Genomic DNA, 110,968 nt, shown 5'->3' on the forward strand with positions numbered 1-110,968 from the left:
GCCTCACCCACCCAGGCCAGCTTCTCCTGAGGTGTATATCCCACCTGCTGCAGCCTCCCCTGCCTAGGCCAGCTCCTCCAGAGGTCAGGGTTCCACCTGCTGCAGCCTCCCATGCATAGGCCAGCTCCTCCTGAGGTCAAGGTCCCACCTGCTGCAGCCTCCCTTACCTACGCCAGCTCCTCCTGAGGTCAAAGTCCCACCTGCTGCAGCCGCCCCTGCCTAGGCCAGCTCTTCCTGAGGTCAAGTTCCCACCTGATGCAGCCTCCCCTGCCTAGGCCAGCTCCACCTTAGTTCAAGGTCCCACCTGCTGCAGCCTTACCTGCCTAGGCCAGCTCCTCCTGAGGTTAAGGTCCCACCTGCTGCAGCCTCCCCTTCCTAGGCCAGCTCCTCCTGAGGTCAAGGTCCCACCTGCTGCAGCCTCCTTTACCTAGGCCAGCTTCTCCTGAGGTCAAGGTCCCACCTGTTGCAGGCTCCCCACCCTTGGCCAGCTCCTCCTGAGGTCAAGGTCCCACCTGCAGCAGCCTCCCATCCCTAGGAGAGCCCCTTACTGAGTGAAGGTCCCGCCTGCTGCAGCCTCCCCGACCTAGCCCAGCTCCTGCTGAGGTCAAGGTCCCACCTGCTGCAGCCTCCCACGCCTCGGCCAGCTCTTCCTGAGGTCAAGGTCCCACCTGCTGCAGCCTCCCACGCCTAGGCCAGCACCTCCTGAGGTCAAGGTCCCACCAGCTGCAGCCTCCCCTGCCTAGGCCAGCTCCTCCTGAGGTCAAGGTCCCGCCTGCTGCAGCCTCCCTGACCTAGCCCAGCTCCTGGTGAGGTCAAGGTCCCACCTGCTTCAGCCTCCCCTGCCTCGGCCAGCTCTTCCTGAGGTAAAGGTCCCACCTGCTGCAGCCTCCCATGCCTAGTCCAGCTCCTCCTGTGGTTAAGGTCCCACCTGCTGCAGCCTCACCCACGTGGGCCATCTCCTCCTGAGGTCAAAGTCCCACCTGCTTCAGCCTCCCCTGCCTAGGCCAGCTCCTTTGAGGTCAAGATCCCACCTGCTGCAGCCTCACCCACGCAGGCCAGCTCCTCCTGAGGTCAAGGTCCCACCTGCTGCAGCGTCCCCCACGCAGGAAAGCTCCTCTTGTGGTCAAGGTCCCACCTGCTTCAGCCTCCCCTTCCTAGGCCAGCTTTTCCTGAGGTCCAGGTCCCACCTGCTGCAGCCTCCCCCGCTAAGCCTGCTCGTCATGATGTCAAGGTCCCACCTACCGCTCCCACCCATATCTAGGCCGGCCCTTTCTGTGGTCCAGTTCCCACCTGCTGCAGCCTCCCCTGCCTAGGCCAGCTCCTCCTGAAGTCAAGGACCCAACTGCTGCAGCCTCCCCCGCCTAGCCCAGCTCCTCCTTAGGTCAAGGTCCCACCTGCTGCAGCCTCCCACGCCAAGGCCAGCAACTCATGAGGTCAAGGTCCCACCTGCTGCAGCCTCCCATCATAGGCCAGTTACTCCTGAGGTCACGGTCCCACCTGCTGCAGCCTCCCACGCCAAGGCCAGCTCCTCCAGAGGTCAGGGTTCCACCTGCTGCAGCCTCCCATGCATAGGCCAGCTCCTCCTGAGGTCAAGGTCCCACCTGCTGTAGCCTCCCTTACCTAGGCCAGCTCCTCCTGAGGTCAAACTCCCACCTGCTGCAGCCTCCCCTGCCTAGGCCAGCACTTCCTGAGGTCAAGGTCCCACCTGATGCAGCCTGCCCCTCCTAGGCCAGCTCCTCCTGATGTCACGGTCCGACCTGCTAAAGCGTCCCACACGCAGGGCAGCTCCTCCTGAGGTCAAGGTCCCACCTGTTGCAGGCTCCCCGCCCTAGGCCAGCTCCTCCTGAGTTCAAGGTCCCACCTCCGCTGCCTCCCATATCTAGGCCAGCCCCTTTCTGAGGTCCAGGTCCCAACTGCTGCAGCCTCCCTGTCTAGGCAAGCTTCTTTTGAGGTCAAGGTACCACCTGCTGTAGCCTCCCCCGCCTTGCCCAGCTCCTCCTGAGGTGAAAGTCCCACCTGCTGCAGCCTCCCACGCCTAGGCCAGCACCTCCTGAGTTCAAGGTCCCACCTGCTGCAGGCTCCCCTGCCTAGGCCAGCTCCTCCTGAGGTCAAGGTCCCACCTGCTTCAGCCTCCCCTGCCTAGGCCAGCTCCTCCTGAGGTAAGGGTCCCACCGGCTGCAGCCTCCCCTTCTATGCCAGCTCCTCCTGAGGTCAGGGTCCCACCTGCTGCAGCCACCCCTGCTTAGGCCAGCTCCTCATGAGGTCAAGGTCCCACTTGCTACAACCTCCCTTGCCTAGGCCAGCTCCTCCTGAGGTCAGGGTCCCACCAGCTGCAGCCTCCCCTGCCTAGGCCAGCTCGTCCTGAGGTCAAGGTCCCAACTGCTGTAGCCTCCCTTACCTAGGCCAGCTCCTCCTGAGGTCAAAGTCCCAACTGCTGTAGCCTCCCCTGCCTAGGCCAGCTCCACCTGAGGTCAAGGTCCCACCTGATGCAGCCTCCCCCGCCTAGGCAAGCTCCTCTTGAGGTCAAGGTCCCACCTGCTGCAGCCTCCCATGCCTAGGCCAGCTCTTCCTGAGGTCAAGGTCCCACCTGCTGCAGCCTCCCATGCCTAGGTGAGCTCCTTACTGAGTGAAGGTCCCAACTGCTGCAGCCTCCCCCGCCAAGATCAGCTCCACGTGAGGTAAAGGTCCCACCTGCTGCAGCCTCCCCTGCCTAGACCAGCTTCTCCTGAGATTAAGGGCCCACCTGTTGAAGCCTCCCCCGCCTAGGCCAGCTCCTCCTGAGGTCAAGGTCCCTCCTGCTGCAGCGTCCCCAACGCAGCCCAGCTCCTCCTGAGGTCAAGGTAACACCTGCTGCAGCCTCATTACATAGGCCAGCTCCTCCTGAGGTCAAGGTCCCAAATGCTGCAGCCTCCCCCCCAGGCCAGTTCCTCCTGAGGTCAAGGTCCCACCAGCTGCAGCCTCCCCCGCCCAGGCCAGTTCCTCCTGAGGTCAAGGTCCCACCTGCTGCAGCCTCCCCTGCCTAGGCCAGCTCCTCCTGAGGTCAAGGTCCCACCTGCTGCAACCTCCCTTTCATGGGCCAGCTCCTCATGAGGTCAGGGTCCCACCTGCTGTAGCCTCCCCTCCTATGCCAGCTACTCCTGAGGTCAAGGTCCCACCTACTGCAGACTCCCCTGCTTAGGCCAGCTCCTCATGAGGTCAAGGTCCCACCTACTGCAGCCTCCCATCATAGGCCAGCTCCTCATGAGGTCGGAGTCCCACCTGTTGCAGGCTCCCAGCCATAGGCCAGCTCCTCCTGAGGTCAAGGTCCCACCTCCGCTGCCTCCCATATCTAGGCCAGCCCCTTTCTGAAGTCCAGGTCCCAACTGCTGCAGCCTCCCCTGTCTAGGCCAGCTCCTTTTGAGGTCAATGTGCCACCTGCTGCAGCCTCTCCCGCCTACCCCAGCTCCTCCTGAGGTCAAGGTCCCACCTGCTGCCGCCTCCCTGACCTAGGCCAGTTACTCCTGTGGTCAGGGTCCCACCTGCTGCAGGCTCCCATGCCTAGGCCAGCACCTCCTGAGGTCAAGGTCCCAGCTGCTGCAGCCTCCTATGCTTAGGTCAGCCCCTTACTTAGTGAAGGTCCCAAGTGCTGCAGCCTCCCCAACCTAAGTCAGTTCCTCCTGATTTTAAGGTCTGACCTACTGCAGATTCCCTTGCCTAGGCCAGCTCCTCCTGAGGTCAGGGTCCCACCTGCTGCAGCCTCCCTGACCAAGGCCAGCTACTCCTGAGGTCAAGGTCCCACCTGCTGCAGGCTCCCACCCCTAGGCCAGCTCCTCCAGATGTCAGGGTCCCACCTGCTGCAGCCTCCCTTCATAGGCCAGCTCCTCCTGAGTCAAGGTCCCACCAGCTGCAGCCTCCCTTACCTAGGCCAGCTCCTCCTGAGGTCAAAGTCCCAACTGCTGCAGCCTCCCGTGCTTAGGCCAGCTCTTCCTGAGGTCAAGGTCCCACCTGCAGCAGCCTCCCATCCCTAGGAGAGCCCCTTACTGAGTGAAGGTCCCGCCTGCTGCAGCCTCCCCGACCTAGCCCAGCTCCTGCTGAGGTCAGTTCCCACCTGATGCAGCCTCCCCTGCCTCGGCCAGCTCTTCCTGAGGTCAAGGTCCCACCTGCTGCAGCCTCCCCTGCCTAGTCCAGCTCCTCCTGTGGTTAAGGTCGCACCTGCTGCAGCCTCACCCATGTGGGCCAGCTCCTCCTGAGGTCAAGGTCCCACCTGCTGCAGCCTCCCCCACGCAGGAAAGCTCCTCCTGAGGTCACGGTCCCACCTGCTTCAGCCTCCCCTGCCTAGGCCAGCTCCTTTGAGGTCAAGATCCCACCAGCTGCAGCCTCACCCACGCAGGCCAGCTCCTCCTGAGGTCAAGGTCCCACCTGTTTCAGCCTCCCCTGCCTAGGCCAGCTCCTCCTGAGGTCAAGGACCCACCTGCTACAGCCTCCCCCGCCTAGCCCAGCTCTTCCTTAGGTCAAGGTCCCACCTGCTGCAGCCTCCCACGCCAAGGCCAGCAACACATGAGGTCAAGGTCCCACCTGCTGCAGCCTCCCATGGATAGGCCAGCTCCTCCTGAGGTCAAGGTCCCACCTGGTGTAGCCTCCCTTACCTAGGCCAGCTCCTCCTGAGGTCAAAATCCCACCTGATGCAGCCTCCCCTGCCTAGGCCAGCTCTTCCTGAGGAAAGGTCCCACCTGATGCAGCCTCCCCTGCCTAGGCCAGCTCCTCCTGAGGTTAAGGTCCCACCTGCTGCAGCCTCCCCCACCTAGGCCAGCTCCTCCTGAGGTCAAGGTCCCACCTACGCAGCGTCCCACACGCAGGCCAGCTCCTCCTGAGGTCAAGGTCCCACCTGCTACCGCCTCCCTGACCTAGGCCAGCTCCTCCTGAGGTCCAGGTCCCACCTGCTGCAACCTCCCTTGCCTAGGCCAGCTCCTCCTGAGGTCAAGGTCCCACCTGCTGCTGCCTCCCCGAGCTAGCCTAGCTCCTCCTGAGGTCAAGTTCCCACCTGCTGCCCCCTCCCTGACCTAGGCCAGTTACTCCTGTGGTCAGGGTCCCACCTCCTGCAGGCTCCCATGCCTAGGCCAGCTCCTCCTGAGGTCAAGGTCCCACCTGCTGCAGCATCCTATACTTAGGTCAGCCCCTTACTTAGTGAAGGTCCCAAGTGCTACAGCCTCCCCGACCTAAGTCAGATCCTCCTGAAGTCAAACTCCCACCTACTGCAGATTCCCTTGCCTAAGCCAGCTCCCCCTGAGGTCAAGGTCCCACCTGATGCATCCTCCCCCGCCTAGGCCAGCTCCTCCTGAGGTCAAGGTCCCACTGCTGCAGCCTCCCATGCCTAGGCTTGCTCCACCTGAGGTCAGCGTCCCACCTGCTGCAGCCTCACCCACCCAGGCCAGCTTCTCCTGAGGTGTATATCCCACCTGCTGCAGCCTCCCCTGCCTAGGCCAGCTCCTCCAGAGGTCAGGGTTCCACCTGCTGCAGCCTCCCATGCATAGGCCAGCTCCTCCTGAGGTCAAGGTCCCACCTGCTGTAGCCTCCCTTACCTACGCCAGCTCCTCCTGAGGTCAAAGTCCCACCTGCTGCAGCCGCCCCTGCCTAGGCCAGCTCTTCCTGAGGTCAAGTTCCCACCTGATGCAGCCTCCCCTGCCTAGGCCAGCTCCACCTTAGTTCAAGGTCCCACCTGCTGCAGCCTTACCTGCCTAGGCCAGCTCCTCCTGAGGTTAAGGTCCCACCTGCTGCAGCCTCCCCTTCCTAGGCCAGCTCCTCCTGAGGTCAAGGTCCCACCTGCTGCAGCCTCCTTTACCTAGGCCAGCTTCTCCTGAGGTCAAGGTCCCACCTGTTGCAGGCTCCCCACCCTTGGCCAGCTCCTCCTGAGGTCAAGGTCCCACCTGCAGCAGCCTCCCATCCCTAGGAGAGCCCCTTACTGAGTGAAGGTCCCGCCTGCTGCAGCCTCCCCGACCTAGCCCAGCTCCTGCTGAGGTCAAGGTCCCACCTGCTGCAGCCTCCCACGCCTCGGCCAGCTCTTCCTGAGGTCAAGGTCCCACCTGCTGCAGCCTCCCACGCCTAGGCCAGCACCTCCTGAGGTCAAGGTCCCACCAGCTGCAGCCTCCCCTGCCTAGGCCAGCTCCTCCTGAGGTCAAGGTCCCGCCTGCTGCAGCCTCCCTGACCTAGCCCAGCTCCTGGTGAGGTCAAGGTCCCACCTGCTTCAGCCTCCCCTGCCTCGGCCAGCTCTTCCTGAGGTAAAGGTCCCACCTGCTGCAGCCTCCCATGCCTAGTCCAGCTCCTCCTGTGGTTAAGGTCCCACCTGCTGCAGCCTCACCCACGTGGGCCATCTCCTCCTGAGGTCAAAGTCCCACCTGCTTCAGCCTCCCCTGCCTAGGCCAGCTCCTTTGAGGTCAAGATCCCACCTGCTGCAGCCTCACCCACGCAGGCCAGCTCCTCCTGAGGTCAAGGTCCCACCTGCTGCAGCGTCCCCCACGCAGGAAAGCTCCTCTTGTGGTCAAGGTCCCACCTGCTTCAGCCTCCCCTTCCTAGGCCAGCTTTTCCTGAGGTCCAGGTCCCACCTGCTGCAGCCTCCCCCGCTAAGCCTGCTCGTCATGATGTCAAGGTCCCACCTACCGCTCCCACCCATATCTAGGCCGGCCCTTTCTGTGGTCCAGTTCCCACCTGCTGCAGCCTCCCCTGCCTAGGCCAGCTCCTCCTGAAGTCAAGGACCCAACTGCTGCAGCCTCCCCCGCCTAGCCCAGCTCCTCCTTAGGTCAAGGTCCCACCTGCTGCAGCCTCCCACGCCAAGGCCAGCAACTCATGAGGTCAAGGTCCCACCTGCTGCAGCCTCCCATCATAGGCCAGTTACTCCTGAGGTCACGGTCCCACCTGCTGCAGCCTCCCACGCCAAGGCCAGCTCCTCCAGAGGTCAGGGTTCCACCTGCTGCAGCCTCCCATGCATAGGCCAGCTCCTCCTGAGGTCAAGGTCCCACGTGCTGTAGCCTCCCTTACCTAGGCCAGCTCCTCCTGAGGTCAAACTCCCACCTGCTGCAGCCTCCCCTGCCTAGGCCAGCACTTCCTGAGGTCAAGGTCCCACCTGATGCAGCCTGCCCCTCCTAGGCCAGCTCCTCCTGATGTCACGGTCCGACCTGCTAAAGCGTCCCACACGCAGGGCAGCTCCTCCTGAGGTCAAGGTCCCACCTGTTGCAGGCTCCCCGCCCTAGGCCAGCTCCTCCTGAGTTCAAGGTCCCACCTCCGCTGCCTCCCATATCTAGGCCAGCCCCTTTCTGAGGTCCAGGTCCCAACTGCTGCAGCCTCCCTGTCTAGGCAAGCTTCTTTTGAGGTCAAGGTACCACCTGCTGTAGCCTCCCCCGCCTTGCCCAGCTCCTCCTGAGGTGAAAGTCCCACCTGCTGCAGCCTCCCACGCCTAGGCCAGCACCTCCTGAGTTCAAGGTCCCACCTGCTGCAGGCTCCCCTGCCTAGGCCAGCTCCTCCTGAGGTCAAGGTCCCACCTGCTGCTGCCTCCCCGAGCTAGCCTAGCTCCTCCTGAGATCAAGGTCCCACCTGCTGCCGCCTCCCTGACCTAGGCCAGTTACTCCTGTGGTCAGGGTCCCACCTGCTGCAGGCTCCCATGCCTAGGCCAGCTCCTCCTGAGGTCAAGGTCCCACCTGCTGCAGCCTCCTATGCTTAGGTCAGCCCCTTACTTAGTGAAGGTCCCAAGTGCTGCAGCCTCCCCGACCTAAGTCAGTTCCTCCTGAAGTCAAACTCCCACCTACTGCAGATTCCCTTGCCTAAGCCAGCTCCCCCTGAGGTCAAGGTCCCACCTGCTGCAGCATCCTATGCTTAGGTCAGCCCCTTACTTAGTGAAGGTCCCAAGTGCTGCAGCCTCCCCAACCTAAGTCAGTTCCTCCTGAAGTCATTTCCCACCTACTGCAGCTTCCCTTGCCTAAGCCAGCTCCCCCAGAGGTCAAGGTCCCACCTGCTGCATCCTCCCCCTCCTAAGCCAGCTCCTCCTGATGTCAAGGTCCCACCCGCTGCATCCTTCCACACCTAGGCCAGCTCCTCCTGCGGTCAAGGTCCCACTGCTGCAGCCTCCCATGCCTAGGCCTGGTCCACCTGAGGTCAGGGTCCCACCTGCTGCAGCCTCACCCACCCAGGCCAGCTTCTCCTGAGGTGTATGTCCCACCTGCTGTAGACTCCCCCGCCTAGGCCAGGTCCTCCTGAGGTCAGGTCCCAACTGCTTCAGCCTCCCCCACTCAGGCCAGTTCCTCCTGTGGTCACGGTCCCAACTGTTGCAGCCTCCCATGCCTAGGCCAGCTCCTCCTGAATTCAAGGTCACACCTGCTGCAGCCTCCCCTGCCTAAGCCAGCTCCTCCTGTGGTCAAGGTCCCACTTACCGCTGCCTCCCATATCTAGGCTAGCCCCATTCTGAGGTCCAGGTGCCACCTGCTGAAGCCTCCCCTGCCTAGGCCAGCTCCTCCTGATGTCAAGGTTCCACCTGCTGCAGCCATCCCCACCCAGGCTAGCTCCTCCTGAGGTTAAGGTCCCTCCTACTGCAGCCTCCCCTGCTGAGGCCAGCTCCTCATGAGGTCAAGGTCCCACCTGATTCAACCTCCCTTGCCTAGGCCAGCTCCTCATGAGCTCAGGGTCCCACCTGCTGCAGCCTCCCTGACCAAGGCCAGCACTCCTGAGGTCAAGGTCCCACCTGCTGCAGGCTCCCACCCCTAGGCCATCTCCTCCAGATCTCAGGGTGCCACATGCTGCAACCTCCCATCATAGGCCAGCTCCTCCTGTGGTCAAGGTCCCACATGCTGCAGCATCCCTTACCTAGGCCAGCTCTTCCTGAGGTCAAGGTCCCACGTGTAGCAGCCTCCCATCCCTAGGTGAGCCCCTTACCGAGTGAAGGTCCCGCCTGCTACAGCCTCCCCGACATAGCCCAGCTCCTACTGAGGTCAAGGTCCCACCTGCTTCAGCCTCCCCCGCCTCAGCCAGCTCTTCCTGAGGTAAAGGTCCCACCTGCTGCAGCCTCCCCTGCCTAGGCCAGCTCGTCCTGTGGTTAAGGTCCCACCTGCTGCAGCCCCCACGCCTAGGCCAGTTCCTCCTGAGGTCAAGGTCCCACCTACTGCAGCGTCCCCCACACAGGAAAGGTCCTCCTGTGGTCAAGGTCCCACCTGCTGCAGCCTCACCCACGCGGGGCACTCCTCCTGAGGTCAAGGTCCCACCTGCTGCAGCCAGCCCTGCCTAAGCCTGCTCCTCCTGAAGTCAAGGTACCACCTACCGCTCCCACCCATATCTAGGCCAGCCCCTTTCTGTGGTCCAGTTCCCACCTGCTGCAGCCTCCCCTGCCTAGGCCAGCTCCTCCTGAGATCAAGGTCCCACCTGCTGCAGCCTCCCCCGCCTAGCCCAGCTCCTCCTGAGGTCAAGGTCCCACCTGCTGCAGCCTTCCACGCCTAGGCCAGCTCCTCCTGACTTGAAGATCCCACCTGCTACAGCCTCCCCCTGCCTAGGCCAGCTCCTCCTGATGTCAAGGTCCCACCTGCTGCAGCCTCCCCTGCCTATGCCAGCTCCTCCTAGGGTCAAGGTAACACCTGCTGCAGCCTCCCATGCCTAGGCCTGCTCCACCTGAGGTCAGGGTCCCACCAGCTACAGCCTGACTCACCCAGGCCAGCTTCTCCTGAGGTATATGTCCCACCTGCTGCAGCCTCCCCCACCAAGGCCAGTTCCTCCTAAGGTCAAGGTCCAACCTTCTGCAGCCCCCCCACCTAGGCCAGCTCCTCCTGAGGTCAAGGTCCCACCTGCATCAGCCTCCCCAGTCTAGGCCAACTCATCCTGTGGTCAAGGTCCCACTTGCTGCAATCTCCTAGACTTAGGCCAGCCCTTTACTGCAGTCAATATCCCACCTGCTTCAGCCTCCCCTGCATAGGCCGGCTCCTCCTGAGGTCAAGGTCTCACCTGCATCAGCCTCCCCAGTCTAGGCCAGCTCCTCCTGAGGTCAAGGTCCCAGCTGCTGCAGCCTCCCCCGCCTAGGCCAGCCCCTTACTGAGGTCCAGGTCCCACCTGCTGCAGCCTCCCCCACCTAGGCCAGTTCCTCCTGAGGACAGGTTCCCAAATGCTGCAGCCTGCCTTGCATAGGCCAGCTCCTCCTGAGGTCAAGGTCCCACCTACTGCAGCCTCCCCTGCATAGGCCAGCTCCTCCTGAGGTCAAGGTCCCACCTGCTGCAACCTCCCTTGCCTAGGCCAGCTCCTCCTGAGGTCAGGGTCCCACCTACTACAGCCGTCCTGACCTAGGCCAGTCACTCCTGAGGTCACGATCCCACCGAATACAGCCTCCCCCACCTCGGCCAGCTCCTCCAGGGGTCAGGGTTCCAAGTGCTGCAGCCTCCCATGCATAGGCCAGCTCCTCCTGACGTCAAGGTCCCACCTGCTGCAGCCTCCCTTACCTAGGCCAGCTCCTCCTGAGGTCAAGGTCCCACCTGCTGCAGCCTGCCCTGCCTAGGCCAGCTGCTCCTGAGGTTAAGGTCCCACCTGCTGCAGCCTCCCACGCCTAGGCCAGCTCCTCCTGAGGTCAAGGTCCCACCTACTGCAGCGTCCCACACGCATGCCAGCTCCACGTGAGGTCAAGGTCCCACCTGCTGCAGCCTCCCCCGCCTAGGCCAGCTCCTGCTGAGGTCAAGGTCCCAACTGTTGCAGGCTCCCCGCCCATGGCCAGCTCCTCCTGAGGTCAAGGTCCCACATCCGCTGCCTCCCATATCTAGGCCAGCCCCTTTCTGAGGTCCAGGTCCCAACCTCTTCAGCCTCCCTTAACTAGGCCAGCTCCTCCTGAGGTCAAAGTCCCAACTGCTGCAGCCTTCCCTGCCTAGGCCAGCTCTTCCTGAGGTCAAGTTCCCAACTGATGCAGCTTCCCCTGCCTAGGCCAGCTCCTCCTGAGGTCAAGGTCCCACCTGCTGCAGCCTGCCCTGCCTAGGCCAACTGCTCCTGAAGTTAAGGTCCCACCTGCTGCAGCCTCTCCCGCCTAGGCCAGCTCCTCCTGAGGTCAAGGTCCCACCTGCTGCAGCCTCCCATGCCTAGGCCAGCTCCACCTTAGTTCAAGGTCCCACCTGCTGCAGCCTTACCTGCCTAGGCCAGCTCCTCCTGAGATCAAGGTCCCACCTGCTGCTGCCTACCCGAGCTAGCCTAGCTCCTCCTGAGGTCAAGGTCCCACAAGCTGCAGCCTCCGCCGCCTAGGACAGCTCCTCATGAGGTCAAGGTCCCACATGCTGCAGCCTCCCCCACCTAAGCCAGCTCCTCCTGAGGTCCAGTTCACAACTACTGCTGCCTCCCTTACATCGGCAAGCTCCTCCTGAGGTCAAGGTCCCACCTGCTGCAGACTCCCTTACCTAGGCCAGCTCCTCCTGAGATCAAGGTCCCACCTGCTGCAGCCTCCCCTACCTAGGCCAGCTCCACCTGAGGTCAAGGTCCCACCTGCTGCAGCCTCCCCTGCCTAGGACAGCTCCTCTTGAGGTCAAGGTCCCACCTTCTGCAGCCTCCCCTGCTAGGCCAGCTCCTCATGAGGTCAAGGTCCCACCTGCTGCAGCCTCCCCTGCCTATGCCAGCTACTCCTGAGGTCAAGGTCCCACCTGATGCAGCCTCCCTTCCTTGGACAGTTACTCCTGAGATCAAGGTCCCACCTGCTGCAGCCTCCCTTCCTTGGACAGTTCCTCCTAATTCAGGGTCCCACCTGCTGCAGCCTTCCACACCCAGGCCAGCTCCTCCTGAGGTCAAGGTCCCACCTTCTTCAGCCTCCCCCATCTAGGCCAGCTCCTCCTGAGGTCAAGGTCCCACCTGCTGCAGCCTCACATGCCTAGGGCTGTTCCACCAGATGTCAAGGTCCCACCTGCTGCAGCCTCACCCACCCAGGCTAGCAACTCCTGAGGTGTATGTCCCATCTGCTGCAGCTTCCCCCACCCAGTCCAGCTCCTCCTGAGTTCAAGGTCCCACCTACTGCAGCCTCCCATGCCTAGGTCATCTCCTCATGAGGTCAAGGTCCCACTTGCTTCAGGCTCCAAGACCTAGGCCAGCCCCTTACTGCAGTCAAGATCCCACCTGCTGCATCCTCCCTTACTTAGGCCAACTCCTCCTGAGGTCAAGGTCCCACCTGCTGCAGCCTTCCCTGCCTAGGCCAGCTCCTCCTGAGGTCAAGGTCCCACCTGCTGCTGCCTACCCGAGCTAGCCTAGCTCCTCCTGAGGTCAAGGTCCCACATGCTGCAGCCTCCGCCGCCTAGGACAGCTCCTCATGAGGTCAAGGTCCCACATGCTGCAGCCTCCCCCACCTAAGCCAGCTCCTCCTGAGGTCCAGTTCACAACTACTGCTGCCTCCCTTACTTCGGCAAGCTCCTCCTGAGGTCAAGGTCCCACCTGCTGCAGACTCCCTTACCTAGGCCAGCTCCTCCTGAGATCAAGGTCCCACCTGCTGCAGCCTCCCCTACCTAGGCCAGCTCCACCTGAGGTCAAGGTCCCACCTGCTGCAGCCTCCCCCGCCTAGGACAGCTCCTCTTGAGGTCAAGGTCCCACCTTCTGCAGCCTCCCCTGCCTAGGCCAGCTCCTCATGAGGTCAAGGTCCAACCTGCTGCAGCTTCCTTTACCTAGGTCAGCTCCTCCTGAGGTCAAGGTCCCACCTGATGCAGCCTCCCTTCCTTGGACAGTTCCTCCTAATTCAGGGTCCCACCTGCTGCAGCCTTCCACACCCAGGCCAGCTCCTCCTGAGGTCAAGGTCCCACCTTCTTCAGCCTCCCCCATCTAGGCCAGCTCCACCAGATGTCAAGGTCCCACCTGCTGCAGCCTCACCCACCCAGGCTAGCAACTCCTGAGGTGTATGTCCCATCTGCTGCAGCCTCCCCCACCCAGTCCAGCTCCTCCTGAGTTCAAGGTCCCATCTACTGCAGCCTCCCATGCCTAGGCCATCTCCTCATGAGGTCAAGGTCCCACTTGCTTCAGGCTCCAAGACCTAGGCCAGCCCCTTACTGCAGTCAAGATCCCACCTGCTGCATCCTCCCTTACTTAGGCCAACTCCTCCTGAGGTCAAGGTCCCAACTAATGTAGCCTCCCCCTTCTAGGCCAGCTCCTCCTGAGGTCAAGGTCCCACCTGCTGCAGCCTTCCCTGCCTAGGCCAGCTCCTCCTGAGGTCAAGGTCCCACGTGCTGCAGCCGCCACGACCTAGGCCAGTTCCTCCTGAGGTCAGGGTCCCACCTGTTGAATCTTCCCCTCCCTGGGCCAGATCCTCCTGAGGTCAAGGTCCCACCTGCCTCAGCCTCCCCCTCCTTGGCCAGCTCCTTCTGAGGTCAAGGTCCCACCTGCTTCAGGCTCCCCCGCCTAGGCCAGCTCCTCCTGAGGTCACAGTCCCACCTGCTGCAGCCTCCCCTGCCTAGGCCAGCTCCTCCTGAGGTCACAGTCCCACCTGCTGCAGCCTCCCCTGCCTAGGCCAGCTCCTCCTGAGGTCAAGGTCCCACCTGCTGCAGCCTCCCCCACCCAGGCCAGCTCCTCCTGAGATCAAGTCTGGCCTCTTTCTGTCTCCAGATGCTGTTTCTGAGACCCGATGTTGGAGAATAGACGTGACCACCCTCCCTCTCAGTCTCTTCGAGGAGCTCAGGGGCTTCAGGGGATACGTGCTCCATCTGTTTTTGGGATTCAAGTTTTTCAATAAAGTTTCTGAGTCTGTGTTCTAGGAAATTTCCATTGCATCTTCTGAGAGTCTGCCCCTGGCTTTCTACGGTGAGTTTTCTAGTGCAGAAGAAGCAGGAGTCAGCTTGGTGCAGGACTTACCCTCAGGCTGTTGTTCTCAGAGACACAGAGCTTCAGCCCCTTCTCCCTCAGCAAGCACAGACTGTGGCACAGAGGAAGGGGCAGAGAGTGACAGCCGCACAATGCGTCACCTTCCCAGACATGCCACCCTTCTTCCAAACAACCGTGGGTGATGCAACACATGTGTTTGCGGGTGTGACAAGGATGTCTCGCCACACCTGCAAAAGGTCTTCATTCACAAAAGTAACTTAGGCTCCCTAAGTTCTCGAGCCAATCAGCCCAACCAGTTGAGTACAAACATTCAAACTGATGGTGTCGATGAAACTCCTTGGAACTTAATGTTTGTTTCAATGAGGGCATCAGACTCTTCCTAGCTGGCCAGCGTACGAGGCTCTACTGCTTCTTCCCTGCCTGAAGTCCAATTTCTAGCTGAGCCCACAGCTGCACCTGCTCTCCCTGGGACGTTACTCACCAACTGTGCTGCCCTCAGATCCACTGTGCACCTTGTATTCAGGGAGTGTCTTAAAATACACCATGACTCACTAACTTCGGCTAAATTGGACTCAAACAGAATTTTCATCTTCTACCAGACCTTTCATTAAACGGATAAAGGATACAAAATACCTCTTTAAGCTTTTACAAACTGGAGGTTATTTATCCACTAATCTTGTTAGACCTACACATTAATAAGGTCATCATTATTATATCCCATCATTTCCTACATTACATTTTTGACCGAAAAAGGCAAGCACAAGATATAAAAAAAGCACCAACTCAAGCCTGTCTGGAAAATGTTTACTTGGAAAAGAATTGTTAATGAAAATCCTAGCAATACTACATCTGATTTCACATCTATATCTTTTATTATCTGATAATAATTTTTTAACTTTCTCATTGAAAAATTTAAAAACCGAGCATTGAGAGATGGGGGTGTGGAGAGAGAAAGAGAAGGAGGGAGGGAGCGAGAGAACACAGCCTGACAGTAAATATTCAGAAGCAATGTTAACATTGTTGTTCTGATAATACAAGGATTTCTATAACTGTTATTATTTCCATATTCTCTAAATATGGGTCTAAGCCAATGTGTACGAGGCAGAGAGTGCAGGGTACCAGGGAGGTTGAGGCAGGTGAGGGGCTGGAGGTGTCAGAGCACAGTGGAGCATCGCAGAGCGCACTGGCTCATGCATGTCAGACTGCACACGCGCTCGCTGCCTGGGACTCCCTACAGGTGGCTCTGCAGAGCTGAGGGAGGCCCCAGTGCCATGGGGACATGGGAGCATCTACCCCAGCTCCCCCAACACACACACACACACACACACACACACACCGGTCTCCGCTTGTCCTTCCACTGAGCAGCACCTGCACTGGCACACTGCTCTCCTCACTCGGAGCCAGTAGACTGCGGTCAAACAGCTGAACTCTGGGCACTTAGGACAGCTGGCTGGGGGACTGCAGACACACACCCGTCTTGCCTATTTCCTGTTGGATTTCATGGTGGTGCAGGTCCCTGCAATCTTTTTGCAAGAATCAGACCCGAGGGGCTGTGAGCACTGCCAACACCCCAGCAGCTGCTGCGGCCACCAAACCTGGCTCTGGCCCCTGCGAGTGAGTTAAAAGCTGCACGTGCTTCTATGATTGAGTCCTGTTTACCCCATCTCTTACTCATGGCAGAGCCTGATTCTTCCTGGCTACACACGCCATCACCCCAAGCAGTGGTGCACAAAGCATTTTCTTACTGTAGTGGAGGCATTTGAAAGTGAAGGTTCCTGTGGGTCCCAGAGCCTGGGCAGCTGTGCTGTGTAGTGAGCAGGTTGTTGGTCAGCCCGTTACTTCTTCCACACAGACAGCCAGATGGCCATGACGCTGTGTCCCGCAGCAGAACAGACTGCTGCAGACTGGCTGCGGGTGCAGGCCCGGGGGCAGATGTGGGGAGCAGCAAGGAGACCTGGAAGATGCTTGCGCTGCTCCCTGACTGGAGCTGGTGATGTCAGGCAGCATCAAGGGGAGCCGAGCCCCGGGGGACAGAGCAGGGCGCACGCGGCCACCGAGAGTGAGGCAGGCAGAAAGGCCAGTCCCTGGGGTAGTGCAGAGTGTCTGGGGGAGGGGAGACACAGCGTGGGTCTGCATTGGTTGCACAAAGCAAGATTCAAAGTCAGTGTTTGTTGGGGCCTGCGTGGTGGCACGGCAGGTTAAGCTGTCACTGCAACGTGGCAACATGTGAGCATGGGTTTGAGTTCTGGCAGCTCTAGCTCCATCCAGAGAATGGAAGATCTCTGTGTCTCTGCCTCTTTCTCCCTCTGTAATTCTGGCTTTCAAATACATTTTTAAAGTCAAGAATAGTATCAAAAACTCTGCTTTCCTGAGCCCTGACGTCAGATCCCTCTGTCCTGAGTGGCCCAGAGCGCTGGCCCAGGCCCCGTGATGGACTCTGGCTGTCCTGTGCAGAGTCAGCCAACCTCGTCCCAGTGTTCTGTTCCCGCTCATTTTTGACAGCTGATTCGAGAGCCGGTCAGCGCCCACCAGGGAACCCACAGCTTCGGTAAAGGCAGCAGACACGCGGCTGACGCCGGGATGAGTGCTGTCACTCACCCTCCGATCCCCACAAGCCTGTCTCACTCACCCCACGTGACAACTCCTTTTGTCCTCAAGAGCTAGTGGGGGGTTCAGTCCCACCGCCCCAGCTGGCACTGGCTACAGGCAACTTTCCCAGGTCAGACCCTGCGCTCAAACCTGTGTGGACAGGAACAGTGATTTCATCCCAATAACCTCCCCACTTTTCAAAAATGAGATTTACCTCTGAACCTGCCTCTGATGAAATCTTAATCAATAAAAATGGAAAATGAAGGTGAAACAATCAGCAAGCTGTAGAAATACGGGGTGGGGGGTGGAGAAGAATGAAAACTATTTTACGCTATCTTGTTTTTTTGATAAAAATGCTTTTCAAAAAGATTTACTTCTTTATTTATTGGAAAAGTAGAGCATCAAAAGAAAGGGAGAGAGAGAGAGAGAGAGAGAGAGGAAGAGAGAGAGAATTCATTTTGCTGGTTCACTCCCCAGTGCCCACAGCAGAAGCCAGGAGCCAGGAACTCCATCCTGGTCTCCCATGCGGTAGCAGGGACCCAAGTCTGTGGGCCACTTCCACTGCTTTCCTAGGCCATTGGAGGGGAGCTGGATGAGGAGCAGGGTGCTGGGACTTGAACGGGTACTCCAATAAGGGGTGCCACTGTGCCACAAGGCCGGCCCCAGTTAAGCTGTTTTACCGCATCTGGGTGAGAGGCACAGCAGCCCACCGGCCAGGACTTAAACGTGGAACCAAAACAGCCAGTGAAGCAGCTTTGGTGAACATACAGAGGTGCTATGGGAGCACACGGGCGTGGGGCTGTGAAGTGGCTGTGACCCATCCAAGATGCAGAGCCATGACGTCTGTCCCAGGCACAGTCTTCAGGTCTTTGATCTCCAGTCTCAAGATGCAGGGCCCTGCGGAGCCACCAGCCCACGCACCTGACACCTGTGGACCCCTCTGCTTGCCATTCACGTCTCAGAGAGTCAAGGACCAAAGTGGAACCATGGAAAGTTGTGAAAGAGGAATTCAAACTAAAGCAAATTAACAAAAGGAGAAGCAAACAATTATTATCTAGCAATGTTGTTCTAAACTATTTTTACAACTAATTTTGCATTTAATTGTCTTCTTTTTAGAGAACATATAAATATATATGTATAAGTATATATATACATATATATATCCTTAGCAAAATGAATAGTCTCTTTCAAAATATCAAAATTTTTACCCAAAAATTATTATGGATGGATAATCTTTTGCCAGCAGAAGATAAGAAATAGACTCTGAACACCTGAAATTTAGCTTTATTGACACTGTTTTGTCCTTCTTCACCTGCCTTTCATATTTACAACAGTTCCGTTCCTTCAGCAGGTCCCTAACCTTTTGTTACAAATCACAACTAAGAGAAACAAATAAATTTACAGTTTAAGGAAAAATGGAGATAATGGGAAAGAAGTGTTACATAAATACACATTTAATTAGCATATTTAGTCTTCAGACTTCGAATTGAAACACATAGGTAACAGCTCAACATATAGTTTGCTCTGAAAAATACCAGCAAGCTTTATGAATTTCACGTACTGTCTATGAGTGAAGCACTAGGTTGGCTGTGAAATATCTCAGTGTTTTGTTTGGCTTTTGTTTTTCAAAACTAAATGCCAGCCAACAAAAGAAGGCACACAATGCGGCAACAATCTAATCTAGACTTCAATATCACTAGCCTTCCCAGAAATGCAAGCTAAAAGCCAAACAAGTAACTACTGCATCACTGGAGTTGCTAGGATGCACAGGTTTATAGCACTGGGACTATTTGGACCTTGTGTGGGTTACAAGTAATGCAAAACAACAACTGGCTTGAAACAGTTTTATAAAAATCTTCATCATCTGTCTAGTAAGGGAAATAAAAACACAATTCCAGGAAGCAGCTTTAGGCTATGGATCCAAACAGAAAAATGGCACCTGCCGACCACATGGCAGGCCTGGACTGTGATCCCGACTCCCGGCTCTGGCCTCACTGGGCATTTAGGGAGCAAACAGCAGGTGGACATGTTTCTCTCTCTCTTTCTCTCTCTCTATCTCTGGCTCTTTGCTATCTCTCCCTCCTTTCAAATAAATAGCAATTTTCAAACATTAAACACGTGATGGGAAAACCAATAGTGATGTACTCAGTGGAATTAAAACAGCAAATAGTGATGAACTAAAAATGTGGAGAAATCTTCCAACAGATGTGAAGCTGAGAGACAAAACAGGATTAAAAAAAAAACACCTATAGTTGGTTTCCGATGACACGAAGGTCACACTGAAAGATGGGATCTAAAGCTGACAAATGTTTGCATCTGGGGTAGCGTCTGCACTGGAAAAGGGCAAGAGGGATCTGTCTGGGGCGGGGGACGCTGCTTCTCCTGGGGGTAGGAGTGGGTTCCAGGGCAGGTGCTGCCAGCACCACAGGTTCAGACACACTACCACCTGAGAATCAGACCTCCCTCAGAAACAAAGGGCAGCCACGGATCCTCAAAACAGTGTGAACAATGAGTTAACTCAGTCCTTGAGCAAAGAATCAATTTTGGGGTATGGAAGAGACCATTTCACAAAGGAATGGTGGTTCCTAGATTCACACCAATTCAGTTTGTCTTGGTCTGACAGCTCAGCAAAGGAGTGGCCATAAATTCACCTACAATGCAAAGGAAAGCAAGCAGACACAGATGTGCGAGCTCACCCAGCAGCCCACCCCTCGACCCCTGCCCACATAACGTTGCTTTGGCTCTTGAGTTGTCAGTCGCCTGTCCTCAGGTGTGGTTCTGAAGTATTAAGAGGAAATTTTCAGAAATAATGGTGAAGTTTAAACTGCGTGTAGATCTGATAGCAAAGTGCATTCTCACTCGGCCCCACGCCACCCTGCCCTGGCCATGAAGCCCTCCTGCCACCAGGTATCCACGCCGTATATGCTTCCCATTGTTGGTCACCCAGAGGCTGTCTGGGTTCTTGCACCCTCTGTGGGAATGTGGCCGTGCTTTCATCAAGCAGCCATACATGCCTTTGTCAGCACCCTAAGGTGCAAGGGAAGAGATGCTGGCCACTGGCATACGGCAAAGAATCCACGAAGTGATTCCTGCAAGTGTCAGTGAGATAGTGAGCCACTGAGCGATGCCAGCATCCTATCCTGGAGAGCTGATTCCAGTGCCAGGTGCTCAGCTGCTGATCCAGCTCCCCGTGAATGCACCTGGGAAGGCAGTTGATGATACTCCAAGTATGGGCGCTCCTGGAGTCGGGGGAGACCAGGATGGAGCTCCAGGATGCCAGCTGCAACCTGGCCCAGCTGCGGCTGTTGCAGCCATTTGGGGAATGGATGGAAGATCTCTCTCTCTCTCTCTCTCTCTCTCTCCTCCCACCCTGCTGTTCCTTCAAATAAATAAATAAGTCTTATCAAAGAAAAGGTGAATATTCTCAACTTAAGAAGGAAACAAGAAAAATGGACCCTGACATTGGGAAGGTCTGTGATAGAACAAACTCTTCTGTGAAACTGTGGAGGAAACAGAAGTTTTTGTCCGTTTCCCCGCAGGACCACAAGCTGCCACCATCACAGCACAGCCTGTGCATGTGCACAGGGAAAAGGTGTGCGGGTTTAGGCTTCAGCACCATCTGAGCATCCAGGATCTGCTGGGGGACAGCCGAGGCACACCCATGGAGAGGGGGTACAGAGAATTCTACGGACGCCCCATGCAGTCACTTTGCCGAGACACAAAAGCAGAGGCAGAGGAATGGAATCCTGCCGGCCAGGGCGACGCCCTGAGCCACACACTTCCTCAGGGCACCCCTGACCTCACTGTTCCTCAGGCTGTAGATGAGGGGGTTCAGCATGGGTGTGAAGATGGCATAGAAGGCCGACACAGCTTTGTCATGGCTGGCTGACCTGGAGGACCTGGACCTCATGTAGACAAACATGGTGGCTCCATAGAAGAGTCCCACCACAGCCAGGTGGGAAGAGCAGGTGGCCAAGGCCTTCTTGCAGGCTTTTGTGGAGCGCATGTGGAGAACAGCAGCCAGGATGAGGCTGTAGGAGATCAGGATGAGGGAGAGGGGGACCAGGAGCATCAACACGCAACAGATGTACATGGCATACTCAAAGACAGACGAGCGGGCACAGGCCAGGCGCATCAGTTCGGGAGCCTCGCAGAAGAAGTGGTTGATCTCACGTGACCTGCAAAACGGGAAGCTCAGGGTGACTGCAGCCTGCAGGAGGCCGTCAGCAGCCCCCAGGATCCACGACCCCACGGTCACTTGCAGACATAAGCGCCAGCTCATGAAAACCAGGTAGCGCAGTGGGTGGCAAATTGCCACATAGCGGTCGTAGGACATGGCCGCCAGGAGGAAGCTCTCCCCGCCGGCCAGGGTCAGGAAGAAGAAAATCTGCGACCCACACCCCGTGCGGGAGATGGACTTCCTTCCGGTCAAGTAGTCGGCAGCCATTTTGGGCACCGTGGTGAAAACCAGCATGACGTCATTGAGGGAGAGCTGGCTCAGGAGGAAGTACATGGGCGTGTGGAGCCGGCGGTCCCGGGCAATCAGGAGAAGCATGAGTGCATTGCCCACCACAGAGGTGAAGGCAATGATCAGGACCAGCGCAAAGAGAAGCTGCTGGGCTCGCGTGTGGTTGAAGAGCCCCAGGAGAACGAAGTCTGCCGTGGAGCTCGCGTTGTCCATGGTGGCAGACTGCGGAGGCACTGTCCTGGGGGACCCGGCCAGCAGACGCTCAGCACCCACAGGGCTGCCGTGAGGACGCGGTCAGCAGTCTCTAAGCACCCTTATTTCGATAAGAAATAGGATGTCACGTAAACTACAATCTTTTCAGTTACTCTGCCTACATCGTCAAGGAGATCTGTGAGTTTTAGAGAACAATTGTAAAACCACCAAGGCTTTTGGTTCACAAAAGCATTTTCTTATTCTGAAGTTTAAGAGACTTTTTTTTTTGAAAGGCAGAGTTAGAGAGAGAGAGAGAGACAGAGAGAAAGGTCTTCCTTTTCTGTTGGTTCACCCCCTAAATGGCCACTATGGCTGGTGCGCTGCACGGACCCAAAGCTGGGAGCCAGGTGCTTCCTCCTGGTCTCCCATGCAGGTGCAGGGCCCAAGAACCTGAGCCATCCTCCACTGCACTCCCGGGCCACAGCAGAGAACTGGACTGGAAGAGGAGTAACCGGGACAGAATCTGGCGCCCCAACCAGGACTAGAACCCCGGGGTGCCGGTGTTGCAGGCGGAGGATTAGCCAAGTGAGCCTCGGTACCGGCCAAGAGACTTTTAATTGGAAATCATTAGCACATGATTTTTTATGGTGACAGGTGATATATCTATACTTCTAAATGAGCAATAAATGTGTAAAGTGACTATCATTATGAAATTATTGCCTATTCTGCATAGAATAATGTTCAGGTCATTGGAGGGAAAGGTCAAATAAATGTGTCAATTTAAGCTGAGTAGGGTGTCAGCACCTTTCTGTCAGACTTCATAGCGGTATTTATTTTACTAATAAATCACTTTCCATCGATATTATACAAGTGAGACCATTGGCCACCAGTTAAATGTGTGTCAGCACAAAGAGTGACAATTCCTAAAAGTCAACCACAAATTAAAAAAAAAAAAAGCGGTTGAAGTTCATAATGAAAAATTGAGTTATTTTGCAATTAAAATACCTAAAAATTAAATGGGGTGGGGGGAGACACAGGCTCAAAACTGCCTGATGCTGGGCTAGGAAATTTGTCTGCCCTGGAAAATCCAGGTTTTCCTTTTCCTCCTCTCTGGGACTGCGGGAAGCTGGGGCTTTGCTGGCGCTGTTTGTGCAGTTTCTGGAGCCTTTCACTCGGGTGATGCTGACTTCGCCACATCTGCCTTAAACCTCACGCTGCCCTTCAACGCTACTGGAAGGCACAGATGAATGCCTTTGTTTTTCCAACAAAACCCTTGGATCAATCATAGAAAATTTAGCACAGATTCTATCATTTCCCATTCTGCATTTTCCAATTTTATTGCCAAAATTGGGTATGAAAACTAAATTCCTTACCAGAAATGTTGAAGTGATTAATTGATGTTCCATGGGAAAAAATGAAGTGGTTAAGAGGTAAGTCACTTGACAGATTGATGGGTGGCTGTCAGTGGGAGATGCTTTATTTCTTGACTGCAGCTAGACGAGAGCAACCAGCCACACTGTGGAGAGTGAGTGGCAGAAATGTAGCTTCTGGAGCTAAGACGCTGAGCCAATCACTGAATCCTAGGAAGGCAGCAGGGTGTGCGCACAGGTATGACGCACAGGCGCATCCCACAGCGGCACTGTCTTCCTGCCCCCCCCCCCCAAGCGTCCACTCCTCCATGTCCGCATCTTGCATCAGCCCCTGGAGTGTTCCATGGAGGCGTGTGGCCTCTTGCCAGCCTTGGCTACAAACACAGTCTCATTAACATGCCCCAGCTGAGGATCTGCTCCAAAGATTCTACCTTGAGTGGGGTTGGGAGGATTTTCAAGTTTCCCAGTTTGATGTACTTCCTACCTGCCCCAGAAAGCTGTGATTCACCAAAACAGAGCAAATAAGTTAGGGGAACAGTAAGACGCAAGCCAAAGTTCTTGGGAAGGGATGGTTATTGAAAATCACATTGCAGTGTGAAGAAATGTGGCCCTGGCATTGTTCTGAACTTCAACAGCATGCTACAGCTCTGGACAGAAACAGCCACTAAAATATGAAGCCTCAGTGGATTTTAGCTTTGTTGTTCTGTCTCATGTTCAATCTGACAGAATCAATGATGAATTGCACATAGCAACTTGTTTGCATATACATAATATAATTGCATTTGGAGGGAAGCATTGTGGCACAGCAGGCTAGGCTGCCACCTTGCTGTTGAGGCGGCCTGGGGAGTGAAACAGAAGAAGGAAGAACTCTGCCCACATTCTTGCTGTGGGAGTACTCTGTCTTTGGAATAAATACATAAGTCCTTAGGTTATACGTATGCATATAATTGTACTTTTAGGTTGACTTCCTCATGTCTGCCTGATAAAACCAGTGACGACAGCAATGACCCACTACACAGCTTGCACTCATGATGCCTCCCATCCATCCAGTACTGCACTTCCTGAGGGGCCACTGCTCTTCCTTCTTAATAATCTCTGTTGCCGAGTGCCTTGGAATCCCATCCACATCCTCCATCTCCTGTGACCTCAGGTGATGGGCAAGCTACCCTGTAAAAACCGTGAGATACTAGAATCCCTTCAACTAGGTGAGATGTAATTGCTATTTTCTTTGTTGGGAAGGAAAGTATATCATAGACTTACAAGATTTATTGATATATATTTTATGTATTTATTTGAAAGGCAGAAACAGAGGCAGAGAGAGAAACAGACAGACACGCAGATCCCCCAGCCACTGGTTCACTCCCTGATGCCTGATCCAGCTAGGGCTGGGCCAGGCTGAAGCCAGGACACCCAGGATGTGTGGGGTCTCCGACACGGCTGTTGGGAGCATCAGCTGCTGCCTTCTGGTTGCCTCAGCAGGAAGCTGGAATGAACGTGGAGGTGGGACTCAGTCCCAGGCATGCTGCGCCCTCACTCACACAGGCTGTGTCCCAGGCTGTGCCCGGGCAGGAAGCTGGAGTCCCGAACGAAGCTGATCTCAGACCCAGGCGCTCTGGAATGGGACCTGAGTGTGGCAGTCCCCCACAGATTTCAGTGACACTGCTGCCTTTATGCTGAATCTCATCAAAATGGTCTCTGATCTGGAACGAGACCTGTTACTGCACAGTCTACACTCGCTCCTCTCTCTCTAACGCTACCTTTCAAGTAATTACAAATTAAATATTGAAAACACTGGGCAATCGAAGTGGAATTTTCACTTCTCAAGTGATGGTTTAGCATCTCTGGAAGTGCAGGTGAGAACCCCCACTTCCACATTCCTCTCTCTCCCTTGCACACTGATGAGAGCCCACCCAGCCCTGGGGGTTATGGGGAACCCCCCCTTAGACCAGCACAGGCCCTAGAGCTCACACCCAGGGGTGCTGGCTTTGAATGTCAGAATTCACATGGCCCAGAGTGATTCATGCAGAAGAAAGCTGAGAGTGGCCACATGTCTCTGTTGAACTCTGCCAAAGTCGCACAGATGCTGTTGATGGAAATCACGGTAAAAGAATGAAAGCTCCCATGTTCTGTACACAGCACTTCATCTCTGTGCCTCTTATTACAACTTCTTCCTGAAGCTTAGTTTTGCCAAAACCAGCCTGCTCAGCGCCCCCTTCACCTCCTTGTTCCTGAGGGTGTAGATGAGGGGGTTGAGCAGGGGCGTGACGATGTTGTAGAAGAGGGTGAGCACCTTGCCCTGCTCCTGGGAGCTGCCACGGCCTGGCTGCATGTACATGTAGACGATGTTCCCGTAGAACAGCGACACCACTGTCAGGTGCGAGCCGCAGGTGTTGAAGACTTTGTGCCTTCCCGAGGAGGAGTGCATCCTTAACACTGCCCTCAGGATGTAGCCATAGGAGACCAGGATGAACGCCAGGGGGCACAGCACGATGCCCACCGCCAGGACAAAGACGCTGCCTTCCACGGCTGCCGTGTCCACACAGGCCATGCGGATGAGGGCCGGCATCTCACACAGGTAGTGGTCCACATGCCGGTGCCCGCAGCGTGGCAGGCTCAGGGTCACTGGAGACATGGCCAGGGAGTTGGCCACCCCACAGCCCCAGGCCATGGACACCAGCCCCAGGCAGAGCCTGGGACTCATCATCGCCAAGTAGTGCAGGGGCCTGCAGATGGCCACGAAGCGGTCGTAGGCCATGACGGCCAGGAGCAGGCACTCCACGCCCCCCAGCGCCAGGAACAGGAAGAGCTGCACGGAGCAGCCCGCGTAGCTGATGGTCTTGTCCTGCCCACTCAGGTTGTAGAGCAGCTGGGGGATGGAACTGCTGGTGAAGCTCAGGTCCAGGAAGGACAGGTGGGTGAGGAAGAAGTACATGGGGGTGCGCAGGTGCGGGTCCAGCCGGGACACCAGGATGATGGCGCTGTTGCCCACCAGGGTCAGCACATAGGCGATCAGGATGACCGCAAACAGGACCCTCTCCAGAAGGGGGTGGTGGGAGAAGCCCACCAGGATGAAGTCCCCAAGGCTGCTGTCGTTGGTCCCGTCCATCTCTCCTGCCAGGGATAGTTACCCACACCAACAGGAGCACCCTCCAGCAAGCGGGGTCTCTTGGGAGCCCACCATCCCTCTGTGGATTTCACCTCTGTGTTCTCACCTCACCCAGCAGCAGTGATACGCAGTCAGCGCTCTTGCCACTGTTCTCCCTGGCGCGCTGGCCTGCAAGCCAAGGCACCTGAGTTATGCTAGTTCCCGAGGAGACAGGGGCCAGAGCTGAGAGACACCCCAGGCCTCGGGCCCTGGACACTTGATCTAAGCCACGGCTGTGGCCACCCTGATTCCTATCAGAGTAACAAATCCTGCTGTGTCCCCAGCTCCAACTCCCCTGGAGCCCCAGCCTGTGAGCCTCTGCCACTACTTAGGAAGCCACAAAGTGTTGTTCGGGGGTTTTCTGTCGATGGTGTTTGAGGAACTTTGCCTACTGCAGATTCTTCATCAGTGGGAACCCAGGATCATGCTGCTCATTTGGCCAAGATTCATGAGGTCGTCATCAGGACCTGATAGACAAGTAATGCAGGACAGCATGAATATTCTAAAGCAGCACTCACGTACAGCTCCCTCCTCTGTTGTGTCTGCTCTTGAGATAGAGTATATATGTGTCATTCCAATGAACTTGGGAGAACTTGGCTGAGCAAAATAAGTAAACAAACAAGGACAAACTCTTATGCAATAAAAAAAATGAGTAAAAGCTTCTCTGAGAATCCAGCTGGAGAAATGAATCCCACTCAAAGAAAAGTCTTCGGTGAGGTCCCCACAAGTCTTGCAGGCAGAGAGGGCAGCAGATGGAAGACTCCCTGGCCACAACTCGACCCCTCAACGGTGCCCATGGCCCTGGAGAGCACATTTGCCCTGTGGTCATTGCCTGATCTAGGATCAGGATTATCCGCCCCACTGTGCATGTTGACAGGTGTTCTTAAGCTAGGACAAATACAAACAAAGGAGCCAGACGAAGCCCACCTGTCCTGGATTCAGAGCCAGGAACATGAGTGCCATAGGATGAACAGGCAGGTCCTGGGCAGAAAACCTGGGGGAGAAACTCCCCTGTGTGCCTCACACACATTCAGACCCAGCAGTCAGAGCCTGGGCAGGGAGGAGTGGCCAAGGTGTAGCCCCACTGCTATCCCCACGCCAAACAAATCACACATTACAGATGTCCTCACTCTGAGCTCTCACAGCTGCCCTAAGAAGGCAACCAAAGTTCTGTTCTTGTCTTTCTCTGATGATCCTACATCTCATAGGCTTGGCCAGCCCAGCTATGAGGCAGAACAGGAGTCAACCCAACTGCATATTAAACAAAGCCACGCTCTCTAAGATGGCTACCAGAGAGATCTACAGGTGAAACAAAAGCAGAAAAGCTGAAGGCAGTTGAATGCCTAGCATGGTTAATACTTTTATTTTAAAAAATTGGTGAGGGGGCCAGTGCTGTGGCATAGCAGGTAAAGCCACCACCTGCAGTACCAGCATCCCACATGGGTGCCGGTTTGAGTCCTGGCTGCTCCACTTCCAATCCAGCTCTCTGCTATGACCTGGGAAAGCAGTGGAAAATGACCCAAGTCCTTGGTCCCCTGCACCCACATGGGAGACCTAGAAGAAACTCCTGGCTCCTGGCTTTAGATCGGCACATCTCCGGCTGTTGCAGCCACCTGGGGAGTGAACCAGAGGATGGAAGACCTCTCTCTCTCTCTCTCTCTCTGCCTCTCATTCTCTCTGTGTGTAACTCTTTCAAGTAAATAAATAAATCTTTTAATCCTTTTACAACAGGTAGAAGGGAGGAATGTGATACTGTCTAGAGCCTAGATTGTAGTGGGAAAGGAATGGTTCTCAGGAACCAGCGACTGGAGTTTCAGTTGGAACAGCATCTGGAGAGATGCTAAAGAGGTTGCGGTTTCACACACACACAACTTGACATCTGCATGTTAATTTTCTTAATTTATTTAAAAGAGAAACAGAAAGCTCCCACCCCTGGACTCTCCTGGCACAAGGTCTTGTCACTCATCCAACAAGGAGCAATGCTACACATGCTGACGACACAGGGAAGGTGGCAGCTATGGCGGTGGAGCTGCACTGTCACCGGGGCAGTGGGAAGGCCAGGACTTCGGCAGGACTGGAAGGAAGCAAACGGGAAGGGGGAGGAGTGAGAAAGCAGCACCAGGAAGAATCCCAGGTTTGGATTAAGGGTCCCGTGCTGGGGACTTTCCCACTGGGCAGGACCCAGTGACAAACCTGGGACTCAAATCACAGAGAAATGTGGCCAGCAGAGACTGACTCAGTTTCAAGGTTGTTGAGCACCTCACTGTGTGCGAAAACAGTGCGCAAAGCACAGCGCATCCCTTGTTCTGCAAACAATCCCACGACGCTGACTGTAAATAAGACGATATTCAGGAATTGCTCTCCTGTGCCGTCCCACAGCCTGCAGCACACACACCTGCACTGTGTGACTAGTAATCCCTTCCTCTGAACTGCTTCATCTAAGTCACACACACACATGTGCAAATCTATGCGAATGTGAATACATACACGTGTGCACATGTCATGTATGCATACATGTGCTGTCTGTGTGTTTTAGAATGTGAGCACCCCCGGCTGCTACCGAGGGGAATACTCCATGGGAGGCTCATCAGGAGCATAGTCTGCAGCAGAGGGGTGGTGATGGGGGACCCCTCGGAGCCAGGAAGCCCCGGCTCACACAGGGAAGGAATCTGGACAAGATCAGGGGTACAAGGGGCTCCATCCCCAGGTTGGCCTCACTGTGTAGACGGCAGACAATGGAGAGCCTCAAGTGTGGGTTTCTCCCCAAGAAATTTTCTCAATCAAGAGCCTTGGCCTCTCAGTCAGCTCCCAAGGCCTGAGCTCCAAGTCTCCTGGAAAGGTGATCAGGCTTCTGTTCATCGACAGGAGGCCTATTCCTACCAGATCTGGTGGTGTCAGAGGTGCCATCAGCACAAGGGGTAAGAAACGGGACTTGGGAAGCAAAGTAGCCTCAGCTAGGACAGTGCTTAATTGAAAACAGGAACCATCATTTCTGTGAGCTCCACCGCATGGGGGCAGGAGGGACAGGAAAGGGAAAGTGTGGAAAGTCCATTAAGAGGTGGGAGTGGTTTCATAAAATTAGGTTGAGAAACCAGGATGGCCTCAGGGTGGGGGCGGGGAGGGTTCAGCCTTGCACCTGACAAGGACGATGAACTTCCAAGACTGCCCATGCGGAGGAGCCCGGGGTTGCTGGTTGAGGCTGGAGCCTCAGCCATTGGGAAGCAAAATCCAGAATGAACTAGTGAGGACCTCATTCCCCACAGGAAGACTGAGCTTCCTCCCACTCTGCAGCCTGCAGGTGCAGGGCTCCCACTCTGCAGCCCGTGGGTGCACGGCTCCCACTCTATATCCTGTGGGTTTAGGGCTCCCGCTCTGCAGCCCCTGGGTACAGGACTCCCACTCTGTAGCCTGTGGGTTCAGGGCTCCCACTCTGCAGCCCGTGGGTACAGGACTCCCACTCTGTAGCCTGTGGGTACAGGACTCCCACTCTGCAGCCCCTGGGTACAGGACTCCCACTCTGTAGCCTGTGGGTACAGGACTCCCACTCTGCAGCCCCCGGGTGCAGGGCTCCCACTCTGTAGCCTGTGGGTGCAGGGCTCCCACCCTGCAGCCTGTGGGTACAGGACTCCCACTCTGCAGCCCCCGGGTGCAGGGCTCCCATTTTGCGGCCTGTGGGTGTAGGGCTCCCACTCTGTAGCCTGTGGGTGCATGGCTCCCACCCTGCGTCCTGTGGGTGCAGGGATCCCACTCTGTGGCCTGTGGATACAGGACTCCCACTCTGCAGCCCCTGGGTGCAGGGCTCCCACTCTATAGCCTGTGGGTGCAGTACTCCCACTCTGCAGCCCCTGGGTGCAGGGCTCCCACTCTGCAGCCCCTGGGTGCAGGGCTCCCACTCTGCAGCCCCTGGGTGCAGGACTCCCACTCTGTAGCCTGTGGGTGCAGGGCTCCCACTCTATAGCCCCTGGGTGCAGGGCTCCCACTCTATAGCCCCTGGGTGCAGGGCTCCCACTCCATAGCCCGTGGGTGCAGGGCTCCCACTCTGCAGCCCCTGGGTGCAGGGCTCCCACTCTGCAGTCTGCGGGTGCAGGGCTCCACACGCTCAGGGCTGCAGAAGCAGCACAGCTGAGCAGCCAGGAGCAGAAGCCATCCCTGCAGCCAGCAAAGCCCAGTTCAGGACCCAGCTCCCCCTCCCCTTCACTGCAGGGGCATCTCCAAGCCCCACGGTCCTCACTGTGGGACAAGCTGGGGCACCAAGTATTCAGCTTGAATAAGTGGGTAAATCTGCAGCGGGGCCACAGCAGGACCTCAGCTGTGTGAGTCCTGTGAGCAGAAAAGAAGCATGAGTGTGGGCCACTTGCTCCCTGCCTGTCCCAGAACAGCAGATCCAGCCCTTTCTGTGGGTGTCCTTAGGGTTCAGATACTTTGCCTGGTAAATAGGAGGAAACTGGCTTGGACCCAGGCCCCGCACAGGTACAGGAGCTGAGCTGATGCAGGCGATGTGGTAGGGACACTGTCTGTGAGGAAGACTCCAGTAGTGGAGGCGTCCAGCACAGCACAGTGCAGCTGCCCCAGTGACCCCGGGATCTGTGAGTCCTGAGGCTGCCTTCTCAGGGTCGTGCGGGAGGGTCTGCTTGCGCTGTTCACCCCAGTCCCAAGTACGGGGGTGCTTACCTGCACCTGATACGTACTGCACAGGCCTCCGGTAGGAGCTGCCCTGCCAGGGTTGGACAGCTGACCCCTGTCATTGATGACCAGAGCAGGTTCTGCCGCCTGCCCAGATGCTTCCCTGTGGTAGAACCACATGAACCACCTCCTTCTCTCTGGATGTTATCTGCAGAGCCCAGAACCCTGGGATTCCCAGCAATGGGGCTGTCCCGTGGACACTCAGTGCACCAGGGAGCTCTTCCCAAGCGAAGGGTGTGGAGCAGCCCTGAGAGCCAGGCAGATCCTGTGTGGAATCCCTTGGCTGGGGCAGGACCTGGGGCAGCAAGGGGGCACACTGTTCAGAGAGAACCCCCTACCCCCGGGGCAGCCTGGTCTGAGCCCCCGGCAGCCATGCACCTCTTCCTCCCTGAGACCAGAGCTTTGAGCACTAGGACAGGGCCCCCGAAGCAGGCAGTGCCCTCTCCTGGGTGCGCTGGGAGTGCAGCCCTCAGTCCCAGGGGCTGCACTCAGTGCAGGGAGGAGGTGTGGGCTGAGAGCAGGCATCCCCTTGGCCCTCAGTGGAGTGGAGGCTGAGAGGCCAGGGCACAGAGGGCAGAGTTGCCTCAAAGAAAGCAGCCCCAGCCCTCAGCTTCCTCTCCCCTCACAACCTCCCCTGCAATTCCCCTTGTCCCCAACCCCCCGATACCCCATTCTCAGAGGAGCCTGTACCCCGCCCCCTGCAAAGAGCTCACAGAGGATCGAGTTCCAGGCCATGGAAAGGTGGTCTGGGTCCCAGGAGCGAGGCCATCACCTGGGTGGTGCAGAAATGCAGAGCCTCAGGCCCCTGCACAGCACGGACATAATCGGCACTGTCACGACCCCCAGGAAGCTGCCTGCTCTGCAGCTGTGTGAAGGGGCAGGGACCGTGCTCTTTAGCCTGGGAGTCCTGGACGCAGCTCGACAAACAGGCAGGCACCCTGCTCCTTGTCAACAGGAGCCTGTGGGGACTGGGAGTCAAAGTCAGCATCCCTGGTCTGAGCAGCAGCTTCACCTGCAGGCTCGCTGAGCAGGCAGTCACCCGGGGACCAGACACCAGAACTGACCTCAGACCTGTGCTCCTGGCTCATGGCAGAGAGGACCGCAGTCAGGTCCTGCCGCTGCCCAAAGCCAACCTGAGAGGCGCTGAGGCCATGGGGGTGACTGCATGCCTGGTCAGCCAGCTCCCATCAGGGTCCATCCAGGAGCTCAGACCTCGGGGTAATGCCACAGGTTGGGTGGACGCATAGAGAAACGGTGACTCTGTAAATCTGTACTGTGACACTGCGCCCTTGCTGAAGTCCACCTTGGGTGGCAGTGAGACAAGAGAAGCCCTGGGACCATGGCGAGTGCAGTGGGAGATTTGGGTCATCCTGGGGAAAAGACCTGGAATCCGCAAGGCACCAACAGAGAGAGCAACAGACCACAGTGCAGCGCACACCCCCATGTGCTTTTCTGGAAGCTTCTCTCTTCCCCGCTCTGTCTGACCTTGGAGCTGCCCTACATGTCAGCTGTGGGCAGGTGCATGGAGCAGTTCTGTCCAAAAGAGCCTGGACTCCTGGCTGAGACCTGGGGTCAGGGCACAGGGAGGAGTTGAGGTTGTGGCTTACAGCAGGTCTGGCCCAATGCCGCCAGATGGCGTCAGTGCCTGGACAGACAGAGTAACCACAGGCTGCCACCTGTCAACACCCCCTTCACCTCCTGTTCCTGAGGGTGTAGAGGAGGGGGTTGAGCAGGGGTGTGACGGTGGTGTAGCAGAGGGTGAGGACCTTGCCCTGCTGCTGCAGCTCCCCCGCTCACGCCTTCTCCCTCTCTGCTCCCCAGCAGCAGCCTGCTCAGCGCCCCCTTCACCTCCTTGTTCCTGAGGGTGTAGATGAGGGGGTTGAGCAGGGGCGTGACGATGTTGTAGAAGAGGGTGAGCACCTTGCCCTGCTCCTGGGAGCTGCCACGGCCCGGCTGCATGTACATGTAGACGATGTTCCCGTAGAACAGCGACACCACTGTCAGGTGCGAGCCGCAGGTGTTGAAGACTTTGTGCCTTCCCGAGGAGGAGTGCATCCTTAACACTGCCCTCAGGATGTAGCCATAGGAGACCAGGATGAACGCCAGGGGGCACAGCACGATGCCCACCGCCAGGACAAAGACGCTGCCTTCCACGGCTGCCGTGTCCACACAGGCCATGCGGATGAGGGCCGGCATCTCACACAGGTAGTGGTCCACATGCCGGTGCCCGCAGCGTGGCAGGCTCAGGGTCACTGGAGACATGGCCAGGGAGTTGGCCACCCCACAGCCCCAGGCCATGGACACCAGCCCCAGGCAGAGCCTGGGACTCATCATCGCCAAGTAGTGCAGGGGCCTGCAGATGGCCACGAAGCGGTCGTAGGCCATGACGGCCAGGAGCAGGCACTCCACGCCCCCCAGCGCCAGGAACAGGAAGAGCTGCACGGAGCAGCCCGCGTAGCTGATGGTCTTGTCCTGCCCACTCAGGTTGTAGAGCAGCTGGGGGATGGAACTGCTGGTGAAGCTCAGGTCCAGGAAGGACAGGTGGGTGAGGAAGAAGTACATGGGGGTGCGCAGGTGCGGGTCCAGCCGGGACACCAGGATGATGGCGCTGTTGCCCACCAGGGTCAGCACATAGGCGATCAGGATGACCGCAAACAGGACCCTCTCCAGAAGGGGGTGGTGGGAGAAGCCCACCAGGATGAAGTCCCCAAGGCTGCTGTCGTTGGTCCCGTCCATCTCTCCTGCCAGGAACAGTTACCCACACTGACAGGAGCACCCCGCATCATCAGACTTACTGTTTGCTGTGTTGCAAGATTTGAGTTTAATGTTGGTGCGTATTAAAGCACTCCTGTGCACTGTGGGCGGCCGTAACGACACAGTCTGGAGAAGTAGGACGATTGTTCAAGACAATCGAACGTCTACCTTGTTTAATGTTTTGTTTTTTCAATGCATTAGGCCAGGAGGATCTGTAACAAAATGAAAGCAGCCAATTACTTTGAAGAAGCATTTCACAGAAAATAATGCCATACAAGCACCTAAGTCACTTTAAACATTGTGAGTGTCCTCACAGAGGCCTGTGCTAGGAAAGCTAAAACACAAATGCAGCATTCCTCTCCACACAGGTGAGTGCTTGGAAACCCAGCCCTGCCCAGAGGTCAGAAGTGGGAAATGCCACTCCCATGGACCCTGGGTTTATGCGGAATGGCACCTCTCAGCGATCCCTAAAATATTACTGTTTTAAACATACACACACACATCTTGACACTGTGTTATACCTTCACTTATCTAATATGTTGAAAGGCAGTGAGACGGAGTGATGAGGGGAGGTGGAGAGAGAGGGGTGGGGATGCATCTCCCTTCAGCAGCTTCACACATGCCCTCACAGGAGAGCCGGGACCAGGCAGAATTTGCGGGCTGGCGCTCAATCCAGCTATCCCACATGGATGACCTGCTGGCTCTTAGTGTGTGTGTGAGCAAGGAGCTGGCGTCGGGAATGGAGCGGTTCCTGCAACCAGGCACTCTGATTGGGTTACAGGTATCCCAGTCAGTGTCTGATCTGCTATATCGAACACCCCCCCCATAAGTGTCATTTTAACAAAAGAAACAAATGTCTCCCATTGAACTTAAAATCACGCCTTTACTTTGGCCTCACTAATTTCACGCCTAGTAATGTATCCTGCATTTATTAACTCCCAACTGATATACAGCCACCCCTAGATTCTTCATTCTTGTAGCCCTGAAGTAGAAAATACTTTGAAGTAATGCACATGGGTGACGTTCCAGGCATGAGTCAACAGACGACGACACCGCTTTGAGCTGGAGACAAATTTCAGCAACGTCTCAGAAGTATGTGTATGTGACATCAGCCGGAAGTTTATCCAAAAGAATAATACTCTAAACAAGTGGGAAGTTAAATAGAGCATAGAGAGAGGTTGTGTGTAGTGTCACTGCATTGCCCTGTCACCTGCTCTCTCTCTGGGGATACATCACGAATTGTATGATGGAGATCCTGCATACAGTGGAACACAGGGGTGTGTGTAGGTGTGGCTGGGTTTTCCCTTAAACAGCACCAGGATCTCCAAGCACACACTTCCAGCTCAGGGTGACTTTCATTTCCCATGACCCCGTCTTTAACACCTAATACCCAGCGAGCTCATGGCGTTGGGAAGAGCACGTGTGTGTGTGGTAGAACGTTGGAGTCAGAGGATTCCCTATGCACTGTTTCCTGTCCTCTGCACTCGCTGCTGCATCCTCTTCACTCCATCATCCCTCTCAGGGATCATCGTCCCAGCCACCTTACTAAACAAGAATTTCCTAAAATGAAAACAGTGAACAGCAGGGAGAAAGGCACAGGTCACTGCAGTAATTCCACCGCACCTGGCAAAGCTCTGTGCAGCCTCAGGGTCTCAGTCGCAAGCCGGCTGTAACAGGAGAGCGGAGTGGTGGCCGGGGCTGACTCTGGATGCCAGGATTGTCTCCTGGCCGGGCTGGTGGGCAGGCTCCCCTGGGGACTTGCGCAGATTTAAAGGGGACGCTGGACTCAGGCTTCCTAGCCACCGTGCAGCCATCTCTCCTCTCAGAGAAAGCTGCTGATGCCCACTCCTTTGGGCCCTGCCCCCCGCCAGAGTCCCCCAGAGGGCATATCATGCTGTCGTCCAAACCTGGGTGGACTCAGCAAAGATGAGTTTTCAAATGGGCAATAAATAAATAAATGGGAATAAATAAATGAGGTTTTTCAAATGGTGGAATGAATGCTGCTTCTCTCCCCAAGCCCAAAGCACAAGCACAGGGCGGGAGGACTTGTCCCTGCAGTGCCCTGGGGCTGCCGCACACCTCTCAGGAACGTTCAAGCCTGACCGGGTGGGAAAGGCGGATCCTGTTCAACATAAGGGTCCTGGTGCACAGTTCTCTGGGCCTCCCACCCTCCCCAAGTCCCTCTGCAGCCACCGTAGACTGGATCTTGTTGGCCCTACTTAGGCACCTTTGCTTGTACATAGCAAAGTGCCCTGCACGTCACATGGATTTGTCACCACTGTCAAGGTTCCCCTCCTGGTGCCGACCAGACCAAGCCATCTCTCACACCTGGCACAGCACAGGTGCTCTGCTAAGCTGGGCCACCCACCAGGTGACCAAGCACCATACAAGGTCCCCTGGAAGACCTAGTACTGCACTCTTCAAATCTCGCCCTCCCTACCCCCCACCACAGGAAACAGTGCCTCTCCGTGACGCCACACTACGGGCAATAACTGAATCCTCCAGCAAACAGACCAAGGACTGCAGACCGGGGGTTGCTCAGACAGTGGCCACCCACTCGGGGGACAGTGTAGCTGGGAGCCTGGGAGCCCAGGGGTGTGCCCAGAGTCACAGGGCAATGCCCTTCTGCCCAGGGTGCTGGCAGAGCAGTCACCACCCCCAGTGCCCCTGCTTCATCTCAGATGTGTTTGCACCCAAGCCATAGCCAGGACCCATGCTTGTCTCAGCTCCTGGAGACTGGGGCACTCACAGGATGGACGATTTCAGTTCATTTTTAAATGCTCACATTTTTAGATAAAAATGTAGCTTTGAAATCTTAAAATACAGATAAATCTTTAAACCTGGAATATTAAAGACCTTGAAAACAACGGAAGCAGAAGCGTGGCTGGCAAGCAGAGACACGCGGGTGCCCTCGGGGCAGGGGGTGCAGGCTGAGGGGTCCTCTCAGGCAAAATAAAACTCACACCATAGATCCCTTTCCTTGATTCTGCTGACGAATCCTAGAGAGTCCTTCCCCCTACAAGGTCTAACTCTAATGTTTAAAAAATGTGTTTCTTCGTGTTGTCTCCCCACACTTTCGTATTTAATCTTTTGAGAATAAATCTGGTGCTTGCCCCGGCAGCACATATTCTAAACTTGTAACGATACAGAGAATAAATCTGCATGGATAAATGCACTGCTTTGTGAGACAAAGCACAGGAGGCACCGTGCGGCTGCCCCGTGTGTGTCTGTGTCTCTGCATCTGTCGGCACCAGCACACTCCCTGACCAGGAGGGCGATACTCAGATGCTGTTTCTTTAGCTGTCAGGCACTTCCTCAAACCCACAGCCAAGTGCCGACATCTGAGCTGGGCACCCCAGTGCAGAAGCTACTCACCATCTCATTCCTGCACTGTGGGGCAGCCTCAGAAGTCAGGGCCCTGGAGGTGTCTTCCCCTCCACTCCCACACAGGTGCACCTGCACCTGCACCTGCAGGAGGAAACGCAGGTGCCTGTCTGGGTTTGGCCTTACCCTCTGCAGGTCTGCGACGCTGCCTTTGTGCACAGGGCGGTGCCACCTCTGAGCTGGTGCAGCTCCTTGGGGGAGGGATGCCAGGGGCCAGGGGCTGGTCCAGGCTCACCAGCCTCCCTCAAGTGTGGGGGCTTCTGACCCCTGGGGGCCCTTACCGCACTCAGGCCTGCATCTCCTCAGACTCCCCCAACTCCCCAGGGTCTACCCAGAAAATGAGGATCCTGGGATTGTGCTGCTTGACGTAAAAGCCATGCAGTCCCTCAGGTAAGCAAAACCAGGGAGTCGATGTGTTGTTGTCAACACAGCAGTTCCCTAGGCACCCAGGGGCCAGTGTTCCCAAGAAGGATCACGCCGGTGAAGAGCCCGAGCCCGGGCGAAATCAGCCCCGCCCTACCCAGAGGGACACCGCGAGCGTTCCCTTCCTCCTTAGATCTCCAGAAGCAGGGCAACTGGGATTGTATGCCTTCCTTTCACCACGACTTTCCCAGACTAAAAGAGCAAGCCTGGTGCACTGGGTGGGGGATGACGTCACGGGGTGCACGTTCACGTGAAGTGAAGTCAGGTGAAGGCGAATGCTCAGGCACCGTGGAACAGACGTCATCACCGAATCAGAGCAAGGAAGACTCTGCCTGCAGGTGCGTGTGCACATGTACACAGGCAGGTGCATGTTCTACACACATGCAGGCACCTGGGCTCCCTCCTCCTCCCTGAGGAACATATGAGCAGACTCGCAGGGCACACGGAGCAGGCGGGATCACCAGCACCACTCGGAATTTGTCCCCGACTTCTGCTGCCGGATGAGGCTGCTGCACTTCCAGCCGCAGACCCCCCTCCTCCCAGTCCCCTCACTCAGGGCTCTCTCTCAGCACCCTGCAAAACACCTCCACAGAACACTCTCAGATCCATTATTTAATTCTGCTCTCCAGACAGTGAGTCATGCATTCATTCAACAAACATGAACTGAGCAAGAACCAGCGTCTGAGGTGCTTGGGAGATGTCACCAGCAGACAGAGATCCCTCCACTGCTGATGCTCACTCTTTAGCAACAAGGCAAAGAATAAATAAATAAATAAATAAATAATAAAGTGCACGAGAGTACCATACACTAGAAGCTGATGCAATATATGGAGAAAGTCTCCATGAGTCCAGTGCCAGGGCTGGGACCCTGAGCCCTGGGTGGGCGGCTGTGTCACCCACAGGATTCAGCAGGCTTGGCGTGGAGGGAGCAGTCGGGGGACCTCAGCGGGTGGGGGATTCCAAGCAGCAGCCAGAGTTTGGAAAGCCCCACGATGCAAGCATCTGCTTGGTGTCAACCCAGCCATAAGGCCAGGGGAGTTGGAGCAGAGCGCAGAGGGAGCCGGAGCCAGAGAAGGGATCAGAGTTCACCTGCCTTGGGCCCGAAGCCCACCACTCTCAGTTGAATGGGAACTCAGGGCAAGGGCACCACCATCCTGGGCACTGGATGGCAGCCCTGGCGCTGCTGCACTGAGAAGGGTGGGGGAGAGCCTGGCGGCCAGCAATGGGGCAGTTAGGGAGCTCGGGGCTCTGGGATCTGGGCTCTGGGCAGGCCCTGAAAGAGGTGCTCGTGGGTTCTACGCATGGTGGAATCCAGAAGGGCGCCAACAGTGTGTGGCTTCCAGAGGTGACCAGCAGGTGCGTGGCCTCCACAGGTGACCAGCAGGGTGGTCTCCCTCAGATGAAGAAGTCCAGGAAGCTCTCTTCTCCTTAGAGGCAGGCGTGGGGAGATGCAGGGCTCAGTTCCAGACACTTTGCGTTTAAGCTGTGTAGGCTGATGTCAGGAAATAGATACGGATGCATGAGATTGTGCTGGTAACGAATCAAAATTCCAGAGAAAATCGCGGAAAGCTTCTCAGAATCGGGTAAGAAAAATGAAGAGGCGATCACGACAGGAGAGCCAGGGCGCGAGGAGCGAGGCGGTGGCGACGGCGGTGGCCAGCACCTGAGCACAGCTATGGAAGCTGCGAGGGCGCGGGGACAGAGATGTGGGTGGCACCTGGGCCCAGGTATGATGGCCACGAAGGCGCAGGGAGTGGTCCACACCTTGTCTTGGGAGAGCATGGGGTCCACACCTTGTCTTGGGAGAGCATGGGGGTCAACGTTAGTGTGAAGCCACACGGTAAACACACCACTGCGGTAAGGAGGAGAACGAGGGACAGGCAGAGGCGCAGCGGGGAGGAGAGCGGCGCAGGGAGCCGGCACCGAAGGTGGCGCCCAGGGGCTGCGGAAGCGCCACTGCCAAGCCGCAGGGACCACAGACCCGGGACGAGAGGGCCGGGGAGCAAGGAGGTGAAGGTGAAGGCGCAAGAGTCTGCCTACACATAGCCGCTGGCAGGGAGGAAGCCGCGGGACACGTGCGGAGCGCTGCGGAGCGGAGTCCACTCCCCCCCGCGCGCTCCTCCCGCGCACAGTTCCGGGGCGCTCCGGGGGCTTGAAAAGGACAGTGCCCGCCCTCCCCCGGGCCTCAGGCCGCCTCCTCTCCCTCCCCGGCGTCGCCCAGCGGCTGCAGGACCAGCGGCGTGCGGTCGCACACGAAGAAATAGGGTCGCAGTATGCCCGCGAAGAGCTGGCGGAACGAGTAGATGTGCGCGCCGTCGGCGGCGTCGTAGAAGGACACTTCTCCCGCCTCGTAGTCCAGGAACACGCCCACGCGGCGTGGCCGGCGCGAGCGCACGGCAGGCGCGGGCGGCGAGGCCAGCACCAGGTATTCGTCGTCGCGCAGCAGCCACACGGCCCAGACCCCGTGCTCCGGGGACGGCGTGCTCTCCCCGGCCCGCGGCTCAGCGTCTTGGCACACGCCCAGGCCCCACTCGGCGCGCTCTCCGATGGTGACCTCCCAGTAGTGGCGCCCGGACGAGAAGCCCTGCAGGCCCAGCACGCACGGCCACGTGTCGAAGCGCTCGGGGTTGCCGGGGACGCCCCTGGGGCGCGCGCCATCCTGCACGCTGCGGAGGTCGGCGGTCAGCAGCAGGCTGGGGTGCGCCGTGGCCGGGTCCAGCTTCACGTCAGCTGCCGGGGTCGTGCGGAGGAGTAAAGGGCGGATCAGACCTCGGTAGGGGCCGGGCGGGAAGCACCCCCACATCGCCCCAGCCTGGCTCCAGCAGGCAGAGCGCGCACCTGTGCCTTTCTGGCACCTTCGGCGGCCACGGCCCCCAGAGCCAGGTGTCGTCTGGCGCAGACTCGGCCGCAAGGTCCTGTCCTCTGGATGCGCCGGCAGGCGGGGACCCTGTTGCACGGTGCAGAAGCGTTGGAAGCCCCTAAACCCGTAGGAAGTCCTCATGCGTGCTTAGTCTGACTCCTGCCAGACTCGCCAGGCCCTGTTCGTGGCATGGGGATTTGATGAGGCTTGTTGCGTGTCCAGAAACAATATACTGGATGTGCTGTGTGCACAGTTAGACACGCGCGACCACGGAGGGGCCCGAGACCCCCAGGGGCCGTGAGCTACCAGGGACCCTGAGCTCCACCTGGTCTCACCCAAGACCACCCACCTGGTAGTCTACCTTGTGGCTCAAGAGTTCTGAGAAAATGGGAACTCAGACAAATCAGAAAAGTCTAGCTTATGGCACGTGCACAGTGAGACCCTGTCTGACTTTGGAGCAACCCTAAATCATTGCGCAATCAACATGATATCATCAGCATTGTGGTTTTGTGCAGTGGGTATTCCAGGTGCATGCTGGGAAGCCACATGCACAGAGAGCAAAGGACTGCAAGTCCTAGATGTCAATCAAAACTGCCAGATGGAAAAAATCTTCTATGTCGGTAGATTGGAAGAACTGATACCATCTAAATGCGATTTACAGATTCAGTGCAATCTTAATCAAAATGCCAATGAATTAACCTAGATGTTCATCAATTGATGACTGGATAAAGAAAATGTGGTATATATACACTATAGAATAATGCACAGCCATAAAAAGAATGAAATCCTGATTTTCACAAGATGGATGCACCTGGAGACCATTATGTTTGGTGAAATAGGCCAGAACCACAGACAACCGCCACATTTTTCCTGATTTGTGGTAGCTAATATAGAGAAGATACAAAAATTAATGTCAATGAGTGAAATTGACATCTTGGGGTTGGGTTAGTGTTCATTCCTGCTGAACAGTGGTCTTCCTGCTTTTACCTGTTGAACTTTTAGTGACACATTCAGCCTGCGACTATAAAGTAAATTAAAAATATGCTATTGCAAAACTTTAGGAAGAATGAAAGAGCAAAAGAGGAAGGAAGGATGGGAGAAGGAGGCAGGGAATTATCTCAGAACTGTATCCATGAACTACATGAAATCTGTTGTCTATATAAATAAACAACAAATTTTAAAAATCTGCCAACCATGAACCTGGCGGCCACATCTGGACTCTCCAGAGAAATGACAGCGTCTCTTAGACCCCGCTGAAATGCCTGGGGCAGGGTAAGTGGCTGGACAGCTCAGCTTGGGGGCTGGGTGCTGGAGGAAACAGTGGGGTGCTTTGCGCACTTAGCCCTCAGCCCCTGGGGCTGGCACTGTCTCTGAACGGTGCCAGAATCCAGCTGAACAAGGGTATACATGCCAAGAGGGCACTGCAGAATGGCCATCTGGTGACCAGAGGTGCTGTGTTGCCCGGCCATGTGAGAGCACAGGCATGCCTTCCTCTCCCTCATTCATAGCCTTCCTTCCCATGGCTACCAGCACAAGAAGGGGGTACAACTCTGTCAGCGTGGGTCTTGGGGTCAGAGGCTGTGGCCCAAAGTCCCAGACTCCTGCAGCAAAGCAGCTGCAAGATCTCGAGAGAACGCTTTGCTGCCATGGCCCCTGCAGCCCACCCACACAGAGCAAGCGCGGAAGCCCCAAGCCCTAGGCACAGCTCTGCAGGTACGAGGTGCTACGTACCCCGGAACCTCCTCAGCATGTCTCGCATGCCCGGGATGCGGCACAGCGTCCTCAGCTCCAGGGGGATGGTCTCCAGCTCCGGGCGAGTCACAGCCTCACTTCTGGATGGGGCACAGAACCAACAGTCACAGGCGTGGGCGGGGCCCCGCCTGCCTGCTCTGCCCACCCCTCCCTTGGAGATGCAAAGTCGACATACCTGCCCAAGGCTCCTCCTACTCCCTAAAAGTGAAAGAGACACAAGGGTCAGACCTCTGAGCTGCCCCTCACACCCACTCTGGGCACGCTTGGAGAACGCCTGAGAACTATGGGGAATTTGTCTTGTTTAAGGTAAAACTGTCGGGGACAGTGCATCTGCCTTCATTCAAGCCTCACTCCCTGTGGGTCTGCAGACAGAATCAGCCCGCACAGCACCTATCCACTCTACCAGTGCTAGTGTTTCCCTCAATCGATATCCTCTCACTTGGGTATTTTAATAAAGCATCACATTCTGCATCAATTGCAGGTGGAATTAGGGTGTGATGGATCTAAACCCGGAGAATTTGAGCAATCATTGTAAGTACAGATGTACAATGTCAGCCTTGATGTCTCTGCGAGAACCCCAAATTCCCAGTGCTTGGACACAGATGGCAGAGCTGCTCATTTGGGCGTCACCTAATTAGATAAAGCAGAAAGGCACTCCCGTCTAGCAACATTTTATCTTTGGGGCAGTTGTTAAGTAAGTCACTCCTCTCTGGAAAAAGTCACCCATCAGAAAAACTGACTGGTGTGAAATTCATCCCCCCGCCCTCAGCCCAGGACTGGAAGGACTGTGCCTTGGCTGTGGGGAAAATGGCAGCAGGGAAGGAAGGGAAAGGTGAGCGGCAAAACAACTGTCTACTGCTGAGAGCACTGCTGAGTGCCTACTGTTTACATGCATGCTCTCCCTGCTGCTTCTCTTATACATGAGTGCCTTCTGTTTACATACACCTTCTCCCTGTGGCTGCTATTATAGATGAGTGCCTTCTGTTTACATACACATTCTCCCTGTGGCTGCTATTATAGATGAGTGCCTTCTGTTTACATACACATTCTCCCTGTGGCTGCTATTATAGATGAGTGCCTACTGTTTGAGAATATATTCTCTCTCAGATGTCTGTTATTCATTTTAACACTTATTAGGTGCTAAGAAATTTTCACTTTAAATAAGATATTTGAGGTATTGTGAGGTAAGATAGTGAATGTCACTGAGAATATTGGGATTCCTGTGTTTATTGCTGTCATTTAGAAATTAATTTATGCCTGACTCCTTATTAATTCATAAGGAAATGTGTTAATAATACATTTGACTTTTACATAGATACTTTGAAGAAGAGAAATTTAAATAGCAATGTTTTGTAAATAAACATGTTGTAGAGCTAATTTATTGAAGCTCCCTCCCTGTCAGAAGCAGGGTTCACTGACTGCTTGCAAGCATTGCACAGATCACTCACGTGACCATGTGTGTGCATGGTGCCCGCGATGTCTGGAGCTGCCTTAAGGAGGGGGACTCCAGGAAATCCGTTCAGAATTCTGGGCCGATACACAGAGGATGCCCAGAAAGTTGCTTTCCCTTTCTGTTTTTTTTTCTTCTTTTTATTTACTTATTTATTTCATTTGAAAGGCAGAGAGACAGACAGACAGACTTTCTCATGCACTGGTTCACTCCCCAGATGCTCACAATCACCGGGACCAGACCAGGCCAGGCCAAGGCCAGGAGCCTGGACTCCATCTGTGTCTCCCTCATGGATGGCAGGCACCCAAGTACTTGAGTCAACACCTGCTTCTTGATGGCAGGAAGCCAGAACTGGCAGCAGAATTGGGACTTGAACCCAAGCAAGCTGATATGGGGTATGGGCATCTTCACTTTGATGGCTGAATTTCTCCTGCAGATTCCACAGAGACAACACACACAACAGCAGCCAGGGCTTTCCCCACGCTCTCAAGGGGAACTCAAAGTGAACAGCTCTGTGCCCTGTGCCTGGGCCCTATGCCCTGTGGCTCGTGCCCTGTGCCCTGTGAGGCCTCTGCCTGCTCTCCATTCCCAAGCAGACAGAGACTCACACGGGAGTACTGGGATGGGCACAGGGCACAAGCTAAGGCATCAGCACCAGACCTACAGTTTAACGTGGGGTTTCCTGCTGCACAGTGTGTTGCACAGTGTAACACACCCAGCATCCTTTGGGTCCCCAGAGACTTCTGGACTGGACACGGGACATCGCTGAAAACCAGCACAGGCACCACTCACACAGGGCTTCTCACTGCAGCTGGCCTTCTCCTAACTGTGTGTTCCTAAATCACTACATGGACTTCAGCTGTTTAAATATTTAGGCTCTGCCTTCCCCATGCACAACCCGGTTCTCCAGGGCCCCTCGGACTCTGACGCTGGTGTCTAGGGTGAGGACGTCTCCTTGGCGGGTAATGCCAGCACTGCCTGTGACATCCCTGAGCCTGCCCGTGCCCCAGGGCCTGGCCTCACCTCCAGCAGGTCAAGGTCCGGGCGCCGGCTCCGCTCCTCCAGCTCCTCAGCCAGCTCCCTCAGGGCCTTGTTGTGCTGGGCCAGCCGGCTTTTGCTGTCCCGCAGCCTCTGCAGCGTGCCTCGCTCCTCTTCCTCCAGCCGCCGCAGCTGCAGCTGCTCCTCCACGGCAAGGTAGCCCCGATGCTTCTCAAACTCCAGCCGGAAGCGCTGCCTCTGCATCTCCACCTTCTCCTGGAGCCGCACGGGGGATGGCACCGTCACCACCTGGGGCAGAGTGGCCCGGCTCCCACCTCCTGCACCCACTGAGCTCTGTAACTCCGTGCACTGACTACCCTACGCCATCCACAGGGGAGTGTCTGGAAAAACGGTTGGATTTTGGTTCCAATGTCGCCACAGGCTTGGAAGGGGAGGCATGTTTACATCCCAGTGCCAACGCCATATATAAGATGCCACCCAAGAGCTCAGGATTTACTGAGTTGGGACAACAGCGGCCAGCACACCATGGCTGCACTGTAGAAGATACTGCTTCCCCTGTGATGAGCCATGGGAACAACACAGACAACTGAAACGCAGGGATTAGAGAGACCCCCATGGGCGAGGGTAGACAGGGAAGGCTAGAGGCTAACAAACACAGTCACCGTGAACCCAACCTGAGGTCATTGTTCTCTACACAGCCAGGACAGACTGCAGGTTCCTGACCACTAGCTCTGTCAGGCCCTGCACAGAAATAATCCCAGTCCACCCTACTCCCACACCCAAAAGTGTTGAGTGGATCTAAGGAATGTACATTGCTGTGGGATTATTATATCTACATGTTATTCTTGTGAGGTTGTTTTGTGGGAAATAAGGTTTTTTTAAGATTTATTTTTTTGAGAGAGTTACAGAAAGGAGAGAGAGAGAGAGAGAGAGAGAGGTCTTCTATCTGCTAGTTTACTCCCCAAATGGCTGGAATGGCTGGAATGGCTGGAGCTGGGCCATTCTGAAGCCAAGAGCCAGGAGCTTCTTCCAGGTCTCCCATGCAGGTGCAGGGACCCAAGCACTAGGACCATCTTCTGCTGCTTTCTCAGGCCACAGCAGAGAGCTGGATCAGGAGAGGAGCAGCAGCTAGGACAGGAATGGGCATTCATATGGAATGCCAGAGCCACAGGCTGAGGCTTAGTCTACCGCACCACAGCGCTGGGCCCAGGGAAACAGCTTTGAAAGAGTACGAGAGGCAATTCACCCTCTCACAGCAGGGCTAACAGGGATTCCCTGCCCCAATTTTCACATTATGACTTCTCGGTTTGATAAAAAGATAAAACCAGTATCTTTTTTATAACCCCAATGATGGTTCGCTCCAAGCTCACAAGACTCAACTCCTTGCTCCAATATTCCATCCCTACCTCTTTCTACCACTTTGTAAGTCGCTAGATGCATGCAGTCCCAGTCTCTTTCCAAAAGCAACCAACTCTGAATTCTGTAATCGGATTTCTGTGCTGAACAACTCACGTGAATATGAGTGATGCTCCTGCATGTTGGAGCTCTGCTGTTGGCGCATGGGGTGCCTAACAGCATGGGACGAGAGCGCGTATCAGCCAGAGCAACAGGGATGGTGCTGGGAGAAGGAATTTGGCTACAATTCATGGTCTGTTCACACCATCCTAAGCACTACAATTATATCTTCAGGGATAGAAAGATTAGGTGTTTTTGTGAATTTAGAGCTCACATGTATCAGTCCTGTCTTTGTTGCATTTGTCTCCCCAGGTACATTACTGATGCAATGATCACACAAGTTCACTTGTCTTTGAAAGGGACCTTAGGATCATCTCTATGTTAGAATGATTCCTGGAGGGTTTAAAATAATACAGGACTCCAGGTCTTGGGTACAGGGGTTCTGAGTTCTTAAATCTATGGTCAGGCTGGGATTGAACATAGCTGACTTGGATCACTAGGTAAAAGTAACAAAAATTGCTGATTAATGTCTATTCTTATCTACAATTTACAGAGCAGTAGGAACATATAAGACCCTAGTGGAACATTTTTACAATAAAATGGTCCTTATGGAATTACCTAGAGTGTGAGGCTAAATTTTCCAGTAAAACAACAAGGAAAGAATTATAAAAATAAAGAGAATGGTCAGAGAAGGTTGTTGGTAGAAAGAGAAAGAATAGCAACATTCTATAACACAAACCCTGGCTGCCATATTATATAACACATTGCATATATAATACACACTGAGTTTATAGATATTATAAAACACATTGCATATATAATATCCAGGTAGAGGTTATATATTATATAACACTGTGTGTGTAATACATGCATAGTTTATATACATATGGCACATTGTACATAAAATTCACACATTGAGTATATAGATATTATATAATACATTGCATATATAACATACATGTGGAGTTTATATATGCATAGTTTGTGATACACACATAGCTTGTGTACATATGGCATATTGCATAGTTTATAGATGTCACATAGCACATGGTTTCTACAGTTTCTCAGTCTTGCCGCTACTGACCTTGATCAGACCACTCTGGAGTGAGCTGCAGGGACCGTCCTGTGCCTCATGGGGTGTTAGCTGCATCCCTGGCTGTGCCCACCAGTGAGATGCCATCCCCTCCAGTGTGACAGCCATACATACCTCTGCATTTTGCAACACGTCTGTTGGGGAGGATGTGAAATCTTCCCAGGTTGGAAACTACCACATGTGTGTGCGTGTGTGTGCATGTGTGTGTAAATGAACTAAGTGGAAAGAAATCGGGTTGGAGAGGTGCTGAATGGACAGAACGCCTGGAGGGATTGGCTGAACAAGGTTGCAGGTTCTCAGGACGACCCTGTCCGTAAGGCAGATGTTACTGGCTGCACTCCATGTGTGCAAAGCCGTGAGGTTGTCTTTATGTCAATGCCCTGACAGAAACATTCGTAAACCAGGAGTGGCAGAAGGAAGCTTAGCCCTCAGTAGAAGGGTGCAGCCATGGGCGTGCAGCAGGGTGAAGATGGCAACACTCCTTGTTTATAGTGAGGACTGGCAGTGTGGGTAGAAGTGAGAACAAGGGACGCCGTGACTTATGGGCCCTAGAGAGCGCTGAGATGTTTGTCCCCAGCAGCAGGAATATGGAGAAAGGCTGGAGCAGGGAGGGGCAGTGGCCGAGTGACCTGCAGACTGACTGCACCCTTCAGTGAGAGCCCCTGAAGCCCACGGTCAGCCGGGGTTCCGGTGCCCACTGCCGCCTACCTTCCAGATGACCGTCTTCTTCCCCACGTTGGCCTCCTGCACCAAAGCTTCCTCCAGCTCTTTCTGCACATGCTCCAGAGCCCTCTGGAGCTTCACCTGTTAGGGAAGATTTTCCAGAATCATTACTGGTGCCCTGGGTACCCAACGTCCCCCCAGAGCCTGGGGCAGCGCAGAGCCCAGCTACAGCACAGCCCACACAAACACTCTTGGTTAGTGTCTAAATGAGCATGGTGCAGTTTAACACCAGACACAGCCAGAGAGTCATCTACAACCGTGTTCATTGCATCAGTCTTCACAGGAGTAAAGCTGATTTTTAAAACATTGAAAGTCAGATAGAGAAAAAGATTTTAGATTAGCCAGACAGAGTAAAGGTAATATGGTAACTAATAGAGCACCTAAAAGGTAATCCTTAGCAGTGAAACTGACCCTTTGAGAAGTGATGACTTTGAACAGCCCTTGTCTCGACTGTTGAGGAGGTGTTTTATTTTTCTTTTCATACTATTTGTTGAACTCTTTACTTAGTGCAGGGTTCATCTTATGAGTATAAAGTTAACTGAGAATAGATCTTTGTAAAAAATAAGAAGGGGACTAGGAGAGGGAGGAGGAAGAAGAGTGGGAGGGAGGGTAGGGTGGGAAGAATCGCTATGTTCCTAAATTTGAATATATGATATGCTTGAAGCTGGTATACCTGAAATAAAAGGTTTCTAGGTTAAAAAAAAAAGGTAAGGTATTGAAGGATATTTAATAAGAAATACAACACAATGATAGATAAACATGTTGTAATATTTATCTAATTTTCATTTTTTATTTGAAAAGCAGAAAACCAAAGAGGAGGAGACACGTAAACATGCAGAGAGGACTTCCACCTGCTGGTTCACTCCCCAAACACCCACAACAGCCAGAGACAGGCCAAAGTCCACAGCGGGGGACTCAATCCAGGTCCCCCACATGGATGGCAAGGACGCCAGTACTGCAGCCATCACTGCTGCCCCCCCCCCCAGGTGCTCATTCCCAGGAAGCTGGGTTGGAAGCAGGCATCCCAAAAACTTAAATTGTTGGCCAAAGCCCACTCCATTACATCTCACGAGTCTAAAGCAGTTACAACAAAAGCTCTGACTGCAAAGTGCAGGTCCTACACGAAGGGCAATGCTGCAGAGCACACCGGTGGGGCGGCATCTGGGGAGGTGCAGGCGCCGCATTTGCCAAGGTGCAGGTGCAGCCTGCAGGTGGGGAGAAGCAGTCTCTGACACACACTGCCTCAGAAGCAGGGAGGTGAGAGCAAGAGTGGACAACAGTGAGGACACAAATTTCGCTGGAGGCCAAGGCTGGGTACACCAAAGGCCTCAGAAGCATGACTTAGCACCTGCTGCCGGGGTTAGCGCTGCACTCCTATTTTATTCAAAAAATAACGCAGAGAACAGCTTTAGAAAGACCTCCAGCCTCACTCCAAACGGGAGGAAGGAGGGATGGCATCTACCTGGAAGGTGCCGGACTCACTCTGTAGATGGTAACATAAATGAAGAAGGAAAAGCAGACGAGAGGTTTGCAGAGGGAAGGTGAGGGGAAGGAGCCCAGGCCCTGGGCTAAGGAACTAAGTAACTAAGGAAGTTACTGCGCGGTGGAGTGGGATGGCCCAGTGGTTAGCACCCGGGGAGACAGGAGACGGCCCCTGGCCTCAGGTGTGGCCCCGAGAGTGGGTTCAGAGCTGGTGCAGCAATGTGCCCACCAGGAGGCTCAGATGGCAGTCCGGCTCTGCTGGGCTGGGCAGCCCAGGCGTGTGCTCTGCCGTGACCTGTCGAGCCCAAGCCACTCCCAACGATGCCCACAATGGTGGCTGCATCAGTCACGCCCACAGAGCACCACGCAAAGCCATGCAAGGTGCTGCCCACCTGAGACTCCCAGCGAGAGCTCGCCGCAGATGCCCCATGGAATCAAGACCCCGCAGGGCACTCGGCCTCCTCTGGGCCGTGGGCACCCGCAAGACACGCCGTGAGCGACATCAAAGGGCTGGGAGGGCCTAGGAATAGCGGCCAGTCTTAAGGAGGCGTCCCCAGATGACCAGAGCCCGGACTCAACCAGCACAAGCAGGCAGACCCCAGGACCCTGGAGCGGTGAGGGTCACACCGACCGGAGCCTCTCTGGCCTCACCTCGCGGGGCCCAGGAGCCTCTCCTGTAGCTCCCAGGAGCCCCAGCTGGCGGCATCCGAGAGCCCCACCCGGAGCCTCACCTGGTAGCGCGCAGCCGCCTCGGGCAGCGGCGCGGTGCGGTGGCCCCGGTGCTCTGCGGCCGCGCACACCCAGCACAGCGCCAGGAGCTCCTCCTCGCAGAAGCGGCTCAGTGGCTCCCGGTGCCGCGCGCAGCGCCGCGCCCCCGCCGGGACCGCCGCCAGCCCCAGCCGCCGCACGCTGTCCACCAGGCCGGCCAGCTGCCGGTTGGGCCGGAGGCTCGCGGGCCGGAAGGGGCCGCGGCACTGCGGGCAGGCGTAGACGCCACCGCGCGAGCTCTCTGCCTTCTCGCACAGCTCAGAGATGCAGGCGCGGCAGAAGCTGTGGCCGCAGTCCACGCTGACCGGCTCCTGCAGGAAGTCTAGGCACACGGGGCAGCGGGCCTCGTCGCGCAGCCGGTCTGCGGGCGCCCCCGAGGCCATGCCGCGCACCCAGGCTCCGCCGCCCTGTCTCGCTGGGCCACCCCGACCTTCCTCGCTGCCCCTGTCAGTCTCCGCCCAACGGGTTTATCTGCTGCCCCGGGCTGGACTCCAACTGAGCCACTCCCGGTGAAAGCCGGCCAGTCTGCCACCCAGAAAGACAGCGACAAAGTGACATCCCTGGGAGCCTCACCTCTGGGGACCTGGTGCTTCCAGCCGTAGCCCCAGCCGCACCTGCACCCCACACCCTCACCTGGGTGTTGTGCTGCACCTGCACCCCTCACTCACTTCTGTGACTGGCTGTGAGCATGCTAACAGCAGGTGTGCAGCCCAGCAACAAGTCTAAACAGGAGACCATTGTCCAGCGCAGTTCAGTGAGGGTCTGGTAAGAGATGCACCAGGGTGTGCAAAGCAAATCTCGGAGGGGGCACAGATGTGGGCTGAGCTATTTCTTAGAGGAATGCTTCAGAAGAGCCCACCAACGCTACCCCTGTGGACCAGGAGCAGGAGGCTGGACAGAGAGGGTGGCATCCCCAGAGGGAGGCACAGTCAGGGAGGGCGCCCAGGGAGCAGACAAGCCCCAGGTATGATTGTCAGCAGGACTGAGCACAACTGTGGTGTGCGTGAGTTTGAAGCCATGGGTGGGGCAGGAGCCTGCAGGCCTCCGCCATTCCTCAGCACATGGCCGTGCTTCTCTGGGGCTGTGAAGAGGTTCAGAAGGCACAGAGTGAGGGAATGCAGGACTCTGTCCTCAAAGAGCCGTGTGAGCTGCTGGGAGAGACTGGCACAGAATGTGGCAGACACACACCGCAGTCCTGGCCAGTCCTGCAGGAAAAAAACAGACTTGGGAGGCGGCTCAGGGACCAGGGCAGCCCCTGAGGGCCTCTGAGCTGACCTGTGAGGGTGAATATCAGCTGGAAAGGAGGAAGAGACCCCCTCTGAGGCTGCAGGGGAGGGGCAGTAGGCCCCTGCATGACTCAGCGGTTCCGGGGCAAGCGGAGGACTCAGGGCCTGGTGCATGGCTGCAGATAAAGCTGGGGGCAGGCGGGTCCATGACTCAGGCCTGGCAGCTCCTGGAAGGTCTAGGGTTTATGGTAAGAACAAAGTCTTGCCTTGGAGCTCTGCGGGGAGCAGGGTCGGAAGGATTTTGAGGCCATCTGTCTGAAGGGTTAGATGGGTCATTAAAATGGATGGACTCTGAGAACAAACACAGGTAAGCAAAGCCTTGGAGAAGAGAGCAAAAGGGCAGAGGGCTTCGAAGAAGGAGAGCAGGCCCTGGCTGCAGACTGCAGGCCGTGCCACCCGCCGCAGGCTTGAGGCAGCTGTGCCAGCCCTCAGACAGCAAGGATGCCCAGGCTGCCACTCTACACAGAGCTCAGAGCACTGAGTGAGCTGGCTGCCGTGGTACCAGGCTGCCACTTGTACACGGAGCTCAGAGCACTGAGTGAGCTGGCTGCCGTGGTACCAGGCTGCCACTCTACACGGAGCTCAGAGCACTGAGTGAGCTGGCTGACGCGGTACCAGGCTGCCACTCTACATGGAGCTCAGAGCACTGAGTGAGCTGGCTGACGCGGTACCAGGCTGCCACTCTACATGGAGCTCAGAGCACTGAGTGAGCTGGCTGACGCGGTACAGTTAACAGAGGTCCTGGCACACCTGGCATGTGCATTTCAGTGAAGAAGGAAGAAAGAAAGGAAATGACAAAACAAGTGGAGGAGGGCTAGCTGCATTAGGACAGGGAGGGTTCTACTTGAACACTTAACTGTTTTGCTTGAAAGGCAGCGAGGGAGGGAGGGAAGGAGCAAGAGCTCTTCCATCCACTACTCCATTCCACTGATGCCCGCAGCGGCCAGGGCAGGGCCAGGCTGAAGCCAGGAGCCGGGAGTTCCATCCTGGTCTACCATGTCGGTGCAGGGACCCAAGCACTTCGGCCATCATCCACTGCCATGAGGGTATTAGTAGGAAGCTGGGTTGGAACCCAAGTGGGACTGGATCCCAGGTACTCTTACATGGAGTACAGCAGCCTAACCACTGTGGCACAATGCTCACCCCAGGTGTTTTTAATTTTGTTCACTGCTGTGTCTCCGTACCTACAGAGAGCACCTGGCACACAGGCACCCTCAGCAAATACCAGTGGGAGGGACCAGGGCAAAAGAGAATGGAGAGGACTGGCTAGCTTATCATAGGAGTCTCCCACAGGTGGCGTGAGGGGCCCAACGTGAGGTCTGTAGCTGGCACATTTCACATGTTCTGCATTCCGTGTTCACACCTGTACATGACCTCACTCCATGTTTACATGCTCACATATGATGCCTCATTCCATGTTTACATTCATAAATGATCTCTATGTTCACACCTGTACGTGAGCTCAGTCCATGTTTACATGCTCATATGTGATGTCTTGTTCCATGTTTACACTCATCAATGATCTCCATGTTTACATGATCCTGTATGATATCTCATTCTATGTTTACACACTCTACATGATTTCACTCGATGTTGGGAACATGACCCATGGCTGCCTCCCTGGGTCGGGAAAGCTCATGGATTAGGTGGGAGACAGCTGGGCAAGCTTGGATGGGAGGGGCTGGGGTCAGGCCTGTGGGATTGGAAGGAATTTAGTCCTGGATGTCCATGTGTAAGGCTCTGGGTCCTGCAGAGGCATGGGTGCTCCGGGCACTGTCACTCCTGTTTTTTGGTTTCTCCAGCCTGGCTTCCACCTTCTGTGCCCCCAGGCCGCTTGGCAGGTGGTTCTCAGCTCTGGGGTCCCTCTGTGACCCCGGGCTGCTTGACGGGGTTCTCAGCTCTGGGGTATCTCTGTGCACATGTAGCCCAGTCCTAAAACACGTGGGCTTAGAGGAAGTGATCAGAGCCAGCTTCAAGGCCTGGATGCCTAATGAGAGGGTATGAGTCGGGCGTCACAGCCATGTGTGACACCCTCTCTCCCTCGTCCCTTCCCTGACTCCAACGTTTACAAACATAGCCTCCCAAAGAGTTTAGCTAAACTCCCTACACACACATGCCATCCTTGTTGTCTGGGGTTCCTCTCCATTTGTGCCCCGCCTTCTCTGATTATTGTTCCTTGTTGCTGCTCTTGATTTTATGTATAAGAAAAGAAAACAACAGAAAGAGAAAGATGCAGGAGGGGGGAGAGAGAGAGGGGGAGAGAGAGAGATCATCCATCTACTGGTTCACTCTCCAAATGTTCCCAACAGCCAGGGCTGGGCCAGGCCAACACCCAGAACCAGGAGCCCCACCGTGGTCTCCCACATGCGTGGCAGGGGTTTTGCCTTCTTCTGGACCTTCAGAACACGGCTGTCTTGGACTTGTGTCTCCCGGTGTAGCAGCTCCTTAGGTAGACCCCAGCAAGAGCCCCCCCACTTCAGCGTGTGGCCATGGACCCGCAGCATGCAGGCCAAAAACAGCAGCACCCCATGGACTTTGCTCCTCCTCAGGCAGCTACGCCTGCAAGTTAGTGCAGTCGCTTCTGTGTATGAAATTAGAATAGACTTAGATTTCAGGAAGCACTTCGGCACCTGCCTCTCTAAGACATCACTTCCCTGATCAACACAGCACAGCCACAGCTCCAGAGGGGTGTGGAGCCTTAGTTCCAGAACATTCTTCCTTTTCCTGGACCAAAATACATTTTCCTGAAGCCTCCACCTGTCCATGGCATTTTTAACTTTAGGATGAAACTGCAGTCGTAATTCCTCCCTGAAAACCACTTCTCTCCTCTCTCAAGCTGTCTTGTCTGCAATGGAGGCGGCACCCCCAGCCTCCATCATGCCCTCCCAGCACGACCCCGAAAGCCACGATGCTGCCCATGGACTGCACACTGATGACCTGGGATCTCATGGAGCATGGACCTGGACCCCTCATGGAGCATGGATCCGGAACCCGAGGCAGGAGCTCCAGGCAGTCTGCAGGCCCCGTGCTCACAGGGTGAGCACCAGATGGCTTGCCTTTCATTACGTTGAGAGCAAGCACCTTTTGCTGTGGCTAGAGATGAAACGAGGACCTGTGTTTGCAAACTGAAGTTGCCTTAAAGAGCTCCTGGGAACAGAATGAGCCCATTCTGGTGCAAGTATTTTTGAAATCCATGCTTAGCTTCTTCCTCAAAGACCCCACGTATGGCCCCGACAGCCAGCTGTTCTGGCTGGGACTGGTGGTGCTGTGGTACTTTGATCTGGTGGCCTTGAGCCAATCACTCTCTTTCTGGGCCTCTGAGTTCCTTCTTCTAAGTGGACACTGGACACGCAGACCACCATGAGAGTGAGGTCATGTGTGCAAGCCACTCAACCCTGAAAACCAACTCAACGAATGCTCCACAAATGGCAGTATTCTATATTTTACAGTGAAGTTAGGCTGTGATCTCAGGGAACTGTGGTCATTTCTCTTATGTTCTAATGATTTCTGGCAGCCATTTATTAGCATAAAATTGCCAGTAAATGACTGGGTAAAAATACCGTGGTAAAAGATAGTTATAGGACTTCAGATTTCTCTGTGCACAAGTTAATAATGCACCTGTGAAGGGCACCTTCAAAACAGCTTTACCGAGAAATATAAAAGAAGAGTTTTGGAATATCACTTTAGATAAAGTTTGAATAAAGATATCAGTGAATATATTGTTTTTGTGTGCTACGCATCATTGGGTGTTTATTTTTACTTCAATGCAACTATTAATTACTATGCAGTTACTTAAAACAAGTTAACAATAAGGTTATGAAGGTCAAGTTGAGAAATCAGTAAGATTGACAGTTCCGAGGCTCCATCACCCCGGCTGCCGTGGTGTTCACAGGAAGGCTGTCCCCGCCCACAGAACACCCCGTTTCAGTCCCTGCTGCTCCATGTTCCCCATCCAGCTCCCTGCTAATGCTCCAGGGAGGTAGCAGATGATGGCTCAAATCCTTGAGCCCCCGCCACCCATCCGGAAGGCCTGGATGGAGTTCCTGGCTCCTGTATCCAGCCTGGCAGAGCCCTGGCTGCTGTGGGCATTTGGGGAGTGAGCCAGCAGAGGGAAGATCTTATCTATCCCCCTCTTTCTCTGTCACTTTACCTTTCAAATAAATGTTTTTAAAAAAATATTTTAAAAATGACTAAAAGGGTTTTGGAGAGAAAATTCAGGTTTCTTGTGCCTATTCCAGAAGAGCACAGATTGGGTCTTCAAAATTTAAGTTTTCCCGGTGATATGAATTATTTAGTTTACCTATGTGTACACAGTTGTCAAACAGCCACCCCTGTAAAGTGTGGCGGCAGAAGCTACTCAGTGAAGAGTAACTTCTACATGTTTGGTCGTCAGAACTGTTCCATCACTAACTGCCTACTTCTTTCATTTTGGAGGAACACTCTTGTCTGATTCAATTTCCAGTTCAGCATTGCCGGGGCCTGTCCTAAGTTCAGTGTTTCCAATCCTATTTCCAGCAGAGCATGGGAGCTGCCACTGTCCCTGGTGGGCAGATTCAAGTCTCGGAAGGCCGACCTCATTGTTCATGCACCTGATTGGCAGCTCACAGGAGAGTGTCTGGGGAGCAGGGCTCTCAAGGGCAGGTCCCCAGGCGCCCCATGGTTATTGAAGGGAGGCAGCTGCTTCAACCAAACCCAGCACCAGCAGGAGATGGCAAACTGCAGATCTGATGATGGAAGCCTAGTGCAAGTTAGGTTGGAGGAGAGTAACCCGGAGCCCGGGGCAGGGGCAACGCAGGGCTCTGTGCACTGGCAGGGGGAAAGGGGGTTTCCAGGGAGAAGGAGGAGCTTGCTTCAGCCTGTAGTGCACGTGCTGGGTGCTGCGTCCCACAGCCCAGATCTCCAGGTCTGGTTGTTGTGGCTGCGGACATCAGGCTGGGAAATGAGCCCTAGCTATGGGGGCACAGCTCGCCTTTGCTCGTCGGTGTGGAAACTGTCACTAATTCTGCCCCAAGAGGCAAGCGTGTGCCACACTAGTAACAACAGTGACCAAGACAGAGTTCTCAAGAAGTCAGCGGCTGCTTCGTCCATGTAAGACTGCATGGAAGAACAGCAACTGTCTTAATTCTGTTTATTTTAATACAATTTCAAAGAAAGCTGCAAAACAGGAGCTTAGCTGCATCTCACTGCGTGGCACTGATGCCGACCCAGCCTCCTGGGAGCCGAGTTCTGTGCTTCCCTCATCCCGATGAGATTTGAGGTAATGTCAGCCCTGGGAGGTAACCCCAGCAAAATCACAAGTGGCAAGAGGCAGGGGCTTCTGTGTTAGGAAGGGTGAGCCGGGAGTCGGGGTTCAGCAGGGTGGCAGCTCCCTGGGCCTGTGTGAGCTCTGGGAAGATCCGCACCAACCCCATCTTGACACTAATTCTATCTACTTAATTAAATCAAAACGGCACTTACACAGTCTCCCTCTGTGGTCTTAGTTATGTTCAGCTGTATCTTGTTAAAGAGACATGGAATTATAGGTTCATGCCTCTGGAAAGCTGTACCCAGAGACATCAACTATTAGAAATCCTGTCTGGAGTTCCAAGCTTGAATATTATCAGCATCTTTTGTGTTCTGTGCGTCTTTTCTGTGTTCTGTGCCTCTCCCCAATTTCTCTGTCCCCTGTAGGCAATGGCCATGCCCCCGAACAAGTCCGCTGTCACTGAGTTTCAGCTCCTAGGGTTCCAGAACATTGTTGAGTGGCAGACTCTGCTCTTTGCCATTTTCCTGGCTGTCTACACTCTCACCATTGCAGGCAATGTTGTTGTCATCGCTGTGGTGAGCCAGCAGCAGCTGCTGCACTCTCCGATGTACTCTTTCCTTAAACACCTCTCCTGTCTGGAGATCTGCTACACGTCCACCATCGTGCCCCTTCTCCTCGCCAGCCTGCTCTCGGGGGGCCGGGCCATCTCCTTCTCTGCCTGCATGGCACAGCTCTACTTCTTTGTGTTCTTTGGGGCTACCGAGTGCTTCCTCCTGGCCATGATGGCCTGCGACCGCTATCTGGCCATCTGCCGCCCACTCCACTACCCCGTCCTCATGAGCCCCGAGACCTGCACCAAGCTAACGGCTGCCTCCTGGCTGATGGGCGCTGGCACGGGCTTTCTGCCTTCCCTGATGATCTCCACGTTGGACTTCTGTGGCCCCAACCAGATCAACCACTTCTTCTGCGACCTCCACCCACTGATGCAGCTGTCGTGCTCCAGTGTCCATGTCCCCGAGCTGGCCATCTTCGTCCTGTCCATCGCCGTCCTCTGCATCTGCTTCTTCCTGACCCTCATGTCCTACGTGCTCATCGTGTCCTCCATCCTGAGGATCCCTTCAGCCTCTGGCCGGATGAAGAGCTTCTCCACCTGCGGCTCCCACCTGGCTGTTGTCACCATCTACTACGGCACTATGATCTCCATGTATGTGCGCCCCCGTGCCCAGCTGTCACCGGAAATCAGCAAGATCGCTTCTGTCTTCTACACTGTGGTCACCCCACTGCTGAACCCTGTTATCTACAGCTTGAGGAACAAAGACTTCAAAGAGGCTGTTAGAAAAGTTGTGAGGAGGAAGTGTGGTATATACAGAGTTGGAGTGAGAGGAAGCTCCGTTGTTTGATAAGGAAAGCTGCGGAGGACACTTGGTGGACTGAGTGAGGCCTGGGGTGGTGGCTACAGAAGCTCTGCTGATGTCCCTGTGAGCCCAGGATGGACCCCACAGGTCAGAGCGGAGCAGCTGCTGGCGGGGGTCTCTGGCCAACAACCGATCAAAGGTGAATGGTCTCTGTTAAACCATGCTGGGGGAAATTTTATCCTTGGTTGCTTTCTTTTACCATCTAATGGGAATCAAGATGGTAACATTCCAGGGCCTTGTGACTACACACATGTGAGCTTCAGATTGTACGGGATTCCTCTTTTCTTTCAATAGCCTTAGGTACAAAAGTCTCTATAACTTCTAAGAACTGTTGGGAAATCCTTAGGACCTTTGTGGACCTGACCCTAATGGGACACTGGTGTTTGTTAAACAGCTATGGAAAGAAGGAATGAAAAAGAATATGTGTGAAATGGGCATTTATCCACAATATCTACTGGACACAAGGAAGAATAGATGAGTATTTTTGAAGTGCCAAGTATTTGTGTGTAATAACTTCTAATGAATGAATTTCTAATATCTTTTTTCAATGCAATTATAGGGGTGAGAGGGAAACTGCAAGTTATTGTGTTCTATTGTGAGTTCTGGCTGGCAAAAGATGTGCACTAGAAACCGAGACCCTTTAGTATTTTCTTTGATTCTGTCAGTGCTGAGAAGACTTCTCATGCCCATTGCTCTGGTCATTAATTCCACAAATGTTTTCTTTCTTTCTTTTTCTTTTTATTTTTCCTTTTTTTTTTTTTTTTTTTTTTTTTTTTTTTTTTTTGACAGGCAGAGTGGACAGTGAGAGAGAGAGAGAGAGAGACCGTGGCTGGCTGGGGCACTGCAGCCGGTGCACTGTGCTGATCCAAAGCCAGGAGCCATGAGATTCTCCTGGTCTCCCATGCGGGTACAGGGCCCAAGCACTTGGGCCATCCTCCACTGCACTCCCGGGCCACAGCAGAGAGCTGGCCTCGAAGAGGGGCAACCGGGACAGAATCCGGTTCCCTGACTGGGACTAGAACCCGGTGTGCCTGCACCACAGGTGGAGGATTAGCCTTGTGAGCCGAGGCGCCGGCCCAAAATGTTTTCAATCCCCTACTACATGCCAGACCCATCCCAAGGACACAGTCTTATGGAAGGGGCCAGGGCAGACTCGGCTTCAGCGTGGCCTCCAGTATGGAAGGGAGGAGAGACGCATACAGAATCATAAAGAATGGCTCATTCGTACTACGACCAGCTCAAACAGCCAAGCACAAGCTGGGGCATAAACTTGGCTCAACACTGCCTGGAGAGCCCTGTGTTTACACAGCACTTCCACCTGCACTCAGGGAGCAGCAGGGAGTGCCTGGGCCACCTGGGGGCATGGCAGGAACTGGGGAGACAGAGGAAGGAGGAACATGGAGGGAGGACCAGCAGGTCAGGAACACCAGAGGAACCAGAGGACTCCTCACCTGCTCTGAATTCAGCCCCTCCTAACACCAACCCTTTCCCACTTACTTCCAGGCAACTAGAAATATCTGGATTAAAACTCCTCATTGATTCCCCATTGTTTAACAGATCATTCACCAACTGTGTTACATTTTAGTGAGAAAGAAATCCTGATGTTTGTAAACAGGGCCTCTTGTCACTTCCAGCTGTGACTTTGGGGAATGTGCCCACTGATGAGGCAGCACAACACTGCCTTTGGAGGATGTTTCCACAGGCTCCAATGGAGCCAATGGGTGTCCTCTAGCAGGACACCCCCCAGCCCAAGGACCCTGGGGCCGGGGTCACTAGGCACAGAAGGGGGCAAGAGGACCCCAGGGAAGGGCATTGCAGGGGAGCTGAGCAGCACAGTGAGCTGAGGAGTCTGCAGTCTGTGTTATCTGAGGCCTGCAGGCGTCCTGGGCAGTTTCAGGGAGTGTGCAAAACAGTGATCAATCTGCCTGCATGGACTGTGTTTACAGCAGCGGTGGGGGGGACATTTGAGTTTGCCACTGGAGGGCTTTGGAAGCCAACAGCGGGCGCCAGAGTGCCGAGGCTCTTGGCAAACCCTGCCCAGCCTCATCTTTCTCTCCGTGCAGTCCATGTAACACTGGCCCTGATGACCAGGTGCTCATTTCTGTTTGCTGAGTTCCTAAAATCCTACAATCCTACTCCGAGCTCAGCACCCTCATGCAACGTAACTAGGTAGAAAGAAGATTTTGAGTGACTTGACATTCTGTATGTAAATAAATGTTTTCCCTCATAGTATGCATAGATTCACCAAAAGTAATGCAGTGTTGTTGGTACCAGTGACCCCAGAATAGACTATTCGATCACATGAACAGTTTAAACCATTGTTATCTATACTTTTCAATAACCTTTTAACATTCTGCTGCTTGTAGCAGGTGATACAAACAATTTCAAATCAATTGTGTGCATGGTCATTCGTTAATGTTTTTGATATACGGGTTCAGGATGGTATTTCCACCTTAATCTGCAACAGAAATACTTAATTTACAGCAGAATCAGCCCATTATGTCCCATCCTCCTAAATTTAGAATACCTATAAAGACTGAAATTGAGCAATAAACTAGGATAACTTTGAAATAAATGTCAATGAAATATTTGCATGATGGAAAACTTGGGATTTCATGGATAAAATAGGTAGTCACTCTAAGTAGGGTGACTGCATCAATCCTCCATGACTGGCATTCAAGGAGAAGTCAGAGAAACACTTTTGAACCCCCACACCCCCCCACACACACACACACAGACCTAGCTCCATAATTTACTCCTGGTCACAGCTGCAGCTTTTCAGCAGCCTCCCGAGTGTGACAGAGAAAGGAAGAGGAGCTGTGGCTTCCTTTGAAGGTCATGGTCCTGCCTGATTGTAGATCCAACTGAAGCTATTTGATGCCATCCCTATGATTAAGGAGAAACAATTCCAAGGCTTTGCAGCTTAGCTTTTAAGTGGGAAGCCATTGAGGCTTCTCAGAAATGGGCAGGCACTGTGACTCATGGGTCGGGAACTCATTGGCTCTATGATGCAGCCATGAGGACTGCTCCATCTCCTCCACTTTGCACTGTTAAAAATGGTTGGGCTCCAGGCTGGCGCTGTGGCTTAGCAGTAAAGCTGCCACCAGGGATGCCGGTATCCCATATACGTGCTGGATCCTCTCCTTGCTGCTCTACTTCTGATCCAGCTCCCTACTAATGACCCAGGAAAGTCATCAGAAGATGGCCCAAGTGCTTGGGGCCCTGCCTGCCACATGGGTGACCCAGATGAGACTCCTGACTCCTAGCTTCAGCCTGGCTTAGCCCTGGCCTTTTCGGACAACTGGGGAGTGAACCAATGGATGGACATTCCCTCTCCTCTTCCCCCTTCCCTTCCCCCTTCCCCTTCCCTTCCCCCTCCCCCTCCCCCTCCCCCTCCCTCTCCCTCTCCCTCTCCAACTCTGCCTTAAAAAATAAATTAATTAATCTAAGAAGAAGAATGATGTTCCCATGAGTGTGAGAATTCTCCATTCTAGGCCAAGTGCACACTTGCAGAAATCTGGAGGTTTGGTCTGTGTGTTAGGTGAATACGAGGCTCACAGAACTTAGTGTCTCAAATTAGCCTAATCTCTTGCAAAGGGCTGGCTGTGGCATCAAGTTTTCAGAGTCTAAACACAGAGTGTGGGGGCTGGTGGGTAGGGCCACCGCCTGTGGTGCTGGCATCCCAGTGCACTACGTGGCCATCATGAGCAGCCTGCTCTCCTTGAGGCTGGCCCTGGGCTGCTGGGCCTGTGGCTTCCTGCCCATCGTGGCACCCACTGCCCTTGTCAGCAGCCTGTCCTTTTGCGGTCCCCATGCCATCAAACACTTCTGTGACATCGCGCCCTGGATCGCCCTGGCCTGCACCAGCACACAAGCCGTGGAGATCGTGGCCTTCGTGATCGCCTGTGTGGTCATCCTGAGTTCATGCCTCATCACCCTGGTCTCCTACGTCTACATCATCAGCACCATCCTCAGGATCCCCTCGGCCAGTGGCTGGAGCAAGGCCTTCTCCACGTGTTCCTCCCACCTCACTGTGGTCCTCCTGTGGTACGGGTCCACCATCTTCCTGCATGTGCGAACCTCCATCAAGAACGCCCTGGACCTGAGCAAGGCCATCCACATCCTGAACACCGTGGTGACCCCCGTTCTCAACCCCTTCATCTACATGCTCCGGAACAAGGAGGTGAGGGAGAGTCTGCTGAGAAAGTGGAAAGGAGGTAAACTCCCTACGGTGTGATGGGGAGGTGTGCTGTGTGCCGGCCCCCAGACTGCAGGGCTCTCCATTCCTGCAGCATGGCAGGTGTTCTGATCATGGCTCCAAGTGCACCACAGAGTGGCAGAGATGCTTCTTTGGTTCCAGCGGGGAGAAAACAAAGGGGAAACACCTGAAAGACAAAATCAGACCTATCAAGGGAAACACTGGGTGCAGGAGCTCTCCTTTCTCATGCAGGAGGGGAACAGGAGTTTTTGATATAAGCAAACTAGCTTGTCCAAGCAAAATAGTAGTACATTGACGTGGGTTGTCTTTTGAGTTTTTTTTATAACATTAGGGACACATACTCGGTGTGAAGCATACATTACGAAAACTCCAAGTTCTCGTTCTTTGTAAGATTTTTGTATCACCTTGTAAATCTGGGGTGTAAGAACTAAGACAGGAAAATGCATGAAATCATAATGGAAATGAGAGTACCATTATTCCCACGTGACATTTTCTTGGGTGAGGTATGGTAATAGATGCAGATGGCAGGGGAAGCTGCTAACTTGCAAGATGCCACATCTGTTTCACCAGAACTGAAAGGGTTTGAGTAAAGCTATAGAAGTCCCGTGATGATCCGTGTTCAAGGTGCTGTCCCTTGAGAACGAAAGTGACAAATTCTGCTTCTCAACCACAGAATTAGAGTTTCAGAGAAAAATAACCTTGGGGTACAATAATTAGAGCATTTTGTTTTTAATTTCCCTCCAAAAGACCCCATCTTAAGGAGCCAGAAGCAGGCCTTGCCTTCTCAGCCATGCACCCAGGAAGATTCATTTCCCCTCACCCACTTTCCAGGGCTGGGGTTAGACGCTGCAGTCAGGGGCTGGCCAACAGAGCCAGGCAGAGGAGCGGGCTGGGGCTGTGTTCTTCCCCCAGGAGGAAGGCGGGGGCTGGGAACAGCTGCCCTCAGACCTCCCTGTTCCCATCATTAGGAACCTTTCCTGGTTTTGGAAGTGAATGGGGCGGGGAAGGCTGCATGTTGGAAGGACATAGGAGAACATGTTTTAACTGAGACCGAGTCCCCTGGCAAAGATGTGCCTCTGTTGAAAGTCTACCTCCTGGGGCTGGTGCGATGGTACACTAGGCTAACCCTCAACCTGTGGCACCGGCATCCCATATGGGCGCCAGGTTCTAGTCCCTGTTGCTCTTCTTCCAGTCCAGCTCTCTGCTGTGGCCCAGAAAGGCAGAGGAGGATAGCCCAGGTGCTTGGGCCCCTGCACACGCCTGGGAAACCAGAAGGAAGCACCTGGCTCCTGGCTTCCAATTTTTGTAGCTCCGGCCATAGCGGCCATTTGGGGAGTGAACCAATGAAAGGAAGACCTTTCTTTCTCTCTCTCTCACTGTCTGTAATTTTACCTGTCAAATTAAAAAAAAAAAAACTTAAAAAAAAAAGTCTGCCTCCTAAGAGACCATAGGGGTGAAAAGTGGTGAACTTTTGTCACCTGTCACAAGGGTTGTGGCCAGTATCTTACAAACGTAAGACTATTGCAGTTTTTGTTAAATGTGAGAATTTTGCATGAGGCACAGCGGAGACACACACAGGGCAGTGCTTTTGAAAGCGTGTCCTCCAGGAGTGGGAGAAACGCATCTAATGTCTACCTCTAACAATCGGGAGAGGTGTAAGTGCAGCACTCTCAGGTATACACTGAAGTGCTGATGGATGCGTGAAGACGCCCTGGGGACACCTGGGAAACAAGCAAACATTAGAGAGCAGGTGCAGAAGAAAACAGAAGGGATGAGATGGCGTCAGGATGCAGCTTCCTCCCACCTTGTGGCGTGTGACAGGACAGCAGTGACCACGGGGTGAGGAAGCCTGCAGAGCACTGCCTCAGCCATGTGACCAAGGTCAATGCCAACAGCCATGACAGGACACATCCTTTATACCACATGACAAGAAGTCTTCTTCTTTCGTGACTTGTCACTCGAGAACATACAACCCACAGCACATGCAACCCGAGTTGATCCTGCCTAAGTGCAGTTGGCTCCCACACTGCCCTGCGCCCACGGCCTGAGGATCTCCTCGGTGCCTTTTCACACACTGCACACCTCCCACGGTCTCACCTCCACAGGCCAGGATAGCCAAGCATTCCCACCCACTCCCAACGAGAGGAGGTACTGGACTGCTGACCCTGGCTGCACAGGAGTCACCCCTACTCTGCACAGCCATCCATACTATGAGAAACCGAGAGGTGAGAGCAACTCCATTACAGGGTAGGAAAAGCAGAAATATCAGGAAAGAAGAAGGCAGGGCCCCCTCTTCTGCCAGCAGTGAGCTCGGCTACTCCCAGTGCTCCCTGCGACACCCGCAGACCACCACGGTGCTCACCCCCAGTCTACTCTGAAGGCACAGTGTGAGGTGGGCATTGGCTCCCTGCACCCCCCTGAGAAGGGATACAGCAAGGGCAGCACTGATGCACCCAGCGAAGGGGTGAGGTAACCCACAGGCAGCCTCCAGGGACAGACGCATGTGCACCAGCGAGAACGAGTCAGGAGGAGCACGGCACAGAAGGCAGGCTGGCTGGTCACTGTGTGCAGGGCACCCAGAGGGAGGGGAGGGTCCAGACCAAGGCAGACAGGGGTAGGTATGGTGGCACAGCAATGCTGGCATCCCGCTTGGGTGTGCTGCAAGACCCAGCTGCTGCACTTCCAATCCAGCTCCCTTTAATGCACCCGGGAAAGCAGTGGGAGATGACCCAAGTGCTTGTAGGAGACCTGGAAGAAGCTCCAGCCTACTGGCTTTGGTTTGGCACAGCCCTGGCCATTGTGGCCATTTGGGGAGTAAACCAGCTGATGGAGGATCTCTCTCTCTCTTGCTCTCGCTCTCTTGCTCTCACTCTCGCTCTCTTTCTCTATCTCTCTCATCCCTTTAACTCTGCTTTTCAAATAAATTAGAAAATAATTAAATAGGCTGGCACTGTGGCTCACTAGAGTAATCCTCTGCCTGCGGCGCTGGTACCCTGGGTTCCAGTCCTGGTTGGGGCACCGGTTCTGTCCCAGTTGTTCCTCTTCCAGTCCAGCTCTCTGCTGTGGCCCGGGAAGGCAGTGGAGGATGGCCCAAATGCTTGGGCCCTGCACCCACATGGGAGACCAGGAGGCAGCACCTAACTCCTGGCTTCAGATCGGCACAGCACACCGGCCATGGAGGGCATTTGGAGGGTGAACGTACTGAAGGAAGATCTTTCTCTCTGTCTCTTTCTCTCACTGTCTAACTCTGCCTGTCAAAAATTAAAAAAAAAATAATTAAATAACAAATTAAAAGGAAATGCACACAGCCCCATAGCATAAAGTGCACACATAGCCCCACATGACAGAGAATGATGTGGACAAAATATTAATGCCTGGGCTGAGAAACTGCTCTATAACACTAGAGAAAGTTAACAGTAGTTCAATAACCTTCACAGCTGCATTGGTCAATCTGGGTCCATCTTGTTAGCTCACTTACTTCTTTTTCCTACCATTTTCCAAGGGGCTCCTTTTTTTCTTTTAAAGTGTCTTGAGGTTTACTTATTTACTTAGTTGTATTCATTTTATATGGAAGCTGGAGGGGGAGGGGGAGGAAGTAGCCAGTGCTGGGTCAGGCTGGAATCAGAAACTCCGTGGGTCTCCAGGTGGGTGGCACGGGCCCAGGTACTTGAGCCATCACCTGCTGTCTCCCAGGGTGCAATCAGCAGGAAGCTGGCATCTCCCAGGAACAGAGCTGGGACTTGAACCCAGCACCATGATCTGGGATGCAGGCATCCAAGCGATGTTGTAACCGCTGAGCCAAGCTTGCACCCCGGGCTTGTCGTTTTAATTGTGCCTATGTTTTCAGTACTGTAACAGAAAGGCCAACATTATTCCAACTTTAAAATTAAAAAAATAAATAAATAAAACCTTAGGGGCAGGGGTTTGGCTTGGCAGATAAGACACTGTTCGGGAAACCTGTGGCCCACCTCAGAGAGCATGTGTTGGATCCCTAGCTCTGCCTCCTGGTTCAGCTTCCTGCTAACGCAGACTCCGGCAGTCCACAGTGATGACCCCAGAAATGGGACTCGCACATGGGAGACTGGGATTGGGTCCCTGGCTCCCAGCGTCAGGTTATTTCAGGAGTGAAAGATCAGATGGGAGCTTGTTCTCTCTGTCTCTGTCTCTCTGCCTATCTAATAAGGAAATATTTTTTAGAAGAAAATCTCCCATCACAATCCAGGAAAATGCCCACCTGACAGAGGCACCAGGGAGGCCAGAGCCACGTTCTGGGATAGCACAGGGCCTGGAGTCGCTCCTCATAATACTCCACTGCCCAGAGGCCATGCTGGGGGGTCTTGGGGACCCTGCCCTCCCGGCCCACACTGCCCAGACACATGCCCAGTGTCCAGGCCTTCCCGTCCCCCACCTCGACCTCCCAGTAGTACTGCCCGGCAAAGAACTGCTCCAGGCCAGCACACAGGAGTCCTGATCAAAGCTGCTGGTGCAGGGGGGCAGGTCCTGGTCGAAGAGCAGCCGCCTCATGCTCTTCTGATCCTCAGACAGGGAGAGCCTGGGGCTGGCTGTGGCGGGGTCCAGCGAGGGACTCACTACAGAAAGAGGCCAGGGACAGGCATCAGGGGTGGGTCCGCAGTCCCTCATGCACAGGAATGTCAGGGTCTGCCCCACCTTGGGACCCCTGTACTCTTCCTGTGTCCCTGCCAGCCATCAGCCCCAAGCAGGTGATAGGGATCTGCTCCTGGGGTGGCAGAGACCTGGCTGAGTGCACAGAGTGTGTGCGTGTGTGTCTGTGAGACAGTGCCAGTGTGTGGGTGTGATGTGTGTGTGAGAGAGCATGCCAGTGTGTACCTGTGTGTGTGACAGTGCCAGTGTGTGTGGCATGTGTGTCTATGTGTGAGGGAGCACACAAACATGTCTGTGTGTGAGAGAGCATGCCAGCATGTGTGTGCATTGTGAGAGTAAATCAATGTGTGTGTCTGTGTGAGAGTATGCCAGCGCCAACTTGTGTATATGTGTGTGTGTGAGAGCACTCTAGCATGTGTGCATGTGTCTGTGTGCAAGAGCGCATGCCAGCATGTGTGTACACCTGTGTATTTGCCTCTCCTTGGACTTTGCAAGAGCAAAAGGAGCCAGGGTCTTCCTTCCCAGGCCTCTGTGCCCACTTCCCAGCGTCTGACATGAAACCTGTGCTCTTTTAGATGGGAACACACACCCATGCACACACTTTACAATGCACACACATTACAATGCACACATGTATGCGTGCACACCACCTCCACGTGCATACACATGACCTCGTGCACATGCTCATGCAAGGCCTGGACACTGCTCACACACACCCACACGCCTGCACACATGCACTCACGCCTGAGGACAAGCCTCAGGACACCTGTGCTCTCACCCACCCCTGTCCAGCATCCTCTTGAGTAACTCTGGGCTTCTCACTTTGTCAGAAACGAGTGTGGGAGGGAAACCATGCCCACCGCCCCAGAAGAAGGGGCTCCTGTCCTCTCCTTGTCCCCTGGGACACCTGGCTCCAAGGACTCCACCCCCACCGGCCATTTCCGACGGAGGGACTTGTTTCTGCAGTGATGCAGGAGGCTGTGGTGTCTTGGGGTCTGGCTGATGGAAACCCAGCCCAGCCTCGTGTTCTGGAAGCAGCGAAATCACACGAGAGCTCACTGAGCTCCCCTGGCATCACCTGTCACAGAACACTCCCCGTCCCTGGACTCCAAGGAGCTCACGCCAAGGCTGCAGCCCGCACTGCCAGGCTGGACAGGCTCTGACGGTGCCCCCGGGGCCTCCTGTGCTGGCCGCGGTCCTGGTGTGGAGGTGGTGGGCCTGTGAGGGGCCAATGCACAGCCGCTGTGGTGCTGCCCTCAGGAAGGAGGGGTGTTCTCGTGGCACCCGGCTGGCTCCTTTAGGGGCTGCTGTGCCCTCTCCTTCCTGTCTGCCTCTCCTCCCACCATGGCGCCATCCCCACAACACGGCAGAGGCCGATCCAGGGAGCCACCTGGGACAGCTAAAGGAGCCCATTCCCCAGCCCGGGCAGTCACTATAGCCTCAAGCTCAGATGCCCCTGTGTCCATCAGGGAGGACAACCAGGGGGACCAGGCGGGAAGAACAGTGTGAAGCCTGAGACTGCAGGTTCTTGCCAGGCAGCCGGCCCCTCCACAAGCCCCCGCCCCACCCCAGGACAGAACAAAGCTGGTTCAGAAGGCCCAGGTGAGTGACAGCGGGGGTCCTGCCCAGCTCCCCACTCCCACTCACCCTGGAATGGCTCAATCCTGTCGCAGCTGGCTCCAGGCCCCAGCTCCTGTTCTTCCTGCTACCTCCCTTTCTCCGGCTGCTCCTCGCTCTCTTCCCAGTTCAGCTTCGGGCAGAGGCAGAGACCCCCAGCTATGATGAGCCCCAGCACAATGAGGATCAGAAACAGGGGCATCCTCCACGTGGAGGGTGGGGCCGTCCTGAGAGGGAGGCCCACGGGGACCCTGGGGATCCAAGCACATCGGGATGAGAGTCCCTGTCCCAGGCCCTGCTGCAGGATCTGAGTCAGGGGTACCAGGTCTCCAGCCTGCTCTGAAACAGTTCAGAAATGGATGCTCATTCACATGCACGATGGGGCCGGGTCTGAGGGAGGGTCTTCCCAAACATGGCGGGGCCCTCACCCCAGAGTGCTGGTGTCAGGAGCTGGGACTTCACCCCACAGTGAGAGTCAGGAGCTGGGACCCTCACCCCACAGTGGGAGTCAGGAGCTGGGACCCTCACCCCACAGTGGGAGTCAGGAGCTGGGACCCTCACCCCAGAGTGCTGGTGTTAGGAGCTGGGACCCTCACCCCAGAGTGCTGGTGTCAGGAGCTGGGACCGTCACCCCACAGTGAGAGTAAGGAGCTGGGACCCTCACCCCACAGTGAGCTGGGGCTTTTGTGACGTGATACATCATGAAGTGGAGCTCCCATAATAAATGGGACCCAGGAGAGGACCCTGCCTATGAGCGAGAAGCAGCTGCCCTGTCCTCTGCCCTCCAGCCTCCCCACTCTCTTCTCGGATTTCCCCAGCAGCAGAGCTGGGAGGAGTGAGCTCCAGGGGCCAGAAGCTGCCCTATGGCAGAGCTGAGGGGACCAGGTCATCCGGGGACAGACACTTGTGTACGAGCCGTGATAGAAATGTAGGACCACGCGGTGGACGTGGTGCCCGAGAAGCCAGAGAGGATGGTCTGGGAAAAGTTAAACCTGGACACAGCCAAGAATGCATGGGCAGGTGCAGTGTGTGAGTGACACCAGGGGTGGACTTAGGGCAAAAGGAAGAGCAGGGAGCCATGGGCGGACGTGCAGGAAATGCAGGTGCAGTTCGAGGAGGGGGCTGCGGAGGACACCATCCACTGGGCTCTCGCTCTGGGAACTGTAGAGACCACGAGCAATAAGAGGGGAGGGGCTGGGGGAGACACGGGGGGCTCTCAGGGCAGCAGCTGTGCTGGTGGACTCAGGCAGACAGATCTGTCCAGACCCATGGGGTCCAACCCTTAGCTGAACTGTGGACTCTGGGGGACGCTGGTGCTGGCAGCTGTGACACTCACACCTCTCCTGCTGTGGGGAGCAACTGTGTGCTGGGACATCTACATGCTTCCTGCTCCAATTTGCTATGAAACCAGAGACATGGAAAGAACCAAACAGGAAGCCGATGTCAGGGCACAACTTTCTCGGTCTCTCTGCCCAGTGGCTGTCTGCACCCCCATCTGTACTCCGCCCTCGCAGTCAACACCCAGGACCCTCCCCTCTCCCACTGCAGGGCCACAGACAGAAGCTCCAGTGTCCCGTCACACAGGGCCACACACACCCGTGCTTGGAGCCACACAGAACACTCACTGGGCAGGTGGCTCTCAGCTACCTTCCTCTCATGGAGCAGGGGGCTGGAGATGGAGCAGGTGAGACCCCCCATGCTCCTGTCTGGGACGGCCACCCTGGACAGCACAGCCAAGAGGCCAGTGGTGGCTGAGGCTGAGAAACGGGTCACAGCCGGCACCGCATGCCCCCTGAAGTCTCTCCACTCCACGTGAGGCTCTGGGTACCAGCCTGCTGAGGTGCACTCGGCTCGGATGCCCTTGTCCAGGTCCTCGGTCACATGGATTCTGGGCTCCAAGCCCAGCCCTGGGGGAGACACAGAGCCTCAGTCCAGGGATGCTGCCAATGCCAGATGTGTTATGAGGGTTCCAGAGGTGCTTGCATAGTCTCACCAATCACCTACATACAACAGAGCAGAAAAGAGTCTTGGAGAGTCAGCGGGAGTTTCCAGTGTTGCAAGTCGGGAAGGGTGGGGAACAGGAAGGAGCCCAGGCAGGGCTGACTGCAGAGCAGAATGCCCCCTCCATGTCCCCAGCTCCTCTGCCCGCCCTGGCCTGTCCCTGTCTCCCTTCTTGTCTCCCCTTCCCCTCTGCACTCTGTCTCCCCTCCCCCTCCCCAGCTGGTCCTCTTCTTCCCTGGCTCCCTGCCTTCTGCCTTTCCCAGTAATGGTGGGAAGGCAGGCTGCACCTCCTGGGACACAGCGTGGGCAGGTGGGGATGTGAGGACGTGGGGACGCTCCCACGCTGCGCACTGTGGATGGTAGCCCAAGCCTGGAGCTGGGACCGGGAACTTGGGAGAGGCGCTCCCAGGGAGGCGGAGGCCGAGGCAGCCCTCACCTGCCACCTGCAGCGCCAGGGTGGTCTCGCTGTGAGGCTTCCCGTCCCTGAAGAGGCAGTGGTAGGTCCCGTTGTCATACACAGTGATGTTGTGAATCCTCAGCACAGCTTTGCCCCTGGCCAGGAGGTCGCCCAGGAAAGTCGTCCTCCCCCGGTACTCTGCCATCTGCTCTCTGGACACCTGTGCTCCGCGCCTGTGCAGGTACACAGCGGGCGAGGGCCGGCTCCTGTACCACCTCAGCTCCATGTCCTCCGCGCTGAGGTTGAGGGACAGTCTGCAGGGCAGCAATGCGTCTTCCCCCAAGGTGGCCAGGATGGGGCCGTCTGGCCCAAGGAACTTGAAATCGGCTTTCCCTTGGGAGGCAGGAGCGAAGGGCGAGGTGAGGCATGGGTCAGGGAGTTGGTACCCACCCGCCTGTCTCCCAGGCCACCTGGCTGGGCTCCCCGGGCCCCTCTGCGGGGCGGACTCTCACCTTCCCCAGCTGGCAGGAGCTGCAGGGCGAGGAGGGAGACGGCGCAGCTGTGCAGGAAGACACCCCCACTGCCTGCCTTTGCCATGGCCCTGGGCACAGAGGGCTCTGAGGTGCCCGCCTGGCCCAGGTGGGAGAGGAGCACTGTCAGGAGCTGATGGGAGGAAGGAAGAGTCACCGCTCACGGCCCTGACAGGGCTCAGCCTTGCATCCTTCCACCGCGGGGGCCCCTCTCACCTCCTCACCGAGATCGGAACTGCGTCCAGAGCCCCCACACCCTACTTCCCTGTCTCCTCCCTGGAGGACAGGTACAGGAGCCCCCCTTCAGGAGCCCCCCTTCCCTGTCACCTCCCTAGGGGACAGGAACCCCCATTCCCTGTTGTCTCCCTGGGGGATAGGGACAGGAGCCCCCCTTTCCTGTGGTCTCCCTGGGGGATAGGAACAGGAGTCCCCTTTCCCTGTCGTCTCCCTGGGGGACAGGAGCCCCCCTTCAATGTCATCTCCCTGGGGGACAGGAACAGGAGTCCCCCTTCCCTGTCATCTCCCTGGGGGACAGGATCCCCCCTTCCCTGTTGTCTCCCTGGGGACGGGGGCAGGAGGTTCCTGAGCCCTGGCCGGCAAGTTGCCGTACTCCAGGCCTCTGGTCATCAGGGTGCTCGGTGGAGCCACACACTCTGCGGCTGCAGGAAAGTCTTTGGGGGTTCCCTTGGGGGCTCCCTGTCCCTCGAGGCTGAAGAGAGAGCAGAGCAGAGGCCCCACGGAGCCGGGGTAACAGAAATCCTCACCTAGTGGTGATCCGCGGCCAGCTTCCAGGAAATCTGGTGATTCCAGGAGAGTCTTGCATTTGCCAGAGGCGGGGGGGCAGTCCCTGGGAGCAGCCAAGCTCCAGGCTTCCACTGAATCCTCCTGCTACGTTTATTTTTCTGTTTTGCAAAAATAACCAGCTGTGCTGTTTTGGCAGTTGCAACACACACACACACACACACACAAGTGCTTCCTGGGGGTGTGGTCAGCAGAAGTGGACGATGCTGGCACCAGGAGATAAGGGCAGAGGCCCTGGCCAGGTGAGGTGACACGAGGATGGCCACCAGGGCCAGCTTTGGCCTCCACCAGGAACCTAAGAAGGACAGGGGACTTTCCACATGGGTCCCAGCCAAGGATAGAAGCTGGGGAACTCAGATAAAGTCCCTTGCTTATCTAGGACCTGCAGACCTGTCCAGTTCCTTGGGGAAAGTTGTTTACCATGGTGTTGAAATCTGCCCAATTCTGGCACTGCCTCCGGAGACTCCAGGGATGGTGAAATTCAGGCCACCTCCTTCCTGTCCCCTCCCTGTCCCTGTGGCTGTGGGGTCCTTGAGGGAAGCCTCCCTGGGGCTGCTTCTGGGGTCAGATCTCCCACAGCCAAGTGTCAAGCTTCCTCTTCTCTCCTCATTGATGGAGATACTGGGGCATGCCCGGCAAGGCTCTATGGGAACAGACACACAGCACACAGGGAAGGGCCGCTGGCCAGCATGAGGCCAGGGCCCGCGTCAGCAGTCAGTGCTGAGGGCTCCGGGCCCAGCCCCCGGCCCTCCCCAGGTGGTTTCCCTGTGAGCCTGTGCAGGGGGCGCCTGTGCCCAACCATCATCCCCCAGGCCTCGCCGTCCTTGTGAGATGGGAAGGAGGATGGGGGCTTCACCATGGCTCCTCAGACAGGAGCAGAGGGCGACGCTTGTCCAAAAGACCAAGAGCCCCGTGCACTCGGGGAGGGGGTGAGGGAAGAGCGGGGCCTGCCGCCTGGACATGGCCCACGGCCGCCTCCCTGTGTTTGCAGACTGACCCCCAGGACAGGACCACACCGTGTGATTCTGGCCAGGAGATGACCGGACGGGGCTGAGGAGATGGGGTGGGGGAGAAGGGCCTGGGGCCTGCGCCTGCTCAGCTGCTCTGAGGGTCTGCAGGCTGAGATGCAGCAGCAGGAGGCACGATGCCCAGTGTGATGCCAAGGGCGCACGGCACAAGCCGGCCCGGTCTGCATTCACGCTGGTGTTCTCGTGGATGTGGGGGACCCTCCATTTGTGCTCCCCATGGAGGGCTCTCTGGCTGAGAGTTCCTGAAATTCCTCCCCAGCTCCACGGTTGCCCAAGAGCCCCCCGAGCAAGGTGGGGCAGAGCCCTGTAAGCTGCCCCCCCCCCCCGCCTACCCAAGCTGGGGCTGGGACCCTCCTTGCGAGGTCTGGGCACAAAAGCAAGGCTTTGCTTGCTGTCACGTTTCTCCCTCATTCGACCACACAAAAATTTCTGTTTCCTTCCAGAAATCACCATTTTTCTGTGGCCCCTCGTACACACATAGGCTAATGTCTACCTGATTTTAACAGGCTGGGGATTTTACTTTAGGAAAATAAAAACACTTTGGAATTGTGAACGTGCTTCAAAAAGTTATGCATGGTTTTTCATAATACACATTTTCATGAACCTTTCAATAAAAGATGAGAGAGAGAGAGAGGAGAGAGAGAATCTTCCATCTGCTGGTTCACTCCCTAAAGGGCAGCAACAGCCATGGCTGGAACCAGGAGCCTGGAACTCCATCCTGGTCTCCCACATGGGCGGCAGGAGCCCAAGCACTTGAGTCATCATCTGCTGCTCTCCCAGGCCATTAGCAGAGAGCTGGATCCAAACTGGAGCAGCCAGGACTTGAACCAGTGTCCCAGTGTGGGATGCTTGTGTCTCAAGCAGCAGTTTAACCCCCTGCACCCCACGCTAGCCCCTTTTGTGAACTTTCTGAAGACCCATCATATGCGTTATTACAAAATTTTTGCACCAACAATAAATTTATTTTGTCATATTTTACACTTATCTTTTGAAGTACCCTTACACCAACGGTGTGCTTTTATGTTACAGATTTTCACTTCAGTTGAAGAAGAAAGAAAAGGAAGAACAAAAAGAAAAGAAAAAAGCAAAAGAAAAGGGAGGGAAGAGAGAAGGAAGTGAAAGAAGCCGACACCTGCCGTCTGTGGGTGGGGTGAGGTTGCCAAGCCAAGCAAACCCCCCAAGCAGCAGCTGCACAGGCCACTGGCTCCTCGGCACCCTCTGCAGGAGTGTGTGTGTCAGTGCACCGGCCTCCCCCTGAACCAGCACGGCCTTTGCCTGTGTCTCCTGCTCTCTCCAGCCCCTGCTCCGGCCCAGGGCCCAGCTCACCCCCGCCCTGAGCAGGTGCTTTATGCCTTTGTTCTCTCCAACAGCCTGTGAAGAGAGCTGGACCAGGCTTTCTCCCATAGCCCCTCTGTCCTACAAACCCGAGCAGCCCATGGGGCTGACCGAGGGTTGGGTCACTGTCCCCCTTTTCTCACCCTCCTTCCACCTCCCTTTTGCACGGCCCCTGTCACCATGTGCACTGTGTTTCCATGCCTTCAGCGTCAACAGTGGCGTTGGCTGTATTCAGAGGTACGCAGGTCACTCCCTGGGACCCCAAGTGCTCCTCCTGAGGTTGTGTAAGACCTGCTCATGGCAGTTTGCAGGCGTGCACCCCTCCTGGCTCCTCAGTGCTCTGTGAATCCCTGTGCTCAGGGGCCTGTCCCGTGAGCAGGGGTGCTGCAGAGGGTGGGACCGAAGTTGGGACTGGGCAGGGGACCCCGGTCCTGCAGGGTGAGGAGGGGCAGCTGAGTGGCTTGGGGCCCCCGCTCTGGGTAGAGGAGGACTTCAAGTGCATGAATGAAATAAATGGGTTGGGTAGTTCTGTAACCAATATTAGTAATTCAGAGAATCTTCATGTCAGGTGTACGGCTACCTTGGAATGCACTAGAAACAGTGGACAAAAGTAGTTCTGGCTATAGCACTGTGAAGGAGCTCCAGCCCCCCTCCCCCCGCCCCTACCACTGCCCCATGGAGGGGAAAGAGGAGGAAGCTCCCACTAAGAGCAGGCCCAGGACGCTCCTGTGAGGCCGCTGAGCAGGAGAGGTGTGGCCCTGGCCAAGAGGAGGCAGAAAGTTGCAAAATCCTAGGCTGCGCGGCGCAGATGACATCTTGAGAGGGTGACAGACACACTCCTCCTGTGCCCCATGGAGTCGCGTGAATGCTGGCTGCTGAGCTGAGGTTGTGGGTGGTAAATGAAAGTCTTCCATGAGAAATCAAAGTCCCTATTCTTCCCCAGTCAGAGGTAAAGGCTCAGAATCAGTCCTCACCCAAAAGCAGGAATCAGACATCAAGAATCAATCTACAGCCACCTGTCTACACCTGTATCCACCTATCTCCATCTGTCATCTGTCCATCCATCAATCAATTTCTACCTGCATAGCCTATCTATCAATCATCTATCTACCCACCTATCTCTATCATCTATCCATCTCTCTGTGCACAATCTAGCTATATTATCATTTATCACCTAGCTCTATCATCTCTCTATCATCTCTCTGTCTACCTATCTCTATCATCTATCAATCAATCTCTCCCTGCATCTGCCTATTTCTATCATCTATCTATGTCTGTGTCTGCCTATCTCCATCTGTCATCTATCAGTCTCTCCTTGCATCTGCCTGTCTCTCTCAGTCATCTATTTATATCTACCTATCTCTGTCATCTATCTTTTTTAAAAGATTTATTTATTTGAAAGTCAGAGTTACAGAGAGAGAAGGAGAGGCAGAGAGAGAGAGAGGGAGAGAGAGAGAGAGAGAGAGAGAGTCTTTCATCCTCTGGTTCTCTCCAATTGGCCACAACCGCCGGAGTTGCACCGATCCGAAGCCAGCAGCCAGGGGCTTCTTCCAGGTCTCCCAGGTGGGTGCAGGGGCCCAAGGAATTGGACCATCTTCCACTGCTTTCCGAGGCCATAGTAGAGAGCTGGATTGGAAGTAGAGCAGCTGGACCTCTAACTGGCGCCCATATGAGATGCTGGCACTGCAGGCAGCTGCTCTACCCACTACGCCACAGCGCCGGCCCTTCTATCATCTATCAATCAACCTCCACCTACATCTGCCTGTCTCTATCATCTATCATCTATCTACCCATTTATCTATCTAGAATGTGCCTATATTATCATCTATTTAATCTATCTATCTAATCATCTGTCATCTAGATATCTTATCATCCATCAGTCCATCATCTACATCATCTATCTGTCACCTATATGTCTATAATAGCAGCCTAGAGTCCCAAACATGAGCCCACAGAACTTCTAGTGAGAACACACATGATACCCAGTGTAGTTCAACAGAGCCGCAAAACAAGAACTGCCAAAGATTCACCCAAAAAATATGAGGAAAGGGGCCGGCACTGTAGTTAAGCAGGTAAAGCTGATGCCTGCAGTGCCAGGATCCCATTTGGACACTGGTTCAAGTCCCGGCTGCTCTACTTCCCCTCCAGCTCTATGCTATGGCCTGGGAAGGCAATAGAAGATGGCCCAAGTCCTTGGGCCCCTGCACCCATGTGGAAGACCCGGAAGAAGCTCTTGGCTCCTGGTCAGATTGGAGCAGCTCCAGCTGTTGCGGCCATTTGGAGTGAACCAGCGGATAGAAGACCTCTCTGTCTCTACCTCTGCCTCTCTGTAACTCTGCCTTCAAATAAATACATAAATCTTAAAAAAAAAAAAAGATTGGTGGAAAGAATTGTGGAAAGACCCCTGATGGCTACAGGTTTCTGATGGCTCTGACACACTGCCGTTGGCGGGGTCAGGGTCTGGAGAGCAGCGGGGCTCTGTGGCAAGCAGGCTAGACTTTGCAGCATGGGGCTGGGAGAGAAACCATGTGGTGCTCAGGAACCTGCTGAAGCTGACACTCGTGTTTGAAGGCTTGGGGGTGTCTGCGACGTGGGAAGGCAGCTCTGTCCTTACAGCAGGGCAGAGTGCAAACACTGGTTCCAGCTCAGAGATTTTGACTGGGGGGCAGCATCTGAGCATGGGAACAACCAGGACCAGACCCGACTCAGGATGGAGGGCCACCCTTGTGGAGTGGAGAAGACCCTGGCCCACGCTGGGGCTTTCATGAGTCACACAAACTCCAGCTGATGCCATGACCTTGCCGCGAGTTCCACCATTCAATCTCAGCATTCTAAATAAAAGCTCACACAGGAGCTGGTGCTGTGCTTTAGCAGGTGAAGCCACCACCTGCTGTGCCAGCATCCCATGGGGGGCCGGTGTGTGGCTCAGCTGTGCCACTTCTGATTCAGCTCCCTGCTAATGCGCCTGGGAAAGCAGCAGAAGATGGCCTAAGAACTTAGGGCTCGTCTGAGACACTGCCCTTGGCTTTCTTCACTGACCTTAGCTTGGATTTTAGGGGCCTTCCTAAGAAGCAGGACTGTCTTTGGGAAATGATAGGAAAAGGAGGTTTAGACTCCAACTGAGTGCCCTTCAACCTGGGATCCTGACCCCATCCAGGTCTCCCAGGTACTGAGGGATGGGGCTGTGTTTGCAGAATTGTGCACAGTCAAGGGGATGGCATCGGGGCAGGAGAGGAACAGTCAGCAGCCCAGAGGGCCTTGGGAGCTCTTCCTGCTGGAAGGGTCCATGTACTGGACCTGGAGGAAGTGACCTCACTTCCTTGGTGACGGGCCACAACAGACCATGGAACTCTGGTAACCAGACACCCACATTCTAGTGGTAGCCATTGCCAGCTCACTTGATAGGAAACGTTGCAGGGAGAACTATGTTCCCTTGCTGCTGCCCTTCAAGGCGAGGCTCTCGCAGAGCCAAAGCCCAGAATGAAGGTCTCTTCCAGCGTGTAACACGCTGGCTGAGCTCTCACTATGGACGCCTGTGGCCACAGGGGAGGAGGCAGCCACAGGTAACAGGGTTTAGCAGCCACGGGAAGTCCCATCCAGGGCCGGAGTCTCTGGTGACCCCGCGTGGGCTGTTCTCCTGTCCCCACGAAGGGGACAAGATGAGGGGCCCTTCCTGCACAGCACCAGGATTCAGGCATTGGAGGACAGCTGTGGTGTCGTCCGTACCCATTCCAGGGATGGCGGATGGGAAAGTGGGTGTTGGGGGCCCTTTTGTGTACTCAGGGGTTACACCTGAGTTCTCCTGTGTCCCCTGGAGTCCACCTGGCTGGGGGTATACACAGATGTCCCTACGTATGTGACCTGGGGAGTGGAAATACTCACAGAGTGTCTCCTGTGGGACACTGACGCCTTCTGGCCTGGCTCCGGGCACTCTGTTTGCAGGGCTCCACGCTGGAGATCAGCAATGATTCCCATGAGGAACTCATCTTCTTAGGCAACGGACAGGTGCGTCAGGCCAACAGTGCCTGGACAGTGCTGGGCTGGGCTGAGGGAGGGGCCTAGGGAGATACACAGGCAGGGACTCAGATGAGCAGGCTGGGCCGAGGCTGGATATAGGCACCTCTGGGCCCCGTTCTGGTGTTTCCCACCCTAGTGACTGACCCCAGTCTCGTTCCTAAGAGATCTCGCACCTCTGCTGCCCACTGACAGCTGGGTTATGGCAACCCCATGTCGGGTCCTGGTGGGATTTTCAGGGGACAGGTTACTACTAGTTCCCTGGATATGAAGTCAAGAGCATCCGCATGTGGGACAGCACTGTTTTCCCACCCAGCCTGGGAATCCTGGGCAGGGGTCAGCTCCGCTGTGCTTCCAGACCTCCCCACAACCCACAACGGAGAACCCAAACCCCACACACAGGGGTGAGGCTTACACTCAAGAGAGAGAGACTACTCCATGCACATGTCGGCAGTGTGTCTCTCGGTCTCAGCCCTGGAGCCCCCACCCGACTCCATCCTGTTCCATGAGAAAGGACATTTGTCCTGCGGCTCAGCTGGGATTCCAGTGCTCGTCCCCGGCTGCCCTGCTGCAGGTCACAGCCTCAGAGAGCGCCCCTGGAAGCCTGGTCTGCTGGTTAGTCACAGCCCAGGGCCCACACGAGGGCGGCTCTCACACAGGAGTTTGCACACAGTGCTAGGGGCTGGATGTCCCTGTGTCTCCTGCTTGTACATGTCCATTTCTGTTCCCATGTTCTCGTGTTCTCCCGTGCTTCTCTGTGTCCTTGTCCCCTCTCCTTATCAGCATGGCAGAGCTGGGGCCCACACCATGGCCTGGCCTAACATCCATCACCTCCTCAGGAGCACATGGCACATGCAACCACACTCAGGGACGCAGAGTCAGAGCGTCACCGTCGCTCTCACAGTAGCTAATGGCCTGCTGAGACAGAGGCCCAGACCGCACTTGCTGGGGAGAGGGGCTGAGGTGTCCCCCTGGAGCAGCCACTATCAGATCACCGTGCAGAAGGGCTGTTGCCAGGACACCGCCAGCTGCCATCTCTGCACTGCTGCTCCCAGCTGCTGGCCTCCCTGGGGGGATACTCTGCTCTCCCCACTCTCCCACGCTGCTCTCTATGTGGCCAACAAAGTCACTCTGGGCCTTTCATTCCCCATCCCCCAGGGATGTGAGGGGTCACCTGGTGCAGCTGGATGCCCTCTATGAGGGGGTCTTCTCCCAGCCCAGACTCCCGTGGTCGGGGGTCCCTGGAGCCACCTCTGACTCCTGGCTCTGCTGGTCCCCCCTAGTTTGGAGGTGTGTCCACACTGCACCTGGCGGAGGTCTGCCCCCTGCGGAGCCTGCAGCCATGCACCGGGGCAAAGCTGGAGGAGTCCCTGGTCCTGGCCTCCCCAGGAAGAACCATTGCTTACCTGTCCACTCTGCTGTGCTCATATGACGACTTCAGTACTGTTCCGTATTTCCTGGACCAGATATTCCATAGGTGAGCGTCTGTGCCCTCCAGGCACATGGGGCCTCTGCGCCCCCTAGTCGTGGCCCTCTGTGCCTGTGTGCTCTTCTGAAAAGTCGAGTGGTGTGGGCATGAGCCTCAGGGGTTGACAGGGACCATGTGACTGCAGACACGGCAGGGGCCTGGTGCCTGCTCTGTGGCCAGGGCTGCTGGTGTTGCGCTCATCCCTCTTCTTCTGGTCTCTGCACCCTCGGGACTCAATAGCCCACGGCCCTCAAGGTTTGGAAAACCCCACAGAGAGCAGCCCTGCCTTCCCATCTGTAAAGGAGGCCCCCAGCCCCAGTCCCTGATACAGACAGAGCAGGGCCCGGGCACTGGGTGTGGGGCCCAGGCCCCTCAGCTCTCTAGCAAGGGTCCGTGTGTGGTTCATCCCACAGCACGTGAATGGTAAACACTGGGCAGTCACTTTGCAGACACGTGTCACAGCTCAGTGAACAAAGCAGACAGCATTCCTGGGGCCTCTTGACCTGGGAGGACCCAGACTCTCCCAGCTGAACGCCTGCCCAGGTCCTGTGCACAGGATCAGAGGGGAGAGGATGCATCCCCCCATGGTCTTGCCAGGATGTCAGAGCCCAGGCCCCACTAGGACATCACGGACTGTGGGTCCAGTCAGAGGCCTTCTGTCCCTGCAAACTGGGAGCGAAATGTGGTCTGTGGCTGGGGAGGGACAGACAGGGTGTGGATCTCCCACTTCCTGTGACTCCTCTGAGAGTACCGAGGCCCAGGTACTCCCCACAAAGGAAAGGAGAACAGAGCTGGGAATGGGGTCCCAGACCTGCAAAGGAGAGGGGAGGCTGGGGCACAGAACAGCCAGGGGTCCATGCCCAGCACAGGTGTTTCCCAGCTCCACCCACGCTCCCTGCCCGCACCCCAGGAGGTCCAGACCTGCAGAGATCCTGAGAAACCTGCTCCTAAGTCTGCCTGGAGCCTCTGTGCTGAGCGCCGGGGGCCCTCCCCTCAGGAAATGTCACTGGGAGGCTGTCACCATGGGGTGTGCACCAGCCCTGTTGACCAGGTCTCCCATGGCCAGGGCAGCCCAGGAGGGCTTGGGGGGTGGGGTCATGCTCTTGATAGGCTGAGGCATGCCCAGGGCCCCAGAGTCACAGAGGGGCCCCAGGCAGTGCAGTGTGACGGCCAAGGCCAGCCTCTGACCCTGCTGCCCTCGCTTGCGTCCCCAGCAACATGGCTTCCTTCCTGGGACGCTGCAGAGACCTGTACGAGGCAGAGCTCCATGGCCGCACCAGCCTTCCACTGCTGAAGATGAAGGTGGGCTGCAAGCATGTCAGCCTTCCTGGAGGAGATCTGGGGACCCAGGTGTACTTTCTGTATGCCTTGCCCGGACACGCCCAGCACCCTGAGGCCAAAGCAGACGGTGAGGGGCAGCACAGTCTGCAGGTCTCTCAGGGGTGGTGTTTGGGGCTGGAATCCCCTTCCATGCAGTGCGACCTCTTGGAGTTTGCAGAGGTCACTGGAAGGTGATTCACATTGGTGACCCTTTCTCTTCTTCCAGCTCCTGCTCTGCGTGCAGGGCCAGCACCCTTCCGCACACTGACTCTGGAGCCAGCTGCAGCACCACTGGCTCAGCCAGGACCTGCTCCAGAGCCAGGGCCAGCTTCCCCATGGGGCCTGCCCCCATGCGCACAATCAGCACCAGGGCCAGCTCCACAGGCCTCCTCTGGCTGGGCTGGGACTGCAGAGAGGCTGCCTGGGGAGGAGATGGCTGACATCACCGCCTTCTCCCCCAGGACGATGGCAGAACAGCTCACGCTTCTGGATGCGGTGAGCAGCCGGCTCTGCTGCGCAGGGCCAGGACCACGGCGTCCCTGTGGCACCTGCCGTCCCACACAAGCCCTGGCCAGAGTCAGCCCAGGCTTCATGTCTCAGCCCCAGTGTGACCCAGGCTCGTTTCTCATGTCCTAACCCACCTGTCCCCTGTGGACAGCAGATGTGGGACACACTCATGCCAGGTACACAGAGTGACAGACAGAAAGCTGGGCACAGTGTGGCCCGGTGGTGGTGGAGGGCACTCACTGAGGTGCAGCCTGGCCCCCCATCCCTGCCGGTCTGCCCAGAATGCCTTACCTGTCTCAGCACTGATTAGGCTTCAGAGTTGGACGGGGTCCCAGAGCAGATACGCAAACAGAGCCCCTTGGTGTAGCTGCCACAGGGAGGTGCGCTGGGATGGGGACAAGGAGCACAGGGCTTATGGCGATGGGCTGAGGGATGGGGAGTTGGCCAGGATGCCTGGGAGAAAACACCTCTGTGTCTTCTCTCCAAGAATGGGCTCTGGGCTGTGGGGCTCTGGGCACCCTCAGTGGGCTGCTGCTCCCACCGCTGTGAGCCCCATGCACAGCACCCCTGCACTCTGAGTGGGGGTGGCTGTGCCCATGGGACACTCTCCTCCCCAGGAGCTGTTCCAGAAGGTCGTGCCCTTCCACTGCCTGGGCTCCGTCTGGACCGAGCGCAACAAGAGAGGCAAGGAACACCTGGCCTCCACTGTCCGTGCCACCGTCCAGCAGTTCAACTGTGTGACAAATTGTGTAGTAACCACATGTTTGAAGGACCCCAAAATGAAGGCCACGGACAGGGCCCGTGTGGTGGAGCACTGGATCAAGGTGGCCAAGGTCAGCTGCGGGTGGCCAGGGCCCTCGCTCACTGCACTCTGGGAATGGCCACTTTGCTTTATCAGCCCTCGGGAGTACACCCTGTGGCTGAAGACCCTGCACAGACCCTGGGCCCTTCCTGGCAGGGAGGGGCCTGACCTGACTCACTTCCCCCAGGGGTGCATGCTCACCTCCCACCTGAACCTCCGTGTGGGTTGAACCCAATCCTCTCCCTGTGAGGGTGGCCACAGTGCCCTGGTGCCTTCCTGTGGCTCCGTGGGCATCTGATGCAGGAGGGGGACGTCAGCCCAGGGGGATCAGGTGACTTCTCCCTCATCCACTCTGCTCTCCAGGAGTGCCAGACCCTCAGGAACTTTTCCTCGGTCCACGCCATCCTGTCTGCTCTGCGGTCCACCTCTCTTTACCGTCTGAAAGAGACGTGGGGAGAAGTCTCCAGGTGGGTGCCTGTCTTGTCCAGGAGCTCCAGGGTTGCCTGGGACCCCAGGACTCAGCACTAACCCCCATGAAGCTGAGAAGGGCCAGTGGCCAGGGACTTGGGGACCAGACATGGACCAGTTGGGGAGGGCAACTGCCTCCCTCGGTCCAAGGCCAGGATATCTGTCTCACAGACATTTACTTAGTGTCAGGCGCTGGTTCCTTTTTAAGATTTATGTATTGTGTAAAAGTCAGAGTTATGGAGAAAAAGGGATTGACAGAGAAACCTTCTAGTGCTGGCTCACTCCCCCAGTGGCCACAGTGGCTGGGCCAGGCCCAAGCCAGTGGCCTTCTCCATCTGGGCACCCCTGTGATCACATGGGATGCTGGCATCACAGCCATCAGCCTAACCCTCTGCACCACAGCACCGGCCCAAACCCAGGTTCTTAACTTGCCCACCTGCACCTGCTCCTGGGCAGCACCAGAGCTCCCTGTGCAGGTGAACTTGAGGCAGAACAGTGTTGCTCAGTGGAGGGGAGGGGCCCAGGAGAACCACTTGAGCTCCCTGCCTGTCTCCTGGGCACCAGGGCTTAGGGAACTCAGTGGGAAACTCACCTGGGCCGTGTGCATCCTCCTTGCTCTCCAGTAAAGGGAGCTGCACTCACCACCCTCCCATCACACTGAGTAGCTCCTCCTGGTTTCCCATCTCCACAGGAAATGCTGCAAAAAATTTGAGCACCTGTGTGAGAAGGACAATGGCTTGAGCAGGGATCGGCTCACCAAGGTAGGGGGGCTGGGATGTGGGGCAAGTGTTTGGGGGGTAGAGTGATTTGTGGGGTGAGGGCCTTGTGCAGGGGTGGTGTTGGCTGGCAGGACAGGCTCTGTGCCCCTGACCCCACCTGGGCTGTGTGGCAGAGTGGCAGGAAGGGCTTCCCTCCTTCCACCAGGTGACCTCGGTTCCTCAGGGAGCCAGGCCTTGCCTGGGATCTGCCTGCCCAGGACCTGCATGGGGAAGGCTGCCTGCCTGCACTGGGGAGGGGGGAACCGAACAACATGGGTGTCCCAGGGCCCATGGTAGACGGCTGCCGAGCATCAGGTGCAGTGGGCACATGAGAGACAGACACCTGTGGCTGTGATGCCCGTCCTGCCCTGACCCACTGCCCATCACCTGAGGTGCTGGGATTCTCACCCTGCGCAGGGCAATGACATCATCTCCAGGTGGATGAGGAGAAGTTCCTGGGGCCTCCTCACACATGCCTGCTGGCTCTGTCCTGACCACATCTTAACGCCATCCACCTGATCGAGGCAGCAAAGTGTGGCCACCCAGATCCTGTGCAGGCCCTGCCTGTCACTAGAGATGATTCCTGGGGGCCACTCGCTGGAAGGGGAGATGTGCAGCAGAAGCTGTGGTTCATCGTCAACCCTGCTGGGGGTGTGGGGAGCACCCAGTGGGGCTGGGTGGCCAGCACCTGTCAGCCAGGCCTCCTGAGACCACCTGGCCCTCTCCCTCTATGGCTGTGCCTGGCCAGGGATCAGGACACAGAGAGCCCTGATGGACTCCTGGCCAGGGGTGCAGCTGGACTTGGGGTGAAGCAGTGGGATGCCGGTCAGCTGGGGGCAGGGCAGGCTCTCCTGTGTGGCCCTGGGCTGGTCACTGCCCATGGCCTCTGATTTCTCAAGTAGAGGATGGGGCTGATGAGCCTGTTGTGCAGGGCTCACGGGGGTCGGTGAGGCACCAGGAAGGGTGATGCGTGGTGCAGGGCCTGGCCTTCCTCCCAGGGGACAGTGAGGAGGAGGAGGGCAGGCATAGGATGCTGAGTCAGGACAGCTATGGGGGGGTGCCCAGCACCCTCGCCAGCCAAGGAGCAGACCCAGGGAGGCCCCTTGCTCAAGGTGCCCCCAGTGAGGGTGGGAGCACAGAGTGCACTTGGGGGAGGGGGTCAGACATGCAGGGCCCCAGCAGAGGGCCCAGGTGTGGGCAAGCCCTGTGACCCTGACCTTGATCCTGGCAGAAGGGGGCCTTCAAGCTTGCTTCCCGGGAGAAGAATCCGCAGAGAGCACAGATGAGGCTGCGGAAACAACAGAAGGTGTGTGTGCCCGGGCGAGGGGACTCCTCCGTCACACCAGGGCCTGAGCCACAGGAGCAGGGCCTCCACCTCCAGCCCTCCCTGCAGTCCCCACACTGCCTCAGTGGCCTCCACCAGAGAGACCAGAGCCAGGGCCTGGGGCAGCTGGGCTCTCAGTGCACTTGGGGCTGAGGTGGCACTGGGGGCCACACGGCCTGTGTGCCCTTGGTCATCCCAGCAGGAGTCCTAGGGGTGCCTGCTGTCCTGGGAGTAGCTGGGAGGATGGAGAATGGGGGAGGCTGCCAAGGTCCTGATGGCTCCCAGTGGGAGACATGAGCCATGATTCAGGAGCTGGGGTGGAGGGGTCTCTGGCACCAGGGCTCAGGTGGCAGCTGAGAGCAGGTGCTCATCACCACCCCCTGTGGCACAGGGAGTCGTCCCCTTTCTTGGCACCTACCTGACAGACCTGGTGATGCTGCACACTGCGATGGGGGACTCTGTGCATGTGAGTGATCCTGGGGCAGGTGGGGAGGGCAGGGTCCCTGAGGCTCGGGGATGGGAGAGCCTGGCTCGAGGACCTCATGAGAGGGGAGGGTCAGGGCTGGGCCCAGCTGGGGGCAGTTCTGATGGACTCTGTCTGCCTTCCAGCAGGCTGACATCAGCTTCCAGAAACTGAATAAGGTGAGCAGCTGTGGCCTCACTCAGGGCAGGAGGGGAATGGGGGTCACAGGTGGTCCCAGTCGGGACCCCCATGCATCACCCCTGCAGCTTTGCTCTATTAGGAGGGCTGGGTGCACATGAGGGGGAGACCCATCCCTAGGGTGGGTGCAGGTAGAGGACTGGAATCAAGGAGAAGCCCCTGGGAGGGGCCGTTTGCACCCCCTTTGGAGGCCAGGGTGGGGCCTGCATGGGGTAGAGTGGAGGTTGTCTCTTAAGAGTAAACACCCAGAACCCCGCGGCCCCTCCCCTACCAGGTCCCCACAGCGTTCCCAGCCCAGGCCCTGACAGTGTCCTGTGTGTCCCTCCGTCCCCAGGAAATTACAGTCCTGCAAGAAATCCAACTGCTACAGGTGGCAGCGAGCAAGTATTATTTTAAGCGTGATGAGGAGTTTGTCGTGTGGTTCCGGTCTGTGGAGTTTCTCACGGAGAACGAGAGGTGAGTGATGGGCAGGAATTAGGTGAAGCCTAGGGTGGGGGTGGGAGGGCTCTCCCTGCTGTGCAGCTGCAGGGAGCATCGCCCAGGCCCCCTGGTGGGCAGCAGGCCCTGTCCCATGGGCACTGCTGGCCCCAGGACTGCATCTCCTGGACAGGCCCTGGGAGGGAGGCCTGAGCTGAGGCTCTTGGTGGACTCATGGCTGTGCTCTCTCCGTTAGCTACGCCCTCTCCTGCCAGCTGGAGCCCTCAGCGAAGAGGCCTGCAGCAGCCTCAAGGCCATGAACACCATCATGATGCCCTGGTGACCGAGTGCTGGGACCTCAGGAGCAGATCTGAGCTCATTGTGAGCCTGGTGCCTGGGATAGTGGCCTCCCTGCTGTGAAGCTGAGGCCTGCGTTGTATCAGTTTAATTGCCCCACTTATGTTTTCTCCTTTTCCTATTTAACTATAGTCACTGTTAGTAACTCCCTATTAGAATTTTATTAAAGTTAATATAAATATGTTGCACCATGAGTTTTATGTTTCCTCGTCATTGCTTCCCCATATCTGAGGTTGTGAGCGGTGTTCCACCCGTGCAAATGTGCCGCGGACATGGGCCCCTCCTAGTTGCAGCTCCAGGAGCTGCACCTCGCTGGTTGAGGTTCCCTGAGGTTCTTCTAAGAGGAGCTGGCAGATCATTTGGTGCCTGGTGTAAAAACACTGCCTCACTCCTCTTGCACTTTCTTTCCTGTGTTTAGGATGTTACTTGTGGAGCCATCTGTGGATCAGATGTGGTCTTTTCTTTGCACTGTTTCCACTCAGTGCTTTGTCACCAAATATCCAGAGAATTTTCCAAGCACGCAGCCCAGATATCCATTGCCAGACGATAGCCTCCTTGAGTTTTAGTAGGAAGTGATATCATAATAGTCAATTTTTCCTTTGGAAATTTATATTCATTAAATAAAAGTTAAAATAAAAAATAGTCAATTTTTCTTGGTGAAATAAAGAGTGACCTAAAAATGATTACATATAAATGTGTGTGATGCGTATAAATTATACCTGTTGCTGATATTTTTAATGAGAAGTATCTACCTTCTGTGTTTTACCGGGGATTTGAGCCTTTTTCAGAGAAGAGAAGGAATAAAGGTCTCCATAGTTAGATAAGAGCAGACATGTGTGGCTCCTTCTTGGTTTCTAAGGCTTGTGTGCACATGCACATGTGTGTGTGTGTATGTGTACACATGTGTATGTTCATGATTGAGGTAGATCAGGGATACAGGATGTGTTATCCTGAGGTGACAATATTCTAAGTGTTACTGCTTTTATATTTTTTATGCTCCAGTATTTGAAAATAATCTGCATTGTTTTTATAGTTAATTAATTATATGTTATACTCTTAAGTTGTATATCTCTTGAGAATAAAATATAGAAAGAGAAAAGCAGAATTATTTCAACTATTAATATTGTGGGCTTTTAAAGTTTGGTTTTGTTAATTCCAGTGTCTTTCCACACAACTAGAGTTTTCAGTTGCATCATGCCAATCTCTGAGGATTGGATGCTATGTTTTGGGTGAATCCTTAGATCGAAGTGGTTAGCAGACATGGGAGATGGACATTTCATGACACTTTCTCCTGCAGTAGGCACAGTGGAGTACAACCCCAACGCCCCTCTCAGATCATGTCTTTAGGAGGAACTCACTTAATGTGGATGCATCTTTGCTGCCACAGATTATGGAGGAAGGCTGGGGAGGTGTTCCAGACAGGGAGCAGACAGACCCCTCTTTGGCAGGTTGGTCTAGCGTCAGAATAGAGTAGAAATCATGTTCCATGCACCATGGAGGACCCACACTGTTGGGGTTTAACTGTCTCAGCTGTCTGGTACTTTAGGTTTATTCAGAATCATGCTGCCAGATTACTTATGTTGAGGGGTTCAAAACTGGGTGGCCTGGACCTATGTAATCAAACACAGCAGAAGACAGCCCTCAAAGTGGTCCCGACAGGCCTGGCCGAAGTACAGGACATCTGCCTGTTTGGATGGCCTGCAGCTCCAGTTCTCGAGTAAGGGACCCATGTCCATCACGGAGCAGCGGGAAACCATGGAACCATTATTCATGCAAAGGTCCTGACTGCAAAGGTCCCTGTAAAATGTTCTGGGGTTCAGTCTGCGGAATTTCTTTGCTTTTTTTTTTTTTTTTTTTTGACAGGCAGAGTGGATAGTGAGAGAGAGAGAGACAGAGACAGGTCTTCCTTTTTGCTGTTGGTTCACCCTCCAATGGCCGCTACGGCCGGTGTGCTGTGACCGGCACATCGCGCTGATCTGGAGCCAGGAGCCAGGTGCTTCCCCTGGTCTCCCATGTGGGTGCAGGGCCCAAAGACTTGGTCCATCTTCCACTGCACTCCCAGGCCATAGCAGAGAGCTGGCCTGGAAGAGGGGCAACCGGGACAGAATCCGGTGCCCTGATCGGGACTAGAACCTGGTGTGCCGGTGCCGCAAGATGGAGGATTAGCCTATTGAGCCACAGTGCCGGCCCAGTCTGTGGAATTTCAAAACCATAGATTTCAGACAAAAGATGACTGGATCTTAATGTTAAGATTGTGCAAGTATGTATACAGGTGTACATGTAGGTAAACCATTTTAAAACATACATCATGAAATGGAAAGATATTTCTTAAAGATGGGTCGAAGTTTGGAGCACCACCAAATTCCTGTTTATATGTCCCATTTATGATCTGTTTGCTTCTGATAAATAGGATTTTCCATGATGTATATTGAAGCCATCTATGAGATTTCTCAGTGATCACAGTGCCTCATTGCCGCCTTTAGCTAACGTTAACTGTGTGACTTTGGAAAAGCAGATTATCTCCTAGGATCTGCATTTATACACTTTTAGATTTCTTTGAGTAAGATAAAGGAAAACTATTTTTATATGCAAAATAAGCCAGCATCTTTATTGGAAAACGAATTGAATGTTCAATCTAATTATGGTAACAGCAATTTTTTTTGTATACCTGGGTTTGTTGCAGCATTGTTCACAGTGGCCAAAAGGTGGGGCTAATGCAAACACCATAGATAGACAAGTGAATAGAGAAAACGTGGGGGGTACACATAGGAAGGAATGTTACACAGCCTTTAAAGAAGGCAATGCTATCCCATGAAACAGCATGCAGGAATCCTGAGGACTTCAATGCTGAGTCAAGCCAGTAACCAGAGGATAAGTATAGTGTGGGCCACCTCTGTGATACCTGTAGGAGCCACAATCAGGCAAACAGAGGAGGATGGTGGTTGCCAAGGGCTGGAGTGGCATGGAAAGGGGAGCTGTGTATGGATCCAGAGCTTCAGCTTTGTACAATGACAATGCTACTGGAGCTCAGCTGCTGGGTGTGCTAGCCAACTGTAATGAAGACAGCACATCTGACAGACCAGTCAGGCATCTCAGGAAGGAACTGTGGACCACACCACATTGGTAAAACAGTTTCACAAGTTCAGAGAAGTGAAAGGATCTTAGATATCTATGAATTCACAATGGGGGCTTTACTATATTGTTCTAAAAGTTCATAGAAATGGTCAATTTTCATTTCATACTACAAGGTACATAGCCTCATATTTCATTCACGTATCAAGTTGCAACAATGCAACATTACTGAGTGCGTTTACCTGTGTTATATTTACACATCTATCAATTGCCAAATATTTCATTAGAATATTGCATTATTAAGTCTCACATAAATAAAGATGTTTGCTCCTGTATGGTTTTCATTTTAGTTAATTATAGACATGATATAAAAATCCAGGTAATGGGGTCCCTAGATCAAAGCCAGGTACATTTTTATGCTTCCATACCTCTATTTCTTGATTGTCATTCAGTGAGAATGGAGATTCTGGGCCATTTAGCAGACAGTGTCATCCCAGTGAAGGACCAAACTTAGGAACTTCAGCGTATATAACTGCTTATATTGGAGACAAATCCATAAAGATGATTGCTATCAGCAATACTATTCCCTTCAGAAACACCTATCTCACAACAACAGAACATCCAGAAAGTATGAGAGCTTTGGAAACCATTTAAGAAGCTGCGTAGCTCAAACAAACGTGAAGCCAACAACAGCCCCAAGTCATTTATTTTTTCCCACAGTGGCTCTCCCCTAAACCAGTGCAATTGTGAGAAAATGCCCAGCATGGGGCCTCTCCCCTGGGGAAAATAGGTGACTGGAACAGTCATCCAACATTCTGGCGTTTCTGTGGGCTACCCAAGGAATTGGCTCCTGTGCTTCTGCACTCAAGTTGCTGACGGAATATTTTGGATGCCCAAGGGCTACTAGGAATAAAGACAAGCTGGATTGCTGTAGCAACTATAGACGCTCCTAAGAGAGATGGGAAAATCTGTGTAATTGGGAAATTTCTTGTACAAACCCAGAGAAAATGTCTAAAAACACTGGAGTCCTTAATTTCTTCTTGGGCTGACAGTGCTGCCCTGTCAGTGTCCAGTCTATAAAGAAGGAATATTTAAATGCCTAACTCCCAACAAAAACTAAAAAGCATATGAAAAAAAGAAATATAGATCGACCAAAGAAAGTAAATCTAGAATCTAACTCTAAAGAGCTATAAGAGAACACAAAGAGAAAACTAAAGTAAAATTAAAAAATGAATAATGTTGAAGCATGAGCACAGAAAGAAACCATGAAAAATCAATAAGCAAAATTGTGGATCTGAAAAATACAGTAAGTTGAAAAATTCACAGAAGAGGTTCAATAGTAGAATCGAACAAATAGAAGAAAAATAATCAGCCAACTCAATGAGCGGTCATTGAAATTACTGAGTCAGACAAGGAGAAAGAATAAAGGGTAGTGGAAGAAGCTGAAGGAACTTACGGGGCAGCACTATTGGAACAACAGAGAAGTGTGGGAGACTATAACACAGAAGGGAGAACAGTGCAAAGACCTCATCTGAAGAGACAACGGCTGGAAACTTCCTGGATGTGGACATCTGCATTCAAGATGCTCAATGGACTAACTTGAGGATAAATTTAAAGAGAATTCCATAGAGAAACATTGTGATTGAACAGTCAAAAAAAAAAAAAAAAAAAAAGACAAAGGGAGGACCTTAAAGCAGAGAAAAGTGTCTCATCACATTTGAATGAACTTCTGTAACATTTTCAGATTTTTCAGCTGCAACTTTACAGACAAGAAGAATATGGAAGGAGATGTTTACATGGCTGAGAGAAATAAACTTCCAAACCAACGTGTGTCTGGCAAAAGTGTCCCTGCAGCAGAGACGACGACTTTTCTCATATACAGAAAAGCTGAGGGTGTTTGTCTGTAGATTGGCCTTACAAGAATTGTTAGAGTGCCCTCTCATGGAAACAAAAGGACATTACACAACACAAAAACATGAAAAAAAAATAGAAAGCTGTCTAGTAAAGTGTAGAGACAATACAGCACCTCTCATACTGCAGTGATACATAAATCACCTTTAAATCTTGCATGGAATTTTAAGATAGACTCATAAAGTGATTAGAACTATAAAAGTATACTCATTAGTACAAACTATAAAAAGATGCAATTTGTGACACTGATCATATAAAGTGGGGGGATATGTAGAAGACTAAAATTTTAGAATATTGTTGAAATTAAGTTTATTGTCTAAAATATTTTTTAAAGATTTATTTATTTGAAAGAGTTACAGAGAGAGAGAGAGAGACAGAGACAGAGAGTCTTTCATCTGCTGGTTCACTCCCTAAATGGCCTCAAAGGTGGAGCTGAGTTGATCCGAAGCCAGGAGCCAGCATCTTCTTCCGGGTCTTCCATGTGGGTACAGGGGTCCGAGAACTTGGGCCATCTTCCACTGCTTTCCCAGGCCATAGCAGAGAGCTGGATCGGAAGTGGAGCAGCTGGGACTCAAACGGGCACTCATATAGGATGCCTGTGCTGTGGGGTGGGGTTTAACCTACTGCACCACAGCGCTGGCCCCTAAAATATGTTTTAAAGGTGTGCAATATTTTACATAACCCCATCGTGACCAGACAGAAGACACCTGTAGAAGATACACAAAAGAAAATGAGTAAGGAATCAAAGTGTTGTCACTGCAGAAATACTGGCAAACTGCAGAGGATGGCAGCTAGAATGGCAAGGACAGGTAAAATGCTGTAAGGCAGATAGGAGGCAATCGATAAAATGACAGAAGACAGCACTTCCCTGTTAAAAACTATTTAAATACAAGTGGATTAAACTCATGAAGAAAATAGCAGAGAGTGGCTAAGTGGACATTAAAAAAGCAAGTACCAAGTGTGCATGGTATGCAAGTGTCTCACTTTATGCCTGGGAACACATTGAAGCTGCAAGTGAAGGATGGTAAAATGTGCCCAATGCAAAAGCTAACCACAAGAGACTACAAGTCACCACAAGGTCTCCAGGACACAAAATAGAATGTGTAAACAGTTATCATATGAGAAAAAAGAACGTTAATAAGGAGTAAGGATCATCCCATTAGGAAGATATGATAATTATATATACATCTCATCAGAGAACCCACATATATGAAGCACACGCTGACAGAACTCAAGGGAGAAATAGACACTGGCATAATAATAATAGAAGATTTCAGTCCCTCACAGTCAGTAACGGAGAGAACAGACAGAAGATCAATAAGGAAACAGTATTTGAACAACACCACAGACTGATCGCACCTGACAGATATATGACAGAACATGCCAGCCAACAGCAGGATGGGCTTTTTCTCAGAGCACACATGGAACATTCTCCAGAACAGATCACATGTGAGCCTACAGAACAAGGCTTCACAAGTTGGGAAGACTGAAATCGTACCAGGATATCTTCTGAGCATAACGGAATGGCCCTAATAATCAGTGATAACAGAGCTGGAAATGTCAGAAATATGTGGGACTTGAATGACAGACTGTTGCAAGAATATTTTGCAAAGGGATAATTCGTGGGGTAAACTAGGAAATAAGTAGAGAGACAAGTGAAAATGAAAACACAACACACCCAAACTTTTGGAATGGAACGAGATCAGTACTAACGATGTTTATGGTGATAAATGCCTACATTAAATATTTTAAATCAATAAGCTAATTTTATGTCTCAAGGCACTAGAATAGAGAAAAATAACTAAAAACAGGTAGAGTGAAGGAAATAATAAAGAATAGAGCAGAAAGAAATGAAACAGAGAATAGAAAATACACATATATCTGAAAAGACCCAAGTGTTAATGTAAAAAGTGTCAACAGGGAGCAAGCGTTTAACCTAAATGATCCAGATGCCTGCATCCCACAGTGGAATGCCTGGATTTCATCCCCAGCTCTGGCTTCAGACTCTACCTTCCTGCTAATTCAGATGCTGGGAAACAGTGGTGATGGCTTCAGTAACTTGGAATTCAATGGACACCTGCATGCAGCTCCAGCCCCTGGCTCCAGCCCCAGCATTTGAGGAGGAACCAGTGGACAGGAGCTCCACCTGTCTGTTTCTCAACCTCTCTACCTCTCAAATTAACAAATAAAAAAATTTCAAAAGCCAACAAAATGGAAAAACTTTTATTTAGGGGCAGGCACTGTGGCACAACTAGTTAACACCCTGGCCTGAAGTGCTGGCATCCCATATGGGTGCTGGTTCGAGACCTGGCTGCTCCACTTCCAATCCAACTCTCCGCTATGGCCTGGGAAATCAGTAGAAGATGGCCCAAGTCCTTGGGCCCCTTCACCGGCATGGGAGACCTGGAAGAAGCTCCGGCTCTAGGCTTCAGATAGGCCCAGCTCCGGACATTGCGGCCAACGAGGGAGTGAACCAGCAGATGGAAGACCTCTGTCTCTCTGCCTCTCCTCTCGCTGTGTAATTCTGACTTTCAAATAAATAAATAAATCTTTAAGAAAATGAAAAAAAAACCCTTAATTTACACTAAGAAAAAAGTAAAAAAATCAGAAATATTAGAGCTGATAGTACAAAAATCAAAAAATGATAAGAGGTTATCATGGATAATTATAAGCCAATAAGTTAAATAACCTAGAAGAAAACAGAGAAATTCCTAGACACATACATTCCAGCAAGACCAAGCCAGGAGAAAAAAAAATTCTGAATGTATTAAAACCAGTTAGTACATTGACTCATTAATCAAAAACTCCTCAGTAAGGAAAAACTCACGAGTAGATGGATTCACATGAGGATTCTACCAAAAATTTAAGGAAGAATTAACTGTAACAGGACATAAAATCAGCACATAAAAATCAGTAACATTTTTATACATCAATGGTGAAAACTATTACATAGACAATGACTAAAAAAATATAAAGTAAAATGCCTGGAAACAAACTTGAGCAATAAGATGAAAAATCTCTGCAGTGAGAACTGTAAAATGTTGATGAGAGAAACTGAAGAGAACACAATTAGGACGTTACCTCAAGATTACGGATTAGAGCAAGTCCAAAGATAGCTACAAATTTCACCTCTGCTGCTGCTGCTTGTCCGTGTAATTTTCATTTTATTTATTGTATTTCTCAGCCTGGTATTTCTGCTTCATATTTTTATTATTTCAATCTCTGTTAAATTAATCTGCTCCAACTCTGAATAATCCCTCTGTACTTTCTTGAGGTTGTTTACATTATTTTAAATAACTAGCTTGAACTTAGTACGTGAAATGGAATAAGCAGCTGACATAATTTGGCTGATAATGAAAATTTTTCAATTCATTCTGTGAAAGGGCCTAAAGGACTCTCAGCAGATGCTCTCTGGAGTAGAGGCAGAATAGGATCCTCACAACAGGAACACCCAAGACTTGAGGGAACCAGGGTCTAGAACATAGAAAATTCCAGAATGCAAGGGAAAGAACTGTTGACTTAGAAGTTATTGTTAGTCAAAGGAACTCAACACCAATTCTCCAAGATCATAACAACTGTAGGATGTGCCTTTGGTTATTTCTCATAAGGGTACTTTGATTTGATGGAGTCGTTCTTAATGTCTCCTTTACCGGAATATTCAGTTGCACAGCCTTGCCATGGGCCATGGGTGATGGAGAAGAGGACGCTGGACAGGAGACAAAAGCTACTTCAGTGAAGCACCACATTCCCTGTGATATTATTCTCTTTGTAGATTTTCAGTCAAATAAGAAAATATCCGAGAAACCATGGACCAGGACAATCAAACCTCAACTGATTTTATCCTTCTGGGATTCTTTCCTGAGTTCAGGTACCCTGACCTCCTCATCATCCTACTCCTCGTCTTCTACATCCTTGCCTTGGCAGGAAACTCTGTCCTCATCCTGCTCATTGGCCTGGACGCCCGCCTCCACACCCCCATGTACTTCCTGCTCAGTCAGATGTCTGTCATTGATTTGATTTTCATCTCCAGCACAGTCCCCAAGACAGTCGCCAACTACTGCACAGGGAGTAAGAGCATTTCCTTCTTTGCGTGTGCTGCTCAGATGTTTTTCTTCCTCTCCCTTGGCCTTACTGAGTGCATGCTCCTGACCTTCATGGCCTACGACCGTTACGTGGCTGTCTGCAGGCCCCTGAGATATGCAGTCTTCATGTGGCCTGGGGTCTGTCTGCAGGTGACTGCCTTAGCCTGGGTTGGAGGTGCCCTTGGAGCACTTGTCAACACTTGGTACCCAATGAGTTTTCCTATCTGTGGCCCCAGGGTGATTAGTCACTACCTGTGTGAGATCCTGGCTATATTGAGAATGTCTTGTATAGACACATCAGTCTACGAGATGGTGAAATTTGTAACGGTCACGTTTCTCCTGATCCCCTTTAGCCTCATTCTGGCCTCCTACATCCTCATCTTCCTCACTGTTCTCAAGATGAACTCTCCCAAGGGGAGGCACAAAGCTCTGACTACCTGCTGCTCCCACCTGACAGTGGTGAGTCTCTGCTTTGGTCAGGCCATGTTCGTCCACCTGACACCAGATTCTTCCCACACACCTAAGCAAGACCAGATAGGAGCTGTGCTTGGCACCATTGTGACCCCCCTGCTGAACCCCCTCATCTACAGTCTGAGGAACAAGGAAGTGTTGGAAGCCCTAAAGAAGTGCATGGGAAGGTGTTGTGACTGAAAAATATCCTCGCTCCCCACCGTCGCTCTCAGAAATGCCCCATCCTCAGTCTTAGGCATATCCGTGGTCAATTCAAATCCTAAGGTGCTGTTCTTGTCACATGGAAACACAACATGGTGCAGGAGCAGAGGCATATCAGCGTTCACACACACTGGCATTTGCTTGTTGGTGCGCTGTTGCTCTGAGAGTCGTAGTGGTGACTGTGGTTACTTATTAGCTTTTGGGGAATGTGTGTTGACGTTGCAGGTAACACCTGTGCAGAAATTAATGGTCTCTATCTCTTATTCCAACATCAGTTATTGGATCACATTGTCAAGAACTGACTTGTGGTGAGTGTGTTTTCCTTGGAGTAAAAGACACCATTTGCAGTGCTTGTATCCCATACTGAAGTGTTCTGTCCCCAGTTGTAGCTTCCTACTAACGCATGCCTTGGGGTGCAGCAGGTGATGGGTCAATCAATTGGCTTCCTGACACCCAGGGAGGAGATCCAGATGGAATTTCCAGCTCCTGGTTCAGCCTGGCCCTGTCCTGGTCACTTTTGGCACTTTCAGTGGGCCAGTATTTAACCCATAGTATCCACCATTCATGAACAGGTGGAAACCTCCCTTTTCTCTGTCCAAAGGAGTGGGGAGATGAAGAAAGTGGTAACATAGGACAGATACAGTGTCTCCTGTCTCTCTTTTTCCTACAGAAAGAAACCCAGTTAGAGGAAAGAGTGGTAGAAACTTCATGAAGTAAAAACAGACCCAGAGAATTTTGCAGCTAGCAACCCACGCCTAGACACAGTTGAGTGTAGAGTGAGGAAACCACGATACAGTAGGTATATGGTGAAGGATCAAGGGCACTGCAGGAGGAAAGTAAGGGATCTAGGATACTGCAGGTATAGAGAACAGGACCCAAGACTGAGCAGGTACAGTATGAAGCAGAAATGGTCCAGCTGGGTATAGAGTACAGGACCCAGGAGAGATCATATGCAGACTCAAGGAGCCATGATAACTCTGTGTGTAGAGTGACTGACAGAGGATAAAACTGGTGTAGAATGAAGGACCCAGGATAGAGTAGGTGTAGAGTGCAGGACCCAGGATATATCAGGTACAGACTGAAGGAGCCATGACACATCCAGTTCTGCAGAGTAAGAGACCCAGGAAACAGCTGGTTGTAAAGTGAAGCAAATAGGATACACCAGGTGTAAGTGCAGGCTCCAGAACAGTAGGTATAGAGTGAGTGATCCAGAGTACAGCAGGTGTACACGGAGAGGCCCAGGAAGCAACTGGTGTAGAATCAAAGACCCATGATACTGCAGGTATAGAATAAGGGACTGAGGATACAGTATGTGTAGAGTGAAGGACCCAGAATAGTGCATAGACTGAAGGAGCCATGATACATCTGTGTGTAGCTTGATGGACTGAGTGAGGGACCCAGGACACAGCAGGTGTAGAGTGAGGGGCCCAGGACATGGCAGGTGCAGTGTGAGGGACCCAGGACACAGCAGGTGTAGAGAGAGGGGTCCAGGACACAGCAGGTGTAGAGTGAGGGGCCCAGGACACAGCAGGTGTAGAGTGAGGGGTCCAGGGCACAGCAGGTGTAGAGTGAGGGGCCCAGGACATGGCAGGTGTAGTGTGAGGGACCCAGGATACAGCAGGTGTAGAGTGAGGGGCCCAGGATACAGCAGGTGAAAAATGAGGGAACCAGGACACAGAAGGTGTAGTTTGAGGGGCCCAGGACATAGTAGATGTAGAGTTAGGGACCAGGATACAGCAGGTGTAGAGTTAGTGATCAGTACACAGCAGGTATAGGGTGAAGGATCCAGGATACAACAGGTCTAGGATGAGGGACCCAGAATATAGACAATGTAAGTGAATGACAAGGATACAGCAGGTGTAGAGTGAGAGGCCCAGGGTGCAGCAGGTGTAAAGTGAGGAACCCAGGACACAGCAGGTGTAGAGGGAGGGGCCCAGGACACAGCAGGTGTAGAGTGAGGGACCAGGATACAACAGGGGTAGAGTGAGGGACCCAGGATATAGACATGTCTAGTGAATGATCAGGATACAGCAGTTATAGATTAAGGGGCTTAGAATAGAGTCTGTGTTGATTTAAGGATGCAGGACATAGCAGGCTTAAAGTAAGGGACCAAGAAGCTTGGTGTCCACTCTGGACCATGCTGTGTTCACCAGGGTGTTGCCTAGGACTGCTTCCAGGTGGCAGGTGGGCATCCCTGGGACAGATGGCTGGGATTTGTGGCAGCAGGTGAGTGTTCACAGATTTCCCGAGCATCAGAGGACACCAGTGAACTCCACCCAGCAGATTCATCACCAAACAATGGACTTGGCTCTGCAGGGTCTCACTGAGGTCCAAGGTCCCTGCTTACATCAGAAACACCGTGTCCCTCTGCACCAACATGAGGTCAACATACGAATATTTATTGACCATACAGAGTGTACCAGGCAATTAGGACCAGACAGGAAGGCAGAAGGAAGCAACCGCTCTCTTGTCCTCACTGCTTTGCACGTGGTCTCCCACAGGGTTCTGAGGGTCCCGTCCCCTAGGTGTCCCGTCCCCTAGGCAGCCAGGTGCCGTCTGCTGGTGGAGCTCAAGAGAGGCAAGACTTCAGAAGGACACATCCTTTTCCAGAGATGCACAATCAGAGACCATGCTGTCCTGAAATGGAGCTCAGGGACCTTCTTCCTCCCATGGAAGAGTGGCTTGAGTCAGAATGGCCCTCAAGGTGAGCACACCTCTCACCAGTTTCCAGGCAACTGGAAACCATAGGCCACTTCTGGCAAGAAACTTGCAAAGCCACACACTAGTGCAGTGTTCAGCTTTGAGGAGACACACTGAGCTCCTGATTACACATCCATCACAACAAAGCCTAACAAGGGCACAGCAGGAAGGGGAGATTTTTTAATAATCTCCCTCATGACTGTATGTAGAATAGACCTAAAAGATCAAATGTTTTTCATGTGGTGGAATAGGGTGGCTTATCATGCAAATGTAATCAATACTGTTTCTCCGGGGTCAGTGCTGTGGCACAGCAGGTTAATCCTCTGCCTGAGACACCTGCATCCCATATGGGCGCTGGTTTTAGTCCCGGCTGCTCCACTTCTGATCCAGCACTCTGCTGTGGCCTGGGAAAAGCAGTAGAAGATGGCCCAGGTGCTTGGGCCCCTGCACCTGTGTGGGAGACCTGGAAGAAGCTCCTGGCTCCTGGCTTCAGATCCACCCAGCTCCAGCTGTTGTGGCCATTTGGGGAGTGAACCAGAAGATGGGAGATCTTACTCTGTCTCTCCCTCTCACCGACTGTAACTCTGCCTCTCAAATAAATAATAAATAAAATCTTCCAAAAAACTTTAAAAATATTGTTTCTCCATGTACTTGCTATTAATTGGAGAGGAAAAATAGTAATGATAAAGTAGGGAAATGTGTATAACCTTAGCCAGGGAATCAGACTTACCACCCACAGGGAGGGAAATAAGAGTCAGCTTCCTCCATCTATGATGCCACTGATGGTGCCTTCCAGTCCAACCACAGAGAGGTAATTTAACCAATAGGAGAATCCATGAAAACTGAGGATTCTAGAAAGCTGTTGACCCCTGTTCCTCAAAAATACCAATGTCATGAAAAGCAAACACTTCCAGCCATTAAATTAAAGGATACTGAACTATGAAGCTAAATGCGGTATAAGATCCTGGGCTGAAATCACTTAACGGGAATAAAACTTATATAAAGGGCAATGTTGAGAATTTAACAAAATTGGAATAGAAATTGCAGATTAGTAAAAGTAACATCACAATTTTTTAATTCTGAAAATTTGTTAGCTGTTACATTGTTATCCTCACGGGCTAGCCTTGCTATTAGGAAATATAAGGATACTCCAAAAAGTTCATGGAAAAAAGAAATTAAAATGGAGGTTTTGGTGAAAACATTTTGAAATCCATGCATAATTTTTCATAATGCATAATTATAGATTTGAACACACATAACTGTTCTCTCCAAGGGAAGGGTTGCAACTGTGGTGGAATCGATGGTTTAGTGTTAGCCTTCTGAGTGTCCACTCCCATGCAAACACTATGTGCTTCAACGGGAGAGGGTTGATGAGGGTGGGTGGTTACAAAGGCAGCCAAGGGCTGGAGACAAGGCTGGGACCTGGGATGGAGCAGTGCTGTCACCCAAGGAGCAGGATGGTTACCTGGAGCAACGTGAGGCCCTTCCTGCTGAGCTGGTGAACACTCTGCTCTCCTGGCTGCTGCCGCTCCACCTGCTCTGGTCACAGGTGGTGACCCAGTGACCCCGACACCTAGAACCAAACGTGCTGCGGAAGCTGCCTTCAGGCTGTGGTGGCTGCAGTCTTGAGCATTGCCTACCACTGCCACAGCTGCCAGACACCATCACCACAAGTGAAAAAAAAGACACAATTCCTTTCTTCTTCCCATTGTCCAGTGTCCCTCAGAACTCTGTGGGAGACCACGTGGCAAAGCAGTGAGGACAAGAGAGCGGTTGCTTCCTTCTGCCTTCCTGTCTGGTCCTAATTGCCTGGTACACTCTGTATGGTCAATAAATATTCGTATGTTGAAGGCACGATACAGTTTCTAGAACTTTTTTTCAACTAGGTGATTGTATTATGGTTTTTTCTTTTTTTCTAACTCCTGTTTTTTAATGTTTATTGCAGCTCAATTCACAATAGCTAAGACCTGGAATCAACCCAATGCCCATCAACAGTAGATTAGATAAAGAAGTTATGGGACATGTACTCTATAGAATATGATACAGTAGTCAAAAAAATGAAATCCGGTCATTTTCAACAAAATGGAGGAATCTGGAAAACATCATGCTGAGTGAATTAAGCCAGTCCTAAAGGGACAAATATCATATGTTCTCCCTGATTGGTGACAACTAACTGAGCACCAAAGGGGAAACCTGTTGAAGTAAAATGGACACTTTGAGAAACAGTGACTTGATCAGCCCTTGTCCTGATTGTTGATGTACTATTTAATACTTTATCCATTTTAGTATTTTTTTGTTCTAGTTAATACTATTGGTTGAACTGTGTAATTAACACACAATTATTCTTAGGTGTTTAAATTTAACTGAAAAGTGATCCCTGTTAACTATGAGGGGAATAAGAGAGGGAGGAAATGTACAATTTGGGACATGCTCAATCAGACTTGCCCCAAATGGTGGAGTTAGAAACATGCCAGGGGATTCCAATACAATCCCATCAAGGTGGCATGTATCAATGCCATCTCACTAGTCCAAGTGATCAATTTCAGGTCACAATTGATCATACTGATAGGTCTAAGAGTCAAAGGGATCACACAAACAAGACTAGTGTCTGCTAATACTAACTGATAGAATCAAAAAGGGAGAGAACAATCCAACATGGGAAGCGGGATACACAGCAGACTCATAGAATGGCAGATGTCCTAAACAGCACTCTGGCCTCAGAATCAGCCCTTAAGGCAGTCGGATATGGCTGAAGAGCCCATGAGAGTATTTTAGGCATGCAAAGCCAAGACACTCTGGAAAACAACAACAACAACACCAAAAACAACAACAACAACAAAAAAACACACCAAACACCTAAATGAAAGATCTCTGCGAGTGAGATCCCAGTAGAAAGAACGGGCCATTAAAGAAGGATGTACGTTTCTCTGAAGGGAGGAGAGAACTTCCACTTTGACTATGATCTTGTCTTAAGATCAAAGTCAGTGAACTCAAAAGGCTTCCATAGCCTTGGCAAATAATGACTAGAGCCTAGGGAGATTACTGACACCATAAACAAGAGTGTCAAATTGTTAAGTCAACAACAGGAGTTACTGTGTGCTTAATTTTCTCATGTAGGATCTCTGTCTTTAATGTGTTATCCAATGTGAATTAATGCTATAACTAGTACTGAAACAGTATTTTACACTTTATGTTCTGTGTGGGTGCAAACTGATGGAATCTTTACTTAATATATGCTAAATTGATCTTCTGTATATAAAGAGAATTGAAAATGAATCTTGATGTGAATGGAATGGGAGTGGGAGTGGGAGATGGGAGGGGTGCAGGTGGGAGGGAAGTTATGGGGGGGGGGAAGCCATTGTAATCCATAAACTGTATTTTGGAAATTTATATTTACTAAATAAAAGTTTAAAAAAAGAGAGAGAGAGAAAGGTCTTCCATCCACTGGCTTACTCCCAAATGGCCACAACAGCCAGAGCTGAGCTTATCCAAAGCCAGGATCCTGGAGCTTCTTCCAGGTCTCCCATGTGGGTGCAGGACCCCAAGGACTTGGACCATCTTCCACTGCTTTCCCAGGCCAAGGCAGAGAGAAGGATAGAAAGTGGAACAGCTAGGCCTTGAACCAGCACTCATATGGGATGCCTGCACTGCAGGTGGCAGCTTTACCTGCTACACCACAGCACCAGACCCTGCATTATGTTTTTTTTTTTAATTTTTTTTTGACAGGCAGAGTGGACAGTGAGAGAGAGACAGAGAGAAAGGTCTTCCTTTGCTGTTGGTTCACCCTCCAATGGCCGCCGCGGCCAGCACGCTGCAGCCGGCGCACTGTGCTGATCCGAAGGCAGGAGCCAGGTGCTTCTCCTGGTCTCCCATGGGGTGCAGGGCCCAAGTACTTGGGCCATCCTCCACTGCACTCCCTGGCCACAGCAGAGAGCTGGCCTGGAAGAGGGGCAGCCGGGACAGAATCCGGTACCCAGACCGGGACTAGAACCCGGTGTGCCGGCACCACAAGGTGGAGGATAAGCCTAGTGAGCCGCGGCACCAGCCCTGCATTATGGTTTTAAAATTTTCATTGGATAAGTTTGCACTTTCAAGATTGTTAAGTCATGTCAGTATTTAAAATAAAAACAAATACTTTAATTTCAAAACTAAAGCAACCTAGATGGCAAACAAGTGACAGAGAGAAGCAGAGTACAATCAGCAATGTTAAGAGCAAAAAAATGATGGCATGGAGGAGAGGTCCTCAGGTTTCTACTTGACCACGATACGGACGAGGTGTCTTTGACACATCAGCTGAACGCTGAGATTCAGATTTGGTACTTGTAAAGATAAGAAGAAAAATAACAGGATCTTGTAAAATCTTCTTGAAGATGAAATGAGGCTATTCACATGCACACATGCATACACACACATGCACATACACACATGCACACGGGGAGTAGTTCTGTAAAGTACAGCAGGTGAAGGCCATGTGTTAAGGAACTCGCAGATTTCATGAGTCAGACCTTGTTGGTGATGGCGAGAGTAGAGATTACTGCTACAATCAGTTAAGACTCTGAGAAAGTGAAGAAAGACAGGGATCTGTGAGCACCACTGGCTCTTCTAATTGCACTGCTCTCCAAAGCCCCAGAGGTTGCTTATTAACAGAAAACCTTCATCCACTCCTGCAACGGGCACAAACAGGGTGATGTCACTTTCCCACTTCTGTTGTGCATTTAGTCCAGCCTGGCTCCGTGAGGCTGCAGATGAGGCTCAAGACACCCTCTAAGTGAGCTCCACCAGATGGGCAGGCAGTGCTGCAGGAGCAAGGTGTTGCCACTCTTGACTTGCTCCACATTCTGCTGACTCTTGATGGTGCTTCCTCGTGTATTCCCTATCACCTGTTTTTGTGGAGTAAAAATGCTTTCTCCTCAACAGTTTTATTTTCTTTATTAGTTTGTTTAGATGTATTTGTTTGAAAGTCAGAGCTACACAGAGAGAGAAGGAAAAGCAGAGAGAGAGAGAGAGAGAGAGAGAGAGAGGTCCTCCATCCACTGGTTCACTCCCCAACTGGCAGCAATGGCCAGAACTGAGTCGACCCGAAGCCAAGAGCCAGGAGCATCCTCTGGGTCTCCCACATGAGTGCAGGAACCCTAAGGACTCCGGCCATCTTCTACTGCCCTCCCAGACTGCAGCAGATAGACTGATCGGAAGTAGAGCAGCTGGGTCTCGAACTATCACCCATATGGGATGTGGGCACCACAGGCGGCTGTTCCACCTTATTCGCCACAGCGTCAGGCCCCTCCTCAACAGTCTTATAGAGGAATCATTACAGCGCGAACACGAGTGCCGGTGATGCCATGAGTCTCAGATGTACCAGATTTCAAGCCAAGGCATCAGATTCACTAACAGTGCCGGCCTCTGCAGCCCACAGGTGGAGAACGTGGCCTGGGTGTCGCAGGGGAGCGGGAGGACAGGCGAGGCCACACCTTTCTTCTGCTTCTCCACCTCCCCTTGCTCTTCCCGGTTCTCCTCCCTCTGACTCCCTGCTGTCCTGTCTCTGTGGTCCCCTTCCCACCCCCAGGGAAATGCCACCATGTCCCAAGGGGCACGGAGGCCAGTCCCTCATGCCCTGCTGGGTCCCCAGTGCCCCTGCCTCAGAGGCTGCCCCGAGGAAGGGAGGAAGGTCGAGGTGCAGGGTGGCAGATCCCCATGGACACTGGAGAGCAGAGGGTGCAGTGCTGGTCTCCTGGAGCCAGGCCGTGCAGTCCCCTGTTACACAAGCACCTTCTCTCGTTAACCTGCACCCACTCCACCTGGAGGCGGTGACTCTGGCAGAGCCACCAGAGGAAACTGGCTGAGACCTTGAGCCTGACTCGGCCACCACCCTTGGAAGGAGTGGGGGTCATGGGCCATTTCCAGCTCCACTTCATCCTCTAGAGGGAGGTGGCAGCTTTCCCTCTCCCCAGGGTGGTGGTGGGGGCACCAATTCCGCAGACAGGGACAGTGTGACCCAGGAGAAACGTACACACACGGCGGTGCACTGCAGCACCAGGTTTGCCAGCAGGCCCTGAGCTCTTTGCCCACTGTGCAGCTGCTGGGGGAAGAACCAGTATAGGACCTGGAATCAGTACAGGAGGAAGGGTATGAACATGACCTTTTAATTCTTCAATAAACTGGGAATTCTTCCATAAACTTTGAAGTCTCCGATAAAACTGTGGCCCCTTCCTAGAGCAAGAAACACTGTCCTTGGCCGGTGCCATGGCTCACTAGGCTAATCCTCTGCCTGGGGTGCCAGCACCCTGGGTTCTAGTCCCGGTTGCTATTCTTCCAGTCCAGCTCTCTGCTGTCACCTGGGAAGGCAGTGGAGGATGGCTCAAAGTGCTTGGACCCTGCACCCGCATTGGAGACCAGGAGGAAGCACCTGACTCCTGGCTTCGGATCGGCACAGTGTGCTGGATGTAGCGGCCATTTAGAGTATGAACCAACAGAAGGGAGACCTTTCTCTCTGTCTCTCTCTCTCTCACTGTCTCTAACTCTCCATCCGTCTCTTTCTCTTACTAACTCTGCCTGGCAAAAAAACAAACAAACAAACAAAAAAAACCACCACCACAACAACACACTGTCCTGCACTCCGGAGCTGATGGCTCTCAGAGCCTGGTTCTCTTCCTGGAGCTGCCTGGCCTGCCTCTCACCTGTCCCGTCCCTGCTCACTGTCAGGCAGGGCTTCCCCGACCCATGTTGCACCACCTCCACCTCAACCCCAGGTTTCCTGCCTCTGCTCCCAGAACACTTCCATGTGCTTCCTTGTTATTTTTAACTAACATCTCTTGTTTTCTATAGTTGTTTTTACTTAACAGCATGGAGTCCTGGTCAGCTCCATGCCTGTGCCTGCTGAAAAGGTAAGGACACTCTTTTTTTGGATAAATTAGTGCATTTCAGATTCCCCTGGGGGAGAGGGGACAGGAGAGCTGGTGCAGGCCTTGGGCTCTATCTCACACAGAGGTGCTCTCTTAGCCTTTTGTGGAATCTCCACCTTGTTTTTCACAAGGACCCTGTTCACAGGGTACAGTCTGATCTGCACACCCTTCCCAGCAATTAGATTTTTTTTATAATAGCCATCCTTTTTTTAAAAAAAAAACATTTATTTATTTGAGAGATAGTGTGACAGCCATATGGAGAGACAGAGATACAGAGATCTTCCATCTGCTGGTTCACTCCCCAATGACCACAATGGCCAGAGGTCAGCTGATCCAAAGCCAGGAGCCAAGAGCTCTTTCCAGATCTCCCACGTGGGTGCAGGGGCCCAAGCATTTGGGCCATCTTCTGCTGCTTTCCCAGGTCACAGCAGAGAGCTGGATTGGAAGAGGAGTGGCCAGGGACACAAACTGGTGCACATATGGGATGCTGGTGCCACAGGTTGGCGGAGTCTTAGCCTGTTGTGCTATAGTACTGGCCCCTAGCCATCCTTTTTAAAGATTATTTATTATAAGGCACACATACATACACCCACAGATATCTTCTATCCACTGGTTCACTCTACTAATGTCACAGTAGCCAGGGCCATCAGGGTCTCCCACGTGGGTGGCAGGGACCAAGCACTTGGGTCATCCTCACTGCTTTCCTAGGCCATCAGCAGGGAGCTGGATCCTAATTGAACAGCTGGGGCTCAGCCGCGCTCCAACGTGGGTGCCCACGTTGCAAGCAGAGGCTTAGCCTGCCGCGCTATCACACCAGACCGAGAATGGCCGTCCTGAATTGTAGTTTGACCTGCCTTCCCTGACACCGCCACGGTGCAGGCTTGGCAGGTCCAGGGGGTCCCCAGGAGGGGAGGCGTTGGTGAAGAAAGGAGATGAGGAGATGCAGTTTAGGGAGCAAGGGGAGGCCTCGTTCTGCTGTTCATCTCATAGCTTTATTTTACATTCTCTTTACACATAGTTCTCATTAAGCTTTCTTCCTCCTAAGACTCTATTCTCTCTGAGAAAGAACGCATCACAAGGGACCGTCTGTGCATAACCTTTCTCTGTTATCTTGTTTTGCTTCATTTTCCTTCCATGGCCTCATTGTAACCTTCCATTAATCTTTTCTCTGTTCATAATGGATGTGTCAGCTCTATGAAACTTGCTTAACTTATGTAAAGGTGCTAGATGAACAGTCCAAGGTCTAAAGGTTAATCGATTTATTTTACAAGGTTTTAACTGTATAGAGAAAGTACCGATGATTATATCCTATTTTTCTCAAGATAAATCACACTCCCACAGCCATGTTTACAGGACCTATTCCATACCTGATGTAAGAGTTCCTGTTCCTGTGTTCTACGTGTCCAAGCAGGGGTGTGATGTCCTAACCTTTGTCAGAACGGCAGTGCTTGTCCACCCATCCACTTGCTATGATATTAACTACCGTTAATATCATATGAGTACCTACCGTTCTCATCACACACTCCTGGGTGAGGCGGGGGGCTGTGGGAGTCACTCCTCATCACTCATGGTCCTCATGGCATTGTGCTCTGGACAAATTTTAGGAGATTCCCTCTTATTTCTCCAGTTACCTCCTGTAACTAATGTTTTTTACAAGGAACAACAATTTCATGTACATGGATGTCCATGATTCCCACACCAAACCCAATGTCTACATCATTGTTAACCCTAATAAAAACAGCAGAGAGAAGGCTCAGTTCAGTCAGGGGCTTCCCGCTGTGCGGAGTCCCCTCCTCCAGCTGTGACTGTGTCTCACAGTGTGGATGGCATCGCCTCCGCCATGACCTCATTTCCTGAGCACTGTTGTCCATTTGTTCTGGCAGAGTTGGGAGTGAGGCTGGCACATCTGCCACCCTGCTGACCTCCACAGCCTGGGTGCAGCTCCGAGGCAGCAGGTTGCACAGACAGTGTGGGATGCAGCAGTTCTCCAAACCTGCTGTGTGTTTGATGCCAGGAGAATTTGGGGAAATTGCTGTGTCAAACATATTCTGAGATGAACTTGCTTGGTCCCCACACCTGTGGCTGCCACCAAAGAAGCCCTACTGATGGGACCATGACCGTGACCTTGCCAACAAACCTAACAGCAGAATTTCCTTGGTGCTGTGAAAAGAACATCATATGCTTTCTTCCTAATCTTTTTTTTTTTTTGGTACTAAAATGTCTTGCAGTTTTTGGTACTAAAATGGAGCAGTTGCAAGACCTTGAGTGGATGTTTTGATTCAACTTCTTCAAGTGTCCAAGCAGCCCCAACACTCTGAATCTGTGCAGTGGATTGGCTGTGGAAGCCGTCACTTGTTCTTGGGTCAGTACACTGAGTGCAGACACGTCCACCCGCCCAAGATGAGGCCGTGTCCCAGAGCCAGGCCAGGGCCGGCGGGAGGGCTGGGTGCTGGCCTCATTTCTCTCTCTGGAAGGTGAGGGGAGAGACCCACAGGTTCCCGGTGCAGCCATCATTGCGTGTCCCTGGCTTTAATCCCCTCGGTCCTCTCCCTCTACCAGGCCCTGTGCAGCTGTGCAGGAGCCCAGGGCTCAGGAGCGGGGGCTGTGGCAGGGGTAAGCAGTGTTCGTGGAGCCCTGAGTGACTGGATGGCTGCAGGCCATGTGCCTTCCCAGTCAGAACCGCGCTTCAGAGGTGGGTGGTGGTGCTCGTCCTGTGTGAAGAATGGGGCGTGCAGGACAGGAACACAGCTTGTACAGCCGGGCACTGAGCTGGGACAGCGCGGACCTTGTATAGCCAAACACTGAGCTGGGACAGGCGTACACTGAGCAAGCGACAGGCGTACACCTTTACAGCTTGGCACTGAGCCAGGGAAGGGGCTCACTTTGTATAGCCGGGCACTGAGCCGGGTACAAACAGGCACCTTGTACAGCTTTGCACTGAGCCAGGACAGGCAGGCATCTTGTACAGCCGTGCACTGTTGCAGGCTTGTCTGTCAGGCTCGCACATTTACTCTTTGGTGTGGCTGGGTCGGGAGTCTCAGGCACTGTAATTGCACTGTATCCAGATCTTATGTTGCTAAGCTGGAGGAATGAGCCACTGAATGGAAGTTTCCAGAGGAAACTCAGCAGCATTTGGCAGGCTGCATGTTGCACCTTCTCTGTGTTGCTCTGAAATGGGGTAGACTCCCCTGACCACCACGTCTGGACTCTGCTGGACAAGCCCACTCCCCACAGTGGCTCCTGGCTCACCCAGGCTGACTCTGTGACCCATTGAGTGCTCGCTTGCTGTGGCCAAGCCGCTGCCAGGACAGCAGGCAGTGGAACTAGGGCCGGGTGCCCGAGGCTCTAAGGGTGACCACGGGGCCTCCCTGGCCTGTGCTTGGGTGGAGGGCCCGCCATCTTCATCTGCACCATTTCCAGGCCCTCCTTGGGGGGTCCAGGCTGCCAGAGTCCTCAGTGTGGGGCTCCACCTGGGAGCAGCTCCATGTGCCGCTATTGAAAGGTCGCCTTGGGAAGCCCTGGTGGAACAGGACGGGAGTCCAGGAGAGAGAAACTCTCAGCAGGTCTCTGTAGTGCCTGGTGTTGCGTTCACGGAGCAGGAGCTCGGGCCCAGAGAGCACGGGACGGGGTGGACCAGGCACTGACGGGCGCAGAGCCGGACTCCCTGCTGGTCTGGGGCATGTTTGTGTTGAGCCCAGCGCTGACCCCCTCAGCCTGTTCTTCAGTCCTGCCTCCTGGGACTGTCAGCTCCACAGTGGGTTTGTGGGACCCCGGGGAGGGTGGGGACCCTGAACAGAGAGGCGAGGACTCCTGCCCCAGGGGACCTGACCCGTTCTGGAGCTGGGTTCTGAGTTCCAGCCTGCCCCTGTGGGTGCCACCAGGACCCTCCCACGTTTCTCTCCTGTACCTGGGGCTGCTCTGGGAGGCCTGAACTGGCTGTGGGACCGCTTCCTGGGCCACAGCGCACAGTGGGTGCTGCCAGCCTCACACCTGCTCCCTGGCCCGTTGGCCGCAGCTGGCCTTGACGAGCGTTGTTGGAATTCCTCTGCTCTCAGGTCTCCGAGGGCACAGGACACAGCTGGCAAAAGGTTAAGCTGCCCATGTCCCTGCTGTCGGGCAGGGTACAGTCTGGATGCGAGAGGCCCCTCCCCAGAAGGCAGCGCCCTTCCTGACTGTGGGAACTGGCTATATAAGGTCCCACACACCTGTACCCCCAGAGGACCCACCTGGCCTGGGAGTGTCTCTGGCCAGATCAGCAGGTGGGGTCTGCAGGGCTGGGGCTGAGCCTGGGGGAAGCTGAGACCCAGGATGGGCACCCAGGGCTGGCTCAGGTCCTGTCCAGCTGGGCCCAGACTGGTCATTCTCATGGCTTGTGCTCTGGCCTGTGCTCTGCTGTTACCAGCTCAGGACAGTGGGAGCTAGAGGGGCTGGAGGGTGTGGGCTGGGACATTGTTTGTCTGTCATTTAACTGTTCACCGTGTGCCACCTGTGTGTGTTCTGTGTGCTGTCTGTGTGCCCCCTGTGTGTGTTTTCCAGCTCTCTCTCTCTCTCTCTCTCTCTCTGTGTGTGTGTGTGTGTGTGTGTGTGTGCCATCTCTGTGGGCAGCTCTGCGAGTGCTGCATCCTCACAGCCCCTGAGCCGCACTCCCCTGCATGGGAGACACCAGCCTGCGTCATGGTAGGGCCCTGCCGGGTTGTGGGAGAGCTCGGTGATGCAGTTGGTGGTGGGAAGGTGCTCTGCTCACTACACAGGGCTCTGACGTGAACTGTAGCATCCCCGCACTGCTCACCCATGGGGTGGCTGTCAGGGCCCTGGGTCCCACCACACGGTCACCTCTCCCTCTGTGTGTGGGCTGTGTGCCCTGGGCTGGGTGTGGCCTCCGGGCCTCTGAGGATGAGGCTGATCAGCAGGTGCTCACCTGGGGGACACGCCCTGTGCCCTCTGTAGGCTGGGAGCCCACTCAGCGTGCTCAGGTCTCCTGCACCCAGACGAGGCTGCAGAGGCCTGGAGTGGGGCCAGCTCAGAGGGCCAGGGTGTGGCCTGGCCACAGACTGACCACGTGTGCTGTGCCCTCTCCAGGATCCCCACGAGGTAGGGTTTCCTGTGGGGGACAAACAGGACCTTTAATATCTCTGTGTTGCTGTGACCCTAGTTTATGGGGTAAATGAGTAACGAGGCAGAGCACCGCAGGGCCAGCCGTCTGCTCTCCCAGGTGGATAACAGGAGGTGGTGGCCGTCAGTTGGATGACAAGAGAGGGTGGGCATGGTGGGTGTCAGGAGGGGGTGGACAGGTGGGTGTCAGGAGGGGGTGGGTGTCTCGTGTTGGAAGCAGTCAGTGCTCAGGAGGTGGGTGCCTGTGGTGGTGGGGACAGAGCTGCTGAGTGCCGAGTGAGTGCAGTGGGGAGATCCCAGCTGAAGACAGACACTGAGGACAGGGCCAGGGAGTCAGTCGCCTGCCCACTTCGCATCCGAGTGGCTCCACGGGCCGTGCCCCGGCTGGGTCTCACATGGGCACGATACCTCTGCAGCTGTGGAGGCTGGGAGCTCCTGGTGCACATGAGAGCAGGGTAGCGTGGGTTCGGGCTCTGTGCCCCTGGCTCTGTACCCCCTGAGGGTGACAGGCCCCCTCCAGCCCCGGCTGCCTCCCCTATCCCTCCAGGTTCCAGGCTCGTGGCCCCGCCC

The 110,968-nt window shown here is 54.0% G+C and overlaps 8 protein-coding genes and 1 pseudogene across 16 annotated transcripts; 4 read left to right on the plus strand and 5 right to left on the minus strand.

Moving 5' to 3' along the window:
* Positions 1-20,059: 20,059 nt before the first annotated feature.
* Positions 20,060-21,037, minus strand: LOC127489738 (olfactory receptor 2T8-like). The gene has a single exon (XM_051830048.3). The coding sequence runs from the start codon at positions 21,035-21,037 to the stop codon at positions 20,060-20,062; it is 978 nt and encodes a 325-aa protein (XP_051686008.2).
* A 3,092-nt stretch (positions 21,038-24,129) lies between these two features.
* LOC149125893 (olfactory receptor 2W3-like) lies at positions 24,130-25,495 on the minus strand. Its single transcript, XM_089334615.1, has one exon. The coding sequence runs from the start codon at positions 25,490-25,492 to the stop codon at positions 24,545-24,547; it is 948 nt and encodes a 315-aa protein (XP_089190741.1). The 5' UTR covers positions 25,493-25,495; the 3' UTR covers positions 24,130-24,544.
* A 5,438-nt stretch (positions 25,496-30,933) lies between these two features.
* On the minus strand, positions 30,934-32,950 carry LOC149125894 (olfactory receptor 2W3-like). The gene has a single exon (XM_089334715.1). The coding sequence runs from the start codon at positions 32,948-32,950 to the stop codon at positions 31,853-31,855; it is 1,098 nt and encodes a 365-aa protein (XP_089190841.1). The 3' UTR covers positions 30,934-31,852.
* Positions 32,951-33,023: 73 nt separating this feature from the next.
* LOC127486261 (E3 ubiquitin-protein ligase TRIM58) lies at positions 33,024-49,815 on the minus strand. Of its 7 annotated transcripts, none has more exons than XM_089334712.1 (6): positions 49,321-49,811; positions 47,093-47,188; positions 43,861-44,091; positions 41,563-41,585; positions 41,367-41,467; positions 33,024-33,180 (listed from the first exon to the last, which is right to left on the minus strand). In XM_089334712.1, the coding sequence occupies exons 1-6, from the start codon at positions 49,738-49,740 to the stop codon at positions 33,158-33,160; spliced, it is 894 nt and encodes a 297-aa protein (XP_089190838.1). In that variant the 5' UTR covers positions 49,741-49,811; the 3' UTR covers positions 33,024-33,157. The 7 variants fall into 7 exon arrangements, with proteins under 7 accessions (XP_089190838.1, XP_051686001.2, XP_089190839.1 ...); XM_051830041.3 differs by lacking the exon at positions 33,024-33,180 and adding an exon at positions 37,375-39,505 and having other exon boundaries at positions 49,321-49,815; XM_089334713.1 differs by lacking the exon at positions 33,024-33,180 and adding an exon at positions 37,375-38,267 and having other exon boundaries at positions 49,321-49,810.
* Positions 49,816-55,249: 5,434 nt separating this feature from the next.
* Positions 55,250-57,799, plus strand: LOC127486268 (olfactory receptor 11L1-like). Its single transcript, XM_089334716.1, has one exon. The coding sequence runs from the start codon at positions 56,317-56,319 to the stop codon at positions 57,286-57,288; it is 972 nt and encodes a 323-aa protein (XP_089190842.1). The 5' UTR covers positions 55,250-56,316; the 3' UTR covers positions 57,289-57,799.
* A 2,916-nt stretch (positions 57,800-60,715) lies between these two features.
* Positions 60,716-61,685, plus strand: LOC149125895 (olfactory receptor 6F1-like). The gene has a single exon (XM_089334720.1). The coding sequence runs from the start codon at positions 61,007-61,009 to the stop codon at positions 61,538-61,540; it is 534 nt and encodes a 177-aa protein (XP_089190846.1). The 5' UTR covers positions 60,716-61,006; the 3' UTR covers positions 61,541-61,685.
* A 7,110-nt stretch (positions 61,686-68,795) lies between these two features.
* LOC149125896 (butyrophilin-like protein 10) lies at positions 68,796-71,713 on the minus strand. Of its 3 annotated transcripts, none has more exons than XM_089334718.1 (4): positions 71,455-71,713; positions 70,673-70,790; positions 70,200-70,553; positions 68,796-69,669 (listed from the first exon to the last, which is right to left on the minus strand). In XM_089334718.1, the coding sequence occupies exons 2-4, from the start codon at positions 70,755-70,757 to the stop codon at positions 69,206-69,208; spliced, it is 903 nt and encodes a 300-aa protein (XP_089190844.1). In that variant the 5' UTR covers positions 70,758-70,790; positions 71,455-71,713; the 3' UTR covers positions 68,796-69,205. The 3 variants fall into 3 exon arrangements, with proteins under 3 accessions (XP_089190844.1, XP_089190843.1, XP_089190845.1); XM_089334717.1 differs by having other exon boundaries at positions 68,802-69,669; positions 70,673-70,823; positions 71,455-71,681; XM_089334719.1 differs by having other exon boundaries at positions 69,206-69,762; positions 70,673-70,823; positions 71,455-71,660.
* A 5,878-nt stretch (positions 71,714-77,591) lies between these two features.
* Positions 77,592-86,232, plus strand: LOC103346586 (ral-GDS-related protein). The gene is made up of 14 exons (XM_089335563.1): positions 77,592-77,606; positions 77,797-77,859; positions 78,849-78,950; positions 79,152-79,345; positions 80,551-80,744; positions 80,883-81,151; positions 81,781-81,996; positions 82,329-82,432; positions 83,125-83,194; positions 84,423-84,497; positions 84,907-84,981; positions 85,125-85,157; positions 85,511-85,632; positions 85,850-86,232. The coding sequence occupies exons 1-14, from the start codon at positions 77,592-77,594 to the stop codon at positions 85,911-85,913; spliced, it is 1,596 nt and encodes a 531-aa protein (XP_089191689.1). The 3' UTR covers positions 85,914-86,232.
* An 8,507-nt stretch (positions 86,233-94,739) lies between these two features.
* Positions 94,740-95,749, plus strand: LOC149125897 (olfactory receptor 2M5-like; annotated as a pseudogene).
* The last annotated feature ends 15,219 nt before the right edge of the window (positions 95,750-110,968 follow it).

Source organism: Oryctolagus cuniculus, chromosome 6 (genome assembly GCF_051225735.1).
Source record: "Oryctolagus cuniculus isolate XC-2025 breed Fujian yellow rabbit chromosome 6, ASM5122573v1, whole genome shotgun sequence".
Classification (NCBI taxonomy): Eukaryota; Metazoa; Chordata; class Mammalia; order Lagomorpha; family Leporidae; genus Oryctolagus; species Oryctolagus cuniculus.

Bases quoted from the DNA above. Each gene is read 5' to 3' on its own strand.
- LOC127489738 (XM_051830048.3), bottom strand. From the start codon at position 21,037: ATGGACAACGCGAGCTCCACGGCAGACTTCGTTCTCCTGGGGCTCTTC.
- LOC149125893 (XM_089334615.1), bottom strand. From the start codon at position 25,492: ATGGACGGGACCAACGACAGCAGCCTTGGGGACTTCATCCTGGTGGGC.
- LOC149125894 (XM_089334715.1), bottom strand. From the start codon at position 32,950: ATGGACGGGACCAACGACAGCAGCCTTGGGGACTTCATCCTGGTGGGC.
- LOC127486261 (XM_051830041.3), bottom strand. From the start codon at position 49,740: ATGGCCTCGGGGGCGCCCGCAGACCGGCTGCGCGACGAGGCCCGCTGC. The intron at 47,189-49,320 runs GTGAGGCTCCGG...CTTCCCTAACAG, and splicing joins AGGCGGCTGCGCGCTACCAG to GTGAAGCTCCAGAGGGCTCT. The intron at 39,506-41,366 runs GTACGTAGCACC...CGACCCCGGCAG, and splicing joins CATGCTGAGGAGGTTCCGGG to CTGACGTGAAGCTGGACCCG.
- LOC127486268 (XM_089334716.1), top strand. From the start codon at position 56,317: ATGGCCATGCCCCCGAACAAGTCCGCTGTCACTGAGTTTCAGCTCCTA.
- LOC149125895 (XM_089334720.1), top strand. From the start codon at position 61,007: ATGAGCAGCCTGCTCTCCTTGAGGCTGGCCCTGGGCTGCTGGGCCTGT.
- LOC149125896 (XM_089334718.1), bottom strand. From the start codon at position 70,757: ATGGCAAAGGCAGGCAGTGGGGGTGTCTTCCTGCACAGCTGCGCCGTC. The intron at 70,554-70,672 runs GTGAGAGTCCGC...CTGCCTCCCAAG, and splicing joins GCTCCTGCCAGCTGGGGAAG to GGAAAGCCGATTTCAAGTTC. The intron at 69,670-70,199 runs GTGAGGGCTGCC...TGTCTCCCCCAG, and splicing joins CCTGGCGCTGCAGGTGGCAG to GGCTGGGCTTGGAGCCCAGA.
- LOC103346586 (XM_089335563.1), top strand. The intron at 80,745-80,882 runs GTGAGGGGCAGC...CTCTTCTTCCAG, and splicing joins CCCTGAGGCCAAAGCAGACG to CTCCTGCTCTGCGTGCAGGG. The intron at 85,158-85,510 runs GTGAGCAGCTGT...CTCCGTCCCCAG, and splicing joins GCTTCCAGAAACTGAATAAG to GAAATTACAGTCCTGCAAGA.